The 117,800-nt window shown below is 41.9% G+C and overlaps 3 protein-coding genes across 3 annotated transcripts; all 3 read left to right on the top strand.

Annotated features, from left to right (window-relative positions):
• Window positions 1–19,833: 19,833 nt before the first annotated feature.
• LOC149299422 (PDZ and LIM domain protein 7-like) lies at window positions 19,834–70,184 on the top strand. Its single transcript, XM_089486081.1, has 10 exons — window positions 19,834–19,929; window positions 34,673–34,824; window positions 35,299–35,329; window positions 36,399–36,601; window positions 66,907–66,944; window positions 67,490–67,733; window positions 67,830–68,010; window positions 68,555–68,675; window positions 69,428–69,543; window positions 70,098–70,184. Exons 1-10 carry the CDS (start codon window positions 19,834–19,836, stop codon window positions 70,182–70,184), a joined length of 1,269 nt encoding a protein of 422 aa, XP_089342207.1.
• Window positions 41,371–45,491, top strand: LOC149299423 (PDZ and LIM domain protein 7-like). Its single transcript, XM_089486172.1, has 4 exons — window positions 41,371–41,437; window positions 41,571–41,725; window positions 44,077–44,113; window positions 45,395–45,491. The coding sequence occupies exons 2-4, from the start codon at window positions 41,584–41,586 to the stop codon at window positions 45,489–45,491; spliced, it is 276 nt and encodes a 91-aa protein (XP_089342298.1). The 5' UTR covers window positions 41,371–41,437; window positions 41,571–41,583.
• An 8,184-nt stretch (window positions 70,185–78,368) lies between the features above and the next one.
• On the top strand, window positions 78,369–104,642 carry LOC149299421 (drebrin-like). Its single transcript, XM_089486154.1, has 13 exons — window positions 78,369–78,454; window positions 96,853–96,908; window positions 97,688–97,800; window positions 97,881–97,955; window positions 98,066–98,212; window positions 98,296–98,373; window positions 98,797–98,948; window positions 102,125–102,185; window positions 102,284–102,343; window positions 102,541–102,649; window positions 103,035–103,708; window positions 103,926–104,028; window positions 104,557–104,642. The coding sequence occupies exons 1-13, from the start codon at window positions 78,369–78,371 to the stop codon at window positions 104,640–104,642; spliced, it is 1,800 nt and encodes a 599-aa protein (XP_089342280.1).
• The last annotated feature ends 13,158 nt before the right edge of the window (window positions 104,643–117,800 follow it).

The raw sequence follows: 117,800 nt of genomic DNA, 5'->3' as shown, positions 1-117,800 counted from the left end.
AACTCATTGAAGGAGGTCAATTACTCTGTTATGCATCTTGCATACTTTTGCCCGTGCTGGTCATCAATACGTGAAAATTATATGTGCCCTGGGAAACATGGCCATTTTGCATATCTGGGAACTTCCGAGGGTAGGTTACCCAGAACTCCCTTTCTCTGGGGAAATGGTGCTACCCTCAGACACCCTTTAGTTGGTGGTGAGTAAGCAAGACTTGGGAATGGATGTGGGCATCACCAAATGCCACTCCTTACCCTGGATAAAGAAGGTGACCCAGCTTCTTTTTGTGAATTTAGAAAATTGTGCATCCTGCTGGGAAGCGCTAGATCAGTTGGTCAGCAGTATGTAAAAATTAGATGTGCCCCGGAAATAAAATGGCCCTTCGTTCTCCTCTATCTGCAAGATTGAAGATTTAACCCTGACATGATCTGCCGGTGCCATTGGCACTTAAAGCTTCTGAACTAACAGGCCAGATTTTTAAAAGAGACAGGAGCCTTGAAAAGTTAGGAAAACGGGTATTTCCGTTTCCATATTCAATGAACAGATGTGTTAAAAAATGTGACTTTTCCTTTAAACAACGAGGTAGTTCAACACTGTAATGATACATTTTTGTTTAAGAGACAAAAACTCCAACACTGAGACAGTGAACCTAACGCGATGCAATGGGCTCATTGCAGAATCTTACAGTTCCCAAGTCTCGCCGCTTACGCAAATATGCTTCCCTTCCGAGGGTAACTAAGAGCACGTATTTTTACAAATAAAATAAAAATATGTGTCAAACACATATATGTACACATACGTTTTTATATTTTATATGTGTAAAATCATATATATTTAAGAATAAGTTGTAGTTTTCTTTGAATTATGTATGAATTATGGAAAACAGAACTGGACCGGAAGTATATGCGCCAGTGATCTATACACACATCGGGCAGCAGAGGGAGACATGCTCTCTTTTGCCCCATAAGGATTCAACAGTTTCATTCTTGAACATTAACATTTTTTTCATAGAGTTTCTGCAGTCCTTAATAAGGAGAATGATCAGTGAAGGTTTAGAAACCACTGTCCACCATAATGAAACGGCCGCCATCTTGCCACATTACCTTTGAGTAGACTTACTAAGCCATGGGAAGTGCTTAAAGGAACCCAATTTATTTAACCTTACCTGACTGTAGCCGAACATAAGAAGCTCTCACTATATACTCGGTCATGCAGCAGTGTCATAGGTGTTATCCACTTTGTTTTGTATTTATAATTGTATTTTATTCATACAAAGCCAACAATTTATGCAGACATACATTTAAAAAGTATGACAAAACTAGAATTGACAAGCCGAGAGGGTCCTTCTTACAAGCTTAAAAATTTGATTTATATATGAAAATTTTCATATGCATTGATACCAAGATGGTGATCTCTTTACAGCCTTGTAGACATTGATTAATAATATTGCTGTGTAGAGATTATGGAAATTGCTGGTTATGTAGTTGTAACAGTACTGTTTGCAGTACAGGTGATAGATGGTGTGCACCTGTAAGCGGTAGGGTCAGTAGCTCTTCCCTGACAGAGGAGAGTTTGCCATCTGTCCCGGGCGCTTTAGAGCCATAGTCGGTAGTAGATTGTTCACAAATATTTACCAGTCATTCGCAAATACTTGCACTTAAATAGTGAAATAATTATTTAACACCATATGAAAAACATTGCTGTGAGGTTAAAAATTATGAATTTTTAGCCTTTTGCGTAGAAACTTTAGTTGAAGGTCATACGTCTAGAAGGACATGAGCTTTGGGGGCATCAGAAGTCCCTTCCACATGCAAGACGCCAACTTGTATGACCATGTATTTTTGATGTTTTGGTCCAATAAAGGTCTCAGCTTTGAATAAAGGCTCCATCTTGTCTTGGATCAATACTGATATAACCATTTTCCATACGTGTCAGCTACTTTCCTAAATACCAGGTTATGATAGCCCTGAACGCTTTGATCAATAAAATCAACTGAACATGAGTTTAAGTAAAAACAAAACAGGGTAAAGGAAATCGAAGCCCAATTTCCAAGTTGTATGTAGGTCAAAATGTTTGTAAGCAAAAACTCTTTTAGGGGATAAACTGAGAAATTTATATTAATTCTGGTGTAAAGTTCTACATGAAGAATAAGCAAACCAATGGATTGGTTCTGCTGATATTTACAACTTTGCACCAGTACTACTCTTTAGAAATATGCCTCCATTCCTCTGTGACAGTAAGAGAGCAAATAGGGTTGGGCTTGGGACAGCTGTCTTTTTTCCCTGTGCGAAAACACCCCTGGTTTATTTGGTTTCCTTTAACAAATAAATGAAAGGTGACATATTTCCTGTGTCTGGAAAGCCAACAGCTCAATACGAAGACTAGAAATACGTAGAAGTATCAGAAAGCATACATATATTAACAACGATGTTATTGAATTATTTTATTGGAGAAGCCAAAACAATAGGGTTAAAGGAGATATCAAATATTTATATATATATATATTTTATATTACTTATGCTAAATCAAAGTGGGTGCACAAGTTTTTCCTGCAGTCATGCTATCACATATTGTTCTGCAATGCAGTCTTTTGCTCCTTCTAAGGTCCTATATGCTGTGATCGCTGTCCTCTGTGCTAGTATGAAGGTTACAAGCTGATATATATGGTCATGTTGTTAGTCCCAACAGAGACCAACGTGTCTCTGTAATTAGCTTATCGAATAGAGAACTTGAGAATCTGTTGTTTGTACCGAGTCGTCGTGTGATTTGGGAAAGGGGATAACTGAACAAGTTTTTTTTTTTGTTTTGTTTTGTTTAGTCTATTCTGTCTAGAAACAAAAAAACCACTTGGATATCAGTTGTGCAGTTCTCTGTAAGATAGCACCGTACATCACGTTAAAAGTAATGGCAATCTGTTTCTAATTTTTTCTCCCAAGTTGGCTCCTTTTGTGGGTGTATGAACAAACTGGCACCAGATGTGTATTGGTTTACATAAATGTTAGAATCACATCTGCACACGTTTAGTAACTGAGTCTTCATGTGTGACATTTATTTGAGATGCCAAAATGAAGGGAAATACATTTATCAGGCCAAATGACCCTGCAGCATCAGCATAGACCCATAAACTCTATAAACCAAACCATATATTTATCTCTTATCACAGAGAGTCTAATGCTTAATCTCCAGGCTTTACTCCAACCATATGGCTTCAGGGTGAAAGGGCACATTCCTTGGGGACCCAAGGTCAAGAGCAAAATCCTTCACACTCAAGCCTTACTGGATGATCTTTTAACCCTCCATAGCTTTAGTCCGGTATTTAGTTTATCCTCAATGGAGACAAAATGGGGTTGGTGCATTAGACATAGAAACACAGAATTTAATGGCCGATGAAAATCATTATTATTAGTAATAGTGTTAGTGTTATCTTTTACTTATATAGCGCTAGAATGGACAAACTGAATCTAAGGAGGGCCCTGCTTGCAAACTTGTGTATTTGACTAGCCTTGTTGTGGGACCTTGTTGGGCTTGTAAAACTGGCTTTCCATTGGGAACATTAGAACATCTATTTAGCTACCGCACCAGGCGGCAAAAAGGTAGCTTTCTGGATGCTGAACTAGTGTTAGTGGCTTTCTCAGTTAAAAACGTGGATAATCATGGATATTGTAGTCACAACTGAACTACCTTTTTTGGCCATGCAAAATGTTAATGATGGTTAACATCTTGAAATCTTTGGGTCATCTCAGACATGAGCCAAGGATTAGTGCTGCCTGGGTGCAGTATTTCTTTGGCATCCCCCCAGGCAACTAAAACACAAGCACATAACAAAATGCCAACTTGTTCCAACACCCAAACAACATATAGTCACAAATACTAACACCATACAGTAACACAAACACTCTAACACCTATACATAAATCTCTCTCTCTCTCTCCTCTTATCCATGCAATTGACACAGTTATTCCTGTTCTTCCCTCCCTCTCGCATGGAGCCCTGTCTCCACTGCAGCTCACACACTTTGTGCCAGCTGCCCTACTACCAAGGAGGCACATTATATGACCCCGCTGGGCGCCTTGGTTGGTGGGCACCTGGCTCACGTGCACACTGCCTAGCATGCCTCTGGGTCAGCTCATCTGTAACATTTTCAGGTTTATTTTTTAAGAATTCTGAACACAATATTGTCATGTCATTAATATGGTCTGAATAATCTGAATATCAACACATTCCCAAATGCTTAGAACAAAAGTTTCTATTTTATCTTACAACAGCTGTTTTTTTTTTAAATATTACCAAACTTGAAAGATCCACATATGCTGAGTTAACCATTGCCATTCATATGTGAAAATGTCAAGCAATGTATAACATCCTATACTTGACCTGCAATGTTTGCAATTGTTATATACTAAACAGTACAAGATGTACAACTGTAGCGGGATCACATATGACACAAAACTCCCCAAAACCTCAGTTTTAATAGGATGAATCTTTCTATTTTAATGGACTGAGCAAAGTATCAAGACATATTTTAAACATGTTCCAGAAAATGTAATTTGAATATGTAGTTTGTGATGATATGCTGTGGTTGGCTTTTGCTAAACATTGCGCCGTGCATTCTGGCCAAACATCTCCACTTTGGTCTCATCTGTCCAATAGACACTGTTCCAGAAGTCTTTTGGTTTGTTCGGATGCATCTTTGCAAACCTATGCTTGCTGCCATGTTCTTTTTAGAGAGAAGAGGCTTTCTCCTGGTAACCCTTCCAAACAAACCATACTTCTTCAGTCTTTTTCTAATTGTACTGTTATGAACGTTAACATTTAACATGCTAACGGAGGCCCCTAGAATCTGAGATGTAACTCAGATTGAGTATTTTTCAATTTCTCTGAGTATTGCACGGTCTGAACTTAGGGTGAATTTGCTGGGACGTCCACTCCTGACAACTGTCTTCAATGTTTTCCACTTTAGAATAATCTTTCTCGCCGTAGAATGATGGACTTTAAAGTGTTTTGAAATGGCCTAATAAGAAGTGCTTCTCTAAAATCATTGCTGATTTCTTTCCTCCTTGGCATTGTGTTAACACATACCTGAATGCTCCAGACCAACAAACTGCTAAAAATTCCGCTTTTATAGAGTTGGCGACACTTGCTTAACCAAAGCACCTGTCTGTTACTTCTCCATTTTGGCTTTATTTTTGTTGAATAAATCATGACACTGTGTAATATGTCACGTGTTGTTGTTTTTCTGAGGTTGTATTTACCTAATGTTTAGACCTGCTAAGGAACAGATGATTGTTGTCCGGTTATGTAAAACCATTGAACTCAAAGAGGTTGTACTTTCTTTTTCACATAACTGTATAACCTAGAATGTGTTTTGTGATCGTAAGAGCCAATGCCCTTCCTACAAGGGTAGAGTATCCGGAACTGCAGGAAGAAACTAATTACAGTCTTTTCCTGCAGCCCAACAAGAACCAAAGTACACTGCATGTATATATTAGATAAGAGCACTTGGGCATTTAAACCACGTATTAATCAGTAGAGCATTAAACTGTCTGTATATGGTCTTGTCATGTTTATTTACTCTCAACATAGCAGTCCCAATCACTTATAAAACGCAGCTTTTTCATACTTGAACCCGTTACTATGACAGTACCAGAGTCCCCCAAACCGTTAAGAGCCATCGGTGCCCGAACCACCTTTGCTGCTGTCCGTCTTCCAAAGCCTGCTTGCGTTCCACATGTTTGTGTTTTGTAGAACTAAAGTGCTGGTGTATAACCCACCCAAATAGCTAAGATTAAGTTATGGGCGATTCAACACAAATAACTTGTTTGTTGTAACCACCTTACCTATGGCTACGGCTGCAGCAACCTCCCGCAGATGCCGTCGGACCTTGCGCATGCGCAGGCCACTCCAATGATAGCCGACCATTTACTCCTGTGGCAGTATACGCATGTGCAGGCCATTTCTCCATCTATTTGTGCACTTGGCTTGGGGCGGGGTTATCTGCCTGGGGCCTATTTTAGGGCTCCTTAGCTGTCCACTGGCTGCCTGTCAAAGAGATTCATTGCTTGTTCTCTGGGCTCTGCTCGTGCTTCTCAGTTATCCTGTTTGTTCTGGTTTTGACCTCGGCTACGTCTCACAGCTATCCTGACTTCTCCAATCCTTGACCTCGGCTTCGTTTGTGGACTGCTATACCCGTGTCCCAGACGCCTGTTCTGGTTCGTGTCTGGGTTCTGCACTGTGGATCCTCAGTTACTGATCCTGACCATTCCCGGCCGTTACAGTTTTGACAGGCCTCTATGGATCCCGCGGACCTTAGTCGTTTTTCATCTCGACATGAACAGCACAACCAGATCTTGGCTTCCCATGCGTCTCACCTCCTTGCCCTGGAACAGAAGCTGGACACTATGACTGATCTTCTTCAGGCTCTCTCCTCTCCAGCTGCTCCTGCTCCAGTCCTGGCCTCTGCCGCAGAGGGTTCCTCCGCTACAAGCTCTCCGGTCAAGCCCCCCAAGATGCCCATGCCGGACAAGTTCTCTGGTAATCCGCTCGAATGTAGGGGGTTCCTCAACCAGTGCCAGCTGCATTTCAGGACCCAGCCTCAAACCTTCTCCTCACATGCTACCAAGGTTGCCTTCATCATCAATCTATTAAGAGGGGAGGCTCTGGCCTGGGCCTCACCACTCATGGAGCAGCACTCTCCATTATTGGATAACGCTGATTCCTTTATTGTAGCCTTTCGGGCTGTTTTTGATGCTCCAGGACGCCGCGACAATGCAGAGACGTATATGATGGACTTGCAGCAAGGTAAAAGAACTGTTGCTCAGTATGCTGTAGAATTCCGTACCTTAGCGTATGAAACAAAATGGAATAATGAGGCATTGAGAGCAGCATTTCGCAAGGGACTTAATAACCACTTGAAGGATGCTCTGACCTATCGAGACATTCCCGAGGACTTAGAGGATCTTATAGCCCTTTGTCTCAAACTGGATGCCCGAGGACAAGAGCGTAAATTGGAGAGAGAACGGGGTGGAAAACCTCGTCCATTCCATCCTTTTGTGTGCACACCTCCTCCATCTGTCAGCGCGACAGCCTCTGCAGAGGAACCCATGGACATTTGCCCTATTCTACATCTGTCCGAGGAGGAGAAAAGACGCCGTAGGATTCTGGGACTATGTATGTATTGTGGCCGGAAGGGCCACAGAGTCATCTCCTGCCCTCAGAAGCAGAAACGCCTAAGCTTAGCGGCGTTTGGAGGTTGTCCACTGAGCATCTTTACCATTACACCCCCTGTCCAGAATAGATTTTTAGTTCCTGCCACTCTCCAGTGGTCAGGCCAACGGGTGGTCACGCAAGCCTTCATAGACTCAGGGGCTGCTGGAAATTTCATAGACTCCACCTGGGCCAAGAACATGGGCATTCCGCTGATTCCTTGCATCCGCTCTATGCCGATTTCTGCATTGGATGGCTCCCCCCTCGGTTCTGGAGTGGTGTCCCATTCTACCATCCGAATTCTGATGACCATTGGTGTTCTCCACGAAGAGTCCATCTCTCTCAACGTCCTTCACAGTCCCCACATTCCGTTAATCCTAGGGCTACCTTGGCTGTCGCTCCATAATCCTAGGATAGATTGGGAAGCTAGACAGATATCTGCGTGGAGTGCCTCCTGCCAAACCTCTTGCCTCCGAAGTTACCGCGCGGCCAACGCTGTGCTCGAAGCTCCTGGAATCAATCCCCGACTACTCGTTCCCCTGCAATATCATGACTTCCTAGATGTCTTTTCTAAACAGAGGGCGGAGAGGTTACCTCCACACCGTCCGTATGACTGTGCCATCCAACTTCTGCCTGGTACTTCACCACCCTCTGGAAGAACGTATCCCTTGTCCGAACCAGAGAACCGCGCTCTTGCTCAATACATTGAGGAGAATCTCCAGAAGGGCTTCATCCGGTCATCTAGCTCTCCAGCTGGCGCAGGATTCTTCTTTGTTAAGAAGAAAGACGGCTCCCTCCGTCCGTGCATCGATTATAGGGGGTTGAATAGCATTACCATAAAGAACAAATATCCTATACCCCTGATCACTGAATTGTACGACCAACTCAAGGATGCAACCATTTTCACTAAACTAGATCTCCGCGGGGCCTACAATTTAATCCGGATTCGCCAGGGAGACGAATGGATGACTGCATTCAATACCCGGTATGGTCACTATGAGTACCTCGTGATGCCATTTGGGTTATGCAATGCACCTGCCGTATTCCAGAGTTTTGTTAATGACATATTTCGTGATATGCTGCTGTCTCATGTAATCGTTTATCTCGACAACATTTTGATCTATTCCAAGACTCTGCAGGACCACCGCGCACAGGTCCGATCAGTGCTCCAACGGCTCAGGGAGAACAACTTATTCGCCAAGGCAGAGAAATGCGAATTTGAGCGATCACGTACCTCCTTTTTGGGCTATATCATCTCTGAGGGTCATCTGGAGATGGATCCCAATAAGCTGGCCGCTGTGACTCAATGGCCCCTTCCTACTGATCTAAAGGGGATCCAGCGCTTTGTTGGTTTCGCCAACTACTACAGACGATTTATTAGAAATTTCTCTCACATCATTGCACCCATCACCGCCCTAACTAAGAAAGGCTCAGATCCTCGGACTTGGTCTCCGGAAGCCCTTGCAGCTTTCCGATGTCTCAAAGCCGTTTTTGCATCCGCACCTATCCTGAAGCGTCCGGATCCGACCAAACCATTTATCTTAGAAGTGGATGCTTCTGAATTGGGCGTAGGGGCTGTGCTGTCACAGAGACATCCATCTTCCAATAAGATTCATCCCTGCGCCTATTTTTCCAGACGTTTTACTCCCGCAGAGCGTAATTATGACATTGGTAACAGAGAGTTGTTAGCCATCAAATTGGCATTCGAAGAGTGGCGTCACCTCTTGGAGGGTTCAGAAACTCCTATTGTGGTCTACACCGACCATAAGAACCTCATGTACCTCGAGAATGCTAAACGCCTCAACCCAAGACAAGCTCGGTGGGCATTATTCTTTACCCGCTTTAACTTCAGAATCACGTATCGTCCTGGGTCAAAGAATGTAAAAGCAGACGCCCTCTCCCGGCAGTTTGAGGACTCCAATGTTGGAACCACCAACGAACCTATCATCCCCAGAGATCTCATCATAGGGACCATCAACGCCGATCTAACCCGACTGATCGCCGGTTCTCAATACCCACGACCCATGTCCCTTCGAGTACCTAGTCAACGCCTGTTCGTCCAGCCTCGGTTCATCAGACCTTTACTCGCTCAGTTCCACGCTTCTCCCGTCGCAGGACATCGTGGTATCCGCAACACCCTGTTCCTCCTGCAACGGACTTATTGGTGGCCCGGCATGCACAAGGACGTTAAAGACTTCATTCAGGCTTGTTTGGTCTGCGCCCGCCACAAAATCCCACGTTCCAAAAAGTCCGGGTTGCTGTGTCCCCTGCCTGTTCCCAATAGACCGTGGAGCCACATAGCAATGGACTTTATCACAGACCTGCCAAGATCCGACGTTAACACTACAATCTTAGTGGTGGTCGACTTATTCTCCAAGATGGCTCACTTTACCGCTTTACCCAAGGTACCCTCTGCCAAAGAACTCTCCACCATTTTTCTGTGGGATATTGTTCGCCTCCACGGTGTGCCGCAACGAATCATCTCGGACCGCGGTCCTCAATTCGTCTCTCGTTTTTGGAAGATCCTGTGCAAACATCTCGGCATAGCTATACACCTCTCATCTGCATATCATCCGCAATCCAATGGTCAGACCGAGAGGACCAACCAAGTCCTCAAGCACTACCTCCGCTCCTACGTATCCGAAGATCACTCCGATTGGTCCCACTTGCTGCATTTGGCGGAGTTCTCCTATAATAATTCGTTCCACGAATCTCTAAAGAACTCTCCGTTCTTTGTGGCATACGGGTTTAATCCTTATATCTGGCCCTCTGCTCTGACGGCGTCCAACTTACCTGCGGCTGACTCTTCGGCACGAGACATTGTTCAAAGATGGCAATCTACGCGACAGCTTCTCGCTGCTGCCAAACGGAAACAACAGAGGGCAGCTGATCTGCATCGCTCTCCAGCTCCGTCTCTTCGGCCTGGCGATAAAGTCTGGCTTTCCACCAAGAATCTTCGCCTGCGTCAGAATTCCAGGACTTTGGGTCCCAAATACATTGGGCCCTACACGGTTCAGTCCAGGATCAATGACGTGTCTTACAAGCTGGACCTACCCATCACCATGAAGATATCTGATTCGTTTCATGTATCCCAGCTCAAACCTGCGGTCGCCAATAGATTCTCAGAACCATTTCGAGCCCCCAAGCCCGTGGCGCTCCAGAGCCAGGAGGAGTATGAGGTGCGTCGAATTCTAGATTCTCGCGTTCGGAAGGGCCAACTACAATATCTGGTGGACTGGAAGGGTTACGGGCCAGAGGAGAGGTCTTGGGAACCCGTTTCCAATATCCACGCTCCAGCTAGGATCCGTGACTTTCACTTACGGTGGCCTGCTAAGCCTGGTCCTGGGCGCTCGGAGCGCGCCCTTGTGGCGGGGGATGGTGTAACCACCTTACCTATGGCTACGGCTGCAGCAACCTCCCACAGATGCCGTCGGACCTTGCGCATGCGCAGGCCACTCCAATGATAGCCGACCATTTACTCCTGTGGCAGTATACGCATGTGCAGGCCATTTCTCCATCTATTTGTGCACTTGGCTTGGGGCGGGGTTATCTGCCTGGGGCCTATTTTAGGGCTCCTTAGCTGTCCACTGGCTGCCTGTCAAAGAGATTCATTGCTTGTTCTCTGGGCTCTGCTCGTGCTTCTCAGTTATCCTGTTTGTTCTGGTTTTGACCTCGGCTACGTCTCACAGCTATCCTGACTTCTCCAATCCTTGACCTCGGCTTCGTTTGTGGACTGCTATACCCGTGTCCCAGACGCCTGTTCTGGTTCGTGTCTGGGTTCTGCACTGTGGATCCTCAGTTACTGATCCTGACCATTCCCGGCCGTTACATTTGTTGTGCAGAATCTACAGAACTTATGTATCTTAATACAATGCTCTTAGAAAAGCAAATAGGATTAATATGCATAATAGCACTTAAAAATAATAGATTAAGAACAGAGATGTGGAACATATAGTTACCTAAAGTACTGTGTGTACAATAGACAGTCGTAGTGAAAGGGAGAGCCAATTGGGACAAAAAACACAATAATAACGAATGAACCCTCTGTGGACAGGGAACGCTGAACAAAAGATGTAGTGGTGCTATGTAAATCAACAATTACTAATTATCCCGCCCCTGCTCCCAGAACACTAAAAACATATGATTGTTTGGTAGAGTTTGGAAAGCTACAGTAACATTATTAAATCGACACTAACGGCTCGAATGTTGTGTTGTATTTTTTTCATGTTGGTTTAAGATTTACTGTTCTTGTGCACATGTCCCTGTAATTACTATCAGATGATTTCAACATAATCTTTTTACTTTTTGGATCATTTCCCATAGGAATCTAGATATGTAAAAAAAATACCCCCTTTTTTCTATTAAAAAAAACCCCTTTCCTCATTAATAAACTACAGCTGTCTTTTAGATGTATACTCTATAGGTGTTCAGTGTATTTAGTATTTACTGCTCTGGTTGAATATCCCCACCATCAGGGCCGGCCCTATAATGGGGCAGACTGGGGCAATTGCCCCAGGCGGCACTTTAGAAGGGGCGGCACTTTGCCGCCCCAAGCGCTTTTTTTTTTTTGAAGCGGAGGAGAGAGAGAGGGGCACCGAGTGGTTTTAGCTTACCCGCTCGGCGCCCCTCTCTCTCTCTCCTCTGCGGCGAGTCTCCCTGTTCGGTCCCGGTGCCGGCTTGTAATGCAGAGCGCCGGAAGTGACGTCAATTTCCGGCGCTCAGCATTACAAGCCGGCACCGTGGCAGAGCAGGGAGACTCGCCGCAGGACTGTTTAAAGGTAAGTACCGGGGGGGGGTCGTAGATTATGCCGTCGGCGAAGTTTAAAATGCCGCCCCCCCCCCCCCGGCGTCGGCGGGGGGGGGGCGGCGTTTTAAACTTCGCCCCAGGCGGCGTTAAGTCTTCGGCCGGCCCTGCCCACCATCAACATATTTTAGCGCAAATACAATGATTGAAGAATAGAAAAGGACTTTTATAATATATACATTTGCCATTAAGGTATACAGGTTGCCTCTGCTTTTGTGGGTGTGCAACTTCCATTATGTGAAGCAAGCTTTAGAGCAATGTGCCAGATACCAATAGTGGTATGCTAGCGTATCCAGTAACGGAAGAAATGCTAGACCAATGTTAACTCCAACGCTTATGAAATGTGAAAAAGGCTTTGTAGGCAGGCCAGATGCCAGAGACAGATATTGGTAGAACATGGGGGAGAAAAAAAGTTATTGAAAGTGGGTAAAGTGTTGTTAAAAGCAAATAGCAGGCAGGGCATATTTGGGAAATGTCTGCACTGGAAATTAAGAACTGCCTGGTTGGGAATTTGGGGTCTTTTAGGGAATAGCCCAAGGCTCAACTCAGTCCCCTCGGAGCCCACTTGGAGAAGAACAGCAATAGACTGGATTTAGATCCCAGACTGGAACCCAATCTGCACGCTGCCAGTAGACAGGAGATAGAGTGTATAGTAGGTTCCAGCGTGGATGCAGAAGTAGGACTTAAACTGGACACAAGCTGGACAAAGAAAGGTATAGCGCTAGTACTCACTATAATATGATTTCTTTGTTTAAAATTCTACCTGGGACACTAGAGCATCTGTTTAGTTTACAAGAGGAGGTACTAAGCGACACCCAGTCCCTTCTACCTGATAGGGAGCACCGTTGGGTGAAGACCACCACTCACATGCAAAATGGATGAAAAGAGGCCCTGCAATGCATTGGTGACTTGTCAAGCAGCACAGGGTTAAGCAGTGTGCATATCTTCATTGCTGCATCCAGAAATACACGCAGCTCTGGGTAATAGCGCAAAGGAATAGTTCAAATGCCTTTCCAGTTTGGAAATAAAAGAAGCCAAGCCCATAGCTCCTAGGAAATGATGGCTTCTCAGAAACCCTCCTTTTCCGTTCACTCCTGTTCAGCACACAGACCTGCAGTGTACCTAAAGTCCTGTCTGCAAGACATCCTTGTACAAAGGTCTAATTCTGTACCAGTGCTAGGTGTTTTAGGACCATTTACACAAACCATAGATCTAATTATGCACAAACCCAGGACCCCGGCACATACGTGCAATTTTCTGTGTTCCAAATCAAATGGACAATTATGTGATTAGAGAGGTTTTTTCCATCCATCCTGTAACGGAGGCACCATAAATCCATGGGGGTCTTAAGCAGCTGCTTAATCTGCTTTTATGCTAGTGCATTGTCTAAATTGATGGCTTAATGCATAACATTAAAGGGCTTTATAGAAAGGTAGGAATTTGTCTCACACTGTTTGCTTTTTGTTGTCCTGTGTCCCAGGTAACACCGTTTGGGCCGGAGTTGAGTCCTACTGCTTTGAAGAAAGCAGATTTCAGCACGGCTGCTACACACTTGGTCTGAGGAAAGCCATACACATGCTGATTGCCAGAACTGATGACAATTCTGCACTAACAGGGCTTTATCACTGGGGTGTTGAGCCCTTTGGTTTCCTGTGAGTGTTTCAGAGGATGTTTTAGTTGTAGATAAGAAAAATTCACAGAGTACCTACGAGATGTGTTTTGGCAACTATCAAGTGCTCTGGAGAGGCTCTCTTGAATGTTCCTCACACTAATCCATGTGTGTTCTAAGATTGTCTCACACTTGAATGCCAGGCATGCAGTTCATTAAGTTTTTGTCCCGTATCTGTGTCTGTGATTCTTTTTTTTTCATGAAATCTGAATAGTTATATCATTGTTTTTATGGGGGGCTCTGGGGGTTTAACCTTACATTTCAGAGATTTTAATGCAATCTCAGGTTTGCTAAAAGCACTATTTTCAAGATAAGTTGGTGCCTCAAGTGGTGCTAATTGAATTGTCCTAACTAGCCAGCGATTCCATCAGGGGTAACTTTAGAATGCTTTGGTCATGTGCTAAATACAAGGGTGTGGGAATGAAATGGGACAAATGAAAATATTTCATAAAAACCATACTTTATGTGTATATATGTATGTAGGTATGTGTGTATATATATATATGTGTGTATGTATATATGTGTGTGTGTATATATATATATCTCTTTTCAAAAAACTTTTAATGTTGATTTTCTTTGTCTATAGTGATCTACACAACTTGATTTTATTGTGACACAAACCTTATTCTTCACCTTATTCTTGTGCATTTATCACTTTGGATTAAGTTTCCCTTTGATAAATAGTACATTTCATGTTCCCAGCCCATTCAAGCATGTTTATCTCCATCTTTTGGTTAATGTTGTTAACGTTTCATGTTGCACAGTACACGGTTGGTTTTCGATATTCTATTTAGGAATTTCTGTAATTTTGGAACACTTCCCTCAATGGAGAAAAGACTTCAAGGCCAACATGCCTACAATAACCAAATCATTAACATGTCTTATAGTCTACCTATCCTTTGTTATCGGCAAATATACTCCAGCCCGCCCTCTAAGATCCACCAATGACCTGTTCCTTACATCTTCACTTATCACCTCCTCCCATGCCCGCCTATAGGACTTCTCTCGCGCAGCACCAACCCTCTGGAACTCTCTTCCCCGTGCTGTCCGACTCTCACCAACTCTATCCTCCTTCAAACGCTCCCTAAAACCTTTTTTTTCTTCAGGGAAGCCTACCACTGACATAACCTCCCCCTGCATTATCATTCACTACCACGAAGTCCTCACCTCCTGTTTCTCGCCCCTTATCTACCTAGAATGTAAGTTCCTGCGGGAACAGGGCCCCTCATTCCTCTTGTATCTGTATGTCAATTGCTTGTCATTTTGTTCTTGTAGTTATCTGTAAAAAAAATTTCTTGTACAGTGCTGCAGAACCTGTCAGCGCTTTATAAATAAAGTATAATAATAATAATAATAATAATAAATGTGTTGAAACCTTAAAAGCTCATCAAGACTACTTATGACAATGGTATTCTACATTGTACCCTTAATCCCTTCTGGGTTTTTTCTTTCTTTTCTTATTACTACTTATGTCATTGAGTACTAGCTTTGTGTATGATTTGATGTAATTTTGATGTGACGTAGAACTAAATATCACAACTTAAGCTCCTAGAAAAACTGTTAAAACCGTAAGAGAAGTGGAATCAGTAACTGAATTCTCATAATATTAAATAGTGTGCCTGCTGTCCACCATGACAGATAGTAAAGCTAAATACTATTGGCCTTATGATGCAACTTTATTTCTAAATTCATGTAGCATCTCTCCATGTCTTGTATGAAAAGACATTCGGTGGCATCATTGAGGCACTACTGCAAATTTTCTGTGGACCAGGTACGTCCTGTTGGGATCAGTGGATCGTTGTTTCTTGTTATTTTAATGCTTGATGTTAAATACAAAGGGCACCTGGTCAGTGTTTGTTTGTTGCTGGCAGAGGTTAGCGCTGTCGTTAGTTTCAATGGTTGAGCTAGATCAATCACTTTTGTAATGAAGCTTTGAAATTTCCTTTCAGTGCAGGTGGGAAACATTGATGCACTAAGCGTGGGTAGCTGTTTGATAGAAAAGCAGACAGTTACCCTAATCCAGAAACTATACTTAGGTAACTTACCACTTCTAGTCTTTGTCCAAGTTGGTTTTGTGTGAGATTTCGAGCAATAGCAGGACCCCTCTCTGCCCCTGGTCAAATTTACACACCAGTTGGGCTTAGAACCCCATGATTATATCTGGAGCCAAATTCTTTGGGCTTGAGCCCACAGCAAAATTTGGAAAAACTGGAAAGCCACTGTAATAGCCAGCGACTATTTTGTCTACTGTGATGTCACTAATTTGTGTTACTGAGCAGAATAACCTAATAATGCGTTGTCCGGTTCACAGACATCTGTCAACCCAATCCATGTATGTGCCATTGTGACGTGTACATGCACAATATAGCACTTGAGAATCTATCCATGGTTGTGTGTTTGGAGGGCATATAGGCCTAATAAGACACTACATGATCTAAGTGATGTGTATGGAATGTTTGTGTCCTCGTGCTTAATCCAACTATTTCAAGTAGGTTTGGCTTCCTTTTCCTTTGTTGTTTTAATAGGAGATTAGTTCATAAGTGAGACAACATGTCAATGTAGAAGTCCAAGGAAACAAGATTTTCCTTGGGGGATTGGGCTATGCTTGTTAGAAGAGGTACTGTAAGTACTTTGTTTTCCATCATCCTCTCTCTCATACAGGTCCAGTGAACAGGTTCAGACTGGTCTACTTAAAGCATAATACTCAGTGTCAAGACACATAGACTTTGCTTCCTTGTAGAATATTGCATACGGTTTGCTGCCAGTATCTGACCTTTCTGCCGCCTCGTTTCCCTTTTTTTTTTTATAGGGTCAATATAATCAGATTAGTATAACTATAACAGGATGACCCTGTTGTTCATGAGAATTGTAAGGGTATCGGGTTATCTTTCAGGAGAGGCTAAACAGCCTGCTAGATGCATTTATTCTGAATTATGATTTGCAATTAATGGAAACAGTTACTGTTTCTGAGCCAGGAAGAGTTTCATTTTCAAATAAAACTGCAGATGTGTTTAAAATTGGTTAACAGTGATCACGTTAACTCCCGCAGAAAAACATTTCTAAAGGACAAATGAGGTCTCTCGAACCAGCAGGTTTGCCCAGAGCCCAAATGAATGAAATAAATGATAAAAGCAACAGCTTGCACAACAGAATACGCTGTTACATCATAGGGCTGTTGAAAGGTTCAAGAATGAATTAGCAGTTGGCAAACCTAACAGACACATGGTGAATACGTTACATGGCAAAAAGAACATTCACATTCGCCAGCTACATTGTTTACTTGCTGACATCTTAATCATTTAGTTAAGGTAGCTACACGTGGAGGAAAGGCACTCGTAGTCCTAGTGTGAGAATGCTGTACAACCCCTGCATTTTACCCTAAAGGGAAACTCATTCCTGTTTTTGCAAACCCTAGTATTTACAACGCAGTGGTCATCTAACCACACAAGTGCCTTTCCCCCTTCCTGGCCATGTTCGGGTTTAAACCCAGCAGAACCCTTTACATCAATGGCATAGACAACCGCCCGGCATGCCAACATCTTCAGATAGGAGAAGTCCGGGTTATCAGAATAGTGTTTCTACAGTATGAAGAGGCAATGTATATGGCTTTAATTCTTTATTACACATAGTTATAACTGTGTATTAAAATACAGCATTTAGACAGGCTCCCTATGACAACTTTAAGATGTCCTCTAATTGTCACCTAAAAGCTAAATGACTTAACGAATCATCTTGATTGGAAAGCAATAATACTCGTGATAAGTTACCTTCAGATCTATTTATAAGAAATAAGTTCCATTAGGCTTCGAGGTTATCAAAGGACAACAGTGTATTGGACCCCTGCACTTGTGTTCACATGGACCTATATCCTTTTTTCCCCCCAACGTGTTCTATATTCACAATATAACACTGTGTTGGCAGGGAGACAATCCCTGGAGCCACATGACCAATGGTAGCATTTACATCATGACTGGATTCTTTTTGTGCTCTTTTGATGGGTTTGTATGTACTCCACTGTGTGTTAGTTGGGCATACCAATATATTCACCTGACGGCAGAAAAACACTTTACCGAATGTTATTGAAAATCTAGAAGGTATTCTAATGCCCATCACAAAGGACCAGCTTTTTCAATAAATAGCCCTCCACTTCTGAGAAACCGTACTGACAAAATGTATTATTTATTTTATTTGTATAGCCCCAACAGTTTAGGCAGCGCTTCTTACAATACATATATTCAAGGGGTATGACAAACAAGCCTTCTGGCTTGTCTGGTGTCTGTAGATGAGTGTTTAATAATGCTTCTACTACCCCTTTAATTTTAGTGGAAGGGTTTTCCATCACCTTTACCCACCATAACTTATGTAATAGTAAGACCAGAACTGACAGACCAAGACAAACCGAAACATTAGGTGGAGAGAGCCCTGCTCGCAAGCTTACAATCTTGAAGTATGCTTATTTACTGTAATCGCTGGAGTAAACTTTCCAAAGGGACAGTGTCCCCACCAGGACATCTGTACATCATTGGCCATAGTCCCCAGTGGTAGTGACGACGTCACTGTCTGGAGAGCTAAGCAGGTTTGTGGACCTGTCACTTTTGATTTGTAACTGTGCTCAAGGGTGTCGTTTCTCGTTATCAGTGATCTTTATGTTCTACAGGCATTTTGAGTGCTTGTGCAGGACCTCCCACAGGTATTTAGTGCTTCAGCGATACATGCTGTTTCGGAATGGATGAATGCGCCATGACAGTAAGCAGCATGGGAAAGATGCTGATCACATAGGATGTTCTTTAAAAGAAGTGAAGGTTTTACAAAAATTCTTTGTCTGCCCTGATTTAAATATTTTGCACCCGACCCCTAACAGTATATTCCTTTTCCAAAACATAGGGGGTAACTTAAGATACCCCTTCATAGTCCATTGTATAGCGAAGCCTTTGGAAAGTGTGCATTGCACTGGACTGGTTAGTGAACAGTGAAAAGAGGGGGGTAGTAGGCAGGGGTAGGCAAAGCATCTGTACCTGGACGGGGCTTTTGGGTTTATTAAATGTTTTTTAAATGTGGGGCATTTAGCCAAATGTGGATACAACTGTAAGATCCAAAAAAAATGATACACTTTAAAAAGTGTGTACACACAACAAAGAAAAGGATCAGCGCACACCCAGCAAATACCATTACAAAAACACCTATCTAAGGCATTACTATTGGTAATTTCATCACACTATAAGGGTATATATTGTTTAGCCCTACACTACTTCACAGTATGGAGTCCTATCTACTTTTTCATGGCTATTTCGATTACCAATGAGCTTTTAACCAACTAATCTTTAAGATCCATGGTGGTAAAAGGGTATCTAGACAGGGCATCTGAGCACCCACCCATCCAGCCACCATTATGAAGAGGATTTTTTTTTTGGAGGGGGGGTCATGCTGTAATGCCCACAGCCCACGGTCACTAGGGAGAAGCCCTGCTCCCCAGTTGTGTTGCCTGGTGCTGAACTCCCCATGACACACGCCAGGGATGCTGCTGCTGATCACCCCGACCTCCTCCCCCCGTAATGCCCGATCTCATGACTGACCCGGGCCCCTCTCCGATTGGCTGGGGAGACCTCGCTCCGTCCGTCTGTGGAATGCGCTCCCCCTTGTTCGGAGCTGGGAATGTCTGCGCTGCAGTCCTGGTCCCTCCCAAACCAAGCATGATTCATTTCCCTGTATCCCCCGGCCCCGGTGTCATCTTACACTCCTTATATAGCCTGGGAGCCGGGGAGCGCTGGCGGGACTCGGAGCCTGTACTCTTCCGCCCGCTGCCTTGGGTGAGACTGTGGGGGAGCCGCCGGGGTGCATGGATCTCCCCTAGGAGCCGCGACAGCAGCAGCAGCCAGTGGGTGACCTTGTGCCCTCTGCACTACCTCTGCTGCTACCTAGCAAGGGAGAGCGGAGGAAAGGATATACTCCCAAGTAGCTTTTCCTCTAATCCGTGATTAGTTTAGACACTTCAATTGTCTCCTATCTTTAATCCCTTCAGGGCCGTAGTGAAAGAGTATCTAAGGAGTTAATTGGGGTATACAGATTGAGGTGTAGGGGGAGTTGTGGGTGCATGGAGTTTTGGGGTCTGGTTCTTGCATTATTTATATTCATTTTCTTTTCTTGATTGCAGTTTCTTGACATGGAGGAATATAAAGTGACTTTGGAAGGACCTGCCCCTTGGGGCTTCCGGCTACAGGGAGGCAAGGATTTTAACATGCCCCTTTCCATCTCCCGGGTGAGTGACTAGTGATGGGTCATGGCGAGTCATGAAAGACTGTGTACACTGTCTCCATGCAACTGTAGTGTACACAGGATACAAGGGGTTAACGCTCTGTAATAGAACTGTTGTGTATTGACCCTTTAGAGGACACTGCAGTTTTAATGCGCTTTCTGGACAAAATTCTACTCTCAGGCAATGGTCCCGGTCCACAAAAGAGTTAATGGTACACTTTGAGATTAGTTTTACGTTGGTTTCAGGGCACTTCTGCTGGGCACCATCGCTTGTTAAAAATGTTTCTGCATTTCCCTTTAATAGAAGCACTTGGAGGGTGGAAAAAAGTAGTTGTTGCCCTGTGTTGCCTTTCAGCAGAGAAATTCTTTGAAGCAGGGGTTCATATTTCTGTGGCCTGTCACATTGGGGGCGTCTGTTTTGTCTCCTTTACAGTAACTGTAGAAAAATGCAATGTACGACGGGTATTGGCAGGGTATTTGGGGCAAGCATTTAATTAATTAAAAGGGTATTGCCGTCACTTCTGTGGGCTTTAACTGGTTAACTGTCAGAGGTACAACCAACACTGACCGGTTAAGAGAAGAGTGAGAAGTGGGATTGTAGATGTGTATGGTGATACTATGTACCCGTGTGCATGCTGTGTCACAGTTCATTCATTGTATAACGAACCTGTGTCACAGTATTGCTGGTGAGAATCTTTAACTCTTTGCATGGTGTGTGTCACCGACAGTGTTGTTGGAACACGAGGGTTTTCTCAGTAGGGAACCCTGGAACCTGCTGCACTATACACCAGATTATTAACCCCTTTTTTGCTTTATGCTTTTTTAAATGTGCTCAGTTGCCTCTAGATTGTACAATCGTTTGAGCAGGGCTCTCCTCACCTGTTGTCTCTGTTAGTCAGTTTGTTATATTACATACTACTTGTTATGTCCTGTCCACCCATTGTACAGCGCTATGGAATTTGATGGAGTTATATAAAACAATAACTAATAATTTACTGTACAGATGGCTGCTGGGAGTGGGGTCACTGGCAGCGTGGAAGGAAAGGTATGATCCTCGTATATGGCACGCAGGTTATTTTTAGGGTTTGGAGTAGCCTGTGGGGGTCTGAGCACTTTAGTATGTGACATTCATTTCACACCATCCTCCCTGGGTGGGGCGGCTTTTGTTCCCAACCGTGTTGATTTTGCGTCTGTGCCACATTGAGACAATCATTTCCCTTCACGCAAAGAGTTTAGTTCTACCCTTGTGTGTGTGTTTGTTTCGGGGGAGGTTCTGCCCAGACGAGATAAGTGCGCTTGCAGTTGTTGCGAGTTGTAGGCGTGAGAAAGTATTTAGCGCAACCCCACACCTCCGGACCATTACTTCTGCACATACTTGTGAATGCACAGCATTCTGGAATTTGAAGTCGTTTTAGATTTTCGCCTAAATCGAGGGTTTGCTAGCACTGCCTGCCCTGCCTGGGGCTATTTTAAGGCCTGGTAATGAATATAGCCCAAGGGCCTTTAGAGAAGCAGGATTCTCTGCCTCTGGCTGACTTCTTGGTATGCCTTTATAATATGTCGCTATGGTGTGACACATCCAGCCTCGGTCTTCTCTATCATAGTCGGTTAACATTACTTAAACTGGTAAGGGCGTATTGACTAAACCGAGTTTTACATTGCGTCTCTCTTGACCAATTCCGTGTTATGATTGGCATGGATGAGCTTCTCCCGCAAGTAATACTGAGTTGGTCCTTCATAATACCTTTTAATGAGTTTTTGAATGTCACCTCATTCATTTAGCGATGTATTCTGTAGACAAACTCTGTGCGTCTTACAGAGGAAGATCTCAGGGTTCTGCCCTCCATTATGCGTAGTGAGGTCAGTGAGTTAAACTCTCTTGAATCCTCCAGTTTGATGAAATGAGTCCATTTTTTTTTCGTGTCTGAAACCTGAGGTCAAAGATTATTGTAAATGGGTTTATTTCAGAAAGTTGGATTCTTAATTTTCATAAACTACCTTGCACAGGCAACCATCAAGGGGGTAGAGCCGGTACAACTGTATGGGGCCTAGCATCCGGTGGGTCCCTGGGGCTACTCATTCCTACACTGGGGCACTAACCCTGCATCCCTATCATGAATACTGATGCATTATTTTTGAGGTAGGGCCTTGTAACTTGGAGCCTAGGAGGGAGCTGGCAACATTACTCATGGTGGACCTTTAGTGGGGGTCTGTGGTGGATAATTTAATGATCTGTGGACCTTGTATGGACACTGGTGGACCTTGTATGGACACTTCACCTATCCCTGGAACTGGGGAAGGGCTTTTTTTATTTTACTTTACATGAAAGGCCCATTAACATGATGTGCCATGACGGGGTGGTGACCAAGAACCAAGTTAATGGCCTGAAATTTTCTGATGGTGAACTGAAGTTTGTCTTTTTTTTAGTTCTGTACAGCTGAGAACATTGAAACATAAATAACATGCACGTCAGTAGGCTGCTTATACACAACAAAGCAAGCATTTATCATCACAATGCTTGAGAGGTTTAGTCTGCATGCTACCTTGACACAGGACTGTCTAGTTAATTCATTTACATGCATACATTCTGGACAGAAGATCATTCATTGATTCCAGTCAATCAGTTTGCTTACCTGGAGGAGCAAAGTCAACTACTATATCATACAGATAGTAAGGGGAATGTTTACTAGTTCTATGGTTATCTTCTTGAAAGAAAAGTGATCACTGGGTCTGTGAAGGTTGTCACTTTTTTGTGAAATATTTACTAGGCAAGAAAAGAAAAAGCCACAATATAAGTATCTACTTTAAAATCGTATAATTACATAAGACTGAAACAATGACAACATAAAGAATGAAACATATCATGCGTGTTTGTAAATAATCAGTAACATCTGTTTACTATGTTTGCTATAAAATTAAAAGTTTATTGGCCTGCCAGACTTCCCGAGAAAGAAACAGGCGTGATACGCAATAAAAGAAAATTATGACTAAAGCAAATATTAGGGCTTTAAATGTGCTCTGCGGTCACTCCCACTCTGCATTTTTTTTTAATATAAATATATTTTTTTATAAAAATGGGTAGCTCTAGAAAAAATATTTGAATGTCCAGTCTGTGGCCGGTTTTTCAGTCATGTGATATTTCCCCATTCGCAGTTTGGGCATATGAAGCAAAGGATGGGTTTCGGCATGAAACGCTTCCAAACATATCAGGAGAGTAACCCTTGTAAATGTCTGTCTTGTTTTATACGCTTATACCTTTTCAGGAGACGTTGGAATGGGAGATCTCTTAATATGGTAAAGCACTCGGTTTTGTCTGGAGGGAGCCTTTTAAAGGGGCAATAACGTGTGTGTTTTCCTAAGGGATTGTGTTTGTATACTGTTTATTCAGTTAAACAAGCGTTGTTTCACTGAGAATGCAAGAACTGGCTTTGGCAGTGGGACAGCGATTTGCCGGCACTCAGTGTATTTTCCCCTAATAGGGGAGTCCAGGTATCGACCGTACCCTGCCAGTGAGACACTAGCCTACAAGACAAGTTAATGAGCCATCAAGCTGAAAGGGACAGAGCCAAGCAGAGTGTTTTATACTAACATTGTCTTCCAGCCACCGTTTCTTTTTTTTCTTACAAATACAAGCTGGAGGCACGTCTAGTAGATCCCCAATCCCAAAGATCAAATCCTAAAGAAAAGTCATGTAGATGATGGGAGATGGCTTAGCTCTGGAAACCACTTTCTATGGAATGTCAGTAATATGGGATTTGTGTATTTTTATAAGCGACGTGTACACTGGGACACAATTTTGTGGCTGGTCCACCTCAAACATTTGCACTTTCACCTCGTGTGTAACATACCCCCACCTTCTTCTAGATCTGGAGGTGGGGGCTGGGCCCTCTTCACCTCTTGTTAAGTCCAAACTATGTCATACTACTTATATCCTTTTTGACGCTTTGTACAGCACTGCAGAATATGATGGCGCTATATAAAATAATATATAGAAAGTGTGTATGTATATGTTTTTATTTATTTTTGGTGACACGAGTGACATTCTGTGTTCTGCATTGGTTTATGGCAATGTACTATGATGTCTTTCAATGACTTATGCCCCTTGTCTATCATTAAATACATAGGCTAACGCAGGAACACAAAATGAATTGTAATAATGTGAGTTTCAAGATACTCTGTGCAGAATTGGCTCCCATTGATATCAAAGGGAGAGCTTTCCTCCCAGTGGTTGGCTGCTTCATGCAGCCAAAACTGCCGGGAATATTGATTTGCTTTACCTCTGGGGCTGCAGCTTCTCCAAACAGTAAGCACTTTTAATTGCCTTAAAAGTTTAGGACTCTTCTCTCTAAATACACAGATATCTGTCGAGAAATGTTTTGAGGGATTTTTTAAATAAAATAGTAGAACATTATATTTAAACTTCTTCTTTGTGAACACCAATTTTTCCTTGTAGACTATTTGGTTATAATAGGTGATAAGTTATATTTGGTGTTAATTACAAGGTAAGAAACCCAAAGTCATACAGTTATGAGCAGTATAACCGTACTTTTAAATGAAGTAAGATTTCCCCCCAGCATATAAATAAAAAGAAAAGCTCTACTAACCACTTCCAGGTATATTAGCTACTTGCCAAGATTTAGTGAAGCCCGAACTTGTTGCAACCCTGAACCCTCTCATCTCTACTATGAAGGTCTTGTTGAATTCGCTATAGTAAGCAGATCTGACTCTCTTCAAGTTGAGTCCGCAATGAGCTTGACTCAGAATTGCCAAAGAGTTTCCAATTTGTTCATAGTGGGGAATTTCCACTACAAAATATGAGATGATTTCTCCCCGAGTGCTCCGTAGTGAATACCTGAACTACGATTCTAACCGTGTTATTCTCTGGCCTGCATGAATGGCTGGTCCCACCATATGGGTCATCTTTGCTGATAAATGGCAAGGGGTACCAATATGTGTCGTACTAGATGCACCTCTTGGGATGTGTACCTGCTGCAGGGCCTGTTGGTGAGATCAAAGACCTCTTGCTAACTGGTCTCTGTGGGGAAAAGGCAATAGGGATCTGTAGACCTCCCCATCCAAATCTGCCCATATCTGATATTGACTGCTGATAAATTAGGGGCTATTCACAATGTGATTGAAAGGCAACAGGGTGGACCACCACTACACCAACTGAAAAGAGGACCTCTACCACCCCACACGGAGAGAACCCGAAGAAAGGTTTGTCGAGAGTGCAGACACAGGTTGCCATAAAAAAATAAACTACCCAGAAACACAACCAATAACCTGAGACAGAGTTGTTTTCACACTGTTAAGAATGATTCTTTTCTTTCTAATTATTAAGCATAAGTGCTCTCCTTGCTTCTAGTGTATCTCATTGTTAGGATCATGTCAGAACCTGTTGAACTAATGGCAACACTGCATGTCTGCATGTCGCTAAAACAAGCTTTGTAAGTCTTAAAGTGTTATGTTCAGTTAACATTGTAAAGCAGGGTTGCCCAAACTGTGGTATGCGTTCCTCTCGAGGTGCATCAGATTATACCTAGGGTTGTTTAGATTTAGCAGAGACTGCTATGTAGGAAGTCATACAGCTATAATGTGCACTTTTTGTAAATGGTGGCATTCAAATATTTGACCGGAAAAGCTTAAGATGTGGGTCTCTTTCCCCAATTAGCCACCAGATCAATAGAGACACTGTAGCAGAATCACTTGAAATACATTAAGAATTGACCTTCTAGAGTGTGGAGTAACCAGCTGACTCACAATTCCATTGGTTTCATTGGCTACACACGAGGAATATTAAAGTGAAACCTGCCTTCATATTTAGGAGTATTCTTTGGCTCCCAAGTGACTTAATCAATTCGATTGGAAACAAAACCAACTGAAGAGGTTAACACATCATTTAGATGACTGGGTTTCTTTTTTACAGGCAGGAGATTAGAAAGGAGACAGCGACATCTTGTGAGCTCACAGAATGGAGTGACATTAACTTATAAGAAAGCAGGCAATTAAGTGGCTGCAGCTACTTTATATTAACAATACCTCACAATTAGCATTAACTCATTCATACAAACCTGCCCCACCAATAAAAATCCTTTGATGTGTGTTGTAATGAAAAATACATTATACATATTAGCTCACTGGAAAACTTAAATATATGCTGATGGTCTACTCCCTGGGAAAAATTAGACATTTTTATAGGGGTGATGTATTCAGTAAAAGTCCATGATGGGAATTACAACCACTACAGTCATTGGGTTGCCTTAATTCTGAGAGATGTAGACTCTAAAACAAGAACCGCTTTTGATACAGAGCACCCACTATGTTTCACTTCGTTCCACTGTGGGAGAACGACGTCTCCGGTTTTGCAGGTGATGCAATGTCCCACTTGCGGTTCCTAAAACTGGATAGGAGGGGGCCAGTAACTCCTGATCTTCCCGGTTTTTCCAGCTCTTTCCTAAAGCTGAATGTAAAATCGTGCAGAATCAAAACTTATGCGTACAGAGCAGGTTAATTATAGTGTACAATTCTATCCTTGTGAGAAGTATCCTTAACTGAAATTAAACTGCTTAAAATATGAGCAGCCAAATTAATCCTTCTCCTTCCTATGACGCCACATGGTCACAAAAGTGGTAGCGAAGAAGTGACAGTAGCTATATCTTAACAGCCTTGGTTTTTTTTTTTTTTTTTAAATAACTTTCTATAGTAAATTAAACATATTTTTACATTTTTATTAAATTAAGAAAATCCCTTTTCGGGAGGAAAAAGCAAATTAAAGTGATCGTTCTTTTATCTATTTAGAGTAAACTTGATTTAAGTTGCATGTAATTAAAGGTCCTTTGATTGTTTAAAATAAAAACGCTCTGAATTATTTTTTTTTTAATTAAATCCAACCTCTGTTTTTATCTGTCCACAAAGAACTTGACTTATGTTGAAGGCAATCAAAACTCCTCTGACTGTCTATATAAGAATGCAGACACCCCTGCAGTAAATGTTTTTTTTTTTGTTTTGTTTTGTTTTAGCAATGACTGTTCCTCTGTTCTAGACAAAGGGAATCTAGCCGTGAAGACGTCATCCTGGCTGTCTGTCAGCACCTTTGTCTGCCAGACAGGTTTAGCTAAAATGATTTAGTAGGGTAATGTGCACATTGTGTCTTCATACCTTTCAACCGTATATATGATTACACATGACAGATTAATTTAGCACTAGCTTAAATCTTATGCCAAATTAGCTTGGAAATGAAAGAGGCTTTTCTTATATATGTTTTTTTTACTCCGATGCAATTTATATGAATATTATGAATTTTGATTTGTTGATTTAGGTTGATAGGATTATTTTAATAAATGCTCCAAACCAATATGGTGTTGGCGCAAAGTTCAAGAGTCTCAATTGTGTTTTGGAGGCTCTGCCCAAGGCACTCGCAGTCGATGAGGAGCATGCTTGGACAATGTTCTAGACATTACTCAGAAGCTGGGTAGCTTACAATATTAATCTGCTACATAGCCACCTTTTCTGGAAAAACCAAACGGTTCAACTTACATGTCATTGTTACTGGAAAAGGCAGTCTAGGCCCCAAATCATAAGCTGGTTGGTAGCTTTTTTGTTTTTTTTTTCTTCAAGCAGTGTGGGCCTTGAATATATGGTGGTATGGGTATGCTAGGTCTTTATGGAATCCACCATGACCAGCTGGTTACCTATATAACCTATTTGAAGATTGTTATAAATATCAAAAAAATACCCATTGTAGCCAAGCAATGTCGGCTCTGAGGGAGAAGGTTGATGAATGATGTGTGCTAGTGTCTCCTGGATATAATTACCTTGATAGATATGACAATTCTGCCCCACTTCTTTCAGTATGAATTATTGTATTAGCAAATATCAGTTTTTGGACTGTATGGAGGCTCATATCAAATAAGGGCAAATCCAAACCAAGAATCACATCGGCCAATCAAAAAAAGGCACCACATTTGAGCACCACTGTGTTCAAATGTGGCCATAATTCTACCATCATCAACGAATGGCTTAAAGTGTTTGGCCCATTTGAACTGGCCTCTGTCAGACAAATTGTAATCTATCGATCTGAAAAATAAAACTGAGCAGGACCCTAGCTTGTATCACGACTGTCACAAGGAAGAATGTAGAAACCATTTTCACACATTGCTTGGCAGAGCCGTTGGCTTCTCGCAGTTAGGTGCTAAGTAGTGAGAAGGCTTGCTTGCAACAACTGGAGGGTGATGTAACTCCAAACAGGAACAAAGAAGAACCGAGAACATGGATTAAATATTTATAGGAGTTACAGCATGTTGTAACATCATCTCTGCAATCAGTTCAGTTCTAAAGGCTTACGTCATACATGGTTTCCAGGATAGGTGGATGCAGAAGAGGTGCGGTGTACTCTAGTGACGGCAATGGGAACTTCTTAACTGTAGGGTTCAATATAGTATTGCTATAGGTATGTGTAAGATGATTTAAAGCAGAACAATGGGTTTATGTATGGAATTCAGTGCAGAACTACATCTTCTGCTGCTTTATATGCGCATTATTGTGAATCATGTGATACTCCTACCCAGCAAACATTCTGAACTCCTTTTTTCTTTTTAATTATTATTAATATTTAATGACAAAGTATATCTTAACCCCTTAAAAACTCACCACAAGGTTATATCATAGTGACCATATCTGCCCATTCAACCTAAGGGGTCATCTTTGGGTAAAACCTCCTGTAAAGCCGTTCTGAATCAGTTGGTCCAAATAAAAAAAAAAATACGTGACTGCCCCTTAAAATCTAAAAGAAAGTGCTCTAAGCTTGAGATAACAATATCTTAAATTTTTATTAGTTTATTTCAATTTTTATTATTTTTTTAGCAATTTCATTATTTGTTGCAGCTTACATACAGTGGGGCATTTAGTGACCTAGCAAACGAGCCCAAATTGTTATGCGATTCAATTCTAACGTCCTGTTTGTATAGAACTGCGGAATACGATGGCGCTACATAAATCAATAAATAAAAGAAGTAATTGCAGATGTCCCCGGAGCTGGGTTATTGTTCTTACTCAGGCTTGGTTGCCAATAGCACAACAGGTTGCCGTTTTAAGCGGAGCTATTATAAGACCAGCTATTCTCGCGCTCTGCCGACAAGGGCACAGCTAATGTGAATTGGGGGCTGTTGCCAGGAGACCTTTTTCGTTCGTTCCTTCCACCTCCGCCCAGGTTTGACAGCGGCGGCGGCCTGGGAGGTAGGAGGACCTTGTTTTAGATCTGCATCTGCCTTGCGTCACCAGGATCAGAAATTAGATGGTGGGCAATGGGGGCTCAGTGGATGATTATAAGCCTGCAATGAAGTGCTTATCGGGGGGTCACTGACACAGCTTCGGGGTGACTAAGAGACAATTTTTTTTTTATTTTTTTTTTAAAAGGCTATGACGCTGGACTTAAATAGCTCTGTATGTGTGTGTGTGTATATATATATATATATATATATATATATATATATAATACACAAATAGGTCAGGGATTTAGGTATAGATTTAGGTGGTAGAGGGAATTTGAACATGCATGGGCATCAAGCCCATCTAAGACGAGTCCGAGAGCTGATTAAATTATGTCAGGAAAAATGCAGAGTAGATGGGCCAAATGGTTCGTCGCTACTATGAAGGTGTTGTTGAATTCATGATGGTAAGCAGATCAGGCTCTCTTTAAGCGGTGTCCCCAGTGAGCTTAACTCAGAATTGCCAGTGTGTTTCTAAATTGCTTGCGGTGTGAATTTCACAAGCATCTGCCGTCAATTTCTAAAACAATTTGTCTGAACGATGAGGATTCAGATAAACTTGCTGTGCCGTTTCTGTACACTCTGCACATAGAAAAAAATAAATGAGGGGCGTTTTAAAGATTATAAACTTGAAACCATGTATATAGTTCATCTTATTTGGATCTTCTGTAAAGCAAAAGCATATTATGACTTACCATGAAAATAAGCATGTAGGACCCACTCGTACACCTTGGTGCGATCTCAGAAAACCGACATTTAGGCTCATTTTCTCTTTGTGTGTCTATGTAATTGTTTTATTTAAAGCGTTTTTTTTTAGCAAGGGTGGGTGATTTATAAACAAACAGGGACCTCAAAATTTTTTTTTTTTTTTTGCATGGAAGCAAACTTAATGATTCAAGCACCAGCAGTGTACGAGCAACACTGTGTCTAAGAATAGCTACAATACAGAAAGCGAGTGCGCACAGTATGTTCTTTTCCCCACCACCCACTCACGGCATACTTGAAAATCACACTTTAAAGTCACATTGCATCTGTCCTCCAGGCTTCCTCTGTGACTTTAATTAACACACTCTCGCTAGAATTGATTGGAGGTACGTGGAAGGTCATTTGTCCAGCTAGACCTTTTCATTCAGAAGACCCTGCCTGCGGTACTAAGCAGATGGGTTCTCTGCGTTCGAGTCCAGGAACTCTATTATCTATTCAAAAATAAAGAAAATGCATAAAGCCGTGCTGGCCGACCTCCAGCTCCTCTTCAATTACAACTCCCATGATTCTAGACTACTTCAAAAGTTGTGCAGGGATCGTGGGAATTGTAGTTTTATCGTCATACATCTGAAACTCTACATTTTGTGCACAGCCCTTATCGTGACCACAGGGAAATAGATTTATTATTTTTATTTATTATTTAGCAATATATACTGGTATAATTGTAAATGATGATAATATAACATTCATACTTGCTTATTTACCCTGAGTGATGAGCTACTGAGCCATTGGGGACTATCCCTTTATTAGCTAAAAAGATGAATGGCTTCAAATAGTGCAGCCCCATAAAAACAGATTTATGATGGTTTGTGAATTTAAATTCAAGAGCAGTATCAACAGCGTCATCAGCTAGCAATTTTCTTTTACATGTTTTTACTCTTGAAAAACCTGCATGGCCTTTGCCATATTCTTGGCAAATCAATGTGCCAGACTTTTATCTACCCGATTTGCGTTCAGAATGTTTAGCAGAGATATTTTCTGAGAGTGGTGCGTAAACCTGTTTCAAAGGCTTGCGTGTTTCGGAAGTTGATTTCATAACAACCTGACTGTGTATTTCCAGATATATTTCATAAGCAAAATCATTGACTGTTTTCCAGACGTGGGGGTTGGATGTAACGCCACCTACTCCATTCAGCCCTTGCTCAACTCCGTAAAGTCATGTACTTGGAACGTGCACCGGTATTCCAAAGTGTGTCTGTGTACAAGGAAGAAACCTGTTTCTAATGCACTTCTCTAGTTTCAACGTGTGAGTCCTTCTAGATATTGTGATATAATAAGTACACAAATCAACCGTTTCATAAACTGTCTAATTTATGGCAATTTTTGTTTAAGGGGAACGTAGCCGTGTTCTCGTGCTTAGCAGGGAGACTTGATTGATTTGAACGTCTTGTTGATGTCCTAGGTTGAATTTCATGACCTATACATAGAACTGCTGTGAACCAATCAATGTGTTGCAGTCAAGGGATGCAGGGGGTTGCGTCAAGGCATTGGGTGTACGTGAACCTAATCTAAGAATAACAGATTACCCCCAGTGTCTGTGGATCCATAACATGATTGAATTCATTGCTCTAGCACAAGCATGAAGTGGGTTAATGTTTTCATTGGAAAGGAATGTACTGGGGTCTGATGAGCTATGTGGCCTTGGACTTCTGGAAGGATGTGATGTTATCGGTCTGATTTAGAGCCTGACAGAATTGCAGCTTCTCTAACTCTTTCCAGTATAACTTTTTTGTACTAATATTGAATTGTTATGTTTGGAGGAAGCTTTGTTTGGTTATTATGTTCTAGTATCAGCTTTATCGGAAACCAGAATTCATATATGTTCTTTCTGTAAAGTCTAGACATCCTTTTATGGACCATGACCACGATGACTGCTTTTGTGGGGGTTTTTTTTTGTTGTTTTTTACATGATATGGTATCAGAATGTCCAATGACTAAATCCTGAGTCGATACATATCTGATGAAAATACAGCAGTTATTAACCAAGGCAAGCCTGTCATGTGCTTGGCAGGAGACCACCTCATCTCAGGTAGCTTCAATGTTAAACTTGTTCCTAGTGAGTTCTAAGTAGACTTTGGAGTCTATTGTAACCAGTGAAGTTTAAGTTGTCTGGTTTCAACTTGCAACTTGAAAAAACTGTGAATTAGCATTCGGTTTTAGCCACACAATCAGCAGTTTAAGGGCTCCAGGAGCCTCAGGACATGTTTTGGGTCACATACCACTGATTTAGAGTCAACATTCCCCCCTCAAAATGATGACTTCATTCTGGCTCAAGATTCCAAAAGCATTGGTTTCCTTTACTTACTAATTGGAAACGCATTTTGTAACCTTTCTGTCCGGTTGCCTTCATGCCCTCCCTATTTTGACTACAGTGTTCCGAAACGAAAAGATTGTGTGTGTCTGTGTGATATCATGCAGAGTCAACCTTCATATTTACACTAACGCGGCCAGTCACTTTAACCCTGAGGCTTTCTTCTTGGCAGAGGCCTGTGGAGAAATTGCTGTCATATGTATAGATATTGCATCTCGGAGAGAAATGTCTCTAATATGTTGTGGAATCAGAAAAGAGTCTGTTTTTCTTTTTGGGAGTATCAAAATATCAGTAAATTCAGACAGAGGTAAATGTTACATCCTATAGGTTCACCTTACATAAATGGCGCCACGGAAGAGGGTGAATTCCTGTTAAATGGTTCATTTTTAAAATCCTTTCAGTGGTTGTGTGCGCGTGTGTATGTATGCATGATTATATATATATATATATATATATATATATATACACAACCATAAATATTAATACACCATTAGTTACACTTGGATCAATCTTCATTTGTTTTGTAATTGAGAATTAATCTGTTGGATTATTGCTGGTTTATCCCATTGACCGCGGACTGGTCCTAGTCTGTGAGGCTAAGGTCACTTATTTTCCATTCTGTGAATAAAGGAAACAGGTGATGAGGGTCTTCTCATGCTGTCATGAGGATGTTTTCCAGAAGTGCTGAGGTTGTGCAATTCGGAGTTATAAATACAGCTCTTTCTCTGTGCGTGAGGCACAGACACTAGAACGGGTTCGTGTTTCTCTCTCGGGGGACTAGGGGGCTCCGTTAGATCTGTCATATGTTCTGTCTGCATTCCTGCGCAGAATACATTGAATTTTAACTCTTTGAGAGCCTGATAGGTGAAAGCATGTCTCAGTCACACGTAATACAGACAGTAGCAAAATACTAATTGCCTTTGGGCTCTGCTTTCGCTCAAGGATACATTGAGCCTGCCTGAAGTCATTTCAAGACTAAAAAGAGAAATGGTATCCTTCCTCAGACTACAAACAGTCTACATGTTTATGTTTATATAAAGAACGTTTATTGGGTATGAATGTATCACAGTGTTCTGCAATTCACAATATGTATATAAACTGCAGAAAATACAGTTGTATAGGAAGAGCAGAAAGTTGTGTAAATAACATATCTTGTTCTTCTAAACGTTTTACTCTGACATATAAATAGCTACCGATAGGTCACAGACTCACAAAAAAGTCTTGATAAACCCCTGCCGTGCCTCTAACCACACCGCCTCTGGCCGTATGATATTTTGGGAGGTATCCATACGGTTGTCATGTTTCATAGGGAGCACTTGCTGTTTATATTACTTTTGGGAAACTGGTGAGACCTCTTCATGGAGAATAATGCGGAATTATATTTAACCCTTACTTTTCCCAGAACGATATTTGTGTGTTAGACTGCCCGCGGTGGCCGGTAAGCCAGTGGACGCATTACACAGCCCTTGAAATCTAATTTAAGAGCTAAATGAATGCTTCAGAGGTTAAACTATATTCTCTCTCTACCGCTTATTCTTAGCAGGCACCAAATACATTAAACTGTCCTATGAGACTACAGAACATTTGTGTCATTGATAAGTTTCTGCTAATTTGCTTGCTGTAATGACTGTGGTCTGCACCGTTACAAGCGTAAAATCCAATATGGATGTTTACCAGTTTTCTTTCTTTTTAAATTAATATTTCTGGTAAATAGTGAAAATGTTTAAAATATATATTCTAGCAGCTTAGACAACCAGTTTCTGAAACAATCTACACTTTTCTTGACAGTATGAAGGATTTATATATAACTTTGTCTTTGGCCACATTCCCCCCACGCATTCCCTGCGAAGGGATGACTTGTGAAATACAGTATAATGTTACAGCTGTTGTATGACAGGACTCGACAGTTTTGCTGCGCATGCAGGAGCTGCCATGTTACTGCTGGAGCATTGCATGAGGTCACATCACATGAACCCACATAGGAAGGAGAAGTTGGCTCCTGGGCACAAGAACAGCCCCTTTTTTAGAGCTGCTTTGTGTGTCCAGCAGGTGAGATCCTAGGCGCAAGGATACAGCTCTTAGGCGCCTGGGTTTTGTTGAGAAGTGCAAGGAAACCCTAATGTCACCAACCACAGCACACCGATTATTTATCTACATTGGACAGCAGCTTTAGAGACACCGGTAATGAGATATATAGTATTCTAAGTTTGTTCACATCACAGACGTGTAATGAACCCGAAAAAAAAATAAAAAATGATACATGTCCGACGAGATACTAATGTGTTTTAGGTGGGCTTGCCCCAGGTTGTGCCAGTCTCTGTAGAAGATGGCATTGCCATCGATAATGGCAGCACCTGTCTTAGTGGGATGGTCGGAGTAACTTTTTAACCTTCTCTGTGTTGTAGCTCACGCCAGCTGGAAAGGCCGAGGTGGCTGGGGTGAAGGTGGGTGACTGGCTGCTGCAGATTGAGGGGGAAAGCACCTCAACCTTGACCCATATTGAGGCCCAAAACAGGATCCGGGCCTGCAGCAACAAACTGAGCCTTGCCCTGAGCAGGTAAGATGGCAGCTTTTTATTTACGTATTGTGTAGTCCACCGTAACACCCACTAGAATGTAAACTCGTTTGAACAGGGCCCTCCTCATCTGTAAGTCAAATTATGTCATATACTACTTATGTGCTGCCTACCCATTGCACAGCGCTTTGGAATATGATGGCGCTATATAAAACAATAATTTAGGCAATCTTGTGCTTGGATATTTTTGTCTACTAGGCTGAAAGGTTGGTAATAATGCATATTTCCACTTGGATGGCGCTATATAAAACAATAATTTTAGGCAATCTTGTGCTTGGATATTTTTGTCTACTAGGCTGAAAGGTTGGTAATAATGCACTTGGAGGACATTGATGGTACCTATGGCTGATGGATAACGTTAAATGCAAATACACTGCCCGCCATATTTGCTCTGTAATGTTACTGGCATGTCGATACACTATCTGGGACTAAAACACATGCATTCTTTTCTTACAGATTCTCACATGGTCTGAGTAACCAGCCAAAGGTAAATATATAGAGATTTCTACCACCAAACTTGAATGAATGGGGAGTTGGCTGTGTGATAGCCTAGGATTCCTTCAGATAGTATTGGGATATTTCACTGTGTTAGATAATTTTTATACCTCTGATATCTCCATCAGTCTTTGCTTTCGTCATTTGAGTGGGTTTTCATACTGTCCGCTATATTTATCTCACCTGTCACCTTACAAGCAGTATCAAACCAAGGCTTCCCCCTCACATTTTTAATCCTCTGGCTTCGGCTACCCTGGCACCAAATCTCTGGGCTTCCCGGGACTCCAGCACGCCCCGTCCCGCGTCTTCCATGGTATTGGGCTGCATGCTGTCTGCTGAATAAACCGAGGATGCTATTTCTTCTTGATTTTTCTGAGTTTTTTCCAAATTGATGCTCTGAAAACGTCGTGGTGTGATTCCAATCTCGTTGGCTAACAAACTTTTGACCTTGTTACATTTTCAGTGCTACACTTTTTGCTTTAGTTCTGTTCTGAACATTAACGTAATTCTGTGTCCATTTAAAAGGCCATGTCTCTGTGTAGCCCCTGTTTCTGTTTCTTCTATAAATGTGACTTTTTGGTCAATGTGTGTATTTAGTTTGTGTGATCTGTGCATGTGTGTGCTTTTCTTCCTGTGTGGTAACCTTACATGCATCCCTGATGTTCTATTGTTTTTATAAATAAATATATAGGGGGTTATGTATGAAACTTGGTTTTGATGCAAAGTCTACTAATAAATTGTATGGCCCTTGCTTCTTGCACCATTCCTTTGATTTCTATAATGGTAAGACGCCTTTAAAGCTTAAGCCCATAATCATATTTGTAAGCGGTCTTATCACCAATGCCATCTTATCGTAACATTGGTTTCTATGTTGATAAAACCACTTTTTGAACTTTGCATCAGAATCACTTTGTTTACATAACCCCCGAAGTAACTTTAACCAGCTAGAAGATAATTTTAACAAGAATGTATGTGTGTATGTAGGAAGGTTGATTGGTTACACAGTTGCTCCATATGGCTGCATGATGCCTGGTTTGTACCCCTGTGCTCTTCTCCCAAAGGGTGTGCTTGCTTCTGAGTCCCAAGGAGTGAAGTATAACTTTGCACCAAGCACCTCTCTGAACAAAACTGCCCTGCCGTTTGGTGCCAGCACACAACCCCCAGACAACACTTGGCCAGCTCAAGTCACCAAGCCAGTGACATACAACCCCCCACCATCGTCTTATAACAACAATCCAACACCCAGAGCCCAGCAGCAGAACGGGTATGTGAATGGCATTTGTAGAAAGTGTAGGAGTTATGCATAAGAAAAAAAGTTTGAAAAGTGGTGTTATAGCCATAGCAACCAGTGGTATATTCCTACTGTTTCATGATTGACCATTACATTGGCTCCTATGACATCAAGACCACTTTTCACCAGAAACACTTTTATGCATAACCTCGGTACTGTTGTTTTTTATTGGCCACATAGAGGCAAGAAGATAAATCATGGAGAATTATGTATTTTGTTCTTGGATTTTATGGGGTGGGGTGGAGTGCCGTGTTCTAGATATCTAGATTTGTTATCTGGATATGTTTTACACGCCCACATGCAGATGGGGCTATTTATGTCACACTTTTTGCAACTTCTATTAACTCCTAATTTCTTTGTGGTGTTCAAATCATTCAAAACCACACAGAACTTGCTATGAAGAGCTCCTTGACAGTATGTGTTTTTTTTTTTTCTTTTTTCTTGAGTGGATTGAATTCATGCATTTTAAACCCAGAAATGCTATTTAGCTAGAAGAGAGTGCTAATTATATACCACCTGCTAAATAAATTAGAACTCAACATGTTTATCATGGACGAAGTCTTTTGGACTTTAATTGAAATCATGCATATAACCTATTTGATGGGAAATAAGTCGTAGCAACAATTTAAAAAAAATAGAAGCGTCCACTGTTTACATGGCTCCTCATTAAAAGAATGGAGCTCTGTATACCGATGACATAGACACTGCACAGTGCAGAACCTGCAAGGTTCTATAGGGTTTTTTTTTAGGTTTTTTTGGGGACATTTAGTTGCATTCGTATTATAGTGGAATAAACAGTCCCATGACTGGCTTGTGTGCAGTGTTGAGTATATGGAGTATACTTTGCAAATCTGGTAATTATCCACCCTCTGTGGTTAATCCCATTTAAGAACACATTGCTTTCCGAGAATCTGTCAAGATTCATCTCTCCCATTCATCACAATGCTGGCTTAAGACTATAAAGCGGAAGAGTAAAACAGACAGATTGGTTGGGCCAATTAATCGTACTGTGCCGTCCGATTCTGTATTTTTATGTTACACAAATCTGTGCAAATGTCTGTCCTGGGCAGGAGACCAAGTGTTTTGTTTTTAAACTGTTTTTTCCCTAGCTATTTAATGACTTTTAAGAAAACCTCTTGACTCCTCTTAAAAAGGGGATTTGTCTGGTCTACCAGAAGAGGATCATTAAGTATATTTGTTTAGGGCCAATTCACTGGTGACAGATAGTGGGTAAACCATTTTTAAATCAGTCTCGATAAGGTTTGGGCTCTTCAACGATCTTCTATTAGGGTTTTAGGATTTCTATTAGTGTAGTGAAGTATTAAAATGTTTGTGATGCCTTTTATTCACAGAATAAAATGTATAAAGATGTCTGAAGTGGGCGATATGCAAAAACAAGGTTAGAATAGGCACAATGCCTAAAATTGAGCTTCTGGCAAAATGGCAAGTATAAATGGAATTTATACAGCCTTTATACACATGGATGCAATACCGTGACTTAGGAAGTAGAGGATGCAATACCAGTGTATTTATATTTTCATTCCTTTTCATTCACAGGCCTAATGTTTGGAACATTTGTCTCAAACAAGACAGTTCTCTCGCAAGATGCTTTATAAATTGTCACAGTAACAAAATACTTTTGTAATTTTTTTGAGATGATGATGGTTTATACATAACCCCCATGGTGTCAAACGAACCTTCAGTAACACAAAGGCCCCTTGATGTATTATACAGTAAAACTTTATGGTGATTTTTCACGTAAGGAGAGTTTACAGGAGTGTTGAGGTTTTAATTCATCAACTTCACCATCCATTTATGAGGTCCATCCCTGGCAAGTTGTTCCAGTGAAAAAAGGCTTAGCTGACTCTTCACGATGCATAGCAAAGTCAGTAAGGTGATTTTGAAGAACTTTCACTGATTTATCTATGCATTTTACAGGGCCAGCAAAGCTTTACTAGCAGGAGTAGCTTACTGGGGTTGACTCTTCATAATGCATAGTGCTGACAAGAAGTTGAAATGTTCAACTGTCCTGAAAACTCCCACGTTTGGCCAATAATCTATCATCTTTTTCATAATCACTATGGCTATTGGTCTGGTAACCAATATGGCAATATCCTTTTTTGTGTCTCATAATGAGATGGTTGTTAATTTTATAACCCCTTATAGTGTGGCTCTTGAGAAACAGTCTTGGACATCCTCACTTGGTCCCTTTTGAATAATGACTCCTGTAGTTCCATAATATTACATTACCTATAAAAAGGACTTGGTGAAATGTTCTGTGAATCCAGCTCGCCGGGAATTCCTTTAATTCTGGGCTTACAGAACAACGTATCTGTGTTAAAACTAAAATTCCAGATCACATCAGGGAAATCAGCCATAGAAGCTGTAGGTTTTATAATTTAATCAAATCAGAGCTCTGTGGGATACCTTTTGCGATGTTTGACTTTAATCATGTACCAGGTCATTGATTTAAATGAATGGAAACATTATAATGCCATCTTGAATAAAATACCATTTGAATTTCAGATCCACAAATCTGTTGGTACTGTTACTGTAGGGCCTTTTGTCTTTCGTAGAACAAGTCCTTAGACCACAAGTCACGCATTTTTTTTTTTTTAATCAAAATGAATAGCAATTCCTTTTATCGTCATCCAAGTATAAAATAGAAGTGGAAAATAGAGTATTTTCTTTTTTTACCGCCTGGTGGTGCTGTTCCCTCATCAGACTGAGCTGTGTTGTAGTCTAGGTGGGAGGTTGAACATGGCGTAGGATTCTCACACTCTTGTTATAAAGCCAGAGGAAATTTATTACGCAATCTCTTGGCTGTGAGCATTAACCTGCCATAGTCCATCCTGAACACTTCTCGGATAGCGGGGTGGAGTGGGTCGGAGGCTGGGCATCTTCCCTGCAAACATGATACATGTTTATCAGGAGCCGTAACCATATTTACATAACTGTGGGTATGCCTCGCAAAAATATCACCGCTCTAAAAACATTTCAGATAGACACAGACCTCTGTGTGGCAAAAGAAGTTACTCATTTATGTCGTTAGAATTATGCTATTGCAAACAAAATAGTAGTTTGAGAAGAATTGAAGAGCAGAACGTTTTGAATGGTCAAATGAGAGTCAATGCATAGCTTTCCGGTGTTAGGGTAATATGGAAGTGTTACCACTTTGTGGAATTATGATATTATATCTACCACTAGTCATAATCCATCCCTTTTGGAATGTGAATTGTTAACTAAACTTCAGTAGATACTATTTTGTCAACGTTTTATTTTAAGCTGGCTTTAAAACCAGTTGTCAAGGATCATTAATTGTGCTGAATGTACAACTAACTGTCTCAATACATGCTAAATAATTCTTGCCTGCCGGAGCTCCCTGAAAACTTTCTGATTTCTAAAAGCCTCCAGAGTCTTTTTGAATATAACAAGATATTTTGCTGTATGTTTATCTCTGTAAACTATATTTTGAAGTCTTCGCCTCTGTTTGGACCATGGGGTGGGAAAGCTTAGCCTAAACACTGCATTTGTTTTGGCACCTTATCACTGGGGGGGTAACATACATTTACATCCATGTAAGATAATGAGCTCATCATGCATCTGATATCTGTCTCATCCTGCCCCGCCGTTCTGTGAGAGCAGGGGCAGTTGATCTTTGGGGTTCAGCAGCTGCCTGGGAATAATGTTGGAAGCCTCCTTGTTTACTGTAGGAGTTGTACTGTAATTGGAAGCAGTGTGTCTCCTGCCCCCTTCTCTGAACATGCTTATCAGCGTATTATGGAAGGGGGGATACACTGCACCCAGCCTTGTAGTGCCTTACTAGGGCTGGAGTAATCCGACCTGAGGCTATATTGGGGCTGGCAGCAGAAGTGTTATTTGACAGAAGCTCTGCACACACTGGAGCTGCAAACATCTTCTCTGTATTCACACAGGTATTGGGATTTTAATTTTAACAAAATCCTGTTTCCACGTATTACAGGGTTGCAAGGCAACCTTATTTGGGAGCCTTAGAATATCTAACCATTGTGTGAAATGCATTGTATAGTTATTAGAATTTTTTGGGATGTCAAGGGATATCCCGTCTGTGTGGGGTGGAGGGTGTCAAAGGATCATGCTTTGGAAGTTGTTAGGAGGTTGACTTACAATGTTTGTTAGTATGAGTGATGGATAATGGGATGAGTGGGTATTAGTGATTTTTCGAATACCAATAATTTACACAGGGAAAACTGCAGGAAACTGAAGATCTGTATCTTTTGTTTTAAATCTCATCCAGGGTTGGGATAATGTACTTTTTTTCCCCTTCTGTTTATTGGCTGTACTGATCTGACTTAATGCTGTTCTTTCATTTTTCTTTCTTTTTTTCCCCTCTTCTGACCCCCTCTCTCTGTCCCTTGTGTTCTTTCTCCTTCTCACAGGTGGAGCACATAGAAAAGTCAGTAAGCATTATTTGTTGTTGTGTTTGTGTCCTTAATCGTTGACTCATACCCTAAGGTCCATTGCCCATGTCAGTAATAGACAGGTCATGTTTGTAACAAGCTGAATGTCATGTTAGGATATTGTGTGTGTGTGTGTGTGTGAAGAGTGCTTGCTAGCTGTTGTCTGTGCCTTTAAGTCTCAGAGTGGCAGATAAGGGAAGTACATTCTACCATATGTTAAACCAGGGTCTTCCCCCTCTTCAGTCAAACTCAGAAACGTTTGGTTATTAAATGTGTTCTGCCCTCGTAGGGTTGGCACAAACCCCAAAGAGCAGAAGTCCCTAAACGGATTGACCCAGTCATCTCTCAACGCTTTTTTCTTGGACGATACGTAAGTTCTTTTGGGATTTTTGGAAGGTTTGGTGTGTGCCAGTCATAGAAGCTGTTTACAGCTGGTGCAGGTGTCTATGAAACTTCATTAACCCTGACCCTTCTACCCACACCCACCTCCTCTGTTACACCAGACACTCTCTTAGAATGGATAGCCAGGCAGCCTTCCATTCCAATGACTCCAGCAAAAAGAGACTGGTAGAGAATACTGAGGACTGGCAGCCCCGCACAGGCACCACACAGTCTCGATCCTTCCGAATCCTGGCACAGCTCACAGGCACGGACTTCAGTAAGTTGGTCTGCATGTGTGGGCAAGTAATATGCCAATGGAGGGAAATATGTTTCGTCTCCTGCTCACTGGAGCAAACACATTGATATTGACTCAAGGCTCCAGGTCACAACATCTTGTTGTGTCTTAATCTAGAGGCACGGACCGCCATGTGTCGTTGAAGGACAATAAGAGACACAGAGCCATGACAGCGGTGTATTTAGGTTAAGGGTTAGAACAGCATCATCAGAGGGTCACACCTATGAAGGAGCTATTGTTTGTGCTCCTGTACCTTTAGAGCATTAGAATATATCATATTACAATGCTACAGGAAGTCAACAATAGGGGCATAGATCTATAGTATATAACTTGGAAGAGCCCCATCAGCAAAGTAAATACAAAGTGTGCTCAAATAAAGATGTATGACAGGGATTTGCTGGGGAAAAGTCAGGCCCAGTCTCCTACTCAAATACTGTATTTGCTAGATTATAAAATGAGGTTTTTTTTCAGAAATATATCCCCTGTCTTATATTTGAGGTCGTCTTATAATTCGACCTCAAATAGGTCTGGCTATAGGACTAGATCCCCCGCAGCGCTACAGGGGTCCTGGATCCCCCTCTCTGGCAGCCGGTGAATGTCTGCGTGATGTTCGCAGACAACCTCCGCTGCTGCCTGACACTTCCGCTAGGGCTTCTATGACCGAGCGCCGGATGGGGGCAGATGTGCATAACGGGGGGGGGGGGGCAGGTTGGGAAATAAAAACAAGAAATGTATTTTTCTGAATCATAGTTTTTTTACATGTGAATTAATATTTACCAGTAAAAGTTTTTTCCTATAGGGTAGTATATTCAGGCGTTTTTCTTTTTTCCTAAATTAATATTAAAATTTGGGGGGGGGGTCGTCTTATAATCGATCAAATATGGTACATCCTGGATATCCTTCATGTGTGCAGACTTAAGCAGGCATAGGAAAAAAATTATACATAGGGCCCTCCACCACATAAAGTTATTGGATTGACAGGTGTGTTAATCCAATGGGTAGCAGCTATTCTTTAAACTAAGAACTCTTGTGACAGCAAATCTATTTGCCAGGGAGATGATAATGTACGGTTTGACTAATGTAACAATTGATAAGCGACACAGATAGCTGAATGCATGAGTTGGCACCTTGCACTTGGCAGAGATGGATCTTTGCTTCCCCCACACTCGGATGTGTGAATTGATTTTGCGTTATTATAACAAACACCTAAAGTGTTTATTTTATTTATCTGTCATGTTTGTTTGTCTAATAGACTGATGTGTGTAAAAATAGAAGTAATCATTACAGAGAAGACCCTCAAAGGTGTCCTGCACCTGCTGGAACCGACAGCTTTTGGCAGTGATTATGTACTTTCATTACTAATGAGCGAAGGGGTATTTCTACTTTTGCCTGATAAAAATCAGGAAAAATACTAGCTATGCTATCACTTTTTAGTCAAAATGTATTTTAACAGACAAGATGACAACTGAAGGGCATCGTATACCCTCTTCAGTACATTAATTGAGGAGACATTTTTCAACAAACTAGTCTCTGTAGTTCTATGCCCCGAGAAAAAAAGCATTGGGAGTGTGCACAGAAGACCAGGGATCCACCAGTAAACAGAATGAATGGCATTTCTGAAACATCACGTACACGATCTGTCCATGGGAGAGAAAGTGCAGCTTCATAGGGTAGGTGCTTAGAACTGTAGAATTATACTGCTCCCAGTGACCTCATGCATATCAGTGCCTAGGGAGAAGAAGCATGTGTGTGTGTGTCACTGAGGGTGTGTATAATGCAATAAAACTATTCCCAGAGACTACCTCTTCAGGGATTTACTCCCATGTAAGTCATCCTCCATGTAAAATATATTTTGTTTGTCTGCCTTCAAAGGGAAACTACAGTAATGGGCAGTGGATGACCACAAACGCCTTCTCGTGTAACTTCCATCTTGGATTTTGTGTGAAAATAGCAGCTAAGTTTCTATTTCAGACTCCTTTAGCATTCCAGGGTTTAAATGGGATCACAGAACTGAAGAAGTGTAATTTGTTTGCAAGAGGTGTTGCCAACCATTTTGTTACTCATATAGCCAAAATCTAGTTCAGAGTAACCGGTAAACCTGAAACTCCATTGATGGAAGATGCTGTTCATACTGATTTCCTGAAATCTTGACAAGTGAGCTGTCAGTTGAACATTCTTTTTAGCACTATTGTTTCATTGATCGAACAGCTGGTGCAAGCTTAACCCCATTTTGTAATCCACCTGTATCCTGCCTTGGTGTTTGTCCATTCTGGTGACCTCCACTCATGTTCTACTCTTCTTTCTACCTTTCCTCCATGTCTCGCTAACCTCAGTGCAAGACCCAGATGATGAGCACATGAAAAAAGTGAGGTAAGCTGCCTTAGGTGGATCCATTGTTGAAATAGGTATCAATAAAATAGAGAATCTGGGGTTGGTTTTACTAATTTTCCCCTAGAGTTTGTTGATATAGATTGCCTTTCCTAGCATATCATAAAGTCCCAATTGCAATAGATTTGTCCGACTTGCCAAAAAGTACAGATTTTACTGGTATTTTAGTTAATGCCTGGCTGAATCAATCCCTGAGATGTCTGTCCATCATATGCTGACATTTTTAGCCCGAGGAGTAGATTGTGCTCTTGTTGCCTACATATCTGACCATAATGTGGCTGCCATTTGCCAATCCTTAAATACCTTTTGGCAAAGCATGTTTTTGGCCTACTCCTACATGAACATGTTTTTATCCATTTTAAGCACTGGTGAAATTGTCTCAACAAGTCCTCTTAATCGATACACCTTTGCCCATGAAAGGGTAGCTTGAGCATGGGACATTGGCAGACCTGTTTACTCTATTCATTACAAACATCGTGTTTTGTATAGCGCTATATCAGGATGAGGTGTTAATGGTCGAGGCTCACTTTAAATAGTGTGCTAGCTGCTTCCCCTAAAGCAGAATAGCGAATGTGCAGAATGTTGTGGAAAGCATGAATACATTTATTTAAGGCTAGTGCAGCTAAGCCATATTCGTTATAAACGGAGAGAGTTTCCTATTTTAACTGGAACAGGAGCCCTGAAGCACAGTCTATAAATAACCCCTGCCAGAAGCACGTACTAAGTGGCAGCACAGGCACCATTTTTAACCTCCACTTAAAATGTCCTGTTGAGCGAATGGGTCCTTTAAAAGTGCTGCAGAACCTTGTATTAATATTCTATACACCAGTATGCTTAGTGAATGGGAATTAGATGATGTAAATAATGTAACGGTCACAGGGCTCATTGATCATCCGGCAGCATTCCTCTTGGGGTTTTTTCCCTCCCTCTATGTTTAGCTGTGATAAATTCCTCTGTATTTGCCACCTTTAGTGCTATTTAACTTTTTGGTTTAGTAGAGAGCCAGTTTCAGAGATGTAACCTTCTGAGAACAGGGATCTTCTTACTAATTTCTCCTATAATGATGCCATTACTTTGTGCGCTGTGCTCCATTTAGAGACCTCTCCTCTACCTCACACACCTTTAGCATATGCATTGCGTATTCCTCTTCTGTAATCCACCCTTAATTTCTGTTTTTTTTCTTTTTTTTTTTTTCTTCCTTTTATGTTTTCTTTCTCGTGCCTTATCTCGATTTTCCTTTGACAACCACACTCCATGCCACAGAGAAAAGTTCATTACAGAGCTTCAGAGCCCCCGGTACACCCGCTTGCGTGACTGGCACCATGAGAGATCGGCCTGTTCCCTCAATGTGAAGCCTTGAATGCTGAAAGCTGGAGGGGAAGGGAGGAGAGCTAAGATTTGGGAATCCTGAAGGGTGTATGTTTGGAAATCCTTTAAAGGGAGATAATGGTGTCCTCTATTATAAATAAGCCTTATTACATTTCCCAATACAAATGTGTTCAACTTTCTCACTGTGTTTTTTTCTCTCAGCTGATGGTATTTCTGTGATTCTGAAGTCATTTTTATTTATTACAAGCTATCTCTGTTGAAAACATACTCTTGTTATTTGACTGGTGTCAACATGTCACTTACAATTGGGCACCTTTTTAAAGCCCACTTGTCCAACAGAGTGGCGCAATCGCAGTACTGTGATGTATCATTTATCTGAGCCATACTCAGAGGAGGGGAGCAGTGCTTATAATTAAATGGCGAGCACAAGATCTTTTATTTTATAATCGCCAATATGTGCAATGAAACGTACCAAAGTCGTACACTGGGCTCCGCTACTCTGATATAATGCACGGTTATTGTAGAAACTGGAGCTAGATCACACGTGTAGCACTGCCTATCTCCAAATTGCCATTAACAACAACCATTCTGTGCCTTAGCCCCCCACCTTTATTTTTTGTTCACAAATATGGGGCACACAGTTTGTCTGTTTCACAAAAGGGTGGTGGGTGTTTGTTGATGGCAACTTCAACAGGTGCTTTTGTAAGGCATGGATTGGGGCTCTGCTTTTAACGGAATGAGTCAATTCTAGTCACAATAAAATATTTCACATACGTGTTGGCAGAATTATTTCTTCAGATTTTAAGATTATACAGAAGGCTTCCAACAATGCTGTTTACAGGAAGCCCTCTCATGTTTGAGAATGGAGAGGGTGGATGGCTAATTTTTCTTCTGAATAGCTGGCTTGTTACTGGGAGACTTTTCTACTAAAACGTGTTCAGAAAACAAGAGTTTTCTAATGCGTATGTACTGTAAAGAAACATGTGCACCTAGCTAACTGGAAGACTGAGTCAAGTCCCCGTGTGGCTTATTGGTTACTTCCTATGGCCCAAGGATTTTCCTCTGTCCACTTTCTGTAGTCCTGTAGTGGATGGGTTGACCTGTTCCTCCTCTGTCCACTTTATGTAGTCCTGTAGTGGATGGGTTGACCTGTTCCTCCTCTGTCCACTTTCTGTAGTCCTGTAGTGGATGGGTTGCCTGTTCCTCCTCTGTCCACTTTCTGTAGTCCTGTAGTGGATGGGTCGACCTGTTCTTCCTCTGTCCACTTTCTGTAGTCCTGTAGTGGATGGGTTGACCTGTTCCTCCTCTGTCCACTTTCTGTAGTCCTGTAGTGGATGGGTCGACCTGTTCCTCCTCTGTCCACTTTCTGTAGTCCTGTAGTGGATGGGTTGACCTGTTCCTCCTATGTCCACTTTCTGTAGTCCTGTAGTGGATGGGTTGACCTGTTTCTTCTATGTCCACTTTCTGTAGTCCTGTAGTGGATGGGTTGACCTGTTTCTCCTCTGTCCACTTTCTGTAGTCCTGTAGTGGATGGGTTGACCTGTTTCTTATCTTATGGAGCTCTGCTGTATGGCTGCAAAAATGTCCTAATTCTACTCGCACGCTCAGCATGAGCAATGTAAGCAAACACTACATTGCGTCTATATACAAAAATGCATGCTTTAGTATATTAATATATTATATTAATATATTATAATGCATGCTTTAGAATGTGCAGGTTTGTTTTAGGGCAACAGATTTGTTACAGTGGATAATTTATTGAGCAATATAACAATTATACTAGGGGCAAGCATGTTTTTTTTTTTTTTTTTTTAGGTTTAAGATTATGTGCAAACATTAATAAGCTTAAACCAATATGTTTTTTTAAACTGTGTTCTGGAGTTTCCTTTGCACAGTTGACTACTTGTGCTGGGGTTTATTTCCTTAATTAACTATCCATGCTTTTTGCTGGGTATGGATTGCACACCACACTGGAGTCTCCTATCACTCCAGTGATTAACCCTTGTAATTCCTGACACCTTCATATTATTTTCTGATTCTGATCTGATGGTACTTAAGCCAACCAGGTGCATTCCTTTCTTGCCATCTAAACCTCTGCTTGAAAAAGAGTGACTCCCTTAAAAAGACCGTCCAGCCATCAAATGCACTTTAACACATAAAATAGTCCAGTGCCCCCTTTAACACATCTCCTGTTTGCTAAAGAACATGCAAACTATACTCTCTGTTGCTAGCTTCTTTACTGGCTTTGACAAGAGATCCATGGAGTCTAACAAGACATTTCTGTCATTGACTGCTTCATGCAACCAGAAGTTGCATGAAAAGTCAAGCCATGGAGGGTGATTATGCTGCAACTTTGCAGCTGCATTTTCTTCTAAAGGTAAGTGATTTATTTTAATGCATATTAAAGTACTTCCAAAAGGTGTGGTGCTCAGTTCTTGGTGATGTTAAATGGTGTAATCGGACCAGGCATTAGTTTAATCAAAAACGCTCGAAGAGCAGTTCTATATCCAACTGATGTGTTTGATTCTGGATTATTGGTAGACTTGGGCACCAGGGGGCTCTTCGTGTTCGTCTTCGTGCTCGTCTTCGGGGAAAAAAAAATCTTCGTATTCCGCGAATATTCGCCCGTTCCTGTCTTCTCTTCGGGCGAATATTCGCGGACATTCTTCGTGCTCGTTTAATCTTCGTTTTCCTCCTGGTTGCCTAGCAGGGGTTAATACGGGGTTAATAACACATCACAGCAGCAGCAGCTGCCGTGAAGGTACGTGTGTGCAGCTCTATTGGTCGTTTCGGCAGGGGGCTGGTCTGGCATCAACGAGTGAATTGCAGAACTGCAGAATGCACTTCATTCGTTGATGGCAGGCGAGCCCCCTGCCGAAACGACCAATAGAGTTGCACACACATACCGAGGTGTACTGTCCATAGATGTTTAATAAAAGAATAGGGAATATTTTACATTTTTAAATTGATTTTGGACCACTTTACATGCCTAACATTTGCTACCTATTTACAATGGCATACTTTGCAACAACCCAACTTACTTATTGGACAGGACTGGAAAATAGCAGGACTGTCCACCAAAATCTTGGGTGTGTTGGCAGGTATGCTGATGGAAAAATGTTGGACAAGAACTAAAAAATAGCTTAGGGTTAATGTACGGTTATGTTTAAGATTAGTAGCAGTGCACTGGTTTGGTTAAAGATGGATTATGTCTAAATAATAATAATTTAATTTTAATGTTTTTTTTAAAAAAAAAATAGGGGTTTATTTAAATGTATTTTAAAGTTAGATTTATTATTTAGTACTTGATTATATTTATTAAATGTTTATAGTAGCGTTACCTACCGAGCTATAACTACCTATGTGTATTTGCATTTTGCATACCTAGTTTAGCTAAATTAGATGGGACAGGACTGGAAAAAAGCAGGACTGTCCCTGAAAAAGTTGGGTCTGTTGGCAGGTATGTGGATGGAAAAATGTTATAGGGTGAAGTGTGAGTTATAGTGTTAATGTAATGCTATTAGTGAGTGAAGGCCAGGGCAAATAACAAGGAAAAGGTCCTTGTGTTTTGTGCATTGTAAGTGTGTGTGTATGTGTGTTATGTGTGATGTCACTGTGTGTTATATGTGTTATATGTGTTATTGTGTGTGTTATGTTTGGTTGGTTGTGTATCAGAAGGAAAATAATGAAATGGAAAAGGAAATGGGAAAGGCAAATGAGTGGGCAATTGGCGACCCGCTCACCTGTTTCACCCCAGGGCAAAGCACCCAAACACTGTCAGTCTTAGACGTTTGGCAGCAGACTTCCAGAGCTCAGACACAAGGCCCTAGCGTAAGCTGGCCACTCCGGCGGAGGTAGCAGGCGTTGCCACACCGCAAACAGAGGCAGCCAGGGGGGAGAAACTGCCCTTACCATTAGGGACATTTTGGGCATGACTCTAGCCAGGAAGCGAACTGGCAGAGAAGAGATGCTGGCACCACCACCAGCAGCAGCATTGAAAAGGCGAATGAGTGGGCAATTGGCGACCCACTCACCTGTTTCACCCCAGGGCAAAGCACCCAAACACTGTCAGTCTTAGACGTTTGGCAGCAGACTTCCAGAGCTCAGACACAAGGCCCTAGCGTAAGCTGGCCACTCCGGCGGAGGTAGCAGGCGTTGCCACACCGCAGACAGAGGCAGCCAGGGGGGAGAAACTGCCCTTACCATTAGGGACATTTGATTCATGACACTAGCCAGGAAGCGAACTGGCATCGAAGAGACACTGGCACCACCACCAGCAGCAGCAGCAGCAGAATTGGGAAAGGCGAATGAGTGGGCAATTGGCGACCCACTCACCTGTTTCACCCCAGAGCAAAGCATCCAAACACTGTCAGTCCTTGGCGTTTGGGAGCGGACTTCCAGAGCTCAGACACAAGGCCCTAGCGTAAGCTGGCTACATTGGCGGAGGTAGCAGGCGTTGCCACACCGCAGCAAGTGCAACCAGGGGGGAGAAACTGCCCTTACCATAAGGGACATTTGAGGCATGACACTAGCCAGGAAGCGAACTGGCAGAGAAGAGACACTGGCACCACCACCAGCAGCAGCAGCAGCAGCATTGGAAAAGGCGAATGAGTGGGCAATTGACGACCCGCTCACCTGTTTCACCCCAGGGCAAAGCATCCAAAAACTGTCAGTCCTTGGCGTTTGGGAGCGGACTTCCAGAACTCAGACACAAGGCCCTAGCGTAAGCTGGCTACACCGGCGGAGGTAGCAGGCGTTGCCACACCGCAACAAGTGCAACCAGGGGGGAGAAACTACCCTTACCATCAGGGACATTCGAGGCATGACACTAGCCAGGAAGCGAACTGGCATTGAAGAGAGACACTGGCACCACCACCAGCAGCAGCAGAATTGGGAAAGGCGAATGAGTGGGCAATTGACGACCCGCTCACCTGTTTCACCCCAGGGCAAAGCATCCAAGCACTGTCAGTCCTTGGCGTTTGGGAGCAGACCTACAGAACTCAGACACAAGGCCCTAGCATAAGCTAGCTACACCGGCGGAGGTAGCAGGCGTTGCCACACCGCAGCAAGTGCAACCAGGGGGAGAAACTACCTTAAACATTAGAGAGAAAAAATTTAACTTTCCAAGCTAAGAGCTGGGTAACCCAATTTGGGCAGATTGAATTTAAGAAAGGCAATCTGCTCCATCAGATGAGGTGCCATGCGTGAGCGCTGTGGACTCAGTATGTTTCCAGTCATAGAAAACACGCGCTCACTTTGAACAGTGGTTGGCGGACATGATAGAAGCTGCTGCGCAACCCATGAGAGTGCAGGCCACACACTCTTCTTTTCATCCCAGTAGCTAAGAGGATCAACATTAGGAGCAGAAGGAACTTCACAGAGGTAAAGTTTGACCATTTCAGCAGCACTACTCTCCTTTCTGCTGCTAGCTCTGTCAGATGGTCCAACTATACTGCCAAGTGCCTCTTCCCAAAACGCAGCTGCTCCACTCAGCTGTGTTGTGCTGCTTGTGGCACTGCTGCTGATGCTGCTGCTAGGGGTAGCAGACCACATCATCTCTTCCTCCTCCTGCACCTCTCCCTCCTCGGACAGCATTCCCATTTTACGCTGCCAGTCACGCACCTTGTTGACCAATTGCTCCCGGTAGCTACTGAGAACATTGAAATTCAAAGCTAGCTTTCCCTTAATTCTTGGATCACAAAGGCACGCTAGCATCATTTCGGGACTCTCTTCCATTCGCTTGCGAAGGTGTACTTTTAGCAGATCCTTCAGCTTCCTGACTATGGCTGCTACGTCAGGATGTAGAGTGCCACCTTGAACAGCCTCACGGTTTCCAAGGAACACATCCATCTTGCTGCCTAGATGGGAGAACACTGGGATTACCTGGGCCAGACTGGCAGTGTTTGAGCTTAAATTTTATGTGGCATCCCTGAATGGTTTAAGGACTGCCACTAGCTGGGCGATCACTGTCCAATCCTCCCTATTCAATGGAGAGGTAATCCCAATATTGTGCTCTGAGGCAAGATTATGGATTGCCCTCTGCTGCTCCAAAATCCTCTCTAGCATGTCTAACGTGGAGTTCCACCGTGTACTGACATCCTGACGTAGGCAGTGTACGGGAAGACCTGACCTCTCTTGCTCTTCCCTCAAAAGTTGGCTAGCCTTAACACTATGGTGAAAGTGCCCAGCGATCTTTCTGCAGCGGGACAGAACTACTGCTGCCACATTAGTTCCTTCTGACATTGCTGCCTTCACTACAAGATGGATGATGTGGGCTGCACAGCGCACACCAACAATATGACCATCTCGCAGCGCTTTCACCATATTGGCACCTCCGTCAGTTACCACAAAACCAACTTCAACATTGGTGCCCGCCTCTGCTCCCACCCAAAGGCTAAACATTTTCCTAATCGCATGCAGAATATTTTGGGAAGTGTGCTTTTCATCCATCACTTCTGCATGGAGAAGGAATGATCGGTAGCCTGCTGCAGCAACTTCCTTAGACACACCGGGCTGCCACCAGTGTGCTGTCAAAGAAAGAAAGGCATGCTGGGCGCTAGGTGCACTCCACAAATCTGTAGTGAAATGAACACACTGACCAGCAGCCTTGGAAAGCTCCTCTTTCACTGCTGCAACACAGGACCGATACAGCGAGGGGACAATGTTCCTGCTGAAAGTGGAACGTGACGGAACTGTGTATTGTGGAGCCACAGCCGCCATCAATTGTTTGAAAGGCTCCCCTTCAATCATGGAGAAGGATGCCCCTCCAACAGCAATGAACTGACCAATAAGTCGCGTTACTTTATTGGCCTGCTGTTTGGGCATCGTTCTCTTGGAGTGGAATGCCCCAAATTCTTCCAGGGTGGGCTGGGCATGCAGTGCTCCAACCTGCCTTGGTCTCTGGCTGCCAGCACTAGTTGCTGCTGCTGCTGCTGCTGCTATTGGCTCAGAAGAAGAAGCTGTTGGGGTTTTTCCACGGCCACCAGCTATGCTGCCTGCACTAAGTTTTACCTCTGCATCTTTCCCCAATAGCACAGCGTTGTGTTGAGTGCTGAGGTGATGCTTCATGCTAGCACTGGTAAAATGGCCAGACACTTTCCCTCTGCTTATTAGCTTCCCACAATGTTTGCACTTTCCATAGCGCCCTTCTTCAACATTTTCAAAGTGCTCCCAAATTGGGGCGCGCATAGCCTTGGAGTGTGCCTTGGGTGCTGCTCTTACTGCTCGGGGTGGATGAACAGAGGCAGAACTAGTGGTGGTGGGACTGGTGGTAACAGTACTGGCCATAGTGGGACTGCTAATTGCTTTAGATTTGCTAGGTTTTGCTGCTGCTGCTGGTGGTGGTGATGGTGATGATCGTAGCGGAGAAGGTGGAGGCTCAGGGGAAAATTGTGCACTAGTCATTTGGACACTGCTCCCTGAGGAATCTGATTCCTGACCACTCATCTCCTCTACTTCCTCTGGCTCATAGTCTAGCTCTTCATTAGCCAGATCGAATGGAATTCCTGCTAGGCTGGAGCTAAGACTGATATCGTCGTGAGACTCGTGACTAGTAGTAGTGCGAGCAGGAAGAATAGACTCTGCACTTGGCCTCTCAGTCTCAGGCTCCTCTGCTACCTCGCTAGGTGGAGTTCCACTATGTGTAGCCCTCTCTCTAACTGTCTTTACAAAAATTTTGTAAGGACTTGGTGGCTTGCTAGAGGTACTAGGAGGACATGGCGTGGCGGTACCAGTGGGAACAGTAGGCGCAGCACTAGTGGTGGTAGAGGCGGGGGTGGTGGTGGTGGTGGTTTTCCCTACAAAGGAATGAGATCGCTTTGGTTTGGGACCCCTCTGAGTCTTGCTGCTAATTTGGCTCTGCTTGGTACCTTGCATGCTGCTGGTGGATGGGGAAGATGCTGCTTGGGGCAAAAGGCACTTCTTTTTAGTCACTGGGCTGGTACTACTTGTGCTACCCTTTAACTTTGAACGTGCTTCTGGTGCTTTAGGCTTTCCGTAAAAAACCATAGAGCTTGTGGGCCTAGCCGCACTACTACTGCCTGCTTTTGGTGCCTTTCCTTTACTTGATGATCCTTCAAGCAATGCTTCCCCAAATGATAAGCGAGAGCTTGGCCTACTTGGCCGACTAGACTGACGCAAAGGCTGCATCTTAGAGCTGGTGGTGGTGCTGGTGGTGGTGCTGGTGGTGGTGGTGGTGGTGGTAGATGGAGCTTGTCCCTCCTTAGTCCCAAAAGGAGGATCCATTTCAAATTTTGTGTTGTGTGTGTAGTGTAGTGTAGTGTAGTGTAGTGTAGTGTAGTGTTTAAAAAACTATAAAAAAAAAAATAAAAAAATAAAAATAAAAAAAAGGAAAAACGAATTAAAGACAAAAAAATTAGAGGAAGTTCTCTTCAGTGCTACTGCTTAAAAAGTAAAACTATGCACTACTGCACTGTGCTGTGTGCAATCTGCCAAAATCCTAAAGTTATTGAAATTATTAACTCAAGATTAACTATTTAATAACTAGCAGTATTTTATTTTTAATTTGAATTTACACGGGCCTAAGAGCTTAGCCTACCACTATGCTAGCCTAAAGCTATATTTCCTTACTATAAGTCTACCTCTAGGCAGACGCTCTCAAACCCACTAAGCTAAAGTGAGGTTAAATCAGATTCAGTATATGATTTATTAATTAATATTAAGTTATATAATATTAATAGATTAGAACTAATTTACTTATATATTATGTATTATAGATAGAAGAATATAGATTATGAATTAGAATTTAGAATTAGAATTACTTATATTATAGATTATGAATTAGAATATTATTATTTATAATATATTATAGATTAAGATTAAAGAAGATTAGAATTATTTTAGTACTACAGCTAGTAGCTTGAAGCTTTGCTTAGTACAGCTCGTCACAGTCAATTTTTCTTGAAAAGAATTAGAAATAAAATAAAATGTCACAGCAAAACAGTTATCTTCACTGCTTGCTGCACTCACTAGCCCAACAAGTTCACTTCACTGATGGACTGAGGTGAGCAAAACACTAAGGGTACTTTTAATAAAATTGAAATAAAATGTAAAATAAATGAGAAAATCTTTGCAAAACAGTTAACGTCACTGCTTGCTGATCAAAAAAAAACACAGCACTTATGCGGCTGCACTCACTAGCCCAACAAGTTCACTTCACTGATGGACTGAGGTGAGCAAAACAAATGAAATAAAATGAAAGATTAATTAAGAAAAATTGACTTGGTCTCTTACTGTTGCTAAAACAAAGCACAAACTATAGAGCTGCAGCACCAGTACTAATAAGATTAGCTGAACTATACGCTAGTAGTAATTAATTAATATTATTACTTTTATTTATAGCTAATTTAATTAACTATTAAGATAAGAAAGAATTAGAGAATTATTGATATTACTGATTTTAGATTAGACACTAGTAGATGTTCTGAATGTCTACAGTACACTCTACACTAGTATACTATTACTAACTATAACTGACAAATATATATATAATTTTATAATGAATTCAATTATTAATTATATTAATTAATATTACTGATTTTAAATTAGACACTAGTAGATGAATGTCTACAGTACACTCTACACTAGTATACTATAGTATATATATATATATATGACTGACAAATATATATATATATATATAATATTATAATGAACTATTAAATTATAGATTCTATTAAATTGTAATTTATAAATTCTATTTAATTTATTTAAGCAGGACAGGCAATAGGCACTAGTGCCAGCCCAGGGCAAGGGCACCCCAGTGCCACTGAGGCACTGGGTGCACTGTCAACTCAACAGCACTTACACTAAAGTTGATGACAAATTAATTTAAAAAAAATTAAATTAATCAAATTATTATTATTAAATATATTAATTAAGTAGCACTGAAGTGAGGATGAAGTACACAGTGAGAAATGGCAGGCTAAGGCTTACCAGTCTCACACAGAACAGAACAATCTCTCTCTGTAACGCTCGGATGCAGCACAGCAGTGTTGCCAAAGCAGTCACAGCGAAAAATGAATGGATCTCTCAGGCAAGCTCTGGTCTTATAAAGGCGCCTTCAGAATTAAAAAAACAGCAGCACAGGCATTGGACGAGACCCTTAGCGTTACGTCACAAGAGTGAGCTGATTGGACAGACGAGGATCAGCTCACTCCTGTTTGAAATTTTGGCGGTTGCGCGGCAAAAACGAAGACGATCACGAAGAATCTTCGAATCTTCGTGATTGTGAGTCTTCGTCTTCGCCTACGGTTTGCCGGCACTGTATTCTGTTCTACGTTCCTTCGGAACGAACAAAAAAACGGCCTCTTCGTGCTCGTTTTCATGTTCGCCCGAAGACGAATGCACAAGTCTAATTATTGGCCATTCTGTCTTTGCAGTTTTCTTCAAGTTTCTTGCTATAAGGTGTTTCATGGCCATGAAGTTCCGAATCACCAAGGATTTTTTTATTTATTTAAGGACAGGCTATGTAAGTTTCAATGTAATAGAGCTGTCAGCTTCTTGGGAGGAAAGTAATTTTTGTCAAGTCTGATATTACAAAGAAGACCTTTTGCTAAGTGACTACAATCTTCTTGCAATCCCACCATATGTGTGTAAAGCTCCCAATGCTTTTGTTGTATCTCCAGCACATCTGGGATAATGCTGGATCAAACTTGTGTATTGTTAGTGGTACATAATGCCATCTATTCAGTTGAAGTTTCTGAATAGACATAAGACCAACATCTTGATCAATTGCTGTTCCCAAGTCTTCTTGCAAGCTTTTCCATGCTGGAGGAAGAATTGTGTGAACACCAACTTCACATTTCTTAAGGACCTTGTTCTAGGATATGGTGTAAAATATTTTTCCAACCTGAATCAACAGATTTGTGTTCATAGGGTTAAATAAGTGAAGGTTAATACAGTGCATAATCCTGGTGAAACGTGACATAAAATGTAGTAAACAACATAACCATTTGATTTATGAAAAAAGGTGAGGAGAGCCCTGCTTAAACAAGCTTACAATCCAGAAGGAGTATATTACACGAGAGGTAAAAGTGCCACTGTGGGAAAGGAGCAGCCACACTACTATAAGTACCGTATTTGCTCGATTATAAGACGAGGTTTTTTTCAGAGCAAATGCTCTGAAAAATACCCCTCGTCTTCTAATCGGGGTCGTCTTCTAATCAGACCTCAAATAGAGTCTGATTAGGAGACTAAGATCCAGATCCCCCGCACCGCTGCAGGGGACCTGGATCCTCCTGTCTCACCCCCCCCCCCCCATCATACACACTTACCGGTGCTTCCTGCTGTATTGCCGGGGCAGCGGGTTGACGTCTACGCGATCCGCGTAGACAACGTCCGCTGCAGCCGGAAGGAGGTGTGGCTAGCAGCGGGGGTTGTCTGCGTCCGTCGCGTAGACCTTCCCCGACTGTCAGAGATCTCTGATCTCTGACAGCCGGGGAAAGTATACGCGACGGACGCATACAAACCCCCGCTGCCAACTCCACCTCCTTCCGGCTGCAGCAGAAGGCGACGTCAACCCGCTGCCCCGGCTGGAAGCACCGGTAAGAGAGGGCTGAGAGGGGAGAGAGGAGAGAGGAGAGGGGAGGGAGAGAGTGTGTGTGTGTGTGTTAGTTAAATGGGGGCATAGGGCATTTCTGGAGTGGCGTTAAGGGGGCATTTAATAGAGCACTCTGCCTCCTGAAATGCCTTATACCTCCCTATATGCCACTCTGCCCCATAATATGCCTTTTAACCCCCTAAATGCCAGAGTGGCATATAGGGGTATAAGGCATTTCTGGAGGCAGAGTGCTCTATACAATGCCTTTTAACTCCCTTAATGCCACTCTGCCTCCTGAAATGCCTTATACCTCCCTATATGCCACTCTGCCCCATAATATGCATTTTAACCCCCTAAATGCCAGAATGGGATATAGGGGTATAAGGCATTTCTGGAGGCAGAGTGGCATATAGGGGGTCAAAAGGCATACCATGGGGCACAGTGGCATATAGAGGGTTAAAAGGCATATCATGGGCCACAGTGCCATATTGGTGTGGCAAGCCTGGGGGCAGATGTGCGTAACTGGGGGACAGGCTGGAAAATACAAGAAATAAAAACAAAAAAAATATTTTTCTCAATCATAGCTTTTATTAAAAAAAATAGTTTACATGAATTAACATTTACTGGTAAAACTTTTTTCCTTTAGGGTCGTCTTATATTCAGGCTTTTTCTTTTTTCCTAAGTTAATATTCAGATTTTGGGGGGTCGTCTTATAATCAGGGTCGTCTTATAATCGAGCAAATACGGTATTGTCTGAAGGGAGGAAAGATAAAGGAAGATGTGAGGAAGGGCGTTTAGGCGTGAGTTTGTAGGCATGCCTAAAGACGTGGATCTTGAGGGATTTTTGAAGGATCAAAGGCAGGGGTAAGACGGATAGTTTGGGAGAGGGGAAGGGATTCCAGAGGATAGGGGCAGCCCTTTAGAAATCTTGCAAGTGTGCATGAGAACTAGAAATCGGAGCACAGGACAGACTGAGATCATTGTATGAGCGGAGAGAGGCCAAGTGGGGTGTGTTTGGAGATAAGTAGGAAATGCACAGGGGAATGACTATGAAGAGCTTTGAATGTAAGAATGAATCCTGAGGCGCACATGCAGCCATTGTAGAGACTGTCAGAGGGGAGAGGTGTTAGTAAAAAGATCGGTGAGGACGATAAGTCTGGCATCAGCCAATATCATTCTCAAAATCAGTGCTAGCTTTAACAATGTTTTTTTGTGGGGGGGGTGCTTTCAGAAAGCAATCTGACACCCTTGCTTATAAAGGAATGTCGGCTTTCGAGAATTCTATTGTCATTGTAAGTGAATTTGCCTAGATGACCATATATGGGCATTTACATCTCAGACGCGGAGAGTGTTGTGTGGCGTCGGGATATCTTCCAGCAAATGGAATTGGGGAGAAATGTTTGTGTAAAATTATGTACCTTGGGGGGAGAAATATGTTCATAATCTAATTCATTATTAGCTAGCTACACAAGATCACACAAAAAAGATGTTTGCTCCTTTGCTTTGTATTCAACGGTTTGCAAGGGAGGGAAAATGCTGCTTGTGTACCCTTACCCAATACTTGAATAGCTACTCCGAAGAAAAGCTGTATGCACCATGTGTTCTGGAAAGCTAGGCTTTTAAAGCCACACTCTCTGGGGTTAGTATGAAAAGCTGTTAGAAAACCTTTTACAACATGAATTAACTCCTCTCCTTACGAAGGAGCCTGTAGCAATGTTGCAGAATAAACCAGGTCACTGGCACCCGTGAGTTACATTCTCTCGGTAAGGGTGCAGACAAGGGCACATGACAAGTAGAACCGTGACTATAATTCCTAGACAGGGTTAAATCTGGGTTCTATCCACATTCCAACTATGTCAAAAGAAAAATGTGTTTCTATGCGCAGCCCAAAGCAGCTGGTACAAGGGGCAGGCTGAGAGCGCAGGGCTTTGTGTTCACATCCTCCTGCTAAAATGTAATTCTGTGTCTGCCCCCGCACTCCTCCTGACCATGTGCAGGACAGATGTTGCACAGATGTTTTGCTGATTAGGTGGCAGGCAGCTGGGCATTTAACCCTTACAAATATTTTTTACATTTCTACATTTCTTTTGATCTTTACATGTACACATATTTTGATGAACATGCCAGGTAATGCAGGATTTAAGATGACCAATCCATCTAACTTTTCCTACTGTATTACTCCCATTGGTGCTTCAAGCAGGTAATCCCTAGGATATAGGCGATGTAGTCATAAAAAGCCTTATGCCCCAGCAAGTGCGCTGTGAATCTCAAATTATGGACCACATCAAATAATATCAAATTAAATAGAACACCAAATTGAACCAATAAACTACACGAATGCCACCCATTCCAATAAGGCCCCCGATGCGTAAAAAAAACTACAAAATGTTTGACCCAGTGCCAAAGTCATCCTTTTCCTCCAATAACAAAAAAAACATATCATTAATTGTTGAGTAATTCAGTTACGTGGTTGTATCTGCAATTACATTGGAGGGTTACTGTCAACAATGATCCTGATGAAGAATTACAACTGACAGAGGTCTGGAAATACATTTGGTGCGCACACACGATTAACTCCGAACAACCATCCGGAGGAAACTAGCACTCTGTGAAGTGGGATGGATATAAATGCCATAAAGGGAACAGAAGGACTATCCAGTATAGAGAGCTATGTTGTTTTTAAAGTGAGCTGTATCTAACACTGGCTTGTGGCGAAAATGCTTGCTCTCCCCTGATTTACAGTTTAAAGTTCAGTATTGGAAACATCCATTCCTGTTTCTGATGAACGTCGATTTATTTATTTATTTATTTATTTTTACTATTTTCTAAATATTTGTCCCAATGAATAATTATTTAATCATGTTATCTTTTGCCTTGTTGATCATGTTTGCCATGTCACATGATACAAAATCATGCACTTAGAGGTTCTTCCCCTCGGAACTGACAAGGCTTTTAGTTGTTTTACATGAAACCTTTAGAAAAAAAAATAAAATGACAGGTCTGCTAAGAAATAATTGCTTAGCATACTAGAGAGTGCAGTAGATGGTTTGTCTAAGTGAAACAGCACCCATTAAAATGAGGCAGAAATAAATTAATATGCTCATAAAATAGTTATAAATACTGTATTTTATACCTGATATAAACCAGATCATGGCTAATACACAGTGTTGTACCAGTATTTACTTTTGGGGCCACCCAAAGAGCAGAGCCCCAGTCCTCTCCACTTCGGTGGTCGGCGTCTCTGGCACAATAAAAGAAATGGAATGCCAGGATACACTGCCATATTCTGGCGCTCTTTATCTTAAAGGCCCATAGAGGCTGTGCTGAGCCTGCACAGGTTCCATAGTGTAAATTGGTCAGTTGGGGAGATCAAAAATCTCCCTTGTTACTGTCCCATTGTACAACACCCCCCTGAACCTGCTGCCCTAGAGCTGGGCTTGAACGGCATTGCGACTACACATAATAAAAGAACAATAAATTAACAAATAAACAATTTAAAAGAATTGAATGGAAATTATTCTAGTAGATATGCGATGTCACACCCAAGCACTGGATAAACTGAAGGAGCCATCTAAGCATTCTGATTCACAATGGCAAAAATGCAGCAATCAACAGGAACATTCCATTGGTTGCTATGGTGATTGCTGCCACTTTGCACCAGAATTACTCTTTATACATAACCCAATGTATTGAGTACTTCATGTGTCATAAAGTGTATGTGTATTTATATATACTCTATTGATACTATTTATCATCTCCATATGTTGGATAACGTACACCAGGGGTCCTCAAACTTTTTAAACAGGGGGCCAGTTCACGGTCCCTCAGACCGTTGGAGGGCCGAACTATAGTATGTTCCCCCACAGGCATACAGCCTCCAGCCATACAGTATGGCTGGGGGCTGTATGGCTGTGTACTGCCCCATTTCAGTGTTCCGACCACCGCTCCGGCCATAGCAGGACCGGAGGATCGGTGGTCAGAACACCGAAGGGACGCGCTGCTGGTAAACACTTACCTCCAGCGCGCGTCCTTGCTTCTTCTCTTCTCTTCTTCTCCGCTCCTCCTCGTCGGTTGCCATGGGTGCACGCATGGGACGTCAGTGACGTCGCTGCTTGCGCCTGCTCCCGGCGGTCCCCGCGTTTTTAAAGTAAACGCGTGCCGCAGGGACTTCACAGAGGCATCCTTGTGTTCCGAAAGCATCTTTCGGAACACATGGATGCCCTGAGGCAAAAACACCCGGCGGGCCGGGTAAATGCGCTCCGCGGGCCGCAGTTTGAGGACCCCAGACGTACACCAATCATGAAAGTCACTTTAACCCCTTAATGACAATTGCCGGTCCTGGCACGGCACGGAAAAGCATGTGCTTTACGACAATTGACGTGCCAGGACCGGCACGTCTTTAAACGGGTGCAGAAAGCGATCTACTATCGCTTTCTGCACCCAAAAAGCGTTGCTGAATGCCTCGACCTCGAGGCATTCAGCAACGCCGCGATCGGCACGAAGGGGCCATCTCTGGCCCCTCCACGGGGCGTCAACATCCGCCATACTTTGTATGGCGGCGGACGCCCGTTTTAAAAGCGTTTAGGAGGCGATCGACGATCGCCTCCTAAACTTAAATGGTGTCGCTGGAATGCCTCGATCAGGAGGCATCCAGCGACACCAAACACTAACCTTTTGATGGGCTGTGACCGCTCCGGAGAGCGGTCACAGCCGCAGCTGCCGGCAATCTTCGCCATCAAGGAAGATGGCCGCCGTCCTGTAACAGGAACCACAAATTTTAAAAGTTCGGTAGATGGTCCAGACCATCTAGAGAACTTTGGCTCCACTTGCAGGTTGAATACAGGTACTGCATTCACCATGCAAGTCAATGGAGCCCAGCTTTCTAATCACAGTGTGATTAGTAAAAATAAATTAAAAAATAAAATAAAATTAATAATAATTAGAAAAAAATAGTAAAAAAACAGTAAAATGTAAAAATCATTTCCCACTGATGTCACTATCAGGGGAACCTCCAAGTTGAAAAAAATGTTAAATTTTTTTAAAAAAAAAAAAAAAAAAAAAAATATATATATATATAAAATATATATTTTTGTGAGCAAGTCCTAAAATTAGCATATTAGCTTAAAACAATTCTCGCATGGAAAGAGTTAAAATACTGGCATATTAAATGCCCGTGGGGTGTCTACTTTTAAAAAATGTATGATTTTATGGGGTAAATTGAATGGGCCGGGTTCAACAACGTCCCAATTAACACGGGGGGAAGGATGGCCACACATCTAATTTCCAATTAGAAAAATGCACACGTACCAAATGTGGCCTTTTAGTTCCCCCAAAAAATGACACACCCATGCATGTGGGGTATCACTGCACTCAGGAGATGTTGCTGAACACATTATGGGGTGTCGTGTGACAGCGGCATATACCAGGAGCTGTAAATTCATACATAAAGTAGGTGTGTGTGGGAAAAATACACACACAAAAATATTACTGCAAACTTTGAAAAAATGCTGGTGGTAAAATATGTGCATGCAAAGAGTTAAAATACCAGCATTTAAAATACCCTGTGGTGTCTAGTTTTGAAAAATATATGGTTTTGTTGGGCACACTGAAATGGCCCGGCTCAAAGATGTACCAAATAGGGCATGGGCAGTGGATCCCAAATGCCAAAGTTCAACATTGAAAAAAGCGCATGCCCCAAATGTGGCCCTTTTGCCCCAAAACAGCCAGGCAAAATCATTCATGTGAGGTATCGCTGTACTCAGGAGATGTTGCTGAACACATATTGGGGTGTTTTGTGATAGTGACATATACGAGAACATTTTAATTCATACCTGAATTAAAATGTGTGTGGAAAACCAAATGCAAAAAAATGACTACCACAAAGTTTGACAAAGACTGGTGGTAGATATGGTGCATGGAAAGAGTTAAAATACTAGCATTTGAAATACCCTGGGGTGTCTAGTTTTAAAAAATATATGGGTTTATTGGGCACACTGAAATGGCCCGGCTCAAAGATGTACCAAATAGGGCATGGGCAGTGGATCCCCAAATGCCAAAGTTCAACATTGAAAAATGCGCATGCCCCAAATGTGGCCCTTTTGCCCCCAAACAGCCAGGCAAAATCATTCATGTGGGGTATCGCTGCGCTCAGGAGATGTTGCTGAACACATATTGGGGTGTTTTGTGATAGTGACATAAACTAGAACATTTTAATTCATACCTGAAGTAAAATGTGTATGACAAAACAAATGCAAAAAAATGACTACCATAAAGTTTGACAAAGACTGGTGGTAGATATGGTGCATGGAAAGAGTTAAAATACTAGCATTTGGAATACCCTGGGCTGTCTAGTTTTCAAAAATATATGACTTGATGGGGTAAATTGCATTGGCCGGGTTCAAAGATACCCAAAATGGCACATGGGGGGAAGAATTACCAGATTTGGAAAAAATGGCTTTGAAATAGCAAAACGCTACCTGTACTTATTGCCCCATAATGGGTAGAAAAAAGCAAAAAAACATAAAAACATTGGGTATTTCTAAACTCAGGACAAATAGTAGAATCTATTTAGCAGGTTTTTTCATTACCTTTTATAGATGAGTAAAAGATTTTTCAACTAAAAGTTAGAAACAGTCATTTTTTTCTAAATTTTGCACCATGTTTTATAATTTTTTTAATAGTAAATAATATGATACAATCAAAACAATGTCATCTAAAGAAAGCCCTTCTTGTCCTGAAAAAAACAATATCTAATGTGTGTGGGTTCAGTAAACGGGAAAGAAGAAAATTACAGCTAAACACAAGCAGCGCAGAAATGTTAAAAAGGCCATTGTCACAAAGGGTACAAAAAGTAAAATCAGCCTTTGTCTCGAAGGGGTTAATCATTTCCTCATTTAGGACACTGTGCAGAATAGCATGGAGCTAACCAGTGGCAGGAAAGCACTTGCATTGAAATCGGACTTATTAGACCCCTGGAGTTTTCCTCAAACCAGCGCTGGAGCTGATTGGCAGTAAATATATGATGAAAAGGGCAAATGCATATAGGAGGATTGTGAAAAATTTTGAACCCCGCCATACATTTCTTGGTTGCATGCAAAGGGACCGCTCAGCTATCATGTGCATTACACTGTGTCCCTTTTACAGATTTGTATTTTATTTCATCACTTCAGCAAACCAATATCAGTATAATGGTTATAAATATTTGTTATTTAATGCAGAAAACAATAGATTACATCTTCATACAGTGACGTACGTTTGTTTTAAAACCGCAATGGAAAAAATATTTTCCTAAAATATCATTAAATCTCTTTTGAATTATTGTGATCTTACACAACGCTAGGAAAACTTGCAACAACACGGCTTCCTAGAATGAGAAAGACCATGGTGTGTACCCCGAGGTGGGACAAATGTGCTTTTATGGTATTATGGTAACATTTCATCATAATGGATGTTTGCTGTATTCATCTCCAAATGTTTATGAGAATAAAGAGACTATCTTTCCAAAAGGGGAGCACTTGGGAGGTACGTATCACATCTGATCCATCCATACGATGCGCTGTATGAAGGTCGCTCACTGCTAGGTTATGCACAGATCAGACAAGCTGGGGACTGCTGGTTCAGCTGACCTCAGCGATTCTGTGTTCAGCAGCTCCCTGTGCTCCATGCAGAGCAAAAAATTTATGGATAGTACCTGGCATAAGACAGCTTGACCTACACTGAACATGTGCATTTATTCACCACAGTGGGCCTCGGGACATTGATGAAATTCACTTGCATTACAGAGGGCAAAAGATTGATGTATATTGTCATGTGACACAGCTTCTTTTTGTGTCGCTAAATTCTAATCTTTGTAGGAAAGAAGCAATAATACAGAGCTCCACCAAATTCCTTCCTTGCACCCCTCATTTGTGGGGGGGGGGCACTAACAGGGTGCAGCGCAGGACATTATATGTGCCCTGCTAGCACATGTACGGTGGCTTCATTCTCCCTGGGCTGCAGAATATATTTGGAGAATGATCTTGTATACCCTCCCACCCAGACCATAACCCCCCCCCAGTAACACAGAATTAAGGCCCGGGACAGTCACTCGCCCCAACTGAAATGAAGACACAGGGAGGGGAAAACATCTTCAATTAATGTTTGTTTGTTTTTTTCTTTTTAAACTATGTTGATGTAGCCCAAGGCAATGCGAACAAGCCAAAACAATGCATAGACAAAATAATGTGCTGAAAATACCCAAACAGCTGCTGAATGTGCCTAAATAAAGATGGGGAATACAAGCAAAACATAATGGGATATGGATACAGATAAATCTAATGTGCTGTGTGCGTATTACATAGATAAAGCTACCAGACAGGCCATGTGTAACTTTCAAGTGCGTTCCAGCCAACGTTTAACGCTGTAAATGCACGAGTCAGTACATGAATGGTAAAGGACACATGATGAAAAAATGTGTAACGTAACAAAACAAAAAAATAACCAAGATGCAGAGTAGGGTTGGACCTTTCAACATTCACACCAACAGTAGTGTTTAAGTGCGATCACAACACATTGTAATAGCTTGCACCTTCTTTTCATTTAGATGCATCTAGCAAAGCCTAATAATGTAACATACGATGGCTTGGACGGACCCTATTGCTATATTAAACAGGCGAGGTTCTCTATTCACAATGGATAGACAAGATCTGAACTTCCCCGCAATTTAATGGGGGGTTTTGATTGAAAAGTTTGAAAAGAGGTCCTATCACCATAGCAACTAATGGAATGATCCAATCAGTAAGAGCATTCCATTGGTTGCTATGGTAACGAGACTGCACCTAAAACAACTTTTACTTTTTGTGATTGAGCCACAAATCTAGTAATCTAGTTGAAGGTCCCTGATTGAGCGAAAGATTTGTTAGTGTAACTGTGCATCTGTGTAATCTGAAGGACTTGAACTAAAACTAATAAATATTTCATCCCACTGACATTGGGGTTTATCGTGATGTAAAGAAGTCATGATGATTGGTAAGACATACTCATGTATTTGAGTTATAAGCGAGGGACATTCTGAGTGTGAACTCTGCATATTATTCTAGTCAATTGGGATTCTGCTGACTTCTGCTCCACACAGCTGAAACCCGTATGAACGTGGCTGTAATTGTATTTATGGAGAGTTCACGTAAATCCGTTTCATCTGAACTGCAAAACTGATCATGTATTTTTTCCTCTAGAATAATAATAAGGTGATATTGGGCCAAACCATATCGTACATGTAAATATTTCACAGAATCTTTTCAAACTGTAACTTCTTAAAGAAGACAGAACAAGAGATAAGGCATTTGATCCAAAATATGTTAAAGACATGTTAATATGTTAAGAGATGAGGGCACAGAAATCATGGTCACGAGGTTACTGAGAGAACCAGCGGCAGTGGAGCGGGCTCTGGGGAGACATCAGGAGTACTAAAATGAGAACATAGTCTCATGTTCACAGAAGGCAGAATAAATGACTCATTGGCCCTAATGGCTCAGATGGTCTGTCCGTTAAAGCCACGTGGACACCGTAATCTGTGTTGATATTTCTTGGTAACGAATTTAAGAATGTTTTAGTTTTGAATACTGTCTGGTGCGATAAGAACATTTTGCATGATTCGAATCTGAATTAATGGTAGTTTCAATATAAAATATCAGACACATCAAATCAACTGCTAGGACTACAATTTCCGCTATGGTCTTTTACTCCACAGCAACCAAGGTGGTAGATGTTTCCTATTATTTCATTATTTCAGGGTATATATATATATATGCATAAAGTATCATCCTATGGAGTGCCTTTTTGTATCACAATAGTTATTGTAACAACTCTGGATTCAAATGCGATTAAATGAAAATTCTCTCTTTGGCAGGCAGGAGAACAGTACTGTATCAGCCATGTCTGGACAAGGTGAGTAATCATTTTTTTCACCTTAACAAATATGTCCTAAATGTACACTTCACCCTTATATCTGGTTAGGTTCCAGGAAAAGCTGATAAAAATGCACACAACATTTAATCAACCATATCAGTAGCATAAATGTACACACAGTCCCCTGAAGAGGAAACTATAAACGATCTACAGTTCAGAACTGTGTATTCCGCAGAGCATGTCCAGAGGAACACAGTGAGGTTGCTTAAATGGAAGGGTAGGCAGGTAGCATTATACTTAGTGGTCAAAGAGTGTTGTAATTAGATGACAACATTATTCAAGCTTGAGGCTGCCAACATGTAACTTGACACCAGTTCTAAAATGGATTGCAGTTGATGTAAAATCTTAAACAAAGAAAACTAACCAAGCGTACATATCGGGAATATCTTCATGTAAACTTTATTACACACTGGTAGTCCTCATTGTGACTATTGTTTGCAACATTTGCCTACTGGCCTTTAAAGAATAGTAGAAACTGTTATGGCCTGGATTTTTGTAGTTTATCAATTCACAATTTTCTTCAGGTAAGGCAGATTCTCCAGCTCCACCTGTGGCTCCCTCTGGACCTGCGGTGCGTCCCCCTTGGGCTACAGACCCCACGTTTGCTGAACGTTATGCTCCTGACAAAACAACCACTGTTATGACAAAGCACAGCCAGCCAGCAACTCCCACCCCAGCCCAAAACCGCAGTTCAATTCTGCAAGCAGCACAGCCCGCCACTACTGGGGAGAAGACTCCTATCTGTTCTCAGTGCAACAAGGTCATTCGGTGAGTGCCAGACCATGCCTCACTTAACATGGTACATATACTATCTTTTCTGCGTTTACGGATTGTGTACTAATTCACTGTGTTGTGTGCCTGCAGGGGGCGATACTTGCTTGCACTTGGAAGATACTATCACCCCGAGGAGTTTACATGCTCACAATGCCACAATGTTCTTGAAGAAGGAGGGTTCTTTGAGGAGAAGGGGTCCATATTTTGCCCTCGCTGCTATGACGTTAGGTTTGCCCCCAACTGTGCAAAGTGCAAGAAGAAGATCACAGGGGTGAGTTTTGGTCAACATGACTTTCGTTGGTCCTGTGCAAGTAAATTTGCACAAAGATGTCCAGATTAAAATAAATGGGACTTTAAGTTGGTCGGTAATCATTGCATTTATAGTAGTAGGACTAAAAGAGTTATGAACAAGTTTATGTAACATACTTCTCTTGACCACAGGGCTTCAGAAAAAGAATGACATTTTTAATCCATCCATCACTGCGTTATTCCACATGTCTTTCTTCCTGTTCTTGTCATACACAAGGCAACCTAGGTGGCTGCCTAGGACCCAAAGTGCTTGGGGGTCCCAGCCGCACATATGTATATTTTATAATGGTTGCTGGGGAGTCAGCACTTCTGTTGTATATGTAAGTGGATAAATCACTAAATCAGGTTCTTTGTTTTTGATCCATCACATTGATGGCACTGGCCACAGTCTCCGGCCCAGCCTGGGAGGAGAAGCTTAGGGTTCTTGTGAGGCAGAGATAAATTGCACCATTGAGTGTTAATCTGTCCCTGCATACATAACATATCTCACTTTTTTCTTTTTTTAGGAGATTATGCACGCACTGAAGATGACATGGCATGTCCAGTGTTTTACCTGTGCTTTCTGTAAGACTCCCATTCGTAACCGAGCCTTCTACATGGAAGAAGGGCAGCCTTACTGTGAAAAAGGTATGACTTTTTCACAGGTGTTATTGTTACTATTGTTTGTTCATGACACACATTATACCCTGGTGAAGAATACTTGTCTCATCTAGAAGTATTCAGACTCTGTAATCTTTAATGTATATAGCTAGCAGGACCTGCTTCGGTCTGATAGTCATACCTGGGAACTTCTGGGCTCCGGTTACCCAGAACCTTCCCTTGTGGGACACGGCCAGGACTGCACACTGACGTCGGTGGGCGGTCCCGCTGACGGTGGGAAACACCCAATTTAAAGGAAAAATGGGCAGGGAGTAGGGCGTGTCAAGACCCCGCGACCTGGAGGATTTAGGTCTTGAACCAGAGGAGCAGCGCTCACCTGGCAATCTCCGGGTCAAACCCGGAGAGATCCCAGGTATGCTGATAATAGACCTTAATGACTATTGCACTGACAATTCTGGATATATGAAAGTTCACATGGCATGTCTTTGGTGGTAATGGATTTGGGTGCCTTTTATCCTTGGTTTTTATCTATTTTATTACAGATAGATATCACCAATACTGATATTTACTGGCCAGCCTAGTGCTTTTAAAAAACAGGCAAAAGAACTGTTTGTTTGTTTTTTATTTCTCCCATTAAAAATTCACATAAAGGCCATATGTCCATACGTGCCTTAAATCCATTTCCATGCCTTAAATCCATTTCAGATGTGTGGCCTGTGTGCTGCTTACATGCACAAATTCCTCATTTGGGAGTCTTAATTGATGTTTTTTACGCACAGATTATGAGAAGATGTTCGGCACCAAGTGCCGTGGCTGTGACTTTAAGATTGATGCGGGCGATCGTTTCTTGGAAGCTTTGGGATTCAGCTGGCATGACACCTGCTTTGTTTGTGCAGTAAGGACATTTAATTGTTATACTCAGTAAAGGGCTGTAATGTAAAACAGTTGCTGTATAAGGATGATAAAGAAAGCTTCTGTTGCATATTTTGATTTGAAAATGTGGGCCATATAATAACGTTATTTTACCTGCATATTCTATAAACCAAGGAGAGGGGTTATCTAGGGCAGAAGGAGTTATTCCTTCGAGAGTTCACTTAGCACACATACCCTCTCGGTGTATCTAGATTGTCCAGATGAGTCATGTAAAATCAGACAAATGCTGACAAGTGTAGCCCATAAGCATGTAATTAATTTAATAATGGCAGGGTAAGGCATTTGATATACTGCAGGCTGCAATAGTCAAAGGCTGGTCCACAACATGTACAGTTGATAATACCTTGCTTTAAACAGCTTGTCTGACGCCACTAGATATATCTGCACAGTTTCAGAAGTCAAGGCCTTTCTACCTCTGTCTCAGTGTGATCTGTCAGTTGCTGTTCTTAGCAAAGACCGTTATCTTGAGCAAATTGATTGATTACGTTGTTTCTCTTCCCCCTCCCCTCTGTCTAGATCTGCCAAGTGAACCTGGAAGGCAAGACATTTTACTCCAAGAAAGATAAACCTCTCTGCAAGACCCATGCCTTCTCCAATGTCTGAGAGCACCAAGACACTTCCACATAGACGCACTCACAAACTCACTCCAAAGGCCAAATAGACACACTCACAGACATGCACCCCCCATGCTTTCAAGAAGAATGGAACACGCAGGACCATTGGTTCAGTAATGGTCCATTATATGTATTTTTGTCGGACAAAGATTGATGGAAGGATTGAAGAAAGGCAAACGTAGAAAAAAAACCAAAACCTTCTAGTATAGGGCCCATGCCATGTGTTTCATCTTTTAACAAATTCAATTTCCAGGAACTTCACGCAATCTACAGACTGTCCAATGGCATGACCTTGGCTGTATTAATAAAATTATTGTTTATAGGTTACCTGCTATCACCTCAGAGACGGTTGCCAGAGTTGCAGCATAGATAAAAAATCAGATCAGAGTACTAGTTCAAATTCTGCTACAGAAGTATTTTCAAACAGGTTAAACAAAGCGTATTGCTAAGTGAGGTGTTCAATTTCTTTCTCACCTACTTGGAAAGCAAACAGTGGAAGCCGTCCTAAGCATTAGAAGTTGCCACGTTCATAGTCTGAATGCAAGTTGTATTTGTGGCATGTTTTTTTCTTTTTCTTCTTTTTTTGATTTTTTTTTTTTTTTAAACATTGACAAAGAAGACCTCTTTGTCAATGAGGTAAATACACTGCTCAGGTCCCATCACAGGGCACCCCAAGGAAGGCAGGTATATAAGGATTTGGGAAGAAAAACAGGTCAAACAGAGTCGGGGAAGTTTACAAAGAGCTGAGGGTTGGAGAATATGGAGTCACGTAGTTTACAAAGTCTGGGGTGTGAACATTTTGGACATAGGTGGTACTTTACAGATGGCAATATCTTGGGACATCAGCAAACTATATGATTCCTATGCAGATCTGATAAACTGTATACGTTACACATAGGTTGTTATTCTTACTGGTGCAAAGTAATGGTTGTAGTGTAGTGCTGTGAATGTTTTATATATGTCACTTAAGATACCTGAAGGCACATCTGGGCTATATGCATTGCCCCATCTCCTCCTGAGCTACAGATTCCATCATGCTTCAGTAGCTGAAGGGCTGCAATATTGCTGAAGCCTGGTGTTGGAGTGCTACGCTGCTGACCTTATAACACCACTGAAGAACCACACTTCATGCCTTTGTTTTAAATTGTGCTCAGGAAAATGTGATCCAACTCCACGGGATTGCATGGGGCAGTCTCTGACGGTCCTTGAGCTACAATATCCATCACCATCAGAGGTAGTTGAGTAAAGCAGCTGGAAGGCTGCAGGATGTACAAAGAGGGCCACTAGATGTGGCCCTGAGGTAACTTGCAGTTTGACAGCAGTAAACCCACACAGTCCTATGTCTGACCTTGGCAAAAATAACCATTTTGATTGTTATCTCCAGCTGTGCGTGTTATATCTGATGGAGCATTTAATGGCTAAAAAATCCATATGTTTATGTGTATTGCCGTTTCTTTTATGCTTATTAAACATTCAGCTTTTTAGCTTCTTATTAAAACATCACAATCTAGTTCAGTACCCTGTGTGGCTTGTATGTCTGTCACTTTACCTGCAAGAGCGACTATATTAGATGCATGAACTTCATTGCTGACCTGATTACATGCAGGTATTCATTTAACTAGTGGTAGGCAATGCAGACAGGTCATTTTTTGATGGCCATGTGAAAGTTGGTCTTGGAAACTCAAGAACATTTGTCTACATGCGTTTTCCATGTGGGCCACCATTACTACATAGAAACTTAACTGGTAAATTCACAGTGCTGTGCCCCCCTGAGACTTGCCTCTGCTACTTATTATAATAGGCAGGAATGGGATATGTCCAGGTTGAGGCCGTGCCCCCAGGATAATGGGGTCCACAGATTAAACAGACCTGGTGTCCTGATAATCAGAACCCTAGAGAAAATCCAAATAAATACCAATAAATCTGTACTTCTAGCTTTATAGGAGTTTGAACAAAATCTGTGTACCTGCAACATGAAATTAGTCTGCTATTGTATGAGTGTACTTATGTAATTATCTAGTAACAACCATGACAAAAGTTGACTTAGCAGTAAGGTATTTCTAATGGACAATTACAATTTGTTAAGCCATCTTTAGATCGATGCAATATGGTTAACCTGTGGCCAGTTTTAATACTCCTTTTTCCAGCACAGGTTAGTAGAAAAACAAAAGTGATCACAAAGGACCCAAGAGCCATCTGTTAACTTTTCTCCAGCAAAACCTCACTGGCTTATGTTTGGAGTGAGCTTGTGGCCGATAACAAAAAGGAACAGATCAATATTGGTGTTTATGGATGTGTCTACTGAATTCCACATCGTAAGATCTGCTCTGAGAGAGGGCTGGGTGGTACAGAGAGTTATATCAGGAGCATCTGTTATGGGACACAGGACCAGGCATATGGAGACCCAAGGGGATTTGTTCTACCATCAAAGCTGTTTTTACTCTACATGCTACTAGCTGACAGTGAAATTAACCAGGCTCATTTCTGTTGTATACTGATATAAGTATTATTTTTGAAATGCCATAGAAATAGTAGCCATCAGTGGTTGTTGTGTTATATGTGTGTTAAAGAAAGTATTAAAATGAGCAGAAACCCAATCACAGGACCAGCAGGAAAGGTGGATTGGGGACAGACAAAACAAAACTGAGTAGGGCAGACATAGAAGGATTTCTGTTAATTGACAGACAAGTAGACCTTGTCTACTGTCTACTCGCTTTAGGCTACAGCTACCTTGTAAACTGCCCATTTAGAATACAGAGGTCTGTGCTGGCTCTGTAGTGTTGCTGCCACTTGTTACTTGAACCTCGGGGGCGAAAAGCTGGAACATCACATCATATCCTCGCACTCTGCTTTGAGACAAAGGGGAACTAGATAGGTCTTCCCATATACTGTATGTTTACCAACTCTTCTAGTACAAGCAACTTAGAAGACAGCCAAGACTGTTTCATTCATAAAAAAGTTATCTGCTGGGTTGTAGAGACATGGGAATGGGTGGTTTTCATAAAAAAAATAGACTGTGAGGCTCCAGTAACAGAGGGTCTTGTCTCTATTCAATTTATTTGCATACATTATTGGAATCTTAATTGTTCATCATCCTTTATGATTTCAGAATTAATGTTTTTGTTCAATAATAATTGTAATTTGGAAGGACAAGGATTATTTTAAACATATACCATCTGTTCGTTATTTTTCACATTTATAAGAAAGCTTCATAAAATGTATAAATTAGATATTTTCCATTAGACAGAAAATAAACTAATTTAAGAATTCTCCCACATACTAGGAAAAAAGTTCACAAGAGTGCATTAAAAAAAAATACATTTAAAGTTTTCAAAACAGATTCAGATATTTTAGTATGAAATGCGAAGTTACTCTGTGCACGTCTAACATTCCTCAGCTTCCCTGATTTGTGGACCAAGGAAAAGCCCAGTTACATTGATTTAAATATATAAAACAAGCAGCCTGTCACAAAAGTCACTCCTAGAAATAAAAGGACATGAACAGAATAAACGTACGGTATTAATAAGGTTGAATACAAGTTTTAGTGGAAGAATAGGCAATACTGGGGGGAAATGGCAAACATTGGTATTCCAATTGGTATGGTCCATATTGTCAAGGATCTACCGAAATGTTACCTAATTTTACCAGTCGGTGGAAATAAAACCGGGTTGGTGGCTACAGTATGTGTGTGTGTGTGTGGGGGGGTTCTTATAACCCCCACTGGTGTCTTGTCTGAATTGTGACTGATTTACATAGAAGGGTATTGGTGCTGATTACACCAATTAATCCCACAGGAGTACAGACCTTCAATTTACCCCAGCTGCCAGCACCACTTCGGACGTCCTCAAGGGATATGTAATTGTGGCTTGTCACCAACAGCTGTCCCCATGTCATCTGTTCCATTTCCTCCTGATTGCTGGCCAACTGTGTATTAGTACTTACTTATCGATATGCCCACCACAGCCCACATGCAGCATTATGGGTTGTTACTGGACAACCACTGGTCAATAAAAAAAGTTTACAATGCTCAATATTATTGTTTTATACATAGTGCCACCATATTTCGCATCGCTGTACAATCGGTCGATACCTTCAATGTCTAACTTGTTGATAGCGGTTTGCAACTTATTAAATGTATTATATTATAATATTGCTTCATAGAATTGTTCGTGTGTTTTTGATTACTTATATAATAAACATTGGACATTAGACTACTTTTTCTGATAACGTATAACGTAGCGCACATTTAGACAAAAACGCCTCATATAAAATGGGAAAAAAAAAGTTTTCCTTGATTTACTCCTGTCCTGTCGATTTTTACTGTGCACAACCCCAATACAGTTATTTTGGGCGATTAACATGTTTTTCAAGCATGTGGTGGAACAAAGTCATGTGGCTTGATAAGAATTGTGCAAATGTTTCCCATGATCTCTGAACGATGGCTGTATTTGGAACCCTGTTGGTTTGGCACACAGTTTATCCAGTGGTGAATTCTAGCCTAGGCTGACTAGCCCCTAAGCAACATAATCATGCCACGGCTCCATGAGTGGTTTGGGTAGATCAGGCATCTTCCTTCTAACCACCCTGTATACACTGTGGCAGACTTAGGGTAGCCAGCCCGGCCTCCACAGCAAATGTACGCAGTGTTCTGGGATATGATGTCATATATAGGTAAGTGGTGGGGGTAGCTGCCGTGTTGGGCTGGGTCAGGCGTAATGTAGCGCTCCGCCAAAATACATCACTTAGGTTATCTGTAACACTATGATAAAACATATTAAAGCAAAGGAGCAATTTGAAGCAAATATACATTTTCTAATATTAAAAAAAATGCAAAACACACAAATAACATACAGTATACAAATAACATACAGTATACAGAGGATGAGCTAGATCCCCTTAAACTCCATTACTGTACATACAACTCCCATTTTATTTATTATGTACCACGATTCATTACAATGGGAATTACAAATCTGATTCTGAATGTATATTTTCTTTAACAGCCAATCATGTCTATCAGTAGAATAATGCAGGTAAGGCACCTGTTCATCATACTCTACCAGCAAATGGATTATGGGCCCTTTTTATTAATGTAAATAAGCAAGGGTGTAGCACTAGTAAATAAGGAATGGCTTTTACTAAGTAATAATAATAATGTGTATGTGGCTAGTCTATCTGTTCTCTGGCTTGTCTGATGCAAAAAAGTTATTGTTATAAATAACAAGGCCTATCTGCCTAAATGAGTCTCCTCTCTGTGATCTTTTCAGTCTAAAAGTTTTTTTTTCAAAAGGATCTTTTTTTTTTAAATAAAGGTTAAAGGTTATAACAATTTTAATTTAGCTCTATGCCAGTACACAGTTTCTATCAGAAACCCACCGTATTTGTATACCATGGTGAGAAACATTTTGACTTTCTGTTTTCATGGTCTGTGTAATATTTCTCCCCATTAAGTTATCTCTCCGATACTGTTAAGTTGCTGAGTTTTGATTCATTCAGGCAGCCTTTGTAACGGTGGGGTGAGGAGAAGCAACACAACTTCAGACTGGGCAACTAGTCAATATTCTAGTTCTGTCACCATTAGCAACAGATCCCAGCTATGATTACCGCCGAAATGTGCTAACTCTCCGGGTTATGCCAGGAGACTCCGGGTAAAGCTCCGCTTCTCCGGGTCTCAGAGTTACCGCAGGGAAACTCTGGGTTGCAGGAGTAGCATTGGGGTCCCACCTACTTCAATAGCTTCTACCCGCCCTCCGACGTCAATGGGACCGCCCTCTGACATCAGTGGGACCGCCCTCTCACATCAGTGGGACCGCCCTCTCACATCAGTGGGACCGCCCACATCCAGCAAGGGGAGGGCTCCGGGTATATAATTATATTCCCAGGCATGGATGTAATAGAGTCTCTTAAATTTAAACGAAATATCTCCAGAACAATCACACTTATACACAAGCTATAAGTTTTAATAAAGAGTGTTTTATTTAATATATATATATATCACATACGACAACTACATGTTTAATGAGTTAGCAACGGACCATGACACGTGTGTCCAGCTGATCTCGAAGGGGTGTATTTCTTAGACTAATCAGATTATTTTGGACAAATTAAATTACTACAGGATGTAATATTTCAGATGTACCCTACGGCGGGTCCCGCCACCACTGGAGGATCGGGTGCTTGCTGGATTCCAGGAACATGTTATCGTCCCATGAAGTGTATTCGGGATGTGCTCGGAAAAAAGAAAGCCGGTGTGAAAAGATGTTGCAAATATAGGAGTTGTATTGTCACCCCATGACGGAGGTGTCTTCACAGCTCCCTTGTCAAGCGAGGAAGTTAATTATAGAATAAAAACTAGGCTTCTTCTGAAATCCCATAAGGGGAAGTTTCCCTCCCGTCCTCAATTAAAGTGACACAGATTTCTTATTTAAGCACAGTGCCAGTAAGGGTAAAAAATGCAGCTTCTGGACTATCCAATTTATGTGAAAAGAAAAAAAAGAAATTAGAACAGAGCTGATTTGTTCTTTATAAGTCAAATTGGGTAAACCAATAATGAATACATATGGGACCCATTGGAGGGCTAGCTAAGGGTTACATTTTTTCAGGTGGTTTTGGAGGCAGGAATGTGATCAATGTGATATATATATATGTGTGTGTGTGTTTATTCTCTGTCGTATAGTGTAAGGAATGCGCGATGCAGAACCCATGTTATATTGCATTCGATAGATAACAGCAATTGTACAATGTTGGCATCCTTTGGTGGCTGAGCTCCATGGACTGTAGGGCTGCTAGTAAGCCCACTCTTGGCAGGACTGGGGCTAGAACATAGGCAAACTACCCCTTATTTTAGCATTCAGGCGCTTAAGGGAGTGGGGGACTCTAGGATAAAAGAAAGAAGACATCAAGCAGTGATCCAAGATTGTTGTGGTTAAAGTAAGAAGTAACAGATCCAGGAATTTATTCTGATTGCCATATTTGGAGTCGGGAAGGAATTTTCCCCCTGGTATGGGGCAATTGGCATCTGCTTCATAAGGGTTTTTTTGCCTTCCTCTGGATCAACACAGTAGGCACACAATATGTATATAGGTTGAACTTGATGGACTTTGGTCTTTTTTCAACCTTATGAACTATGTTACTATGTTACTATGTAGATCGGTAGCATGTAAAGAAAAATGGAAGTTAAGGGTTACAAGGAAGAATAATATAGAAGAAACGCGATGCCCCAAGCAAACAGATGACTGCCTGTGATGATCGAAGTCGGGACACAGGGCTGGTTCTGTATGGTGTAGAAAAGCAGAACGTGAACAGGTTTAGATCAAGGTCAAATAAAAGAAAGGTTGTGACGGCTCCATCATGCAACCCGCACCGGATCAGTACTATAGATATGGGACAAAGTTCAGGGCCGGTTTCAGTCAAATACGAGAAACAGGCTAGAGTCAGAGGCGGCAAAGAAACACATTGGGTGAAACTTAAAACAGGGCTTTATTCGCCAAATGGAGAGCTGTCACAGAGACTGCAAGCGAATTGTAGTTTCACCCCCCGTATTAATGGTGAAGGGCCAACACTGGCAGGTTTTTCCAGCTAGAAGGTATAGTTCAATGGGTCAGCAGACTTCGAAGGACTCTCACTGATTTAATTATGCATTATACATAACCGATGTTATAATTTGGACACATAGGCAGTTTATGACCGTGAGCTCATAGCTAACACGTGCAGGTGCTGCGGAATTGTCATAATCACTAATTATTATTATTTGGTCACAGCATGTGATACCAGTTGAACTTTTACCCAGGCCCCTCCTAATCTGAGTCAGGTCAGCCTTTCTCTCCATGCTGCAGTTTGACTCATATAATGGGAGTAAATCCTACCACCGGTCTCCAGCTACTTTCAGCTATTAACAATGGGGACACGCAGCCCCGTTACCCCTTTATTAGCATAAGTGCGTTATACCCAAACATCACGTGGTGAGAACTTGGTCCACTGAGGAGTGATTGGTCCGCTGTGAGCCAGCGCTAGGACCCAGCGGCCCCGTGCCTCTGGTCCCTCCCATTTCCCAGCTGCAGTGTATCAGCGCCCCCTCCTCTCTCCATCTCTCTCCTCCTCATCCCTCCTTCCCTCCCTCAGTCCGCTGCCTCGTCTCTCCATCCCCCGGCACACAAATCAGCCTGCAGCCGGCATGGCCTCCGTTACCTTTAAAACTCACCGCCTGGAGCTGCTGGCTGCCTATCACGATGTTATCGAGGAGCAGAGCGCCACAGACTGGTGAGTGGGGCTGGCGGGAAGGCTGGGGTACGGGGCAGTAACGGGGCGCGCATGCCCTTGTGGTGCAGGCTGCTGCCGGGGCGGCATTGTGGGGGTTTAGTGCAGGTGATGCTCGGGCACCGCTGCCATTTAAGTAAGTGTGCCATTGGCGGTATTGGGGCGCAGTGTGTAATGTACGTGCCGGGAGGTGGGATGGGCCGCTAGTCTGCAGCATTATTGGGGGCAGGTGCAGGACGGGATGCAGCTTGCGGGAAAGCTTGCCCGTGTCTGGATGCTGATACTGCCGGGCACATGATTGCAGGGGTGTGGCGCGCTATAGCGGGGTATCAGGATGCTGAGCCGGGGCAGATTCGGAGGCTGTGCTGCGATGGAGATCGCTGCGCGTTAGAAGCAGACGCGATCTGGATGGTGGAAGATCACAACTAGTGATCCATCAGATAGAGGGGCTGAAGGACATGCCCGGGCTGCCTGCCCTCCGTGTTACCGATCGCCGCTTGCTTTAGACAGATAATTCCGCGTTCGCTGTGATTTGCAGATCCGTTTATCTGGGGCACTGTTGGCAGGCGGATGACGGACAGGGTCGGGCTGGGAAGGATGCTGATCTGGATACAGAGGGGCGTTGGGGGGGCTGCTTTGTCAGATCTACTTCTTTGTGTCTGGCGTGCAGCTCATTGCTGGTGAGGAGGGGGGGGGGTGTCACCGGGTGGGATCATTTCTCTGTATTTTGTGGCTGTTATCTGAGCTGCTATGGGGGGTTTCGGGTGGGAGGAGACCTGGGGGAGATATTAAGGACTTACATATGGGTGGGTCTGGGCACAATCTAGGAGTGTTTGGGGGAGGGGGGGTCCGCCGGGGTGAGATCAGACAAATGATTACAGCATGTGAAAAAAATGGTTGAGATCACTTCTCAGGATTGCACTGACCGCAGAAGGATTGGGCAGTTATAGGGTTAACGCATTTCTGGGGTATCTGTGTGCATGTATATGTGTATAGTGTATACATATTGCACACACCTATGGTATGTAGGAAGCCAGACAGTTATTTTTTTTTTTTTTGGCTTCCTGGCAAGGAATCTGTGGGTGTTGGACTGGAGGATGATGCAGCTCCAGTTACCAGAGCCCTTTGGACAGCTTTGTCCTGTGAATTGTGTTCTTGGCTCGCTAGCGCTGTGTATTACCTCATCATTCCCTCATTCTTTGTCTGAGTCCATTTCTTTCTTTTCAGTTTATTTGAGCATGGCCCTCCTCGCCTTTGTTTCCAGTCCAAATTAAGGGATGCTCTACTTATGTCCTGTTTAACTATTATACAGCCCTGCAGGATATCATGGTGCTATATGGCGTTTAAATGTATTTCATTGCTTTGTTATATACAGTTCCTCTAACTGACATGTCCCAGTTTGGTTGTGGTTACCCTCTAATTCTCGCTCTATATCCCTGATGTTCTCCACCTCTTCATCAATGACTGGTGTCCTTCATCTGCCCCACCATTGTCAATGGCTTGAATCCTGCTGTCCCCCCTGCCAGTGGCTGGTGTCCTCCATCCTGCCACCCTTCTTGCCAGTTGCTGCTGTCTGCCATCACACCCCCCTCTTGCCATTGCACCGCCCTACTCCCCTTCTTGCCATTGCTGGTATCCTGCATTTTGCTACCCTCCCTCCAGCCATTTGTTGGTATCCTGCCCCTCTTTATGCCAGTGGCTCCTTTCCACCAGTGGTTGGTGTCCTCCATCTTGCCACCCCCTTTCCCCTCGCCAGTGGCTGATGTTCTCAATCCTTCATCACCCCTTGCCAGGGGCTGGTATCCTGCTCCCCCCTCTTGTCAATGGTTGGTGTCCTCAATTGCACCAACATCCTTAACCAGTAATTGGTGTCCTCCATTCTCCCACTGCAACCCCTTCTTGCCAGCTGCTGGTGTCCATCATCTTCACCCCTTTTTACCAGTGGCTGCTATTTTTGCCCCTCCCCAGGCAAACTTGAAACCCTTCCCATTTCTGTGTTTTTCTGCCCCCCCCCACTAAGTCTCTGATTTTTTATTTTTTTTTGTGATATGCATATTAAGCTATGTGATTTTCTTTGCGTGTTTGTAAATCTTAACACCTGTCTTCTCGCCTTAACATGGCTAATAAAAACACTGTGAACCGTAAGACACTGTACATTCACAAAGCACATCCAGATTCAATAATGTGTAGCGTAATTAAATACATTTTTTCTTATGTTTACCAACCAAATGTTAAATCCGTTTAGAAAGTATTGGAGCAATATAAGAGCATTTGTTTTCATGTTACATTACATTGTATAATTCCACAAAACATACGTTATGCTAATGTGGAACCTATATGTACCAAATCATTTTGAAATACACCCAAATCTAAGGTTCCAGGATACATTTAGACCACACTTGTCATATAGATGCCTCTTGCCTTGCTGTCTTTTCTTGGGACATCAGCTTTCTGGTTCAGTTCCAAAGCATCCAAGTTGGGAAGTATCACTTAATTTGGGTTTGTTTCTTATGAATATTGCCAACTTTCTGTGGATCATTTCATCCTGTTAAGGCCAAGATGTAGTGCCATTTTTACCCACAAGGGACATTTATAAAGATAACCCATCATATCACTTTAAGGATTGCTCGTGTTTGTGAAGATATATATTTTTTACTTGTAATAAAATATTTTATTGCACCACTCAATAGCCTAGATTTGTTTTTTTATTTGACCATAAAATGTGGATTAGCAATGAAGAAAATCTGGCTTTAATTTTTTTGCCCCCCCCCCCTTTCTGCAGACCTGGAAGCTGCCATTGTAAACAGTCATGTGACCAGGAGGACTGCCCATACTCTGACACCACCCCAAACTGATTCTTTATGGCAATGTTAATGAAGTCCTGCTTGTCCAGTCATTAATAGACTTTCATTAATCGGTGGTTGGGACTATTTTTCTTTATTTTCTTTAATTTTTGTTAAATAAATGGCACAATATTTTTGAGAATTTTAACCTGATACTAGTGGTAAATATTTGGGCGGGCATTGCTCTTTCATGAGTTTTCCATTTATAATACTATATTGTGCTTCTTGTTTTAGTTTGTAAAATATAATAAGCATGTATTATTACAGCAACTATCTCGAATTGGATTCTGGTGTTTACAAAGTAAGCAGAACCAAACAACCAACCGCAAAAAGAAGTTGGCTTGGTTTCTTGCCTTTTGTTGCAGAGGCTTAACTCATTCTGGTCTTGGGGGTGAGATTGTCTTAGTCAACTCTGGATGACCGAAGAGCTAACAAAAAAAAATAAAAATCCTGATTGTAGAAAGCAAAGCTGCGTGATTGTGGTACAGAAAACATTAACAAACTTTCTTGAAGTGGAATATCCTAAAGGGAAGTTTCTTTTTTTTTTTTTGGTAATTGTTTATTTGCTTCATCTATGTATTCTAGGTCTCTAATCCCAATAGACACGCCAAGTCTTTACCACGCTGGTTTGTAGTGATCAATTCAACCACTCTTGACCTCCCAGTAGGACTCAGATAAAGGACTTAGATTAAGACTTCGTAAGCATTGCCATAAACCACCAGCTCCTCGTGGGGATTGTCACCCTAATATTGAATAAGTATCTTCAATGGTTACCTCCCTGCTTACAGATAAGGGGAATTGGGACGATATGAATGCAAACTTCTCAGAATTGCACTTGATCATTGTATATCACACAATATTAAATGCTTCAAGGGAAATAGGGCTCCATAGGACTTCTTCTTTTATCAGCTTCTGTACCCTCTGCATTTCACTACATTTCAGCCTGGAGGCTCTGATGATTAGATGAGACTGCAAATCTGTGAAAGAGGTATACTACTTCAATTATTAAAGGGTTCTTTGTGTCTTCTGTTGTAATTAGCACATCTAAAGCCCATTGAACATCTGCTTAGCACCTCTACTGAACCATCTACATTCCAAAAAGGCCTTGGATGCACCATCTGCCAAGGCTATTTATCCAAATCATTTACAGCACTCCTTCAACCATTCTTTGGTACTGTGAAATAGACAGGTGTCAGTCTGGTACAAGTACGAAAAGGCTTCAATCATCCCGGCTAAGAGAAGTATAGGGAGGAAAAGGGATTTTATTTTGTGTGGCTGTGCTTTTGTGCACCAAAACGGTGGTGGTATCACAAAATATGGCCACCTCTTTTGCCATTTAACAAATTAAATAATCTGAAGATAATGTGTGTGGTTTTTCTTTTTGTACCTTGAGTATCACTGACATGGTTATTCAGTGTACATTAAGTAATACGTACAGGAGAGGGCTCTCTGGAAGTTCATTTTCTTCCTAAAAGTACTTCCTGAGATTCCTCTTTAACAATCTGGGTATATATGGGCTGGAGGTAAGTGGCAAACATTCCCTAAATTACCCGAATTTCCATGTTATTGTTGGGAGGCAGAGATACCATGGGGTTGGATCAGAGCTGATAAGGATGGAAAGGGCTCCCAATGCATTGAACAGGCCGGCTCCTCTGGTGAGGGTGCTGTTGTGGACAATGACTCTTAACCTGTCCTGTTTGAAGTGCTGGACAAGTCATCCTGGTTCTTAGAACTTGGTTAGGGTGCGGTGAGGCGTCTGACATTCTGGTTTCATGGCGATGCTAGATAGTAAAATGGTGAGGGCTTAAACAGGGCTCTCCATTTTAAGCAAAGAAAGAGAAACTGTTCAACATCACGTTGTCTCTATTCTGTACCCTGAAGTCTGTGATTTAGTAGGCTGGTACATACTGTACCTTTTTATGATCTCTCAGCTGGCTGGTTTTGTGGAAGTTCTTTCCCATGTTCTTTGCTCTCCTCTTAAAGGTACAGTGCCTATATATAGAAGAAATAGCTTCTTAATCCATGGAGAGATATGTACATTATGTACTAATTCCCAATTGTTGTGTCAAATGCATATTTATATTTTTACGTTTGGCTTCTCGGTTTGGAATTTCTCCTTGTTCCTTTCTAACATGCTTTGCCATTGTTTGTGCGATTAACCTCCCACTGTTAAGCACAAAGTAATATTGAAAGAAAAGTATCATGGGGAGGCGGAAGCTGTACTTTTTGCCTTAAAGGAATATGTTTTATAAAAACTGGAAATATACCATAGTGTGTTTAGATCTGAGGAGTGGGCTGTCTTCACCGCCAGGAGAGGCTATGTTTACAACACGTAGACATCTTCTAGAAACTGAAAGAGGAGAAGATTAACATGGACCTGTAAATAAACGTAGAGTTCGGCGACAGATTATCTGCCACCTTCTTAGTAAAGTACAACATCCTTGCTTTATATTTAAACCTCTGCCCCTGAAACACTTTTTCACATGAGCACGTTTTGCTTTTGCCATTTCTGGGTATTCAGGGCATTATACACCACACCAGATGAAGCCCAGCGACGAGTGAAACACATTTGACGAGAGAGTCTTCTGAATGATATCCTATGGTTTAAATTGCTTTAAGATTGTCAAGATCTGGAGCTTGGAGCAGGAAAAACAGTAACCTCCAATTTATGTGGTTGAAATATCATATGTGTGTATATATATATGTGTGTGTGTATGTATATGTGTGTGTATATAATATATTACACAGAGTAATCCAAATGTAGGTATATAGTACTGATCGGGTCATGTTTTTTTGTGTCTCTAATTTATTTATATACTGTGTGTGTGGCTGGTGCAAAGTGGTTTACTTACCATAGCGACTAATGGATTAATCCAATCAACATAACCTGCATTGTTTCTATCATAGCCTCTCTTATTTGCTTATATTCATAGTTCTTCTGCTGAAGGGATTAAATGACATGTTAACACTTTTTATGATTGAATGTAGCATTTCATTTTGTTTTCTAGTGGACATACAATTATTTAGATTGAACTGTGTTCAAAGATTTTATGGAACCATGGGAGCCGTTGGATTGCTTCAGAACGGCTTCTCATAAATGTGGTCCATTCTAGGATGCACATCAGACATTACTATGTGTCTGATACCCATTAATCCATATTTTCTTGATGTCCTCATTTAGGCCTTTGTGTTGCACGTAGCTTAATTAGTGCTAAATGTCACGCAACCCTATAATGCTGTTCTTAGTTTCGTAAAACAAGTTGCGTTGGTATGCTTAGTGTATATACCGCAACTAACCGCTCAGTCATGTTGGTTTGAAATATTTAGCTAGGAAACATACATTTGATTTACAAGTAGGTCTCTGGATGTTCTACATAGACATGTGTTGCTATAAACATCACCAGGGTTTAAATAATCAAGAGAACAAAGTTGCAATGCTCAGAGCGAGTAGTGGTGATGTTCCCCGAGGGGGAATGGGAAGTGAAGAACAAATAGATTCATTCCTAATCCCTGACATGAGTAGGCTGGAGTGGATTTCTCATTCATGACATTAGCCTCAGGTACATTGTAATCAGAGGAATGTGGAATGCAATTGCTTTGAGACAGTATTTTGGTAAACTCTCCGTTGATCTGCATATGGTTACACTACGAAAAGCAGTTTTGGTTCCATAAACTTGGCATTTTAGTGAAGTTTGTTGCAACACAGTTCTTTGTAGCGTACAATAAGAAAGTGGTATTAATATTGGTGTGAGCAGCCTACAAGTAATGACCTTTTGGAGAAAAGGAATAAGCGTAGTATCCATGTGCTTGCGATGGACTGCAGGCATGTTTAATGAGGAGACTACTTCCAATTGTCTCATGGAATTGAGAAGCCTAGCGCAAGAGAAAATAGTAGCCATTGTGTATTCTCGATTTGGAAGTTCAGGTGGTGCTATAGGAGTTTCCAGCTTCATTTTTTTATTTTTTTATTATTTGTATTTACACTTACCCTCATCACTCTTGTGGTGTTATGTAACACCAGTGGTATTCCTCTGCTGGTCGTCAGTATCTCTGGATTGATCCATTTCTCCCATAACAGCATAGAAAGTAAGTTTTTGTACACGTGTAAGACAATTGCCAGCAGGAAACCATCCATGTCGCAAATCGCCGACTAAATGAACAGTATCAACAAAGCCTGTTTTTTTTGTTTTTTTTTTTTGTTTTGTTAATCGCTAGTTGGGATATTCTGTTACTTGCACTGTTATGGGGTACAAAAGTCATACTTATCTTTTATATTTTTACCATGACATCTTTTTTTTTTTTTTTTCGCAGCTAACTGCTTGCTTGACTGGCTCAGTGTCCTTGCGGTACTCTATCTGCCAAAAAACCCTAAATAATGGCATTATCAATAAATAAAATCCTGCCTAATTTGCACCTAGGTTTTTATGATTTATAAAAAGTACATATAATCTTTAAGGGGAATGGTATGCAGAGTTGATTCTATTAGACAGCAGAATTTATTTTTTATGGCCCGATTGAACGTTTACAAAACCTTTTTTACCACTTTGTAGAGGGATAGAATGCCTTTGTGTGTTAAGTTAGTTTTATTCATGGCAGAATATATAGGTTGTCGCAGTAATTCCCTTGTGCTTTGCTGGAAATGTCCGCTGCTAAGGTAACTGATTGATTCAACTAAAAGAAGCTTAAAGGCTCAGTTCCTGGGGTTTTCGAATTTTTATTTAATTTCATATTACAATTTTAATTTATTTTTTTATAGAACACTCCGACACTTTACTAAATCTTACGTTTTGAAGCACAGTTTACTATAGAAACCTCCTTGTAATGGTGTGCCATGGATTTAAGTAAGCACTACATATATTACTTAACGGGCCGGTTTACGGTCCCTGTAAGCCCTATTAAGAAAGAAGGCACTTTGACTAGTTTTTTTTTTTTCATTTTTGCAAAAATGGCAACCCCCCCCCCCAAAAAGCATCATTTCAATTTCTAAAGAGAAAATGTAGTGCCCCATGCAGCCCCGCTAATGAAGTGAATGCACATTAAAATTGTTGAAGCTGAAAAGGGGATTTTTTAGAAGAAGCTGCAGCTCCCTCCACGCTTGAAGCCATTGCAAATAAATTCAAGAACGTTTAATGTACTTTATTTAATAGGCTCTGCTACGTTTGCAGCAAACATTTGGCTGCATGCTCGTTCATGGTTGACAGCGCCATTTCAAATCTTTATGATATATTTATTTTGTAATCTTCCGTTTACTGGAGCAGTGGCTTCATATTTCTGGACGCTATAGCTGATAGATCTGAAAGACGAGGACCTTATCCTTTGCAGTCGTTTAAAGTAGATGAACTGGTGAAAAAATAGTAAGTGTTTTTAAAAAAAAAAAAAAAAAAAAAAATCCTCTTAAGGCTCACAAGAGATGCCCATCTAGTAAATGCGCGTCGTAATTAATGTTCGTTAATAAGTAACTTGTTGCATTTCTTTCTTATTTTGGAAAATAAAACCGTAAATGCCGTGGGACCTAATATCTAACCAGAGAAAATGACCAGATTAACTGATTGTCACCCAATTTAAAGGCCAAATGTTATCAGCACAGTTTTAAAATGTCTAAAATAATTTCTTAAAACTAGCCATGGCGTGTGTTTAGAATTGTTTTGGAGGTATTTCGTTCAGAAATAAACGGCTGTTTTGCATCAGAGAAGCTGAAATCTGTGGCAGAAATAGCTAGTCTGAAATTCTTGTTGGAACAGATCAGCTAACATGGTAAACCCTGAGTACATGAAGTCTTATATTTTTTTTTTTTTTTTTTGTCTTGCCGAGAACATGCGCAGGTAGGGGGGCTGCTTCAGAAAGATGGGTAGTAAGGTGCGCAATATTGGGAAATACAAAAGGAGTTACTCATCTAACATTCTTCGAAGTCACCAGGATTTCATCAAGTCATGTAGAATTACCAGTGTATTCTGCTCTAAAAGCTCATTTTCTCAGCACATTCGGCAGAAACAGATGTGCCTATTTTCCTCTTTCCTAATTAACTGCTGCATGAGTCACTGAATTATTTGTACGCCATAGAAAATGAACAAAACATTTACTTCCCAATTATCTGCACCTACATAAAAAAACTATACTATAAGCTGAACTATCCCTTTCCCTCTGGGGTGGGGGAGTCTATTCAATACATATTTTTCATAATCCTCTCCAGTTGGATGAGTTCTGACCACCCCGTTATTGGCCCATCTGATGCCTGCGCTCACCGCACAGGCTGTGTGTATGAAGGGCTCACTTTAGGTTTTGTTAGCCCCACCTAGCCCCAGACCGGGAATAAATGGGTGTTTTTTAATATCTAGCATCTGGTATGCTGGTTCCTGGCCAGGGAAAAGGCTCAGATGTTCAGCAGTTGTCTTGCTTCTCCCCTTTTAACATTCTTAGCTTTGTTGTGCTTTTGTTACTATGGATTGTTTTGAAGGTGCTTCGACTCTCTAAAGCTAGTACAGTAAAATGCACTTTTTTGTTTGCCAACTTGCCCATCCCCCCCCCCCCCCCCAGTTATGCACATCTGACCCCAGACTTCCCAGCCTGTGGACATCTGCACAACGCGCATTGACAACCTCTGCTGCTGCCCGGAAGGCCGTGTCATGCCGGTGCTCCGTTATCGAAGTGCCGGGCAGCACCGGAGGTGGTCTTCGTTCATCGGCCAGATGTCCACTGGCTGCCAGAGAGGAGGATCCTTGGCCCCTGCAGTCAGACTTCTATTTGAGCTCAAAATATAAGACGGCCTTGAATATAAGAGGAGTGTCATTTGCTCTGAAAAAACCTTGTCTTATATTCGAGCAAATACAGTATGTCTCATGATACTGTGTCCAGAACATGCGTGGAGGGCTCAGTATAGCGGGGCTGAAGCTGAGTAAGCTTCCCTCATCCCCACCTTTCCTTTGGCTGGTTTGGTGCTGACAGTATGGACTATTCCCACTCCGGCTCACAATAGGAGTGCTGCTCGTGCAACATTTCTCTGCTTTTGACGGAGTGCCAGTGTGGGCTGTGCATTAAAGCTCCCATTAGCAATATAAATGCAAGAGTAACAAAGGATGCGACGGAAGCAGCGTTTTTATATGTAGAGAAATGTTTCTCTTCCTATCCCACTCTAATAAATGTAATTATTCCGTGTATTAATACACTTTTTATAATGCTCTCAAGGGGCCCTTTGTGATAAATATATCCCAACTCCTCTGCTGTCACGCAGACCTGCACACAATGCACTTAGTTTTTAGTCCCTCAGGAGATGATAGAGATATATATATATGCACTACTCTTTTGCCGCCCCCCTCGGAACAACTAGAGCTCATGTATAAACTTAAAGGGAAAATGTTTTTTGTTTTTGTTGCCCTCTGAGGATTATAGGTATATCGAATGGAACAGTTCTACACTTTAATTTGGAATTGCTGTTTAGGCATTTGTGCCCACAAGGGGTTATTCACTAAAGAAAGAATTGGCAGAAGGGTTTGCCCGGGAATTGTAGTTTGCACTCACTGGCTTCTATACATTACGAAGCACCAACCCCACTTCACAGGAATTACTGTAGAATGTATAGTTAAATTCTTGCAGAAGAATCTTGCCAGGGGTGACCCTACATAATACAAGGGGGTTAAGTATATGCCCAATAGGCGCAAAGCCTAAAATGGTGCTTTCAACATATGTAATATATATGGAGTTATTGGCTATTATACATATGGTTATGATACCACAAATAAGGGGGGTGTCTGTTAGCTTACTCTTTTGAGGCAAAATATGCCCCAAATCTTGTGACTTTCTGCCTTTTTAAAATTATAGCAAATCACTCCTCGGCAGGAACATTTTATTGCTTTCCATGGTGATGGCTCAACATTTAGAAGACTAGAATATCTTTATACCGTCATTGTTAAAGCATGCGTTTTTGATTTTGTGACCTTTTCACTGGTGCGGGGAAGAAGTTCACTGGTTTCAAAGTGATGATAAATGTGCTGGGTGTCTGGTTATTTCTAGTGATCTGTTGCTGTGGGGTGATCTTGACTTGTTTGTACAGTAGCCCTGGCATGTTGTGCACTTCTTGGCTTCCTTTTTGTGCATGGAGTGACTGCAGAATAGACCCTGTGTGTGGAGAGCTGAATAAAGCACTTTAAATACTGTGTTGAGCAAGGCAAATGGCAGTAGAGTTACTGTGCATCTTGGTTTGATTTAAATCCATATGTTCGGATATGTAGATTTTGTTAGCGTCTCTCTTCCTCTAACCTGTACAGTGGGTAGTGGGAGTCGGAAGTTCCCAGCTGTGTCTCCGGTTCCTGCTGTCGTTTATCACAGATGTCTTTTTATTTCCCTAGGAAGCTTCCGCTCTGACTGGTCCCAGATTTGGGAGTCTGGTTGAAGTACAGGTTTCCTGCCCCTACTCTCCCCTCCTTTGTGTAGCTGGAGGATATTAATACTTGGCTTGATTATGTCACATGGAGGTTCTAGACAATCGTGTACCCTAACTGCATGGTGCAGTTGACAGGTGTGATTTGCAGGGGTCAGGAAGTTGATCTTTCCACAATCAGATGTTATTGTTGGTGCTAAGAGCTAAACGGTTACCAGCCAGGCATTCTTTATTCCAAGTACCATTGGCTGTCTGTCTTGAACAAACTGTAGCATTAGTGTAGGAACTAGTGCTGTAGTATAATACATTCTCTTACAGGGCCAGAAACTGGTTTCATAATAGCATTTCTCATATGTGGCCCAGTCCTGTAACAGGAGCTCCCTACTGGGTTTGCAAGCCATGGGTATTGATGGGAGAGTAATATTTTCCCATTAATACTAGGCATCGTCACTTAAGGATCACGTAAACTCGCTATATGCATGATAGTGCTCCAGAGCCTGACCGTAAGATGTAAACTAATCTTGTGTTTCGTGTGTGTGTAAAATTTGGCTGAGAGTGATGTGTGTGTGTGTGTGTGTTTTGTGAAGAGGGGTCGGTATGATTCTGCCTCGGTAATGCCGAGTGCATCAGTGTGTCGCTGTCATAATATCCCACCTATATGTAATCCCAGGGGGGCTATTTTACCTCATAGAGGTTAGTGAATGTAAAGTCCTGCTGTGGAGGTTGGAGTAATCGGTCACGCAGTATGGTAGTGGGTACTCTGGGTGGAATAGTATATGAATTTATATTTGTCTTGCATAGATCTTAAATCCCAGACCATTTACCAAGAACATTCATTAGTGTTTAATGCCAAATCATTACGCTTTTCACTTATCAGTTGCAGTGTGTTGGCATCAGACCCTGATATGATTTTTCTTGAAAGAATTGGTTAGTTTGTCATATAAGATTTCTCTTTGCACTCAGGATGTGACTTCACCGACGCTCTGATGGAGTCTTCTACTCCCCTCTTCCTGAGATTCTCAGGCTTTCATGAATTGTCATATGTGTTTGACGCTCTAAAGCTGTTCCATCTGCAGATAGAGTGGTAGATACCCTGTCAGGCAGGCGCTAGACTCCCGATATATTCCTTCCCTTCTCCCAGCTGCTGTTGCTGGTCTGTAATTTTCGTAAGGAGGTGCCTCCCATCCCCAAATTATCATGCAAAGGAGTGGATGAAAGGGATGAGGCGGTGTGCCATCCATGTTAAGAGTCTGTAAGTGGGCCAGACCAGCAGACACGGCTTTGCCATGGCAACGAAGAGATGCTGCTTGGCTCGGCATCCTGTGATTCCCACACGTTAGAAAAACACTTCTTGCTGCCTAATGTGGGGAACGGTCTATCTGCCTGCGGCAAATAACACCTCCTTCTCTGCTGGTCATTGGATTAAGGCAGTTCCCCTAAAAGAAACCAGATGTCCGATAGTCCTGCTTTTCAGTTACCCAACGTGCGCATAATCCTGGATTATTGCACAGTCCTATAGGATATTAAAAAGCATGGTCGCATAATAAAGTATTTGGTGTCCATTCTTCCATAGTCATTTGAGCTTCTGTTAGATTTCATGTTAAAATGGAGCGGTTTTCGTTTAAATGATTATAAAGAGCTTGGGTGGCATGATAAAGGGCCATGTTTACTGAATAGAGCGCTTTGCTGAGCATGTGTCTGGGGGTCACCTAGCCCTGTTTTTTTAGCAGTAGCAATCTGCCCATCTGAACTAAACTCGCATTTTGGAGACAGAATCGAGTGCTAGCTGTAAGTCATGTGCAGTGTAGTTAATCATCAGCTGGAGCTTTTCCACCAGTGCTCTCTAGAAAGTCATCAGCAGTCGACCTTTATATTGAGTTAGACCTTAGATGAGAGCAAAAACAAACTCATCCAGGTCCTCGTCTGCTGTCACATTTCTATAACTAAAACAATCCAATAAATCTGACTAGCTAACACTACAGGTCGGGTTTTCTGGTATGTTGGCCAGAGTTGAGCACCAGGGTAAATAATAATCCCATTCCATAATTGAACTCCAGATTCTCTGTTTAAACAAATCTGCTGCTAATTAATTTAGATGCTTAAGAAATCTCTGGGATACGCAACAACAGATGAACAGTAAGTGGGCATTGGAATGAGTCACATGGCAAGTGAAGCCCACGGCTTTGTTCCTATTAACCCTTTCACTACCAACCACGTGTGATCAGCAATTGGCATCCCCCCTCTGGCAGCTGTAATGGGCCCCTGCGTTACAAATTGAAACAAGAGAACAAAATATGGATGTAACACAATTAGACTGTAAATTTCCTTCAAAGGGTTAAGGAAGCATCTGCATAATAAGCAACGCTCTACCCCATAAATAACCATCAATACGATCGCAAAGAGTGAGTCAGTTGTAGAAGAGAGAGGAAAAATGTTCTTTGTTCATGTTCTGCCATTTCAATGTTTGCCGGTATCCATTCACAGGAGCCTTCTGGGAATAAATCGGTTCATCATCCCTATGAATGAGTCTCGGAATACATTATTCATTGTAACAGTTCACTTAAGACGGTACCTGCTGCAGATGGGGCCACATCATGAATGGTTGATATAAGCTAGAAGAGCCTTAGGAAACCCTCTTAGAAAGTGATTGGGGTTGGCCAAGTGGGGATGTTCAGAGTAAAGCATTACTACTCACTAGAACGCATTGGGGGGGGGGGTTGCTTTGTGGGGGAGAGAATAAAGATCTTCTTATGAATGGACTTTAAAGCCATAGCAACATGTTTGACTGGATAGCACCTTCTGCCTACCAGGAACATGTATGAATGAGAGAGAAGGCCTCTGTTTGTCAGCAGATACCAACCCATACAGAGAAGTTTGTTCCACCTTGTTATAGAGTGTGAGCTGATGGATATGCTCCTCTCCAGCGAGCAAGAATCAATTTATGGTCTGATTCATATATACGTCCATAGTGACAAACGCTGTTTGAAAAATTCAGGAAACTGGCCAGATGATGGCAGCTCAGCCAAAAACTGCCTGCAATCCCTCCTTCCATGAAGCAAATTTTTAAACTAAATCTACCCGGAGCCATTACCCTGATTATCCATAAATCACCCCCTTTGTTGAAACAACTAGATGGATCCGGTAACATTGTTGTTGATGTTTCTGGCTTTTAAAGGACTGACAATCTGAAGTTTCAGACACACTGGCAGGGGAGGAAGAAGTGATTAATCTGTCCTGTTGTAATCGCTTGAAATCTCGTGTCCACAAGGTTAGACACACTGGGTGCAAAGCAAGTAAGGCAGAGAGATTAGCCCTTTCTTGCCTTGTGGTCACGTCCCTGATTAGAAATGCACCTTTAAACTCTGTGTGTGTGTGTGTGTATATATATATATGTGTGTGTGTGTGTGTATATATATATATATATATATATATATATATATATATATATATATATATATATATATATATATATATATATATATAGCACAATCTAACCTGCACCCTGCCACTACATGACACTAGATGAAAGGATGCGTGTTGATTGGTGGTTTCCCGTGTTTACCCCAGAGCTTCCTGAATCTATTCTAGCATGCACTTCTTCAGTCTGCTGCCATGGCAACACCTCCAGGTTCTCATGTTTTGGAGCTGAGCTATGGGGTTTGCTCTTGGCGTGTATTTCAAAGGATGGGGGATGAGCTAGGCTGGGCCTTGCCAGAATTGCATCCCCATAAACGGTCTCCCTTCCCTCTCTCCTGTCATGGTCTCCCTTGTTCCCTCGTCTGCCCTCCCCCTCTTAGTTCTCTCTGCAGTTTATGGATCTCTCACTGCAGTAGTTAGAAGCCGTTGTGTGCGGCATACAATTAGCACCATGGAATAGATCCAGTAAATCTGCCACCCTCAAACCGGCATCTTCCCCTGCTGTGTGTGCGCAGCAGCCCCCCATATCTCGCCGCATGTTTATGGGGGTATACTGTGAGTGGTGATGTGGGGTCGGGTGACCCGCCTAATCGGCGATTGCCCTCGGGTAGCAGTACGGATAAGGCCGTTTCACAGACACCATCTGCATAATACATTTTTCACACTGCAGAGGCAGAACCCGCCACCTAAATGTTCCATTAAGCATTACAGCGAGGGGCACCCCAGGTGTGATGTGCCGTGGATTGCACTTTGATAACCGTACGCCGTGGCATTCTCTTGTCAGCAGAGCTAGCGATCAATAAATGTGCATCTGTCTGTGTTACAATAATTGATGCCTCTATGTAAATATTGCTGGTCAGGGACCTGCTTCACTTGGTTTGGTGAAAGAAAAATATATCCCTGCATGTACAGCATATGCAATTATGTTAGAGGCACTTCCTGAATTTAAGTGCCTTTTTTTTTTTGATGGGCCCTTGATATACTGTAACCTCTTGCATATAATACACTGTATAATAACCAACTTTTATTTATTTGTAAAACATAACACCCAACTGCCCTAAAATATGGAGGAATGTATTCCATTCAAGGCTTAACGGCTGTAGCATGGGGCCCTATACAGGCGCCGTATTGATTTGTATATAATGCGGGGTTGATATGGTGACACTTAGTGTTTACACCCGTTTCTACTTTAGAAGAGACCGCTTGACAATCTCCTAAATGAGATCGTCTTGTTTGACTGAATTGTGCAGAAAAAACGCAGCGATCACCTCTTTATTTTAGAACTTTAGCACAAGTGTGTCTGAATGTTTAAGCTACCTATCCAGATACACTGGGACCATGAAAGTCCCAGACTGCTAATTTAGCGGCTAATCTATTTGATTGGACTAATTTGCCTCACGTTAACGAATTCCCAGTGTAGGCCCATGTGACACCTGTTTCCTGAGTGTAAGTGACTGGCTTGTCTCAGTAGACCATCAGAAGACTGCCGAGATCTTTCTTTATTGAAATATCTACAAGGTGCCATCGGGTGACTAACTCTTTGGCGACTAGGCGGTTTCCTCACCCTATTAACTCAGCCTTTTTTGAGATGTGTATGTGTGTGTGTGTTGGTGTCCCTCAGAGCTCAGTTATTGGGCCTCATCTATACCTCTTCCCTTGGAGAACTGGCATCTTCATTTGGCTTCCAATACCGGCTGTACAAGGATGACATCTTAATCTACGTTTCCTTTCCTGACCTTTCACCTGCTCTTCTAATTTACCGACTATGTTTTTGGAATTACATCACCTGAAAAACATTTTTTGATTTGTTGATTCCTAACACAAACAACCAATTTATTAACAGTCTCTTGTGATATCCCGCCTGGACTATGGCAACTCTCTACTAACATGTCTCCCACCTTTCACCGCTTCAATCCATTTTCAGCACTGTAGCTAGACTAATCTTCATCTGTCACTGTTCTTCATCTGCTGCTCCAATGTGCCAATCGCTCTGTTGGCTTCCCAAACCCTTCAGGATCAAATTCAAAAACACTTCTAACCGCCCTTTTGTTCCTCTTATGACCGGTGTCTCTCTTCTACCGTCATTCCATCTTCGCACTCCCTTATTCAGAATTTCAGCTGTGCTGTACGCCTTTCTGGAATTTCCTTCCCTGTTCCGTGAGCCTTTCTTCCTTTTACGTGAGGGAACACCCAACTTTTTCACCAGCATCCTAATCAAGCCATCTGAATGACCAACAATGTCAACAGATCATCCTTGATTCAATCAACTCATCCCTATACATGCAGTCCTCTCCTATTGTTTCACTTACCCTTCAACCACCGACTAGATTGTAAGCTTGCAGGGCCCTTCCATTCCTTTGTACCAGCATGTGTAACAGAGCTGTGGGATCTACTGGTGATGTATAATTGTCATTTGTAATATGGCTGGTACATATCGTTATATTCCCCCCCCCCCTTTTATATTTTAACCATTTTTGCTTACTAAATGGAAGTTAAGGCGTTCTGTTATTTTATAAATGCATTTTGTTAATTTGCCACCGGAGCAAAACTAGAGCATGTACCATTATATCCTCATGGTCACCTATTATAATAGCTGTTATAATATCCAGGCAACCAGTTTGTATATACGTAGATGTGTAAATGAGAATTCACTCTTTAATTCTATGGATATGCAAAGCTTTTCTTTAGATCCTTTACTCTATCTTCCTGTAATACATCCGCTGGATGTATATCTAATGCAGCATTCTGTATGATTTGATAATGGATTGATGACCAGGAGTGTTACTTTTTAAATTTAAAGCAAATCCGTGCAGTAATGCTGTTGCATCCTTATGTGTCGCTTTGCCCTAGAATGGCTCCTGTTCTGCCTTGATTAAATGCAGCCCTGTGTTTACCTTTATCACTAATTTCGATGGGCTTGTAATTTATCATTGGGCTTGCACACCTTTTTTTTTTTTTTTTTTCCTGCTTCTTAGTGGTGCAAGACGCTGCTGTACTCTACGTATAAAAGTTTTTGTTTTTGCTGCACAGCATTCCACAAAGAATCAGCACGTGTACAGAACCCTTTAATTATCTAACATTTGGTATTCAGAAACCCATAATACAATCCATCATTATAGATAAATTTAATGTTCAGCCAACTCTGTCCTCCCATCTGTTTGGATCATTAGAGAGAATGCAAAATATATAACGATAAATCTGCTAATCTTGTCCATGGATTTTTGAGCACAATTCAGGAGACTTGATATTTAGAAAATGCCAGCTATTCCTTACCGCTGATGACCTTGAAGATGACCTCACTAGGTACATCTCTTCTTGTGGCTGCGTACAATCTGGTCCCTGACCACAGTTGCTATGCTGCTCCTTCATACAGGAGACTCGTTGAGCATCAGAGGTTCCACAGCTGAAAGGCCAAGTGTCTTCCAGCTTTGTGAGTAGATCACTTAATAACTATTAATTAGTAAAGTTCTGCTGGGTTTGTGATGTTGGCCTTTTTACATCTTGAGTATGCTGATGATAGTGTTCATTCTGAGAGACGTTGTGGGGTACTCTGCAATCATACCAGCTGTAGGTCACTTCGTTTACGTTCACTGAATTGGCGCTGATTTTAAGTGCGGAAGATGCATTAAACTATCCAAACTGTTACACACCGAGGGACTTGTCCTCCTTTGACCTTATCTATTTCGTAACTACAGATAGGGGAAAAAACATCTTTATATGTTTTTTGTTAGGCAGGTTTTGGAACTCATAGTTTTATCTCTTTACAGGGCTCTCTATACATATGAGGACGGCACAGATACCCTCACGTTGTCCGCATCAGGAGGTGGGTTAATAAACATCTTTCAAATCTATACTTGTGTAACTATTTTTCTTAAGAAGTAGTTGTATATAATAAACTGGCAAATGGAATTCCAAAAGACCGTTCCAAAAGTCTTTTTACAAGCGAACCATTTAAATGATGAGTGTAACGAAAAGATGACCTTAAACCCAAATTAAAAATGTAAGTGTTGGTTAAAGGGAATCAGAAGACTGGCCTGTATCGCGTGCGTAGAGATGCGAACACAGAGAATAGCTGGTGCTGAGGAAAGGACCAAATGTACGTCTGCGAGGGAAAACCCAAAAATGTAAAGGGACCTCTTGGCTATATTAGCCATTAAACAGAATGTGATTGTGGAGGTGTCCCTTTAATGCTGCCTAAAGAGTGGGCATTGACATTTTATCGTGTTAGGACACCTCAGAACACGATATTACAAGGCAGTAAAAACCTCCTGACTTGTTAACATATGACCGACTCTGTTCCTGACCATGAAAATGTTACCTTTAGTAGACGGGCTGCACAGCCCTTTTTGTTCCTCTTGTTAAATTAGAAGATTTACCTTTTTCTTGTACCGATTTCCCACAGTTGGGAACGCTAGCCCTATCATAGTTGAAATGAATTGTTCCCATGTGTACAGCTGTTATGTCTGCGTTTATATTTAAAAGCACGTTATCTATTGTGTAGGCCTTGATTTTCGATGGTGTTTTCTGGCCTTGGTTTATGTATTAGGTTTTGCCCTTCAGACTATTTGAGCCATAGCTCTTTTTCTGATTTGTGTTTTCTAGGTGGGGGTTTGCCTGACCTTGCCAGCCATTTTGAGAACCAGAAAGTGATGTATGGTTTCTGCAGCGTGAAGGAACCCCATGCCATGCTAGCTAGATATGTGCTTATAAACTGGGTATGAAAGAAAATTACTCGATTGAAGGACATTCTGGATGCCTCTTCAGTATTATGTAATTTGTAACTTTTTCTTTTCAGGTGGGAGAAGATGTCCCTGATGCTAGGAAGTGTGCATGCGCTAGCCATGTAGCGCAGGTTGCAGATTTTTTTCAGGTGAGTTTATATTTGCAACCCTGACACATACCCATTGGTTTTATATTCCTGGTGATCCATTCCGCCCATTCGCTCTCTTAGCTTTTACTCTTTGGTATTTTCCCGTGTAGGGCGTGGATGTCATTGTGAATGCCAGCAGTGTGGAGGACATAGATCCTTTAGCCATCGGTCAGCGCCTTTCCAATGGCGCCGGGAGACTGGCAAGTCCTGTGTTACAGCGGCTCCAAGTCCGAGAGGAAGGGATCACTGATTCTGTGGTAACATCGAACCACTGTTTTCGATTGTGGAAACAGAGAAGGAATTTCTCCAAATCTAACCTGGCTTATTTTCACTCATACAGGGAACCAATTACCAAAAGACAGATGCAGCTGTAGAAATGAAACGCCTCAACAGAGAACAATTTTGGGAGCAAGCAAAGGTGAAAAAAACTTATAAAGAACTCTTTTGGGCTTTAATTCAGCTGTAAAGCAGTATTCCTAAAAAGAATTGCTACTAATATAGATTGGGAATATAGGTGTAAATCTGTGTAATTTAGAGGCGTGATAGTCTAATAAAGATAGGTTGCATATTTCTTATTGTTCCTTATCTTACAGTATCAAAAATGCCCCACAATACTTATCTGTGAATACCTTGTCATGCTAACTTTCTTAGGCTATGTTTAATGATCTGTACCATCTCTGGTCTGGGCATGTTTCACGTTATACCGGTTGGTACAAGCGGTGCTGTCCAATGCATAACGTCTCTGTGTGTGTGTACTGTAGTTACTTTGCACTCATCAGTTCATGGATATTGTGCTTTACTTCCTATGGCGCTCCCTCCACTTTGCTGTGTTTGCTGTCAGAGAGAGGAGGAGGAAAGGAAGCAAGAAGAGAGACAAAAAGCCCTGGAAGAGAGACTTCGATTTGAGCAGGAACGTATGGAGCAAGAGCGCAAAGAGCAAGAAGAGCGTGAAAAACGCTATCAGGCGCGAGAACAGCAGATAGAGGAACACAGGTATTTTCCCATTCACTGTTGTACAGTACTTGTATTTAAGTTGAGGTATTAGAACACTTGGGATTCCTGAACCAAGCTTACTCAAAATTTGTTTTTCCCTTTTTCCTACACATGCATCATAGTGACTCTTTTTTTTCCCCTCACTGTAAAAATAGTTTATTTTTTTACCTTAAAACAAAGTCCTCTTATTCTAACTGTGCAAGTCTATCAAGATGTTGCACATCTTCTTTTATGGGGGCTTTATGGAACACATGATCATAACATAAGATGATTGTAGTGGAGAAACTCAAGTGTTAAACTTTTTAAATTGTGGAATTAACATGATACAGTTTGGTATCTTGTAGGGCTGCAACAACTAATCGATAAAATCGATAATGAAAATCGTTCCCAACGAATTTCATTATCGATTAGTTGAATCGATTTTTATCGATTTTATAAAATAAGGTTTTTTTCAGAGCAAATGCTCTGAAAAATATCCCTCGTTATATAATCCGTTTAGCCTGACTCGCAGCAGCAGCTCCTACTTACAGTTCCTCCCTGCAGTCACCGCCGATTGGCCCGTCCACTTCCTTCTTCCAGTCCCTCCCAGCAGTCACTGCCGATTGGCTGCAAGGAGGGACAGGGAGAAAGGGACGGGGCCAATCGGCAGTGACTGCGGGGAGGGACAGGGAGAAAGAAAGGGGCGGACCAAAGTGCCGATTGGCCCCGCCCATTTCCTATACTGTCCAAATGGCTCAAGAACTCATCTAACTGGCGAGTATAAAATGTATATTTGGGCTGCTGAAAGTTTAGGGTTAATATAGGGGCAGTTATAGTTAGTGGGGTGTTTAGGGTTAATTTAAGGGCGGTTATAGTTAATGGGGTGTTTAGGGTTAATTTAGGGGTGGTTATAGTTAATGGGGTCATCTCTTCAGGGTTAATTTAATGCTGAGGATTGAGGGTTAATTTAATTAATTGAGGGGAATATAAATCCTGGGGGCAGTGAAGATTATTTTCTGAACGAGGGCAAATCTATGAGGGCACTATGGCATATCAGGGGGGTATACGGCACACCTTGGGAGGACGGAGTGACATATCGGGGGTATAAGGCATATAGGGTATATAAGGCATATGTGCGGAGGGCAGCGTGGCATGTCTGGGGGTATGTGGCATATCTGGTAGGCAGTGTGGCAAGCCTGGGCTCAAATGTGCATAACGGGGGGGGGGGGGCAGGTTGGGAAATAAAAACAAGAAATGCATTTTTATCAGTTTTTTTTTGTTCTGCTGTTTTGTTTTTTACGTCCTACGTTACTTTATTAAATTATTTTAAATAAATGAAAAATTAAATTTTTTTATCCGATTAATCGGCCAACTAATCGATTATGAAAATAATCGTTAGTTGCAGCCCTAGTATCTTGTTCCCGTACAAGATTATTAGAAAATATATAGGGCTGCAACTAACAATTATTTTAATAATCGATTAGTTGGCCGATTATTTTTTCGATTAATCGGATAAAAAAAAAACAATATGCAAATTTTTTGTTTATTTAAAATAATTTAATGAACTGGATGTTAAAAAACAACTTAAAATTTACATTAACATTCTTATTTTGTTATGATGTAATAAAAAAACAATATTTTCAAAGTACAAAAACCCAAACACAATATTTATGAAACAAAATAACCCCAAACATTCTGAAAAGAGGTGGACTATTACTGTTCAAGAAACTTTGCCCCAGCCCTGGCACTTTGCACCCGGCACTTTGCACCCAGCCCTGGCACTTTGCACCCGGCACTTTGCACCCAGCCCTGGCACTTTGCACCCAGCACTCAGCACTTTGCCCCACCCCTGGCACTTTGCACCCAGCACTTTGCACCCAGCACTTTGCACCCAGCCCTGGCACTTTGCACCCAGCACTCAGCACTCTGCCCCAGCCCTGGCACTTTGCACTCAGCACTCTGCCCCAGCCCTGGCACTTTGCACTCAGCACTCTGCCCCAGCCCTGGCACTTTGCACTCAGCACTCTGCCCCAGCCCTGGCACTTTGCACCCAGCACTTTGCACTCTGCCCCAGCCCTGGCACTTTGCACCCAGCACTTTGCACTCAGCACTTTGCACCCAGCCCTGGCACTTTGCACCCAGCCCTGGCACTTTGCACCCAGAACTTTGCACCCAGCCCTGGCACTTTGCACCCAGCCCTGGCACTTTGCACCCAGCACTTTGCACTGTGCCCCTGCACCCAGTCTCCAACTCTGCCCTGCCCCCACACTCACACCCTGCCCCCACACTCACACCCTGCCCCCACACTCACACCCTGCCCCCACACTCACACCCTGCACCCACCCTGCCCTGCATCCACACCCCCACTCTGCCCTGCACCCAGTCTCCTGCCCTGCCCCCACACTCACACCCTGCCCTGCATCCCCACCCCCACCCCCGCGAATCGCTCTGTGCGAATGGAGCGACTCGCACAGTGCGAACGGAGCCACTCGCACAGTGCGAACGGAGCCACTCGCACAGTGCGAACGGAGCCACTCGCACAGAGCGAACCGCTCTGTGCGAACGGAGCCACTCGCACAGAGCGAACCGCTCTGTGCGAACGGAGCCACTCGCACAGAGCGAACCGCTCTGTGCGAACGGAGCCACTCGCACAGAGCGAACCGCTCTGTGCGAACGGAGCCACTCGCACAGAGCAATTCGCACAGACATGAAGAATACTTACCTCCGGAACGCGTCACATCCGTCACGCAGTGCAGAGCGTGTAGCGGAAGCAGGGAACGCTTGCGGAGGTAAGTAAAAGGAGCCAACAACGAATCGATCACTCGATTAATCGATAACTGAAATCGTCGACAACTATTTCCGTTATCGATTATCGATTTTATCGATTCGTTGTTTCAGCCCTAAAAATATATGTATTTATTATGAGTGCAGTTACCTTGGTATTTTAAGAGATCATTTGACCTATGACCTGTGTTCTAATCCCAATCAACAAAACTACTGAAATTATCTATTTATTTGCCACACACTGCCATCTAATAAAAGATATACAACTAAAATTACTGCTGTTTGATCGTTTTGTATTTACGCGTAATTGCAAGCGGCAACATGCCTAGCAACAAATCCTGTACCGGTAGTTGGTTGCACTTTATCTTGGACAAAGTTCTTAGAACTCATTTATAATTGTACTTCACCAACAGGAAGAAGATGCAAGATGAGGAAGCCGAGGAGTCAAAAAAGAGAGAGAACAATTCCATATTTGTGAGTGAATCTAGGAATTACAAGCATTTGCCTTCCCTAGCGCTTTGCCAGCAGTGGTTTATTCTTGTTAATAGAACTGCTTGTTTATACCCTGTCAGGTGGATCAGCGGGAAGATGATGAAAGCGCAGAACAAAAGAGATTGGAGAGTGAAGTTGAGGTGAGACAGATGTCACGGGCTCAGGAAGAGCTGACAGAGAAAGATCTGTGGCAGTGGAGTTGTATGTCATATTGCATGGCTGTTAGCGTTGGGTTTTATGGTATATGTTTTTGTCAGAGCCAACAATTTAGTTTTTTGTTTGTTTTTTTCTCTCCAATATCTCTCTCTCGCCTCTTCACACTTCCTAATATTGACAGGAGGCAGCAGCCATTATCGCTCAGCGGACAGAGAACCCACGTGAATTCTTCAAGCAGCAGGAAAGAGCCAGATCAGAGTGCAGTTCCTCTTTGCTAACACCTCGTACAGGTGAGTGACAGGACAAATGAGACTTCTGTCCAAGAACACCAAAGAGGAAAAGCACCAGTTACAAAACTAGTGGCTGCATGTGTGCCTCAGCGTTTTAACACCCATGTTTACTACTTGGTTTTGGTTTACAAGTAGTTTTTCTAAGTTTCTATGTGTTCGTCTTTCAATGCATAGTACTTTAGGATAACTGGCAGACATCATAATGTATTCTGTTTATTCCTGACCTTGTATATTTACATTATATTGAGACTTTAAACCCTGTTTAAGTTGTTAATTTGTAATGCTTGCAGGCAGCTGTTTTGGAGCTAGCTGGTGTCGATTATCTCAGTTTATGCATGTCGTATGTATTAGAACCATAATTTTTTTTTTTTTTTTTCTCTATTAGCAATGAGAAGTTCCTCTGAGACTGGGGCTCCTCATTCTCCTGATAAGGAGCGTCGTAGTAGTTTGGGTGAAGAATGGAACAAGAACTTGAGCGCAGAAAGTCCTGTGCAGGATGGTGCATGGAATCCCCAAGGGCTGACAGAAGATGTGTTTATGGAATCCCGTGAGGAGGATGCAGGGTTCCCAGCTGCCCCTCAGTTGACTGGGAATGAGGAGGAATCTGTTATGGAGCTGGGAGAAGTGGACCTGATGTCGGATCCACATCCTCCTCCCGCACAAGAGTCATCAAACCTACTGGATCTGTGGCAGAATGATGAACGACAGGAAGCACCCAGGGCAGATGAAAGTTTAATGGCTTCTCATGGTGATGTTCATGCAGAGCAAAAGGTATTTGAAGAAGCAGAGGCCTCTGTCCCTGTCCCAGAAGATAACCTTTTGAACTTTGAGGAGCTACCTCAACCACCCCCCACATTCTGTGACTTGGAGGCTGAAGAAGATCCTCAGAGCATTATCCACATCGAGGGCCCACATCAGATGACTCTGAGCTACCAGCATGCATTACAGGAAGCTTCTTGTAATCAGCCAGATCTCACAGACTCTCTTCTGACCAATGGGGAGACGTCACAAAGAGAAGGAACCCAGGTGATCTTCAAAAAACTAATTGAAATTGACTACGTTTATCACTCTGAAATCTTTTTCTCTCACAAAGAAGGAAAATGCAGTTTTAATAAAGTATAATAATTTATTAATATATAGTATAGTTAATGAAAAGGCTTATGTAAAAATTATGGGAAATAAGTCATTTTTGCTATATGAATTATCTACCTCTTTAATTTTTTTTCTTCAAACTTTGCTTGAGCATTAACTGTAAAATCTGCCTCCTATTTTTCAGGCAAGCGAAGGATATTTCAGCCAATCACAGGATGAGGATTTTGCTCAGTCAGAAGAAATGTCTGCAAAAGCCCCGCCCCCTGTCTTCTACAACAAGCCTCCAGGTAATGATCAGCACTACATACTTAGTAGCGTTATTACATCTTACCCATAACGTTTGAAAACTGTGTTGTCAACAAAAATGAATAGTGTGTTGTGTGGTTTCTGCTGTGGATGTTAGTGCATGGAACTGGGACTAGGCTTAACCTAACCATTAAGAGAAGATCTAGCTTCAAGCTATAATATTTTTTTATAATATGTGTAAAGGATGCAAACATTAATAAAGCTATCGCTGGGCAAGGAGTGACTTTCTAATTAATAGCCGGACTTTGGCTGCCCTAATGGTGAAGTAGGGGGCTATTCACTAAAGAGAGAGTTGGCAGTCGAGAAATCGAAACCAACAATCCCTTACTAGCTCTCTCTTTAGTGAAAAGCCTTACAACGTATACAAGTCTAACTGTTGTTGAACCCTGGAACAGGACCACTTAAATAAGTGATGTGTATGAAATGGAAAATGTAGTGTTAAATGTATGTGATTTATAGCTTGTGTAGTCGTTTGTCTTACAGTTTCTTTACCCCTGTGTCTGTTTTAGAGATTGACATTACTTGTTGGGACTCTGATCCTGTGATGGAAGAGGAAGATGATGATGGAGGAGCTGGCTTTGGCGAAAGTGCTTAAAAAAACCTGTATAATAGCCACTTAACACATGTGTACAGGACAGGTGGCAGAATCAAATATGTGACACAGCCGTGTAACAGCGAAGTATTGTAGTATTGGCTGAGGCTTCTGCCCCTGCCAGAGCCGTGTTAGTAAGACCCTGTCTTCTCCCCTCACCGTTCCATCACCTTAAATTAGGGTGGGGGCTGGAGACGGGAAGCTTCTTACTTCCCTGCCTTCCAGTTTAATGTAATGGGCTAGACCCAGTTTCGCTGACCTCTCCCTCTCTCTCTGCTTTCTGTTTGGAATACTCTAAATGCCATTCTCCTCTAGGCTGAGCTGAAATCATGAATCAGTGCGTAGAGCGTTACCCAAGCGCCTGGTTTGGATTAGTGTTATTAGCTGGCTTTATTTCATTATTCTATTTTCCCCACTGTTTTAATTTTTCCCCACAGGCCCATGCCTGATAGCCTTTTGCGCTCAGATTGAGGGATGCAGAGAGGTTTTCTTGTAGTTTTTATCTTTGTAACCTGTCCTTGCAGCTTTTGTTTGTTTTTGTTTTGATGATACAAATTATAAACTTTATGGCAATAATTACCCCATATACCCCTGAGCAAAGCCATGGGGAGGGGGAATACATTTTCCACTGTAGCACTCTTTTCCCCCCACAGTATTAATTTGCTCTACGCTACTATTTATTCCCTGGATGTGGGGGTGACATGCCTTGTACTTGGATCACAAGCTCCTGCTGGTAGGTATGAGAGGGGAGGGGGTGATAGGTAAGTTATGTACATACAGGTTTCTTCTGTTTCACACTCAAGTGGCTACTTGCACCCCCTCCCCCGTTTCTTACCTGCCACAAAAGCTTTTTTTTTTTTTTTTTTTTTTCTTTTCTTTTCCTTTCATGTTAAGTACTGTTCTTAAAGCACAACACTGTACAGACCGTGCTCGTGTTTAAAATAAAGGAGACTGGATCCAACCAAGAAGTAACTGGTCTTATTTAATTTTTTGCTGATTCCAGTGGATCATCTGTAGTCTGAACAGATCGTGTTCCTCATTCTGTGTATATGTGTAAAATATATAATGTGTGTGTATATGTATATGTATATATATATATATATATATATATATATATATATATATATATCTCTCAAACTCTGTTTTAAAATAGAATTTATTTTAATTGTTGTTGTTTTAAGACGCCTTCGTAAAGGAACAAATATATTCTATAAACATGGAAGTGATATTAGGTGCCACTTGGCGTTTACTAAGGGTTTGTTGATATATAGCTGAGCGTGAGATCACTTTTCTAATATTAATTTTCACTCCATAACATTGTCAGTAGGGTTTCAAGCTTTCAGTTCAGTGCATGAGATCCTAACAGATCAATTTTATTTGCGTACCCGTAATACACTTCGTTACGTGTAAACACAACAGATAGAGGAGGACCCCGTTCTACAGAACTTATGCTCCTTATTAACAATGAGAAATAATAAAAATTCAGCCTGTCAAGAAGCACCCAAGTGATTAGCTTTTGCCTGCACAGCCTTCCAGAAAACTCATCTCATTGAAATGAGATAATAGGTGTAATCATGGCAATTACCTTTCACAAAATAAAAAAAATCAGGCAACTATAAATATTTATAAATTCAGTGGTGTTCTCAAATTGTATTGCTGTCATGGAAACCGTAAAATTGAGGAGGCGTTTTACTGCCGCCTTGTGTGATGTGCATTAGATTGGGGTCTAAAAGGAACATTTTAATCCCATGGCTTTGTTTAAAGTTGCAGTACTCCCTTAATTGTGCAGCATTCATTAGGTCCCATAAAGGCATTTTTATTTCATAGGCTCTAGCAATATAACCAAAGGTCAATGTTTAAATAGTCCAGTGATTACCCCCCAAAACATCAAGTACCTAGTTCATCTTTTAGAGAACTGAAATTGTTAAATCACTAAAATGACTGCTTTGTAGCTATAAATTTAAGAAAACTCCCGGGTCCATGGTTAATACATCTTTAAAGATATGTAGCCTGTATTAGAAATCTGTACCAAGAATCAACAATTAGAAGGCTGTATTTTCAATTTATTAGCTTGATATGAAATTGGAATTCTAATTAACCGCAGACACCGTTCTTATTGTTCGTGAGCCAGGAACTTGGAATAAGAGTGAATGTTCATTCAGAAGCAACTGCTCGTATCAGAGGATCCACCAGATGTCCTTCAAGTGCCATAATTTGTAAATCTAAAAATGCCCTTTGTTGCTAAAATGCTGAGCCATATGTTCAGATGGAGAATTTTAAGAAAAATCTATTTAAAAACACGAGTATGCACAATATTAAGGACTGCTACAAACACAGTATCACAGAATTGTAATGGGGCTCATTTTATGGCGATCTTAGAAAATATTACACTTTTGAAACCTAAACTAAAATAGTGTGTTCACCACAGATCAGCTACTGAACAGTTAGCCCAGTAATAGTGTGAGCGGGCAAGAAAACCTTTAATTTTACAGTCTGCTTTTTAACGCATGAGTTTTAAAGTGCTCCCTGATCACATGCTACCAAAATGTTCGGTTTACTGATGAACGGCTGTCACTTTCATTCTGCCTGCCGCTGGAAGCTTTTTCACATACCGTAAGCGTTTGGTGTAAATGTTATAATAGGGCAATTATTGGATTTATTATCATTATGGAACACAAAACGGACGCTTGTCACTGCATCGATGTAGTGTATGCTACTGAGAGCTTAAACCTAGATTCTATACCGTATTCTAAAGGTAGATTGCATCTCTAGCCTTTCAAAAGCCTAGTGACATTCAAGAACATGGTTGTAAAAGCAAAACAAAACACAGGTTTTTAAAATGTTCATAATGAGTGCTCCTAACACGTGGCATGCAAATATATTTATGGAAAGTATACCACTCGAGATCTCAATAGGGCATAATAACATCTGAGCCAAATCAAGACAGTATATACTGCCAACCACGTGGAAATGTCAGACTTTAATCACGCTCAAGTCTTTCCTATTATTCAAATGATTGAGATCCTGATGTTTGAGCCACGCTGATCCATGTGTTTTATTAAATAGCAAGGTTTCACAATCAATTGATCAGTATTTGTCTCATATATATATATATATATATATATATATATATATATATATTGTGCTGGGCAGGAATTTGCAGTACCCTGTGCAGTGAGGCAGTGTGAGTCAATGGTAGGCCTGCCAAGGGTAGTGTTTTACTTTGAAGAATATCTCCCCAGTACAGAATGTTCAGAACAAGAAATCATTTAGACATAAGCATAGTTCTTAAGCGATGAGGATATTTTTTTCTGGCATGGAGACCAGACTGTCCTGGGTGCAAAGCATTGCATTAATAAGCCTGCCATAGACCTGTATTGTCATGTTATACGGTCGTGTTAAAAAGACAGTACACCCACTTTGAATTCAATGGTTTTACATATCTGGACATAACAATAATCTGTTACTTAGCAGGTCTAAAACATTAGGTAAATACAACCTTAGATGAACAACACATGGCATATTACAGTGTCATGATTTAATCAACAAAAAAAAGCCAAAATTGACAAGCCATGTGTGAATAACTATGTACACCCTTAATACTGCCATATGAATTTAGATGCTAGCTAGCAGGTGGTGCTAATCAAATGCCCCTGATTAATTGATCATCAGCGAGTGTGAAGACCTCTATAATAGCCAAAGTTTTAGCTGTTTGTTGGTCTGGAGCATTCAAGTGCCAAGGAGCAAAGACATCAGCAATTATCTCAGAAAAACAATTGTTGCTGCCCATTAATGTGGGAAGGGTTGTAAGACCATTTCCAAACACAAGTCCATCATTCTACAGTGATAAAGATTATTCAAACGTGGAAAACATTCAAGACACTTACCGATCTTCCCAGGAGTGGATGTCCCAGCAAATTCACCCCAAGGTCAAACCGTGCAATGCTCAGAGAAACTGCAAAGTATTCAAGGTGTTACCTCTCAAACTCTGCAGGCCTCAGCTAGTTAGATGTTAAAGGTCATGGCAGTACAATTAAAACATGGCAGCATGGCTTAGGTTTGCAAAGTTACATCTGAACAAAGATTTCTGCAGCAATGTCCTTTGGGCGGACAAAGCCAAAGTGGAGATGTTTGGCCATAATGTACAGTGCCACGTTTGGGATAAAAAAAAAACAAAACATGCACAGTGGTGATTTGGGCTTGTTTTGCAGCAGCAGGACCTGGGAACCCTGCAGTAGTTGAGTAGATCATGACTTCCTGTGTATACCAAAGTATTCTAGAGTCAAATGTGATTCCATCTGTCCGACGGCTAAAGCTTGGCTGAAACTGGGTCATGCAACCAGACAATGATCCCAAGCACACCAGTAAACCTACAACAGAATGACTAAAAAGAAGAAAAGAGTCAAGGTGTTGCAATGGCCCAGTCCAGACCTCAACCTGATCAAAATGCTGCGGCAGGACCTCAAGAGAGCTGTGCATAATGCCTGCACACCTCAATGAGCTAAGGCAACATTTTAGAGAAGAGTGGGCCAAAAATCCTCCACAACGATGCAAAAGACAGAAAACGATTACTTCAAGTTATTGCTGGTAAATGTCATACTCCAAGCTATTGAATCCCAAGGTGTACTTAGTTGGTTTTTTTTTTTTTACACATGGTTTCTCCATTTTGGCTTTATTTTTGTTGAATAAATCATGACACAGAATAATGTCATGTACTGTTGTCCATCTGAGGTTGCATTTGCTTAATTTTTAGACCTGCTAAGAAACAGATAAATGTTACTGTGTCCTGAAATGTAAAATAGAATTCAATGAGGTTGCACTTTCTTTCACAAACCTATATAATGGCAATGTGTTGGCCTCCTGGTAAACCAAAATATATTAGTATATATAGTATTTCTAGCACTCTGCTACGTGTGGGGGGTGCTATTGGACTACTCTAACCCCTAGAGTTAGACTCACAATATTAATACATCCAGCAAGTAGCCGCTAGCATGCCTGTTAGTAATCCAAAAAAGAAAAGAAATAATTCTCTGCATCTATTTTTTTAAATAAAGTATTGAATATTGAGTTAAACGTCTCAAGTTACCTCAGTGGCAGTGAATAATAAAGCTCACCCTAACAGTGTAAATAAAAAATACAAAAGAAAATACAGAAACAATCAAAATAAAAAAAATAATAAACAGCAAATTAAAGTCCATAGAGGCCTTCTGTATAAATTCTAGATATTAGAATTCATTAGGAAAAAAGTTTACGATCCACATGATTCTTCATCAAAAAATCACCAAGGTGTATTAAAAAATGGTAAAGATCTCTCAAACGAGGTTCATTCAATATGATTCACTCTTAAATCCCATTGTCTTCTCTTTGCAACATCCAATTGCAGCCACATGATTTCTCCATACAATGTCCTCGGGATATGTACACAAAGTATACTATACACAGTTCATAATGCACTCCAACAGCCTACATTCCTAGCTATAATATAACAAGATAACATTTAAGAAATGTACAACTTTTCCAACATGTGTTTGAATTGCGTAGAGATGGTTACACATGGTGAACGTTGCATAAGATTTTGATATCACAGACGTGTCTTAATATTTTTTGTTTGAGACATCAAAACAGTTAAACCAGTATTTAAAAACAGAAGTTGAAACAAATGATGCAACATATCACTGAATTGAAAGAAAAAACAGCCTCAACACAACATATTAGCATATCTGGGATCTCCTGGTGCCATCCGGGTTTGACCTGTAGTCTCCAGGTGAAGCGCTGCTTCCACTGTCACTCTCCTTGTTCTACAGAGCCGTTCCCCCTGTCTCCTCCCACTTCAAACCCATTTAATGATACTTGGGGCTAGCACCACCCTTGTCGGTGGATAGCCCATCTACTCTCACAGTTAGCCATCATGCCTCTTGAGCAGCTAGGTCTATTCTTGTGCATGACTAAAACAGTCCCATCACACAGATGTTCCCTCAGAAGATGCAGAACTACCATCGCTGCCATGCACCCCACCCATGAATTTGGTACATTGTTTACATTAAGCTTTGTACTCCAGTATTAAAGAGGTTCAATACTCACATTCAGCACAACCAGCTCCTTTTGCTTTTCCGTGTGTTTTGTTGGTGAAGATCTACCTGGCTTCTGCTGGCAAAGGGAAGGCCAGGCTCTCAGAATATAGCCTACTCCATGCAAAAATCCACTCCTTGGAGAGCTGGTCACTGTATCCAATCGCCAACTGGCTTCATATTTAAAAATAAAATGTGACATTTTAGGAGCTTAGTTCCTTTAAGCAAAGCCAGGAGAAGCTGGTATGTTGTAATTTTTCCTGACTCTCATGACTTTTAAATTGTTTTTTTTTTTTGTAATGTTAAACTTCAGTCTTTAAAAAAATAAATAAAAAAAAGATGGGCTGGGGATTAAGATCATTATAGCACTTTCAGGCTGGAAGCGAGCGTGTGGCTGTCATCTGGATACACACTGTATTTTGGTACGTTTACATCTATTCAGCAGGTAGCTGCACACTACGTGGGAGGTCCATTGAGGTGCCACTGGCCCACACCTTACTCTTTGCCAAGTTCTTGCTCTCTGTCAACTGGCACTGAAGTAAAACTGTTGAGGAGACAGCACCTCGATTATCCACCAACCTCAGTGTGACGGAAGCCTCCATCACTGGGGCCACTGGAGAAGCCTGACTGCCAGCCTCCTCCCTATTGATTATGGGCCCTGGGTTTGTAAAGACTTCTGTGGCTACCCCCAGCAGTATCATCTCATCACTGGTTGAGGGGATTATCTCCGGCAGACAGCCAGGATCTGCCACCAGGGAGTGACTGCCATTGTTTCAGTTTAATGTTGTATAAATCAGTCTCCCCCCTATTGTATTGTTAATCCCGTTACTGCCCCTGTTGTCTCTGAGAGGCAGATTAAGGGGGCGGTTTGTGTCCCAATATCTTGTTTTATGTTAATGTGTGTTTTGCTGGATATATCCAGCTCTGTGTGTCTAAAATAAATCAGTCTTCGTTTGGTTTTACCCGACACTGAGTCTCGGCGAGTGACTGGGGAACCGGGGAAAGTGTGTTGTCCCAGGCTAAGGGAGCACAAGACAGCGGAGGCAGTCGGTCGGACTAGCCAGCTCCGTGACACTCAGTAATACATGACTTCCAGTAAACCCCAGGAGATGCTACACTGTATACAAAACCTACGTAGAAACACAGAACTTGACAGCAGACAAGAAGCATTTGGCCCATCTAGATTTTACAGCACCACAGGTCATAGTTCTCCTGTACCTGGGTAAATCAGCTAATAGTAATTTTTCAGATCATATTTTACCCCATGGCTCCTGTCAACTCCTCAGCTATAAGTGCAGTTGCATTGAGCAAAATGTGGTTCACAACATTTGGGCAAAAATATTGATTAAATATTTTTAGCGGAATCTAAATTCAATTCAATTGATAGGCCATTGTAAGAATCAGATACTTATAATTATGAAGATTTAGTTGCCATGCTCTTTTGGGAAAAGGTTTCAAGGTTATTTTTAGTCTTTGTAGGGGTTGGTGCTGATGCTGCAAACGCCAGTCTCCTTTCCAGAAGCAGTGCTTTCATCCCCTGGAGTGGCCATCAGAAGAGAGCATGTTATTTTAGTGGCTCATCAATAAGCTGTATGTCAGTTTAGACATGAGTCCCAACTTTACCAAGCAACATGTGTCACCTTCGCCCCCAAACAGCTTGTGAGTGTCACCTTTGCCCCAAGCAGCTTATCAGTGCCGTCCTAGCCTCCAAACAGCCTGTCTGTGCCATCATTGCCTCCCAACATACACATTGGCACACATATGTAAACACACTTACACAAGTTTACACATGCCACTTACACCCACGTGATTACACACTCTCAACTTACACAAGCACATCAATGTAGAATCCCTCTACACCAACATTCCCCATCGTGACGGTATAGCAGCTTGCCGCAAATACCTAGAACAGGAGAACCTAGGAATGGAACCCATAACACAACTAATACATTTTATCCTCAACCACAACTACTTCACATTTGGACAGGACTTTTATCTCCAAAAAAATGGGGACTGTAATGGGCACACGAATGGCACCACAATATGCCAATTTACTCATGGCCAGACTGGAGGAGGACTACATCTCCACCTGCCACAACAAACCGCTGGTATATCTCCGCTACATCGACGATATACTAATCATCTGGACTGGTAGCGAAGAGGAACTCCTCAGATTTCATGAAGGCTATAATGCCTTTCATCCCACTATAAACCTGAAACTGAGCTACTCCCGCACTAACATCCAGTTCCTGGACACTACCATCTACATAAGGAACAAGTCAATTCAGACTTCACTCTGCCGCAAACCAACAGATAGACCAACCTATCTGAAACACAACAGCTTCCATCCCAGACATACCAAAAACTCAATCATATACAGTCAAGCTATTCGATATAACCGCATCTGTTTGGATCCTATGAACAGAGATAGACACCTCCAGAATCTCAGGGAGGAATTCATAAACCATGGGTACAGTACAAAAATCACAGACTCCCAAATACAGAAAGCCATCAATATCCCCAGAGAAAACCTTCTGAGATACCAGCAGCCACAAAAAAGAGATCGAGTACCATTAGTTGTCACCTATAATCCACAAATGGAAGCCCTGCGCAAGATCTCAAAGGAACTACAAGAAATCTTGCACACTGATGAAAGACTTCGGACAATATTACCACATCCCCCACTGCTCTCATTCAAACAGCCTCCCAATCTCAAACAATGTATAGTGAGGAGCACCCTTCACAGGCGAACAACAAATGGTACCTCTCCCTGCCAACAAAAGAGATGTGAGACCTGTGCACACATCCTTCCCACAGATGAAATACAGATACCAGGCTCACACTTACACCACAAAACCAATGGCTGCTTTACGTGCAAATCATCTAACCTGGTGTACCTCATCATGTGTGCTAAATGCCCAACAGCGATGTACGTGGGGGAAACAGGCCAAGCATTACACAAACGGTTTAATTCCCACAGACATACCATCAAACAGAAAAAAATAGATACACCTGTTGGAGAACACTTCTGTCAGCCTGGACACAGCATTCAGGATGTGAAGCTGTCAGTACTGATGGGATCGTTCCGCACCCAGAGGGAGAGAAAAATATGGGAGATCAAACTAATATACCGTTTTAATACCCTACTCACTGGCCTCAACAGAGACAGAGAATTCATCTCCCATTATAACATCACTAACCATTAATCCCTTCACAATTCAAATTAACTACAAACAACTTATTGCTGGGAACATTTGACACCTTCATGGATCTGGCATATGTCTAATGGTTTTATGGCCCCTCTAACCAGGGAGTGAACTGACCAACGATGCTTTGATTGAACCATATCTGTCTATATGATCTCTGCTAGTCCAACTAATTTACTGCTGAACAAATTCCCCAATACCTCTGTGTTTATCTAAAGTCTTTGTTAACGTGTGAATTGTGCTTTTGTATTTAGAAAAGTCTGTGTTTGCTTCGTTAATGCCTGAGGAAGGGACCTAACAACTTGGTCTCGAAAGCTCGCAATCAAACTCTCAGTTAGCTAATAAATGGTATCATTTTAACTATACTTTTCTCCTGTACACACATTTTACATACACATTCATGCGCACATACACTTATACATACACATTCATGCTCACATACACTTATACATATACATTCATGCTCTCATACACTTATACACTGCCTTGCAAAAGTATTCACCCCCTTGGTATTTTTTTCTATTTTGTTGCATTGCAACCTGGAATTAAAGTGCATTTTTATTCGGATTTCATATAATGGACATGCACAAAATAGTCCAAAGTGAAATTAAGAAAATAACTTATCTAAAAAAATGGAAAAGTGGTGCGTGCATATGTATTCACCCTCTTTCCTATGAAGCCCCTAAATAAGATCTGGTGCCACCAATCACCTTCAGAAGTCACATAATTAGTTCAATAAAGTGTCACATGATCTCAGTATATAAACAGCTGTTCTGAAAGGCCCCGGCGTCTGCAACGCTAACTTTGAGCTTTTTGGTCATCAAGGAAAACGCTATGTCTGGCGCAAACCCTCTCATCCCCCCAAGAACACCATCCCACAGCATCATGCTGTGGGGATGTTTTTTTTCCATCGGCGAGAAATGGGACACTGGTCAGGATTGAAGGAATGATGGATGGTGTTGGTGATGGAAATTCGTGGGGGAAACCTGTTTCAATCTTCCAGATATTTGAGACTGTGATGGAGGTTCACCTTCTAGCAGGCCCGGACTGGGACAAAAAATAGGCCCGGGCATTTCAGACTGAGCAGCCCATTTTTATGAAAAAACATATATGTACATACATATACAAAATACTTGGTCATTCAACATGGGAAGCCTGTAGCCACAATTTAGTACAACTAATCCTTTAAAAAAATATTAGAGTAAATAACACAATACCTTATCTTTTCCACTAAATGATTTCAGGGCCTTGAATGTTTTGTCCACCGAGTTCACTACAAATTCAGGAGGGCATTTTATCTCTGAATAAGTAAATATGAAATAGTTCCTACTGTAAATTAAGGAAACAGATAAGCAAACACACACACCAGGACAGGCTTTTCCACACCAACACCCAGACACATACACCAGGACAGGCTCTGCCACACCGAGATCCAAACACACACACACACACCAGGACAGTTAAAAAAAGAAGAAATGGTTCAGCACTCAACTCCAAGGAAGCTGGGAGCTAGCAGGAAAAAAGGGCAAAACAAAAACAGAAAGCATAACAAAAATAGCAACGTTTGGCCGAAACGTTGCTTTTTTGTTTTGCTTTCTTTGAATAAAGTAACCTAAGGATTGGAAGCTGATTGGAGTGCTCGGGTTCTTTTCTGTGTTCAAACACACCAGGACAGGCTCGGCCACACTAACACCCAAACACACGTCCCAGGACAGGCTCGGCCACACTGACACCCGAACACACACACTAGGACAGGCTCTGCCACACTGACACCCAGACACACACACCAGGACAGGCTCTGGACAGGCACACCGACACCCAAACACACCAGGACAGGCTCTGTCACACCGACACCCAAACACACACACACCAGGCCAGGCTCTGTCACACCAACACCCATACACAAACACACACCAGGACAGGCTCTGTTACACTGACACCCACACACACACACCAGAACAGGCTCTGCCACACAGACACCCAAACACACACACAACAGGACAGGCTCTGCCACACTGACACCCAATCACAAACACCTGGACAGGCTTTGCCACACTGACACCCGCATCCGGAGGGTTTCCACAGACGGTTTCACTCAGCCTGCCTGCGGCATCTTTGCCCCCAAAACAGCTTGCCAACAGCCTGCCTGTGACATCTTTGCCACCAAAACAGCCTGCCTGTTGCATCTTTGCCCCCCTTACACATCCATGCTATCACACACACATATTCATTCACTCTTTCACAAATATTTATTCACTAATTCACAGATAATCATTCACTCATTCAGATATGCATTCATACATTGATACTCATTAATTCCCTCATTCAGATACTCATTTACATATACTCATTCACAAACATTCATTCACTCACTCCTTTACATATACTCATTAATTCATTCTTTCATTCAATCTCACATACTCCATTCAGCCTCCCTCACCCCCTTACCTGAACTAATGATGTACGCGCCGCTCGGAGACTTCTGCAGATCTGCACAGGGGAAGCAGACTCGCAGCAGGGTCATGTGACGTACGTGACGTACGTCACATGGTTCCGTTGGATTCCTGCGTCCCCCTGGCGGTAGAAGAGACGCTGCTCACACGCGTCTGCCAGGTAAGTAGCGGGCTTAAGGGGCAGGTGCCCCTTTTGCCCTGCATTAAGGACGGCCGCATAGGCCCAGTCAGTCCGGTCCTGAATGGGCCTATTTTAAGGTAGGGGCCTGGAGCTGCAGCTCCATTAGCAAATGCCCGGTGTGCCCGATGGCCAGTCCGGGCCTGACCCTAAGCATACTGCTAAAGCAACATTTGAGTGGTTTACGTGGATACTTTTAAATGTCTTGGAATGGCCTAGTCAAAACCCAGACCTCAATCCAATAGCGAATCTGTGGTATAATTTAAAGGGTGCTGTACACCAGATGAACCCATCCAACTTTAAGGAGCTGGAACAGTCTCACCTTGAAAAATCCCAGCGGCTAGATGTGCCAAGTTTAGAGACATACCCTTGCAGCTGTAATTGCTACAAAATGTGGCTCTACTGGATTTGGGGGGTGACTAGATATGCACGCTCCTGTTTTCTTTTTTTTTTTTTTTCTTGTTTCTTGTTTTACAATAAATAATATTTAGCATCTTCAAAGTGGTAGCTATGTTGTGTAAACCAAATGATACAAAACCCCAACAAATCATTTTTAATTCCAGGTTGTCATGCAACAAAATAGTAAAAATGCCAAGGTGGGTGAATACTTTTGCAAGGCGCTGTATAGAACAGATGGGTATACATAAGTATATATTGAGGATTGGTGTAATAGTACTTGTACCATGTACAGTGAAGGAAAAAATTATTTGATCCCCTGCTCATTTTTTACATGATCAGTCTATAATTTTATAGTATGGTAGGTTTATTTGAACAGTGAGAGACAGAATAACAACAAAAACATCCAGAATGACGCATATCAAATAAGTTATACATTGATTTGCATTTTAGTCAGTGAAAAAAGTATTTGATCCCCTATCAATCAGCAAGATGTCTGGCTCCCAGGTGTCTTTTATACAGGTAATGAGCTGAGATTAGGAGCATTCTCTTAAAGGCAGTGCTCCTAATCTCAGCTCGTTACCTGTATAAAAGACACCTGTCTGCAGAAGCAATCAATCTCTCCACCATGACCAAGACCAAAGAGCTGCCCAAGGATGTCAGGGACAAGATTGTAGACCCTACACAAGGCTGGAATGAGCTACAAGTCCTTTGCCAAGCAGCTTGGTAAAACGGACCATAGTTATCAAGAAAACAATTATTACCAAGAAAATACTACGCCGTGAAGGACTGAAATCCAGCGCCCGCAAGGTTCCCCTGCTCAAGAAAGCACATGTACACGCCCGCCTGAAGATTGCCAA

The sequence above is a fragment of the Sceloporus occidentalis genome, unplaced genomic scaffold (genome assembly GCF_023333645.1).
Source record: "Sceloporus occidentalis isolate IW3139 unplaced genomic scaffold, rSceOcc1.0.p SCAF_28, whole genome shotgun sequence".
Taxonomy (NCBI): domain Eukaryota; kingdom Metazoa; phylum Chordata; class Lepidosauria; order Squamata; family Phrynosomatidae; genus Sceloporus; species Sceloporus occidentalis.
The sequence above is the reverse complement of the archived record's forward strand: the minus strand, read 5'-3'. Positions and strand labels throughout refer to the sequence as shown.

Bases quoted from the DNA above. Each gene is read 5' to 3' on its own strand.
- LOC149299423 (XM_089486172.1), top strand. From the start codon at position 41,584: ATGGATAGCCAGGCAGCCTTCCATTCCAATGACTCCAGCAAAAAGAGA. The intron at 41,726-44,076 runs GTAAGTTGGTCT...CGCTAACCTCAG, and splicing joins GCTCACAGGCACGGACTTCA to TGCAAGACCCAGATGATGAG. The intron at 44,114-45,394 runs GTAAGCTGCCTT...TCCATGCCACAG, and splicing joins GAGCACATGAAAAAAGTGAG to AGAAAAGTTCATTACAGAGC.
- LOC149299421 (XM_089486154.1), top strand. From the start codon at position 78,369: ATGGCCTCCGTTACCTTTAAAACTCACCGCCTGGAGCTGCTGGCTGCC. The intron at 102,186-102,283 runs GTGAGTGAATCT...ATACCCTGTCAG, and splicing joins GAGAGAACAATTCCATATTT to GTGGATCAGCGGGAAGATGA. The intron at 102,344-102,540 runs GTGAGACAGATG...TAATATTGACAG, and splicing joins GATTGGAGAGTGAAGTTGAG to GAGGCAGCAGCCATTATCGC.
- LOC149299422 (XM_089486081.1), top strand. From the start codon at position 19,834: ATGGAGGAATATAAAGTGACTTTGGAAGGACCTGCCCCTTGGGGCTTC. The intron at 19,930-34,672 runs GTGAGTGACTAG...TCTGTGTTGTAG, and splicing joins TGCCCCTTTCCATCTCCCGG to CTCACGCCAGCTGGAAAGGC. The intron at 34,825-35,298 runs GTAAGATGGCAG...CTTTTCTTACAG, and splicing joins CTGAGCCTTGCCCTGAGCAG to ATTCTCACATGGTCTGAGTA.